The sequence below is a fragment of the Photinus pyralis genome, unplaced genomic scaffold (assembly GCF_008802855.1).
Source record: "Photinus pyralis isolate 1611_PpyrPB1 unplaced genomic scaffold, Ppyr1.3 Ppyr1.4_LG6, whole genome shotgun sequence".
NCBI classification, from domain to species: Eukaryota; Metazoa; Arthropoda; class Insecta; order Coleoptera; family Lampyridae; genus Photinus; species Photinus pyralis.
Window position 1 is genome coordinate 12,121,357 of NW_022170663.1, and position 138,292 is coordinate 12,259,648.

At 35.3% G+C, this 138,292-nt stretch overlaps 4 protein-coding genes across 5 annotated transcripts; 2 read left to right on the forward strand and 2 right to left on the reverse strand.

The window, feature by feature from the left end:
• Window positions 1-38,812: 38,812 nt before the first annotated feature.
• On the forward strand, window positions 38,813-109,864 carry LOC116173969 (roundabout homolog 2-like). The gene is made up of 7 exons (XM_031491712.1): window positions 38,813-39,266; window positions 86,895-87,203; window positions 106,327-106,608; window positions 106,656-106,922; window positions 106,967-107,244; window positions 107,290-107,506; window positions 107,553-109,864. The coding sequence occupies exons 1-7, from the start codon at window positions 39,197-39,199 to the stop codon at window positions 109,478-109,480; spliced, it is 3,351 nt and encodes a 1,116-aa protein (XP_031347572.1). The 5' UTR covers window positions 38,813-39,196; the 3' UTR covers window positions 109,481-109,864.
• A 17,804-nt stretch (window positions 109,865-127,668) lies between these two features.
• Window positions 127,669-129,755, reverse strand: LOC116173647 (heat shock 70 kDa protein-like). The gene is made up of 3 exons (XM_031491273.1): window positions 129,666-129,755; window positions 129,408-129,618; window positions 127,669-129,356 (listed from the first exon to the last, which is right to left on the reverse strand). The coding sequence occupies exons 2-3, from the start codon at window positions 129,616-129,618 to the stop codon at window positions 127,669-127,671; spliced, it is 1,899 nt and encodes a 632-aa protein (XP_031347133.1). The 5' UTR covers window positions 129,666-129,755.
• Window positions 129,756-129,795: 40 nt separating this feature from the next.
• On the forward strand, window positions 129,796-131,867 carry LOC116174881 (heat shock 70 kDa protein-like). The gene is made up of 2 exons (XM_031492908.1): window positions 129,796-130,036; window positions 130,084-131,867. Exons 1-2 carry the CDS (start codon window positions 129,823-129,825, stop codon window positions 131,766-131,768), a joined length of 1,899 nt encoding a protein of 632 aa, XP_031348768.1. The 5' UTR covers window positions 129,796-129,822; the 3' UTR covers window positions 131,769-131,867.
• Window positions 131,868-132,739: 872 nt separating this feature from the next.
• On the reverse strand, window positions 132,740-134,786 carry LOC116174056 (heat shock 70 kDa protein-like). 2 transcript variants are annotated; one of them, XM_031491833.1, is made up of 3 exons: window positions 134,525-134,786; window positions 133,094-134,478; window positions 132,740-133,012 (listed from the first exon to the last, which is right to left on the reverse strand). In XM_031491833.1, the coding sequence occupies exons 1-3, from the start codon at window positions 134,733-134,735 to the stop codon at window positions 132,776-132,778; spliced, it is 1,833 nt and encodes a 610-aa protein (XP_031347693.1). In that variant the 5' UTR covers window positions 134,736-134,786; the 3' UTR covers window positions 132,740-132,775. The 2 variants fall into 2 exon arrangements, with proteins under 2 accessions (XP_031347693.1, XP_031347694.1); XM_031491834.1 differs by having other exon boundaries at window positions 132,740-134,478.
• Between the last annotated feature and the right edge of the window lie 3,506 nt (window positions 134,787-138,292).

The following is a 138,292-nucleotide window of genomic DNA, read 5'->3' on the forward strand; positions in this document are numbered from 1 at the left end:
CACAATTTACGACAATACTTTTATAACAAATCAGATACTTCAGTCTTACACAAAACAGTATCATATGCAGACAAATCTTACACACCACTTAACCTACACGAAACTAATGTACTCCCACCCACATCCAAACTTACATACATCACAAATAACATACGGACATGGAACCAAAAGCCTTTACATGGACGATTTCCACAAGAGGTTGGCCAGGATTGTGTTGACTCTATAGCAACGCACAGTTGGTTGTCTGAATGTGATGTCTTCCCGGAGACTGAGGGTTTCATGTTAGCAATACAAGACCAGGTCATTAACACACGCAACTATAAAAAACACATACATAAAGATAAAACAGTGACAAATGATTCTTGTCGACTCTGTTCACAAACATCAGAAACAATCCAACATATAATATCGGCATTGCACACGACTTGCACAAACTGAATACAAACATCGACACGATCAGGTAGCTAAAATCATACATCAAAAATTAGCACTTAAACACAATCTCATAACAGATACGACCCCATACTACAAATACACGCCACAGATCATACTCGAAAACAACACACACAAATTATATTGGGACAGGACACTACTCACAGATAAAACTATCCACAATAATATACCAGACATTACACTTATAGATAAAACACAAAAATCCATTTGTATTATAGACATTGCCATCCCCAACACTAACAACTTAACTAAAACACATGCAGAAAACCACCGCAAATACACCGATATAGCTATCGAGCTTAAGACGCAATGGAGAATGAAATCTACTGTTATAGTTCCCATTATTCTTAGTGCTACTGGAGTTATACCAAAGACAATACACCACAATTTGCAACTATTAGGTTTAGACAAAAACACATACAAACATTTACAAAAAGCAGTCATTATCAACACATGCCATATTGTTCGTAAATTTCTAAACATAACACAAGATACTACACACAGAAATGATCCACAACGTATACATGTAAACAACAGTACTCGCTCACAACACGGTACACAACATACTGTAATATCTCCACCTCTAACCCAAACAAGCACACAAATACAACTTACCGAACAAACAAGTACAACATATACTACAATCAGAGATTCACCTCTGAAGCAAACCACATTATCACAACCCATTAGTATTCAACCCAAACGCAAAAGCCTAAACAGCACTTTAGACTCACAACATGACACACAACATACTGTAAAATCTCCACCCTTAACTCAACCAACCACACAAACACAACTTCCTGAACAAACAAACGCAATAAATACAAGTAACGCAACACGCACTACAAAGACGCCCTCACCCACACGGCCTAGCACAGCTAAAAAACACAATACTCTTTCTTCTCAGAAACACACCACGGTATCACAAACACAACCCACTCGTAATCAACCCAAACGCAACAACCTTAACAGCACTACAGGCTCACAAAATACTGTAATGTCTCCACCAATAACCCATGCAACAACAGAAATACAACTTCAAGAACAAAGAAACACCATAAATACAAGTAACGCAACTTGCACTACAAAGACAGGTCCATCCAATAAAGTTACACGCCCTAGCACATTTAAAAAACACAAAACTCCTTCTTCACAGAAACACACCACATTTTCACAACCCACTCGTATTCAACCGAAACACAAAAACCTTAACAGAACTACAGGCTCACAACATACTAAAATATCTCCACCTAAAACCCAAGCAACTTCACAAATACAACCTCAAGAACAAAGAAACATCATAAATACAAGTAACGCAACATGCACTACAAAGACATGTCCACCCAATAAAGTTACACGCCCTAGCACAATTAAAAAACACATAACTCCTTCTTCACCGAAGCACACCACGTTATCACAACCCACTCGTATTCAACCCAAACGCAGAAACCAGAAACCTATACAGCACTACTAGCTCACAAAATACTGTAATATCTCCATCAATAACCCAAGCAACCTCACAAATACAACCTCAAGAACAAAGAAACACACCATAAACACAAGTAACGCAACATGTACTACAAAGACAGGTCCATCCGATAAAGTTACACGCCCTAGCACAGTTAAAAAACACAATACTCCTTCTTCTCAGAAACAACCCACTCGTATACAACCGAAACGCAAAAACCTTAACACAGACTCACAAAATACTGCAATATCTCCACCAAAAACCCAAGCAACCTCACAAATACGACCTCAGGAACAAAGAAACAACACCATAAATACAATTAAAAAACACAAAACTCCTTCTTCACAGAAGCACACCACGTTATCACAACCCACTCGTATTCAACCCAAACGCAAAGCCAAAGAAACACTTACACAATAAACTCCATTTAATAAAATTACAGGAATTATTATAATGATTTTTTGTTTTGTTTTGTTTTCCTCTTTCCTGATAGCGTTGGCTATTGTGCCCATCAATAGGTATGTTGGTAAGTACGAATTACATACTATCCCTAGATGTCCAATGTACGTGTGTGATTTTTTTTTTTTTTACCCTACATAACTTCACCAGACACAGACACAGACACTAATCGTTACTTGATTTTAATCCGTGCGATTAGTTAACCAGGCTAGACCTGAGTTCTCACAAGAAACACCGATAATAATAATAATAATTCATTTATTGTCTTTACATGTAACATAGACTCCTCGAATAGATAAAGAAGTATAAATATACCATAAAACAGTAATGGTAAAATATAGTCACAGCACATTGTCAAAATATTCATTCATAGTAAGGACAATTAGTAGTAGATTGGTGCCTTTTCGAAAAGTGTATATTTCGAAATCAGAGAGGAAAAAATCTCGGCACTCTTTATCGATACAGCTTAGCACTGCCACTAAAGTACATTCTTATCACGATATCGTGATTCTTATGTATGTACTATAAATGGACATGTACAACTTTTTCATTGTATATGAATTTTTTGTTACATTTACTGTAAATAATTAGATAAACATAATAGAACAATGTTCACAAGTCTCCCTGCGTACGTTTCCGCAATTACGTAAGATTACTTCCCGGGCGAAGAGATTAAACGGATTTGATTAAGTACGGACTTTAATTAACAAAAACGTAGGATCCATCTAGACGGTTTTTCTTTAAATTGGTTTCAATTTTGCGAATCACGCCTGTGAAACGATGTTGGCTTCCTCTTCCTTCCCTAAAATTAATAAGGAAGCCAGCCCAAATTTCCGTGAAAGGGAAAAAGTGTTTCCCAAATTCACTTGTACGACGAACAAAGTATACGCTTTAAAGGGATCGTCTAAACAAATTGCTTTCACTCGTCCATAAATTTGTTTTATGGCGGTTTTATAAATAAATCGCTGAAATAAATAGTTTTATCTAACACTACTGACAATTTAAGGTTGTTCGATAAATCAAAACGTTACTAGTTTAGTACTTAAAAATATGTTGTATATATCAATATTAGGTGGATATAAAGAGTGGAATCGTAAATAGAATTTTCAGTACCCGTAATATAGCTATAAATATTTCCGGTAGAGATATTTATGTGTAAAATACAAGTAGTTCTGATTTTATGGGGAATGACTAGAATTTATTACTCCTACACTCGTTTCTCGAACAGCAAACGGAAGGTTATATACGAAAATGTGTTTTAAATGAAAATATCGAGTGTTTTCGTTCTTTCATGAAAACTGAAAGTCCATCACATCGCTTTCCGTATGTAAGATTCTTTCGCTGTTACTAGTATTATGTAGTCCACGTTTTTGTGCTGAATATGATCACGTTATTACAAACACCCAGTATATAACCAACGTTGTCAATCCCTACAGGTCACAGTTTACGGTGAAAAATGAGTAGGTACCTACATAATGTACTTCGCTGTGCGGAATCGGTATGTGCAGGATACCGCTTCTATGGCCGCCACATTATTTTTTTTTATTTTTTACATTTATTTTTGAGTGGGCGCGGATTCAGCCAAGGCGCTACCTCTGTACCAACCCAATCCACTATACATTTACAAATATCCATGCCCGCACCCGGATTCGAGCTTCAACTCCACTGCGCCACACAACATTTCAAAAGCACTCTTCTTTGCTGTTCACGCTGGGCACCATACCCCTCAGCGAGAAGCTATACCTTCTGCAGAAATGTTCGACACAACTACATAAAACGTAACACGTTCAGGGTATCCACTGGGCTCGTATATTTTAGGCGGCGTTTTTTCTCCTCTTCAGGTAGTTAATTCAATAGGTTCCGCCTAGTTGGTCAAACGTTGTCTGAAATGCCCCTAGGACCCAGAAACTTTGAAAAGACTAAAAGCTTGATTCAAAATAACATCGTGCAACAAAAATACACGTAACAATTAGTTTTGTGTTTTTAAAGTGGCCTTTAAAATGATGTTATTCGATGGGGGTGCATATTTTAATCTTGAAGTTTGGGTCACACTGGGAGTGCAGAGGTAAATACTAAATCTTAGGTCAACTTTCCTATAAGCTTCCCTGTAGCTATCATAATAAGCGTGTTTGCAATTTTTGGTCAAAATTACAATTTACAATCGGTGAATCGTTTTAAAATTAAAGCTTTTGGTTTAGTGTGCCCACTGAGGAACAACAATACATCTTTTGAAGTAATTTTATGCACCGATTTATGCTATCAGCTAATTCGTGTAGTGTCGAACTATTTCTACCCCCTTTAAAAGTAAGTAGGTATGTTACTTTTTGTGCAAGACATGCAGACAGTTTATCGATTAGTTGACGAACGAAAAATATTTGGAAACGCTGCCGCCATGTACCTACTTAAAATGCTAATATAAGTACATTAAAATTGAGCACCCCATTCTAGAATATTAGGTACAACTACTTTTGAAACACGCTATCTAAGATTGTCATTCATAAAGAAAATAGTCTTAGCACCAACCCTACCGCAGTAACATATATTACACAAAACATCCTTCGAAAAATCCCCCTTTTCTTTCTTCTCTCATCATGTCTCGCCCTTATCTTACTTGATTTATAATACTCTTCTCTTTATAGCCCATGCAGCACAGCCCCTCAATACTAATTCAACAATCACCACTAAACTTGGATTTAGTGCAGCAGCCGGCTAACTCTAAACTATAGAGTCGTGAAGGATCGAAATCCTGCCATGTACAATTGCTACTTTCAAATTCAAAAATTATAGTAGGGCGCCAGATCAAGCCAAAGCATGGAACCCTCTTGATCAAGGAGGATAGGCTCTTCCAAGTAAAATGTATGAACATGAATAAAACTCGTAGATAATTGTGGCAAGAGAAACAGAATATATTTATATTCAAATAAATGACGTTAATGGACAGGCAAATTATACGCAACGAAATGGTATTAATGGTGTGAAGCCCTGATATCTGATTGAACATTAATTAGTTTCATTCGTTACCACCATGTTATAAACAGTGGCGTGAGTGCGTTAATATACGAATGCTACTAATTATATTACAATAAATGGAGGTTTACGTTAACCGCACAAGTACGAATAAATTAAGTATGTAATTACATTAAGATTGAATTATTAGGTACATTAACATAAAACAATGTAACCACATGTTCAACTCGTGCATGAAAACGAGATCCACATAAAAGTGTGTTACAGCTGTATTACGATAACTCTCACGAATCGTACCAAACTTATAACTATAGTTCTAACGTCCTAACAAGCCTATTTAATATGTACAAGTAATTAAATTCCTAGCATTGTATCTGAAACTTCGAGGAGGATCACTTCTGATCTGAATAATCAAACTACTGAGCCCGGTCAACACGCCAACAACTCTACTTCAGTCGGAAAACAGTAGCAAAATATGGGAGCTAGTAGACAGATCCTGAATATATATCAGTAAATTCTACAATTTATTATTTTAGCTCTAACTAGCCACCCAAAAGCCAATCACTCTCTCTCGATTTTCTACCAAAAATCCGTTGCCTTACCCAAAATTATCACCCAAGGAATGTGACCTTCCAGATAACTAAATTTCCAAAACTAATATTATATACCTGCCTAAATATATGCAACTTACATTGCGCCTATCTAACTACCCTTAAACTATCCTAGATGCTATTTTCAATTGCTACACCCATCAACACGACATACACAACACATGCACATGCAAGTACGTCTTAGAGATGTCTCTGCTAATTGCATTCTTATCTAAATCGTGTTTTTCTTCAAGTATTTCTTATATCGGTCGTAATAAGATGACAATTTCAATAAATAACGCCGCAATGAATATTATTGCTAAGATTGGGTTTAACATAAAACAATGTAACCACATGTTCAACTCGTGCAAAAACGAGATCCACATAAAAGTGTGTTACAGCTGTAGGGATGAATAATAATAACTCCGATAATATCGTCTCGAGAGCTGTAAATGCATATTGTAGAACGAAACAATATACACACAAGTAGGTATGTAGCGAAGAGCAGCACTTTATGCTTTTCCATTGTCCTAAAGCAGTTGGCGAGTAATTAAAACATGCCAGCGAAGAATAAAGTAGTGGATAATGAGGCAAAAGCAACAGCCGTGGGAATTTGCAACTGTAATAATGGCACTCGGAGTTGACGTACTAATTTCCACTCACGATTGATTCCCGCCTACATCCATAAACCCGGAAACTCGATTATTATTCGACTCACAAATACGAGCTTGTGGCGTCAATCTAATAAGTAATCTTGAAACAAAAAGTTTACGTCTCGGCGACTGGTATTTAATGAATGTTCTGGGTTGCTCCACTAATGTATGGATTTTCAGATTTGTCACCTCTATAAGTAATACATTGTGTTAGATAAATTAGCTGATTGCTTTCGTAATTGCAAACACCAAACACGCTAACGTTTAGATGGAAGCTCACCATAAACCTAACTCGTCAGTTCCATTTTTTAAAGAATGAATGCTGACGATGAAGGAGCACATGTGGAGTTAGTCCCTCATTCATAAAATTTTGCAATTGTATTTAGAGTTAAACAAAATCGATTAAATGTTACACACTTCTCAATACATACAAGATAATCACTAGACTAGATTTCTAAAAAAATCTGAATTACATTACAAAATCGTGAAGGGTGACAGTGTGGGTGGGTGGGAGTGTTGCGTATAGGTTATTTAAACAGAAACAGAAATATTTGATGTATTACAAAAGTTACACCTTTTTCCATACATATGCGGATGACTGAATTTCAAGAAAAAATTCTGATTGTCAAAATCGTGCAAGTGAAGGTACCCATTAGAGTGAGCGATAGAAACACAAGATTTGGTCAATTTCTCTAATAATAATAATAAAACTATGGATGTTTGTATAAATTTTTGGTCGTTATGGAGTCTCGCTCAATAGTTCTGAAACTTTCCGTAATATAATTTCATGATTAACCTTACAAACGTCAAGAGGACTTTTAATATTTCAAATACCCCGGAAAATATGTTCTGATTAAAGTTTCAGTCCCTTAGTTTTTTTTAAATATGGCGTTGGACGTTACGTTTCTTAAGGGTTCTCTAAAAGTTGTTTTTAAGTGTGTTTCAGGGGGAAAGAAGACGACTTTTTAGCCTTTGTGGTTTGGGATGTATTTAGTATTTTAAATTTCTGTATAAAATGTTGCGCCTTCAAATACACTGCAACTCTTTATAATACACGAAACGCAATTCGACTTGCTTATATAGCAAACAATTTTTCTAGAACGTTCTTTTAGTACTCCCGAACGCTTCCGAATGTTCTAGAACAATCGCGTCAAATTTCTCGGAAAGAATACGTCACGTTGTTCTTAGTTTCTTATTGTCGATGTCTAATCTTTCATGGCGCCTCGATGTCGGGTTTCTAGAATATTCGTTACAATAAAATAAACGGTATTAAATTTCCAGATTCAAGAGATTCGTTTGGTATATACACTGAGCTACCATATACAAAAACTGTTTCTCTCAAAGCAAAGTTAGGCACATCATAAATACTGAAACGAGTGCAAATAATTTATAATTGCGAACAAACATATAAAAGTCTTAAATGAGATAAATACAAAATTAAACAAATTTAAATACACAACCGCCCTAAACTCGATAAAGATAAAAATATGATGAGAAACGTTCTTGAAATCAAGTCGGCATAAAATCTTTAAAGCGTCGTAAGAAAATTACATTTGCGCTTCTACCCGACCCTTACGAAATAGAATTTCCATTACAAGATGAGCTACACTTCGCCAAGGTTTCGGTTGAAAATATTTTTCCTGTCAGGTAGAGTTTGGTTTTCACTTTTACACTTTAAAAAGAATCAATAAGCTAACCAGACAAATTAATTTAGAGGATGTAGTACCTTATAATGTCGTTTCACCCTACGGCGCTTTGTAGATTCTCAATGAGATAATGTATCATTTAATTGCCACATAAAACAAGTAGTTCGGGCTCGCCTAATTCATATTTAAATGAAACTGGACTGATACGGAACATTAATATTATATACATATACGGGTAGTAAAGATAAGCCATTTGCGTGCAATTTATCTAGCAAAAAGCTACCTAAACTTATATAAATAATTAGCATGAGTTTGAACGTCTTTTTATAGTCATATAGTCCGCAATTTTCCTATTAAAACGTAGAATTAGTCTCAATTGCAGCGATAGCTCCTGTATCACGAGCTTTGGTACTTCTCAAGCATATAGCATTTCAACCACATTTCAGAGAAAATTCCACTCACTTGTCCAATAAACACACCGCATTTTTAAATTAAGAGCCAATTAATTAAATCGTTATTTTAGTGGACTAATTTCAGCGAACATTTTTCTTGACAGGCAGAATGTCAATTTTATGGTGTAACATTACATAAATTGCAATTGTAATAATTAAGGGTGCGCTTGTGACAAAATTTTTATTAATTCCGGCTTGTCTTTTTCACATTTTGTTAATTTAATATCGATTGTCGATCGATCTGAATGATCTGTTTTTTTACATCAAGATCTGTGTTCGGAGTACTGCTTTCAATAATTAAAGTCTCAGTGGCGACTACGTATATAACTAAGAACAAGGAGACTGAAAGTTGTCGTTACCTCATTACCGTATCATTACTTAGACTTACGAAGCCGACAATGCCGAAAACAGTTACATGCTGTCAGTTTTTCATTATTAAAAGTATGTGATATGATAATATTCATGATGAGGATGCGTGCAAAAAATAGTGCAGGTTGAACCCTAATTTCCCTTAAAAATGAGGACCTGCTATGTTGGTTCCGAGTTGCCACGTTTGAATAAACAAATTCAATTTCGGCGACACCAATTAAAAAGTATTGAGTTTTTTTGCTCGTTCAGTAAAACGACAATAGACATGTCACAATTATTTAGATACTTGCATCGCGCGTGTACGAGTTTGCACGCGAAATCATAAATTTGTCACATATACACGGTGACATTCTTGTTTAGCATTTATTTATGATCTAATTACACTATGTTATCCAGAAATCTGAACAACTTTTTGATCTATATTTGCAACGTAATGTACTAGAGGGTTTTGCGCGCCTTATTTCGATTTCATTTGCCAATTAATTTAATTCCAGTTCCGAAAACACTTCACGTGCACTTTGCTGCATAATTTATGCACGTTGTGTACTCGCTACTTACGATGCGGATGGAAATTTCGCCTAAAGTACGGAACAAACTTTTCATTTTGTGAGATTAACGGGAATAGCAACAAGTTTCCTTTAAAGTTTCCGTCGGATCACGAGAACTTATTAAGCGGGTACGTTGAAAGTGCATGTATGGAGATTATCTGCTTGGGAATATTGTTTCGCTTAACTACAATTGCACTTTCTGGAAGTATTTGTTCATATTATATGCAATGGTTGGAACGGAGAGTAATGCGATCGCCGTGTTTAATGTCAGTGACTAGATTGGATGAGATGAGTCTCCCAAAAGGGCGAATACTGCCTACGATAATCAAATAAGCAAGGAATTCAATAAAGCTACAGCGAGTAAAAGAACACATTCAGTATCTGGCAAGGAACTGCAGGATTTCATGTTATAACTGAAAACTATCTTCTTTACCCTCTACCTCGGAAGGGTCGATCAGCCAGTTTGAGATTACTCGATGCCAAATGCATTGACGAGTAAAGTAGGAGCCAGACATGCGGAAAAATAGGGTCTTGTTTATTGAACGAAAGGTTTTCGGTGAAATATATTGGAGCACATGACGAGATTACTTAAATTCTTTATCTGCACATCTTTTTCCCGTCAGAAATTGTGCAAGCGCGATTGCTGTTTTTATTTTCTTATGTGTTGCTTCAATAGATGTAATGGCGATACGGACGCGGACGTCTCCAAGAACTTTTATGACTCTCTTGTTGGCACGTTCCAAGTTTACAGCCCTTCGCATGGCACCTCTTGTTATTAAGGTTCAGTTAATCAATCTCTATTACTATTTTATTAATCAACTACGTTCATGACAAAATTTCCCATTTGTCGTCTCCAAGAATTATTTCAAAGTTATGGGTACAAATCTTATCAGCCGAAACAGTGTCGTCATATATTTTTATTACGGTTTCGTTCAAAGAAATAAAGATTAAGAAACTTTAAAAACAAGGAACAAAATTACGACAGCTTTGTTGAATTATAAACAGTCCTTTTTTTCTCCAAAATTTCTTCCGTACTGTCTGTTGCAAAAATAACTTACTTTCAGATATACTTATTTTCAACTGTAGAATAGTTGTCTGTTTCTAAAGTTTCCAATACACAACTATTCGATGCTTTTGAAAAACGAGTTGGCGTTAAATCACTAGCTTAACCCCATCCACATACATCACAGTTATAATTTGATTTTCGATCCACGTATTGGACACCTTCAACGGAAGACATTTGCCATTTACGAAAATGCCACAGGTGTTGATTGAACGAAAGTTTTCGTTTCGGTAGAGTAGGGACTAAGTTACACAATACGCCTTTCGTTTAATTTCTGCCTGTCGCAGTGGCTGGAATATAATCATAATTATGTCATTTGTCGAATTTTCCGGTTCGATTAATTCAGTTGTAATTTAATAGATTACACTGGCGTTGACAGGCTTCATGTAACGCACCCTTCAAATTTATCCTTACGTAAAAATCAGGGAAAAACGAGAATGGGGAAATAAAAACAAATCATTTCGAAGTATCTACGATGATTTAAGGAGCTTCCGTAGATTGCGTGCCAATATCGGTTTTTGCTCTAAATGTGTTGGAAAATCACACCCAACATTTTCATAAGTATCCTATAAATCATACCACATGCCATCGTTATCCGAGTAACAATTTTTGCACATAATGTTAACAACTTTATTTACATATCGGGTATAAATAATTTATGACTACTTCTCGCACTTCAACTCTAGGAGACTAGTTTATAGAAGATTTAGTTAATGCGAGTAATTCATGCGTTAAATTCCGCAGGAACTAGAAGAAACCGGATCTATGATAGATATATTACGCAATGATAACCCCTTTTCAGATTTATGTTAGTTACAGCGTAATGACGTATTTATTTAAAAAAAGATGCGTCTTAAATCCATCTTATTCGTGCAAGCCTGTCAGAGCCCGATTTAAAATATATATTTTCAATTGCTGACAGTGATTGGATGTAACGTGAATGTCTATTAAATTTGATGCGAAAGGTAAAATGGGGATATTTCATTTTACTCTCAGGAAATATGGATATTGATCTATTTCGAACGATCCAACGAAAATTATACAGAGAATCAATGCATGCTGCAGTATGGCTTAAAGCAGACAACATTGAAATGCAGTTTGCGTTATTAATATAATTATTCCTTGAGGTTGTGCACGTAAATTTTTTGGTCACCCTAAGCTGACACTAATTCGATTTTGTTTTTTTTTTCGTTCGAAAGTGGCTTTAAATTAATACAACTAATTATGTTAAAAATATCGTAATCGGCTTATTTACTTCACAGTTGATTAAATAGGATTACAGGTTGCAGTTGAGTAGTTTCGCGTGTTAAACGTTAAGACCAATCAACGTAAAAAGTTGGTTTCGAATACTTCTAAAATTGCTTAACTTGCATGCCACTGGAACGCATTTAAGATGGAAAATAAAAGGTTTTACAACGTGTAGTCTGGAATACTCTTATTAATCAGGAATTGCAACATTCATCCAAATTCCTTATGGTTTATTTCGAGAATCGTTCTTTGATTTGCTAGTATTTTTATTATACAATATACAGAGTGTAACGAATTACCTTTATACTTCAAAATATGTTCAATCAAACATTTCAAAATTCAATTCAAGTTCCTTTTATCTGAAAAACAGCATGTAACTATTAGTGACAATCATCAGTGACAAAATCCTAATGTGATTCGTGTAGGTGTCTATGAATTTTTATATGGTACGGCTCGGTCTTGTTGAAAATTCCAAAAAATCCCAAAGATTCATTCAGTATGTCATGGAACCGTTATTGATTGAGAGTCTCGTCAATAAAAAATAATTGATTATAAAATATAGCGAACCACACATTCAAACTAAATCTTCGCTGGAAAATAGTTTCCACAGTAACTCGCGGATTTTCGCGGCTTCAAGTTCGATGAATATTTCGATTAAAAGAGTTGTTGAGCTTTCAAAAAACTGGGTCCCTTGTGGGTGCGAGGGAGACATCGTATGCGGCGAAATTCGTACACATATTTCTTTATTCCTTAATTCTATGGTTGCAACCCCCAAAATTTTAAATTGAAAATGTGAAACGGCACCTTTTTTTAAATAGATATTATCATTTATGCTTTATTATCATTACACATTCAGAGATAAAAAATAATGTACCTCACGAATCCAAGAGGGATTTTTCTTCAATGCACCAGTTAATAAACCAATGTGTGGCGTAAATCCTTGCACTTGATAACCTTTTTACATATACTTTAGCTAATAGTGCCCACTCAAGCTCAAAATGACAACATATTATTTTTATATCAGCTTCAAATTAATTACGTTAAATTAAATCTTACGTGGGTAATTTGATTTTATAACCCTTAACATCCCACCCCCATTTATATATATAGCAAGGATGAAGTTTTCGTACAATGAGATCGCATTCATAAATTGACTTTTTCGCAGTTGTGTAATGCACGCATTCATGTAAATATCTAGAGCTTTAAGCTCTCTTGCAAACGAAACACATCATAAGGCCCTGCGGTGTAAGTACCTACTTCGATTTCTCGGTATCATCTATTCTAGGCATGAAAAGTCTCAGCTTACATAAACAAAACTTTCTATAGTTTGAGGTTTCCACTTTCAGGAGAAAAGCTCTTACGGTTTTACTCCACTAATGAACAGAGTAATCAAAACCATTTTGTTGAACTAGTAGTTTAGTAATTTGGCGGCGAGACGGAAGACGACGAAAGCCAGGGTCCGTTTTAATAAACTAAAATGTTTAATTAAAAAGTAAGTGAAAACTGTTTTTTAATTAACTACGCAAATTAAAGGTAAATAGCGGCGCACGCGTTTTTTAAAGCATCAATTCAAAATGTATACATTGCAGATAATTCACAGCCGAAAAGGTGAACGAACTTCTTTGTTGAAGGATTAATTTATCTGAAACCCCACGAGCACGCAGAAAGAGAGCCTTTCATTCGGTTTAAATAATAATTTATAACTCTACCATCAATACGCACTAGAATATAGCCTTCCCTGGAGAAGGAGTTGGTAAATAATAGTTTCGAATAAATTTCAACGGATGGGCAAAATTCAAATTTTATTTACAAGGAAAATCGATACTTCAAACAACTTGCTTTCCCACAAAGACAATTAAATTTTATTGAGGAACCTTCTCGCCGTAATTTCACGCGATGTACGACTACAAATTCTAATGTCTACAGTATTAATTATTATAGTAATATACAATGAATTTACACCGCGGACTATATGTGGTCAATCGGACGTTAAATCTTCATAAATCATACTGCCCTAAAAGTTACTGAAGGTATCCTAAAAATGTAAATTGGCGTAGTTTTACCATTTAGTACTCTTCTGGGGAACAATTTTTACATTTCACGTTATGGGTGCAGTGTAGCAAATGCAGCCACCTCCAACCACCTAAAGTGCATCTATTGTAAAGAGTCTCAATTCCAACCAACCATCTTAAGCAACAGCTGGGTAGGGTAGGGATACAAAAAAGTCTAATTGAAACGAACAAATATTAACCATCGCTGTAGTAAGTAGGAAACGTGTGGAAAAACGAAAGGGAAGCCTTTATTTTAAAACTATATTTAAAAAAAAAGATGAAACAATTAAAATACGTAGGTAATAATGAAAAAGTGCAGCCCTATCATCGAACCGTTAATAGACGTTATATGTACGAAACATTATATATTTCAGAATGTTTCCTACCTGCTTCATAGGGATCGTGCGTATAACGAGCAACAAAAATGCAACAAAAGGCTTTGTTGACGAAAAGGTAATCAATTGTAAAACGATACCGAAACCGACAATATCCCTAAGAAAAGCTGAATGCCTCTTTGAATAAAAACATACTAACACCAACCCTCTGTTTAAGAAATAGAGCTACCAGCTGGTCACATTTTTAACGATCCTTAACTATAAATTAATGTGCACTGACACTACTAAGTGCTATCTTATGTTACATTTGATTGTTTTACTTAAAAATCTTTTAGAATAATATTCGTGAGCGCATGTATTTATTTTAGTAACCAACCCTCGCATTTTTTCAAATAGACAAAACGATGTGTGCCAGACATTTATTTGTTTAGGTTCAAAAGCTTTGAAAATGTAAATAATATTCAACCCCACATACAAAGTTGATGCTTAATTGAATCTCGGCCTAACTTTATAATAAATCAAACATCCAAATACCGAAGCTTATTTGTCCACAAAATTGAAACAAACGATACATTAAAAGAAAGCTGGATTTGTATACAACAAAACGAAAATCGATAAGAAAATGCTTTGACCGAAGATTTTTATCATAAATTAATGTCCGTGTCTAACTAATACGTTTTAAAGAACAGACCACCTAGAATTAGGTTCACTTGAAGCCCTTTGGCTTATTTTGATGTTTGGTGTGAAAGAACCCTGGTTAGAATTCGTCAAAGGAACAAATCCCAAAAGTGAATGGATATTTTCTTAGTCGTCTAATCTACTTTGGCTAGTTACAAAGGACGTAGGTGGAATTAATATTTAATTTATATACAAATGTGCAACCGATTTCTTTGATGATGATTAGAGGATGTTTGTTAAGACGCTACAAGGCATCTTATTAATTCTATCCAACAAAAAACGCCACTTTCACTCCACATCAAAAATAGCTGCACTTCTTATATTAACTATGAAATTTGTTTTTACGTATACGCCGCTACCATATGCTGTAACGTTTTAAGAAGCTTTCAACAGGTTATCTAAACGTGTACATAATACGTATTTTAGAAGTTCGTAAAATATTTATAAATCGTCAAAGGATGTGATGACAAGAATTTTTTAAACATGTGGGTATGTTTATACCAGTTTAGCAAAGAGTAATAACACAGTCGCGACCGCTTTTTACTGTCTACTTGAAAAAGTCTTGAAATAAAAATGATCCTTTCAAGTTTATTTAAAAAAATTAAAAGAAAGGTTCGTTTTACTTTTCACACAAGCCGCAGCTGAATTGTGGGGCCTTCAATAATCTCTCTTCTTTGAATTTTAGTTCTTTGAAATTCGTTTCAAATGTATATTGTTTTCCATCGAAATGTGTATGACGTTGGATCTATGTGGCTTAGAAAGTGATTTTGGCAAAACATATAAAGCTGCTCTAGATGAAAGAAATTTTTTTACGTTTGACGTGAAATAAATAAGACTTAAATCCGCACTTAGAGCGATTAAACATCCACTGCTTGGTTCTGAAAGGAAATGCACACACCACACACAATAAAAATTGAGATGGATATTTTATTAATACTTAAAACAGGCACTTTGCATAGCACTAATCTTAAGTAAGTTATTCCGCTTTATGGACCCCCTACATCCAACAATGTTCAACTCATTAATCATACATCTTTGTTACTGTCATCTTTTATATCTCTCATGATAAAATAATTATTAATCGTAATACTCATTTTATTTGTTATATTTATTTGCTTCTTTTAGTCAACATTTACCAAGTATTTCTCACAGCGTGATAATGTCTAAATCATCGAATCAATGAGTGATTAAAAAATGTTCTCCAGCTGCGAACGAGTTTTTGTGGTGGTAGTACTAGCAAATGAAGATTTATCCATACTCGGCTTTTAGTCGATTAATTTCGAAATATTGTATCTATTTAATGCATAACGAAAGTAGAAATTTCAATATCTGTTTAGAACGTCATATATTTTATTAAACTCAATAAAAACAATAAAGCTTCTTTACGAAATCATACTGCCAATCTGCCTTCCCAAATGTGCTTTTGTCAATCCGATAATAGCTCTATAATGCAGTACGTTAACTCAATTGTACAAAATTAAGCGCCCATATTTGATTTTTCAAGAAAACGCTTTTTTACTACAAATTTTTTGTCGTTTTCATAAATTTAATTGGAAGTATCTCAGCGATCGCTGATTGCAGTATCTTCGATTGTATTAAATGCCATATGGTTATAGTAGGTACATTTCTTTTTGCTCTTCTATAATAAATCATCATAGTGTAAACTAAATAGTCCATTTGCCAAACAGGAACCGTGTGCGAATAAAGCATAGGTAAGTTCGACGATAATGCACCATGGTTCTGGAAAATTTTAACAAATCCAATTACAGTTTTTAACCGAACAGTTTCAATTTATGGAACAATCTGTCATAAATTGAGGAATAGTGCCAATAGACACGTTCGATTTAGGGACAACTAGAAAGTTCTTCCCAAATCACACCAGTATATTCAAGTGTTAAAAAATATGCCCTCTTCTAATGCTCACTAATTTAATAAGAGCAGTTAGAGGAGTATCCTCGAGCAAACAACCCGTTTAACAACAATTTCTATGCGCTATAAAAAGACAGTATCAAAAAGATACTCATAAAAATTCGTTTCGTTTACCTTAAAAAATCTGTACTACTAGCAGGAAACGAATCGTAACTTGATAGACAATACGATTTATCAATGTTACGTATCCTTTGTCGGCCGTCCCACAAAAGGATAAGGACCAAATAAGGAAAGTAAAACCTGAAAATATTTATCTCATAAAACGACCTTATCATATCAACTCAAATATATATATCGTTTTCCGAACAGTATGTCCCTACCATTTGTTCGTGGGACGATTCGACCCACAAGGATAAGTGGAAATCTATGTTTATCCTAACAAAGTATCGGGATATCGCGGGAAGTATGAACTGGACGTATCGAATATCCGTATCTCATCCCCTGTCCGACGTAATCTGCACTTGTCTCTAAGAAACGGCGAACGGACGGAAGACTTTGTGGTCACGTCGAACGGAGAAAAGTTCCTGTTAATTGCAAAGTAGAAATGTGGAAGCTTGCGTGATATTTCACACCGCTTGCAATGCAATGGCTACCCAATAATAGGAACCCCCCCGATGAGTCGGCGTTGTTCATAGACTGCAGCTACGGTATTATTGACTTCTTGCGTGTTGCATGAACCTTCGCGTACACTATAATTACACGCACCGATATGCCATATACGGTATGTTGTATATGGTGTCTTTTAAATGTAATTAATATTTCGCACTGTCCGATCAAAAAGTTATTCAAATTGACGCGTCTAGACTGCAAAGCAATAAACAAATGTAACTTTCTCGCCTTCATTTAAACTGACAAGTTTATATCTTTGCGTACAGCTTCATTTATCCAACGCCCATTAAAATTATTTGCAAACCTAAATTAAAATTTATGCCGAGAAGAAATCTCGCCGGACGAAAAATATATCACTTAGCGCCGCCACAATTTTTACTGATTAGAGATTTATCGTGACAACGCGTTATAATTACGTGCATATATAAGAGCAGCATTCTCGTTTTGGTAATGCGGAATCAGATTGCTGGATATCGATTGGGTTGCAAACTCCTGGACAAGTTATAAATCCTGCAGAGTGTTTCCATACCACCGGGAGTTGGCGTAAAGGTGCGGTCGTCAGGGTTGAGCAGCCTACATGGGGACCTCCTGCTGTCTTATATTATACTTAAGACGCCAATATGACCCTTCGGAATATCGTATTTAAGAGCACGAATTATTGTTCTATTCTGATAGTGACAAAAATGTCGTGTCCATCGTATCGATCCGAGCTTCCTCAGAATCCTACACTCTATTGTGTTTATGCTTATGTCATATTTGTCTGTCGTATATAAAAGGTAGTATTCGGTATCTTTTTGGTTTTTATTTTGTTCTGCCTTTGAAATTCACACTTTACACCCCATATGGCTATGTGTAATCTATCTGTTAAAATTCCTCACGGAGAAATATGAAACTTGCAGGAGCATTTTACTTGATAAATGATAAAATATATTCCTTGTAATAAGTTATCCTTTTCTCGACTTGATATTAAATTCCCTGTATCTATTAGGCAATAATTGCGGCCATATTGCTTCCTTTATCTAATATTTGTCTAATTAATCGGCGATTATACATCACCAGTTCTAGGGTTCTAAACCCCAACTACACTGATAAATGCAGTATGTAATCACGCGTATTTCTCAAAGAGCTGACAAGAGTAGTAACAAAGAGAGATTAAACACTCACCAAAAACTCTCTTTTGTCGATCTTTGCGAAAATGTTTGAAAAGGTTTATTTTTAGCGAATGAATTCGTTTGTTATATAGCAGTACACTCGGGGCAAAATCGAATGGAGCAAAAATGGGTAGCCCGGTAGTACACACATTTGCAGCGGTACTATTAGTAATAGTGTTGAGAGGAAGCCGTAGAAAGAGAAAACTCGCACATAGCTGGGCCTTCCTGGAAATTGTTTAGGGATCCCAAACCCTAACGTAAATTAAATTTTACTCTATTCTCAGGTGCTGTATGGATCAATCGCAAAGCGGAAAAGAACGCCACGCGACGCAAAATCCAGGCCCAACGCAGTTATCATATTAAATCCAGTTTTTTACTAGGGCACATGCCCGAGTCCGTCCGTTCAACCGCCCGTCCGTTCGACAGAACACCCAGGTTGCCACAGACTGCTCTATTACGTAATATAATTTGTATATTTATTTATTTTTCGTTAAATAAATTGAAATTATTTTTCCACTAATGATTCTTTAATTTTAAAAGTCTAAATTACTAAGTTAATTTGCTACAATACTTCTATCCATCATGATAGTCTAAGTCTACTGAAAGGTCTTTAGTACTTTCATACGGTAGATGTCCATTTAGTATCAAATAATGAAGTTCACATTTAGTTTAATCCCGATAATTAATATTGGAACACCATCCTAATTATTAGTTAATTAAATTTACCTTAATTGTTGCGCCAATATTATATGTATCGAATTGGTTAGCACATTTAAGTTTAACGAGATATCGACGAGGGAGTCAAAAGTGATTTCGAGACTAACCCTAAATTCGGTGCTTTCAGTGCGTACGTGAACAGACTAAGTGATAACAGAAGGTCTAAATTGAACGCTAAACCGAAATATGCATTAAATAAGGTAACCAAACCAAAATGTATAATGTAATAATCGACTGTCAAGTGTAAACTGAAATTAGTTTTTAATTCGTGACGTTTCTCGATCGTGATGTTGATCTGTAACAAGGAATGCTCTTGATGGTGCAATCAACACTAATTTAAAGGCATAAAGCCATTGTTAATTAATGGTATACGTTGTTATCCAATCGGAATTCTACGATGCCACATTAAAGCGGTGTAGGTATTGTTCGAAATATGAGACAAGAACAATCGCCATCTAAAAGATAATTCTAATATCAACAACGATTTAGGGTGTAAAGTTTGAATTATTATCGTCCAATAAAACAGAATTAACGCGTGCAATAAAACAAGGGACAAGCAATGATCGTTTAGATTAATCCATCGGTTATTTTTGTGCAACAGACCGCACATCTGCCCATACCTAATCCTCAATTTTTTCTCGGTCCATCCCCCAAAGCTCACGATATGAAACGCCCTTTCAAGTGGATTAGACGCACCTGTCTAAAATATTGCAATGCCAGAAACCGTTCCTTACACTTTTCTTACGTCCTGTCTTAGTCCCCTTACGAATAACCCTGAAAATGTATAAATCTTGAGGGCGATTTCCTTTGGGGTAGTGAGCGGTATCCCTGGTAACCAAGTTATTGCATCTCGCCGAGGTGATTCAACCACGACTAAGTTGGTGGTCGAATATTTAATAAGACAATTAAGTTTAAACGATTCCGGTTTTGGGTTCAGTAATTTACCGCGTGATACCTACATTCACGCGTTAACCCTCGAATTATTGTAGGTGTTAACATAACAAGAAGTATTCGAAGTTAATTGGAAAGTGGATAGAAACCAAAATGGGATCTCGTAGAACTGAAGCAATATTAGAATGTACCGTGCGTCAATCCGATTAACAAGCACATGAACTTTACGTGCTTGATTTTCCCTCGTGGCTTCCAATCTCACGTTTGACTGGCTACAAACCGGACAAACGAACAAATCATTCGGATCATCAATGTTAAATATTTCAAAAGGATCATAATTATCATCGGTTGATTTGCATATTAATCCACGAATTAATTAAAAAATCATGTCAGTATAATTGCTATTACAGAATTTGTGCAAGACTTTCAATGAATACCGCAAGAAAGGCGATATGTTAACTGTACACACAGGAATGAGGTCATATTTTTAATTTTTTAGATCTCCAAATGCCCTTTGGGACATTCGGTTTTAATTGTTGCCCGTAAAACTAATTTTATTTGGAATTGGAGTGTTCCTTCGTAAATCCGTCAGGCCATCAGTGAAATGAAAAATTTAGGCACGATCAAAATAACAATAAATTCATTTTCCCGAACTTTTCATTCCGTTCTTTGATGCAGATTTAACAGGCAAATTTCATGTGTCAAAAACGAATTACTTACCTACCTCGTCGTATTTTTCGCAGGTAGGTAACTATTTACAAGTGGAAAACCAGCTCTTAATTTCGCAGATACAGAAAATCTTATTATACCATGACAAAATCTGTCGCATTTGGCTCACGCAGCGTCTTGAAACCAACTATGATATTGGCTAAAACTTTCTCCAAATCGCCTACGCCACACTATGAAATTAGTTTTGGATTTTTATGCATCCCCTTTTTTCTAGTTCTCCCTTATTTTTAAACTTTTCTTGCCTTAATAATCCTTTCTAGTTTTGAAATGGAAGTTAATATTCGCTTAATGTACTGGTTCGTTCTAAGACTCCACGTGGTCTGTTTTCGTATTATTTTGCATGGCATTAAATACTAATTATTATTAATCAATAGTTATTTATTATATAAGACGATAAAGGGACACTTTCATCATAGAGTGAAAGATGTTTACGAGATGGTTAGTTTCTCCTCGTTTAAAGCAACTTGGTCGCTGTTCAAACGTTGCCTATCAAGGTAATGCTGATATTCAGATGTAAGACAAAGGTCAAGTTGAAAGTTCCTTCATATGGAATCCCTTAAACTGGGGTATACATTTTTTTTTCGATAATCCTGTACCTATATTGACGAAATGGTTTTTTGCGCTGTCAATCGTAATGCTTAAAATATGAAAATTGCTTTCAACTAGCTCCGTCCGGAAGGTTTAAGATATTCTTTCAGAAGGTGAGAGATAACCTTGTATGAATTTCAAGTTGCAGTATTTGAAAAGATGAAAATGTGATCGAGGTGCATATTGAACTTCAACAAACTGATCAATTAACCCTTTACTTTAAGACTGGGCTGTCCGCACCACGATCATGAACTCTGGTTGAATGGATTGGTTTACATTTTAATGGTAGTGCAAGTGTAACAATCGAAACATGTTTCAATATCAATTATACCCAGAAAAGGAACTGTTTAATGTAGTGGAAAATGGAAAATATCTTACTTGTTTCTACACAGTAACCTCAATTTATATAATTCAAATTTTGCCAGTTTGATCATTATTAATTGATTAGAAAATTTTGGAGATTGTGTGGAAAGCCGTCATCGATATTTTTTAGAAATCATCTTCCTCCTCCAATGGATAAAGATCGGTGATCTTAATCAACCCGCAGCATATGAAATTTCCCGTTAGAAGGTTCGCGTTCACGTTATGCCCATACACGAAACGTAGCATGACTACAAATAACAGAATCTATTTATTCCTATCTCTCTCTATTCCTCTTTTCCCTAAAAATAAAGAAATCCATCTCTTTCGTAATCGCTCAGAATCAACATCAGGAATTTGTAGAAATCACTCGAAATTTGCATGTAGTTTAATTACCTAAGTACCTAGAGTAAGCAATAATGTATCCTGTAACACAAAGCGACCCGATCCTGTCTATCGAATTGACCCCAACACGATTACTCTGGAGCGATGTAATTAAATGAAACCACGTTTAGTCTTGGCTATTTATAGACTCCTCAAGCTGCGCTGTTCGAATTACAGCCCATTAGCTCTAGTTCATTATCATAAAGCAAAGAATTGATATGCGGACAGCTGCTCTACCCTGGTTCATTGGATCTTATGCTCATATAAAAATTATTTGATTACTAATTTCAGAACCACCAACATGACTAATATGAAAATGAAAAATTCTATTTTACATGAATGAGATACTATAAAAGGTTTATTTAATTTTACAGTATTCTCAAACAAAAATAAAATTTCCCCAGACCCCTTTACATACCACAAAAGAATAATATAAAAAATTGTCGCCGAATTTCTTTGAAAACAATATAAACTTCTTTAAAGTGAAAGCAGATCTCATCACACAATTTATTGCGTTGGTAGTGCTAGATATTGAGAACAAGTTACTACTATTTCGTAAGTAAATGTACGAGAAAATGAAACGGTACCTAGTTTATTATTTACAAAGTATCTCAATCAGACGGGATAAAACGGTTTTAATCCCTAGTGGGATGTGCTATAAAATGAAACGTCTCTCTGATGGTCTCATCTTGATTTATTGAATGTAACAATAGTGGTTTCGTCATTGAAGCTTTTAGCTCCGCATTCCTAGTTTTACAGCCGATTTAATTTCAAGCTACGGGACAAAAATCGTTATGTAAGACACTCAAACGGAAAAGAAATTCATTTTTCAACCGCACACTGGCTATGGCATGTAATTTGAACAGGCATAGTTAAATGCAAATACCGGAGGCAAGAGTATTCGAGAAAGAACATGCAGATTATCCCATTGTTTTCCAGGTAAATGTGATTGCGCGATACCGACCAAGACCAACGTGGGTACCTACCTGTTTATGTATTTTTATAATTACCTACTGCATCAAGAGCAAGTTTCGCTTTACCACCAGTTACTGTTTTACCTCCTTCGGCTACAAAGATATATGCTTAATAATTCGCTCCAATGACTTAACAATGCATTTCAGCAAACTGATACTCTCGTTGATATTGATTCTGTTTCGCAAGTTTTGTTAAAAATAACGCAACGTAAATGTAGACGTAAGCCGATTAAGTTGATCTTTCAAATAGGAACATAAACAATCACTAGCGCGTACATCACATTAGCAACCCCACTTAATACGAGGATGGGATTAAGTACTAAAAGCATCTGTTGTTATAAACAAAGGAATTTCGTTTTTGTATTATTTCTACTGGAAGCATGTTTTAATCAATTCCACGTCAATTCCAGATCTTGCAGGCATCGTATTAAATTGGCAAAAGCTCCAAAGATCAAAGCGAAATATAGATTCGGTCTCGCCTTAGGTCTTCCTTCTGATTAAAAGAGATGGCAATGGACATACTATATAAAGTTAGCTTGTTATTTCACTTTCGGTGTACCGGATTTAACGGAAAAGGCAAAATATTTTCCGCCATATCTGCCTTTTTAAAAGACGTTGCGTGTTATCGACTTAATAGCCTCAGTTAGCTTTAATAACCTATAATTAGTTAGTATAAAATGATTTTTATCTCAATTACAAGCTTCTATAGGAACTTTAGTGGCGAACATATTTTTAATAATCTCTCAAACATGGAATATCAATATAAATTTTATCGTCTAATGAAAAGTCAAAAAGAAGAGCTTTTTTATTACTCAGTTTACTTATTCCTATAAGCGAAGACTGTGGAGTTGATTGGTTCTGTAGGTATATGTAATGACTTCGTCTTATAATTGCAATACTTGCTTTTGTAGTGTTCATTGTACTGATTATGCGCCCCTTTACAAAATTGTGGTTAAATCTATAATAGCACTATGAATGGTGGAAATTTGGTACCGCAATTGTGTTCTTTAATTTTTTACTTTACTTTGTTACTGAAATTTGTAACTATTTAACGCTAATCGATTCAAATTATTTCATTTATTCACTTCACTTGAGATGGAGGACATGTTCCCAATGGTGTTTCGTACATTTCCACGTTGCTTATTTCTTTGTGATCGGTAAGGAAAACAGGATTAGACTCTAAATCAACAGGGAAAGGGATGTCCGTAAACTCAGTTCCCGTACGATAGAATTTGGTTAAACGCAATAATTGCTATATTGTGGAATTGATTGCTTCGACTATTGAGAAGAATTTTTTTTATGAAATTGGGGGTAAAATGATGGCTAAAATATATTTAAACTCGAAATAAATTACAAAGGAGGGTTGAACAAATGTTTGCTAAATTAATAGTCACAGTAATTTCTGCCATAAATTGTTTATTAACAGTTGGAGGTGTCAGATATTTGTAAGAGTATTGCCATAAATAAACTAATGGCCCCTATGGTTTTAATGATGAATCACGCACTACATTAATAACTTCCGAAATTGCAAGTTTGAAATTAACTGCTCTGTTGCTAACAAAATAGAAACTGTGTGGGGGTACCAACTACCCGCAAGAATAAGGTAAATTTGTTAATTTCAAACTTGCAATTGATATGCAAGAGTGGTTTAGCATTAAAGCTATTTATTTATGGTACTTTACTCTTGTACATAGCTACCACTAACCGTTAATGCACAATATATGACAACCATTAATTCGAAATTTTGTTTTTTAAGCAAATAAGAAGTTGTTACTAATAATTTGGCAACAAATTATGCAGTCCGCGTGTGTACTTTGTTTCACTCAGCTTAATGTTAAGCCCAAAAAAATCTGACAAATGGGAGGGACAGTAATATCCACACTACAGCAATAAATAAACACTTTATAGTATGTGCTATTGCTTATGGTCGGAGTGCTACTTAATAGACACAAGAAAGGTGAGGATTTAACAAACAATGCAGTCGCAATGCAATCGGAGTATGTCCGGGACATCAGCCTTAATTGTATGAGACTACTGTGAGACGTAAAACCAGGTTGAAGGTGGTGTCCCACAGTTTGGTAATCGATCGCTGGGGTTAAATAACCTACAGTTTACTCAATTTAGTGTATTGTCTTTTATTGCACTAGGACGCAGCTCACATTTATCTGAATCGACTTTAAACATAATTATCTACATCTTCAATGATTTCAAGAAATTGCTCAATGGTCAATATATGAAATTTGCAAGTTATTTAAACTGTTGAAAATAAGCGCATAGAATAAAAATATTATAATCGTATACTCGTAAAGAAACACCACATGCTATTAAAAAGCTACCATGTTAATCATACGATCACAATAAACAATTCAATTTATACAAAAATCCTGTTATAACGTCTACCGAGATCAAATGTCAATATTTTGATAATTAACTTTTAATGTCAAAACTGTAATAAAGAGCAGGTTATCTGCTTATTTTATAGCTATGAAACGGTATTAGTAAAAATAGTGTGCGTAAATCATAGAAATAAACTAGTCCATAAACTTTGCAAAAAACCATGCGCATATTGTATTGTCGTTGGTTATCCAGTATGTTAATTCTCTTTATTTACATTCAAACCGTTTGAAAATATTTTAGACGCGATTGGTTTTTAAATATTTGAATTAATACAGCGTTTAGGTCGCTTACCTTTACTGTCTAGCATTTTAGTTTGAATTAAACAATAAGGGCGCTATTAATTTTTAAAGAGATAAATTGTATTATGGAGGATTTCCTCTGTAATAAATTTTTTTTAATTGTTCATTGAATTGGTGATGGCAGATGGGAACAGGATGTTTCAAAATAGTGTAATAATTCAATTTTCTTAAATTGAATTGTTCGGCTTATTGACCATTCAATTTATTTATGGAAACACAATAATAGTTTCGATAAAAATGGTCGCGTCTGAAGCGAATGCAGCATATCAAAGTAACGCCAAGAGTTACCAGTAATTTTTATTTCCCCCTATTCATTCACTTGATTTACCTTGTATTTTTCTAACCTCATTCTTTCTATACGATTGATTCGTCTTCGAGTTCATTAAAATTGTTATTTTTTTACCGTTGCCGCATAAATTATTTGTAATGATGAGTAAACTTATTTAGACAAGATACACTTCAAGTCATTAATTATTCAATGCAGAATATATTTCATGTAACCATTATGCATACATATCTTGAATTCATTTTAAATTGAACGAAATGGTAAAGCCCATTAATATATGCATCTAATTAATTTCGATTTTCTTGTCAAATTTTCAGCCTCAATGTGCATACGTTCTAACACTTTGAATTTGTTCAAAATAGGTCCAAATCTGTATTGTATAACATGCCAAAATAAAATTGACGATAAATCCTTGCATATAACGCAAGTTAAACTGGTAAGCACTTATTATTGTCTGAGAATCCACGGTCAGAGAGCGTAAATGACGAAAGAATTTCTGAGATATTGACAGTGGGTGCAGGTTTTTATTCCCAAATGAATGAATTTGCAACCGCACTTGACAGTTGACATCCTGCACCATCACGTTCTACTTAATGTGGTGTATCACAATGACGTTTGTGATAGCGTGTTGCAGATTGCAGTTAAGGCTATATGAAGGAGGCTGCTGAAGAAGGTAATTGCGGAAGGTGCGTGGAGCAAAAGATTGTACCGCAAACTATAATTATCAGGCGTTGTACGAGGCCATGAAGAATAAATTTTGTTTGATATGTGCTAGTAAAGATCTTGCAACAACAAATTCCCGAAACATATACTTGTAAAAACTGGACTTGTTGAATGTACGCCATATCGTCCATATACAGATATTCAAACGATTGAGTGCAAAAATCATATTTTGATAACAGGGGGTTTTTAAATATGATGAAAATATGGAAGGGGCTTATTCTGCGACTTATTTTATATGCAAACACAAGATACAATTTGGAATGCGAACTGTCATAATTAATAAAAACAAGAGATTATCCAAATAAAGCCAGGACCTACTACACCATTTTAAAAATGTTACTTTCATTTAGCTATAACAATAGAAAATTGATTTTTATTTTTTACCGTTATATTAGATTGTACAAAACACAATACAGGAACACATGAAAAATCTTGGATTAGGTATAGAACGTGGAAATACCGAACAAAACTTACTATGGTTGAGAATAAACTGCAATGGGTACAATTAGTAATCAAAAAGCGCCCATTGGCCTTTCAAAAAGTTGGAATTGAACACGATTAGCTAATGATACAACCTTCAGTAGGGGGACGTAATTAATGATATAAGTCCGATATTGAGCGTTTTCCAAAATTTCGTTTTTAACAATCAGTCGAGAGCTAAGAGCTTTCTTACAACTTACTCATCGCCGATATAACGCGTTTTTTTCTAAATCGCATAGGGCCGTTTAGCCAGTCACATCATATTTATTTTGGTGTCCGGATTCTGCCTGTAAAAATTTATTTTTCAACAAACGAAATTATTGCCTTATAGCTCCATTCTTGACGTACAAAGAGAGACACTTTTTTCAACTCATATTTTAAGTGCGTAAAACGAAATTTCAATTGCCCTATTCTTAAGTATTAATGTAGATACAACTGGAACCCTCCCTTAAGAATTTGGAACCAATTATTAAAATAAACATGAGTTATCTGCTAGGATTATCCACATAAAGGTTATAATTTATATAAGATTGAAAATCCTTTTTAAAATTTTTAAAATAGAATATGTATTTTGTAAAGCAATATGAAAATAAAATTGGTTTCTAACGTAAATGCGTCAAAAATAAATTTACAGTTTAATCTTCCAGTTTTCCGTGTATTGACGCACAATAAATTTGGGAACAAAAAACTCATGCAAACCCTCTCGAATATTATTACCACAATAATGTATTATAAAAGCAGATGAAATCCGGAAAAGAGTAACCCTACAACCACCCTTGGGAAAAATAAAGTTTGTATATCTGTGCCATCTTTAACTTATAAGTAGGGTAAAGTTCTTCATTGCATACTAAATATGTTATTACACGTTTCTATATTGTTTCCGTCCATAATCTTAAACTTATCTCTAACGGGTAGCGATTTATCGCGACCGTTTTCCACTTTCATTAATTTTAATTTTGTTTGAAACCCTACACTTTAAAATGAAAAGCGTAAAATACAAATTTTATCAATTCGCCATGCACAATAGGCAATTTACATACAAAGGTCCATTGTGCCCTCTTTGTAGTCCTTTACAATATATCCTGCCAACTTCGGATACCGGAAGTGACGTTAATTGTCAGTAGCAAACTTAGAAAATACACCTCAAACTTAGTGCTGTCGGTTTCGGATGCACGCCAAATGGACATTTCGCTCTAACTTCCTTTACAGACACTCAATCGACGAAAATTTTTTAAAGCAACCGTTATTCTAATGATACCATTTCTCTTGTACAGAATGCCTTCTAGAATTTTGGTTGTACAAAAATAAAAAAAATGCGAGGACACATAAAGTATGTATACTTTATAATCGATTTTCACCAAATATGAATAAAAGCCCGGATAGTTTAACATTGGTTATCTGTAGATGTAAGAAAAGTGCGCGATCAAATCGTATCAAACTTTAGTTGAACCTTGCTACAGACAGAGGTGTATGGGTGCATTCTAATCCACTCAGTCATGAAGTGGCAGTCGCCAATTGGTCTACGCGCAGTAGTAAAGGTTTCCTTCAAAGCAGGGTATTGTTATAAAACGTATGTAGAGCTAAGAAGTAAACAATGAGAAATCGTAATAACGTGCTGTGACCCTAACATTGGGGCAGCATAAAAAATGCAATGCCCCACGTTGGGCGCCAAATAATTAGGCTGTGTGCAATGGCCCGGCCACAATGAACCACACACAAAACACCTTAAAAAATCAAATTTTTGAAATAAAATTCTGAATCTTTGTTTGGAATCAGTTTCAAACTGACAACTACAATTGATCAGATTTGATTGTGCAGGCATTTTTTACTGCTTGCTCTCACAAGTTGCTGTTCAAGTCTCCCAGTTTTTTCAACGTTTGTTAAATCCAATCGTAATAAGTAACTGCCATGGAATCAAATGTATAAGCATAGCAAGTTTAAAATTTTTAATTTAATAAATTTAACGGACGATGAAAGTATTGGGCCTTAAATAACGTAGGAGTGCATTTGCCGATGTCTGTCGACTTTCTTAGTTTTATCATTACAACGTACGAATGCGCTAGAATACTTTTACAACATTCCTTACAATAAGTTAAAGTAGTTCTCTAAAAAACCACTCTAGACTTTCCTAAAACTCTTTCCTTATCGGCTTCCAATAAATTTTGTATTATCAGTCGGAAAACTTTAGTGTTTGCCAGTTCATCTTTCTCAAAGATTTGCTCTACTATTTGGATTTATAATAAAAATGGCATAAGGAGCACGTACTCGGTGGCAAACAATAAATTCGAACATATATCATTACTATTTGACACGTAATATTCCTCTTATTTGCTACATGGACGTTATTCAAGATTCATTTATTCACCAAAGTTGTTGGCATAGGAAAAGCGACAGCGACATAAATTGAATGTTTTTAGTTTCGTTCCGACCCAAATAATGTATCCGTTAAAAAATCCTACAAAATCTAGATTTATTTTCGACCATTTAAAAGCGGGCCTCGCTTCCATTATTGCGTCGAGAACATTCAAATTCGATCGACGGGGTTTCAGATTTGCATCGGAATCGTTGCTACAGTACTGGTTAAATCTATTCTGCAGTTTATTGATTATCGTACGAAGGGTTTAATCTAAATGACTGTCTAGTCAACAAACGACCCTCTCGGTGTTTGACTCGCAACGCCTCCAGCAACCGCAAATAAATTCCACTTAACTATCCCGTGGTTAGAAAAAACAACCCCCGAAACAAAATAAAACGGATTTAAGATCTGGACCTATCGTGATTAAGCAAGATCCTTTTTTTTGGCGCACAAAAGGCCGGTGCATATTAAAATAGAGCCCCGTTGTACTACAACTTATATACGTTTGATTTATACTACGGCATGCTAATGAGGCTCATACGGTTATGACAAGTTACATTGACAAGTAATCACTTGCCGGTAAATTATTGTTTATTGTTCTCGACGTGCTGGTTCTGTTGGAGAACGTGGAGCGGAAGAATCTATGGTAAATGAATGAATGCACGATGAGTTAATGTGCGATGACCCGATAACATAATAAATCAGCGTCAATTTTTTTAATTCTCATTAATTTAGTTTAGTTCACTTTCAGGTTCATTTTAAATATGGCAGTCGGAATGCATATGAAAACAACTTGCAATTCATAACAAAGCTTGATCGATTATGTTTGAATGCTAAAACATAATATTTGTACAATTTTAATCCACATTCATTAGTCGCATTATTCAATAGTTTTTTTTTCTTTAAAAGTATTATTGACACAAGGGAATAGGGATATGGAAATGGTGAGATCACATCAATAAAATTAAGGAAATTATGAATAATTAAGGTAAGTTCAAGGAACGCGATGTGTGATCATGATTAGAACATATTTGACTTTCAAATCCCAAAAATCCAATCCTCTTTATGTGATCCTATTTTTTGAGAAATCCTTTTAGACCTTCGGTAACAGTTTATATAATAATTAATTCGATTATTGTTCTTGGCGTGCAAGCCATGATTCTGTGGAATGTAGTGATATAACTAAAGGCCGGTTGCTTATTTTCCTTTGACAATCACAAATTAGGACCATGTAATCAATCAAAACCATTCAAGAAACCTACCGAGTCGCTTTATATATCTCCGGGGGAATGATTCTCATTTACATGCCTTGCCCGTTTCTTTAAATCGTATCAGTAGCAGGCTCACCTCGGAGGCTAGTGGTTTTGTTCCTATTATTTTGGCTCAAAAACCAATCATGCTATTTTTCAACAAAAAAGTATCACAACTTACTAGTAATAAAATATTATCACAATACAAGAACAAATTCAATAAATATTTTACGCCTCCACATGAAAGAAAGCAAAATCCGCAGAGCCATCGTACAAGCCGACAACAAGCATCGTAATTGAATTTAAAAGTCAATCTCGTACAAGTTGGTCTAGTTTGAAATTTTAACCACAGATGCATACGGGAAAATAAGATGCGCGAATGCGTAGATTGCTTTCGTATTTATTGAGATATTTCTTTGAAATGTTAACCATAGACGCTTCTAGTATAGACAAACATAACAAGCTTTTTGAGAAGTACCGATAAATGCAAGGAAAATGCGTAAAGTTACTTGCCTTAGGTAAAAACCTTTTTGTACTCATTGAATGGAAAGATAATGTTTCCAAGCATCCTCGATGCACGGGAAAACGACTTTCCCGCATCGCGGTGTTTTTTAGTTTCCGCTGGAGAGAAGGGGTTATGCGCGTTCTTCGGTTGGTAGTACTTATTGAAGTCAACGAACGTCATGTCATGGTTAACACTGTCATCTGCTGTAAAATCAATTAAACCGTTGGTTGAGGGTATTTAGTGCGATTAATCGGAAACAGACGTACACTAAGTTTTACGTAAATATATAAACAAGAACTTATAACACAATCAAATTATTTTTCAGAATTGGAACTCAAGAAAAAGTAAAATTTATTGTTAAAACGTCTTAAAATGTGACCAGTGATATTCTGCAACTATTCGCATATGCAGTTTAAGAAAGCACGTCATATTAACACACACAAAGCTTCCAAGGATTTTAAATGTAACGAGTGTATTTACGCAACTCAAGATATTCAGTGCAAACGATGCAATGCCGTGACCAGTAGCAGTAGCACTCATTGCAAAGGCAAAATATGTATTAACCAAAGATGTGGAAGTTTTAAATGTGACCAGTGCATTATTAAAAGTGGGTAGTTACAAAATTATGTTACCAACCAAACATATGATTGTGTTACCAACGCATGATTAAAAAAAAGCTAATTTACAAAACTTTATTAATTTTGACCTTTTTTTATGCAATTCGTTACAAAAAATATTGTACCTAACTCTTTCGGAAAGAATTTTCCCGCATTCGCACTAAATGCAGCACTCCCTACGGTCGTGCTTTTACTTGTTTGGTACCTCCATCTGTTATTAAGTAGCTATTACATCATTTCATCACAATTTCATAATCATAACAAATTTTATAAAAGATAAGCATGCCTCAATAATTTATATCCACCTTTACAGAGATGTTGCAAAGTTAGACTAAAAATCTTCCTTTCTCCATCTGGACACAACAGATGAATTATATCGTATAATTCAACAAACAGAAATGCTCTATAAGTCTATACTATACGTACGCTGCCACTTTTCTTTTTCTAAAATACCTAAATGTATAAGATCACTAAAGTACCAATAACTGAGGCAAGACCGAAAAGGAATCTCTAAGATTGAGGACTTGAGATCGCTTATCAATTCCCGAAGAGTTAAGATTGGGATATGTTAATCTTGAGAATCAAAATGACAACGACAAAGGAGGAACTCTTATAGCATCAGCAATAAAAACTTCCCTGTATTGTCCTTTTAATAGAAGTACCACATAAAATTGTCGAATACCAGCCCTTATTTAAAAAAAAATCGTAAACAGATTGTAGGTAGTACATATATTACAATATTATCCTACTAACGTAAGTCGTTGAAGTATGTGACTGAAATGCGTATAGGAGATACTAATAATATGTAAATATTATATTATGAGAGTGAAAACCGCAAAGACAAGATAGTATTCAAGGTGTGGCATAATTAACACAGAATTTTTCGTATAGCGTTACAACTCAGGGTTTGAATAATATTCCCCGAGGTCTTCTAAACTACCAGCGCCTGTTTACATATTTTTCGCTTTCTTTGCATCCGTTTTGCCTTCCGTGAGCATTTTCTAGAAGAACTCAGTTTGAAATATTAGATATTTATTTTACAAGCATTCAAACACCTAGTAAATGCATGTTTGATTAATGTAAATGAGATACGTCAATAAATACTCGAAATATACTAAATCTCCCGACAAAATGGACTTAATCGGTGAAATAATTTATAATGGTATTTATCGAGATAGCGAAGGAAACATCGAGAAGTTATGCAAATACGGAAGATAAAGACACCGATCGAGAAAATTAAGAGTTTCAGATAACAAATTAAAACTAATGTCACTTTACCACTTAACAATTTATCTCATTACAGTTATTTCAGATTTTTAAAGCGATGTCTACGAGACTTAACGGTTACACGTAAGGCAAGCTTTATTTGAACAGCTCAAATGTAAATAAAACCATTGGATTGAGCCTATTCAATTGAGGGTGTTAACGTAAGATGATTATTTTATTATATGTCAATGGAACAATGGTGGATCTCTCACGTTTTCGGGTTTCTCTTTTTTCTCTTCTAATTGAAAGAATTTTTGTTGTCACGACTAGAACTAATCCGACAAATGAAAGGATAATCCTGTATACTTACAAAGGTGGAATATGTTTTATTTGTTGTTTAAACTTCTTTAGTTTTTGTTACTACGACAAGATTGTCATGGTCTCTCTTATTTTCTACTCGTATTTGTAAAGATTTTGAATGAAATAAGTAAAACTAAAGTCACTTCCTTCCTTTCTTCAATTCAACAACGCTTATTTCATCAAGAAACAACCCTTAAATTGCCACATAAAAATTAAATCCCTTCTCGTTTTGAAATTACGTCATTTTTAGGAAAATTGACTCCAATTTTGGAACTGCGGCGCGCCCGAAATATTTGAAGTTCCAATCTATTTCATTTACACTGCATTTAATGAGCACAAAGCGTAATTAAAACTTCAAATTTAAGACACGAACAGATTTCTCTAATTAATGGGATTTTATGTTTTAAATGTATACCTAGTTTTATACGCCGCAGTCATACCGGATTTTAAAAAAAAACTAGGGGTATGTTATGTATTGCATTTAATCAACAACAGCGTGTTGGGCCAGATTCTTTAAATATATCACATTATTATTATATTTGGAGCCTTTCTTAATTTTTTTTAATTTTTCAGTGTCAATAAAATCTACCGGGCTAGTGATGGACCGGAGGCAATAGAAGAATGCTCATTGACAAATTGAAGACGGAAAGACTGTGGGAAAGAGTATGATTTCAGAAGGTAAACGAAGAATTTATTTTTTAATTATTTATCTTGCATCAGTCACATCCGCAGTTAGATTACTCATTCAGATCACATGCTTAGTTTATTTATTAAGAATTTTAAAACGTTGAATGCGAACTCGATATTTGTGATGAAGGATGAGTCAACCTCGAAAGTTACCTATGCTCATTTACATCAACACGAATTCGATTTAATCATACAGGACGAGGGTACCTTTTAGTTAAACAAAATAGCAAAAGAGACGTAAAGTTGACAAAACAAACGTGTTACAAAATTTGGCGCTGAAATTGGCACAGAACACGACTACCCCATAGGAGGCCGATATATCATTTACACTTCATAATTTGTTGCTAATTTCGCACTATAATAGTATATTAAGATACAAGTGTATAATCAAGTCTTTAAAGCACGCGCAACGAGTTTAAGGGCACGACGCAAAGCGGAGTGCCTTTAACGTTGCAAGTGCTTTAAAGACTAATTATACACGTGTATCTTATAGTATTTTTTATTATACCTGCAGTATAATTTAAAAATAGGAAATACAATGAAGTCATATTGACGTTATACTCGAATACATGTCTAATTAAGTGGGCTGGGTGTTCGTAATTTCACGATTGCCATGGAAATGTCACTTGACGTTTGCTTATAAAAATCATCGTCTTTGTGAATTAAACGATTTCCGTTGAAAAAGATAATACACCGCCCATTAAATCGATTGTTGTAAAATCTAAACAAACGTTGGTAGGTGTAAAATCCAACTCCAGTAAAGCCTATTATAAAGAATATGAAAAGTTGTTTCCATGGATGAATAGGAAGTTACTTACGAATACAGTCTTAAATGCATCCATAATGCTGGCGTATATGAAGGAAATGTCACAGGTATTTAAATCTTCTATATTTTGGTGCATTCATTCAAAACTTTAAAGCAATGCTGCGATTAAAAAGTGGAACAGATTTGGAAGCATACCCTAAATTACGCGCGTTTGTGAAAGCTTCAACCAAAGGATAGATACAAAAGCCAAAGAAATGTTCTGCATTTACAGAAAGCGACCTAAGAGGATTTTTATTTCATCCAGATGACAGTTTCAAAAGTCATACTTGAAGTATCGTTACTTAGCAACTTTAAAGCACGTGTGTTTTAAAGGCCCTTTTTCGCACGCATTTGAGTGTTTAAAACGGAGATTGTGATTCAGGTATAATAAAAAAGTAAATCTGCGCTCGCAATTTCAGAACTGAAAAGGGTCAGCGTATGTATATGGTGTTTGGCTCAAACCCCTAATAAATTTGAGTTACCTATAACTGTATGGAAAACGCAAGGAATACAGAATCTTCTTTCTTCTTCGACAACTACTTAGTTTCCATCAAAACTGAAGGAAATTAATGAGACCCGTGTGCCATGATCTTATTTTGAGCTTTTCGTTCAGAATTCCGAATTTAATTGTTAAGTTTATGAAGCTTTCATTCGAAAGATGCAATACGTTTTCATCTTTTGTTTTCATTTTCGTCGAATGTTGCCGACTTGTCTAAAAGGCCAAACGGTAAATTTTAAATTCATGCCGGGTTTCAATGTTTTATTTATTACCGTGACTGCATATTAATGTTTGTCAGTAACGAATAATTCAATTTCATTTATAACTCCACGTTTTTTTTTATTAAATTTTTTGCGGACGTGTGTTGGAAAAACGTACTCAAAGCTACTAAGCGTGTACTAATGAGTTTTATAATTTAAAAGTTAATGGTAACGTTGCCGGGTGGTTTTTATCAGTAAAGTTTCGATACACAAAGCATTTACTTTACAAAGATACAGCCTTGAGGTAATTACGAAACGCTAAAGTAGTTTTTTAATTGTCGATGAAAATCGTAATCCGTAAGTAACTATGAAATGGTGCAGACTGGTATAAGAAAAGTGGACCGCCCACTTGTTTTACGGTGTCAATTTACATGTAGTCCTCGTGCTGAACCCTTACATCGCCTGACTGTTAATTCCGAGCCAATTTATGAAATGGTTCCGTAATGTATGCAAAACGAGCTTAGTCGGCACGGTCTTTGAAAATCACCGTTGCTACCGCCTGATGACGATGAGGACGACAACGTTGATACCTTGTATATGCAACTGGCGAGGGTAGGCTAGCTGATTGATACATTTTAATTTAATATCCTCTTCAAAGAGATTTACCTACTAAAACTTTTCACGTCAATCAAATGAAGCCCTCTCTTCTCCAATTTACATCAGCTTCAGAATTATAACGTTCGCCGAATGGAATACTTAAAGAGATGTATAATTCCATTAGCAACTGCATTGAAACGTTTGGAATTCTAAAAGACCTCTGCCGATAAATAAGTGCAAAGCACTCAGAAGGTCGTTTTGAGTCAAACTATCTATTTTGATGGAGAATTCGAAAGTGGCATCCGCCACATTGGCAGACATTACCATTGTGAATTAATTGTGAGTGTAATTTGCAAGTTTTCATTATAATAACTTTTGTAATTGTAAAGGGTTTTCCAAAAAGAATTTATTATGGCTAAGTACCCGCTCCAAGAACGTTTTGTCATTGTCCAAAAAATTTACGAAAATAGGCGTTCTTTTGTAAACACTTTTCGCGCACTTCGGGAAAACTTTGATCTAAATAATCGCCCTCCTGTTCTTGCCATTCGTCGGATGGTTGAGAAATTTGAAAGTAATTATACTCTTCACGATGTAAAAACACCAGTAAGACGTCGAAATGCAAGAACTGTTGAGAATATTGCTGCTGTAAGATGCTAGTGTTACAGAAGATCCAATTTTGCGGAAAATTTATCTTTTCAGATCATTTTTGGTCAATTGGATACGTAAATAAGCAAAATTGGCATTTTCGATGTGAAAACAATCCACAACAGATTTACGAGAAGCCTTTGCATGCCCTGAAGGTAACATATGGTGTGGTTGGACCATTTTTTCCTCCAAAATGAGGTTGCAGATTCAGTTACACGGAATGGTGAACGATACTGACAAATATTGACAAATTTTACCATTTGAAATGTTTATGTTTTGTATATGTGTATGAAGGTACCAGTTTCGTCCCCGGGTGAATAAGGGTTATTTGCTACACGTCACACTGCTCATGAAACTGTCGTCATACTGAAAGGATAATTTCAAGGAATGCAACTCTTGCCTGGCCTCCAAGAAGCTGTGATTTGACTCCTTTAAATTACTTTTTGTTGATGTACCTAACAAATAGAAAAACCTTAGTCCGAAAAATTCAAAAAATCGTCCAATTTCTTCTTAAATTATCGCATTCGGAAATGTATAAAAAAAAGTAATTGGAAAAGGTAACAATGGGAACTTGGTCATGTAAAATGGCTTCGCTGCATATTGGAAATTAAAAGATTTGGGGCATTCGTTTCGGAGAAGTTCTGCTACATTGTTCGCTAATACAGCTAATACAACATGCTTGAACTAAAACGGCACGGAGGTTTTCAACTATAGCTGAAGGTTACGTTCGAGTAAAGAGCAGAAAACAAGATTAAACTTGCCAATTTTGAATTTTCAAGACCTTCGACCTCAACAGTTTATTGTAGTACCTTCAACATTTATCTCCAAAAATAAGATATATATTATATAAGTGTACTATCCCATTTTTTCGTCATTATAACCTGCGTGGATTGCTACCGATTATAATATAAAATAAAATTAAAAGTATTTGCTCCAGCAAATGTATCAATTAGTCAAAACTTATATGTACCTCTCATCGAAAGTATTCTTATTGTTAGTGTGAACCCATGAAGGGGTAGGTATGTTCTCACTTCCCCGTTTGACTTTTTCTCGTCCCACGCTGTTTCTAATTCTCTCTCTAGGCTTCGGACTTTCGCCAGATGGTACTGGTAACCTATATGGCATCTTTTTCTCACTGTTAGTGGGTTGCACTAAAACCACCCACGTACTCATGATTTTGGTAATTTATCTTCATTCCAAACAATTTTTATTAATTCCTATAAATTTTGCGAAAAATACCGACATTACGAATGCTTTGGTCCAAATTTCTTGCCTATTTAAAACGCGAGCGCATAAATTAACTAAACGGCTATTAATATCCAACAATATACTAACAGTAGTATTATTTCTCACTGAAACTTTATAACTCGGAAGATAATTAATGTAATTATTCCGTCGTGAACGCCTTCTGCATTGTAATTAAATAAAGGTATTCCGCCGTTATAAATAAATCAAGAACCAGTTATAATTTTTTTTCTACTTAATTCGGCCCAAAGGCATCCGCCGATCATAGTATGGGGATAAACGTGAGGGCCCCCCCATTTTTGATGGCGCCGGGTTTCAGTTTCAGTTTCAGGCTTCAGCTTTTAGTTGCGCGTCGACGTTCTGTGGGGGAGTATGTGTCGATGGCGTCATTGTTTTACGTATCGCAACACCCGCCACTTTTAAACACAAATTAAAAGCCGCCCGAACATTAAGCTTTTACGATAAGGATTGATACGTTCGTTTCAGGGGGTAAACTTTGGGTTTTTTTCTGATACCAAATGGGGCCTAAATAAATTAGAAAGGGTTGTCGCGCGCTTAAATAAATAACATGGCGTGCAAGGCCTTTCATTAGCATCTGAGATAGCGAAATTTCCTGACAATCAACAATAGTTTTGTGTAAATATGCCGTCGTTTATAGTGAAATAGTGGTAGTTGAGTTGGTAGTGTGTTGTGATACTATATTATTATAATATTGTTGTGAATCGAAATGGCTCTAATTGCGGATTTATTGCCCGTTTTCGTGTGGTGTATCACCCTTTCTGGATTTCCCGTAAATGGTGAGTTTTCCCCATTTTTATCGACTTCGTTATTCTTTCATTTCCATGCATTAAAAGCTCGTGTGCGAGCTTTACGCGCCGTGACGGACAGTTTTAGTAAATATTTGAAAATGGCGCTGCTAAACATGTCATTCTTTTGGAATCTTATAGTTCTTTTAACCCACTGTTAATAGTAATAAACATTTCGTTTGATGTTTAAGTCGGAAATTACTTATTTACTATCCGACCATTCATTTTATATTTGCTTTATAAAACCATTAAAATGAAAATAACAGTTTTGTTTTACTGCCTTTCGCAGAATATCAAACTTGTCCATCTACAAACAAATTGAAAATTTGTTCACTATATAATTATTAATTATTTCTGCAGAGCAATTATTGATTGTATCCCAAGTAAACTACTGTTTTTAGAATAATGTTATCATTTAAGTGGTTTCTTATCGTTCAACGACGTATAGGTAGGTGACAGATTTGATACTTTTAACTGCCAAATTTCATTGTACCAAAGGTGATCGAACAGATAAGAAGTTTGTTAATCTTCGTAATTGGTTCGAATATCTCCATATCGTAAATAAAATTCTACAGTAGGTAAATTAAATCTTTTCAAGCTCAAAAATCGATGGATTTTATTGAAACGATTATTACAATCGATAAACAACAAATGGTGCGTGACCATTAATTACAATTCTCATAAAACTTATCTCGAATATCATGGTAAATAATAAAACGAAACCATCCAAACGTAAATCTCAGCCCGAAAAAAGTTTACAGTCGAAAATTGCAAAATTTAAATAACATTTTAGGGGGTTGCATGCAAAAAAGGTGGCGGAGTCATCAATCATACCTATGGATATCCTTCTAGGCCGCGGCTTCCGTTACGGTCCTTATTAGAATTTCATGAGATCTAACTTTGTTAAATTAAACGAACCACCTGGAACAAATGTTACAGGAAAAGGAAATAATGGGAATGCTTAGCTATATCCACAACCTCTAAAATAATACAGCATCAATTTTCATTCGTCTACTGCTTTTTGCATCGGGAAAAATGAATGTCGATGACCTATGGTAATAATTGACGTTTTAATCCGAAACCTTGAGCTAGTGTAATTAAGCCGAAGTGTTTGATAACAGCTTATCTGTTATGACCGTGCTAATGTTCTCTCGCGTTCTGTGCTTCTTAAAAACTAGCAAACTTGAAACTAACAAACTTCTTGGCATCAATTTATATAATTATAAAAATGCAATTTTATAGAATATGAATAAGCATCCTAGCGAGCTTATCATTTTGCGATGCCTGCCCGTCTGTCCGATACTTATATAGACAGATGGGCCGATGATTAACTTTAAAGTAGCTACGTTTGTAGTCTGAGCGATATCGGTTTTGACAACTTTTGGTTAAAAATGCATATGGATCACTTCTTGGACATCAAGGAATAGAGTTTAGTCTTTTTCCCAACAAAATGGATGTATAAATAACAATTTTGATCGATTTTGGGCAACAACGCGATGGATACCAAAGTTCATTTTTGAGTTGCACATCTGGAAAAATTCCGAAGTCGATACCGTCTGACGGACGGAAAAAAGTGAAGACATAAGCGCTCCTGTTTCGTGGCTTGCGCCAAAAATATCTGGAAGTAGGTATATTGCATGTACATCTGATGCTTGCACTACTTTCAGGCTCACCTGGTCCGCTAAAATCAAATCCGGTGACCGCCATAGAAAATCAAGGTGATCTTGTCATCCAGACGAGTTGATAGGCATTTATAAGTGGCCCAAGAATTCTGGGGAAATGGTGTGCGACGAATATGCCTTTTTGGGACCTTCGACTCTTATCCCCTCAAATTAGATATCACAAAAATGAATGAAATAAATAACAAAGACGATACAATTAGATGTTCCTTTAATTAGATAGTAGCTTTTAGCACTGTAAATCAATAATAAAGTATTGATCATTGCAACGTTTTTTGATGGTATATACAAAAAATGTCGATAAGATTCAGCATTCGTTTCATGGGTCATGGCAGTATGCACACAGGACACGGTAGTACCTAGCAGTACACGTTCAGGACCGGGTAGTAAATCGCAGTACATCGACAGGACTATTAGTAGAGTAGTACTTAGGTAGTAATTAGTAGTGTCCGGCAGTACACAGAATTACTGGTAGGACAGGGGGAGTACACCAAGTACTGCCAATTTAGGCAGTACGTGTACAAAAGTTTTCCCAGTGAAATACCGCTCGACGTAGGTCGTAGGGTATACGCTTTGTTGATTGTATAAACAAAATCAAGCGAAGAAATACAAATATATGATCAACCACAAACGTTACAATAGTGGCAAGGCAATAAAAATAATTGGTAATTTGAAAATTGGGAGGATATACGCTTTTATGTGCATTTGTACTGAAGATTGTGGACCATATAAACAAATCGGTTAAACAAGTAAAAATATGTGATGTAACGGGCAATAAAAAATGAAACTACAAAACTCCTAGTCTTCAAAAATGAGTTGCTGTCGAGTCGCCTTTGGAAGTTCAACTTAAGTACGATCTCCCACGTAAACAAACATTCCAAAGGTGACTCGACAGCAACTGATTTTTGATCGCATAGTAGGTGTAGATACTAAAAATGATCCTGGCAATAGATCGTGTTAACAAAATCATTCAAAGAAAGAATAATATTTCTTTAATATAATCTAATAATAAAGCTCACAAGGTTTACACCTATAAATGAAATTAGAGGGTACGTTGTAGAATGTAGATCGAATGCATTCCAAGAAACAAGGCACCACATAAATTATAACTTCGGAAATACGAGATGATATCCATGCAAGATCAGTTTTCTTTTCTTATTACTTGAATTTTCATTTTGAAAGCATTTTTGCACCCCTAAAGTCATCCATAGTGTTTCGTTTGAAAATTTTGTTCAGCGTATCACTAAGAATGGATCTTGCCGGAACTTGATAAAATTCGTTAGATAATTTGTATTCGGTATGGTGCTTTAGCTATTACAACACAATGCACTTACATACGTGCATTTAACTTTAATTAATTGATTGGTGCATTACAATCGATTACAACACACTTACTGCAAGGCAGAGGTTCGATTTTCCGACGGCAATACATTAAATAAGACAATAAAATTATACATTGGTCCGAAGTCCGAACCAGGATCTTCTTGGCGAAGACTGAATGACTATAAAGTGTGTATAAAGTGCGATGATGGCCATTTGATGATTTGATTATTAATACCGGTAACATTGTAACAGTCTTGTATCGCGAAAGCTTCAGCTATCACTAAAGTATTTAAGATATCTTGTATCCTTTCGACAAGTGGCGAACACTTAAAAGCGTAAAACGATCTTGTACAAAGTGGCTCATTTTTCAGTAATCCGATCCCTTATTCAACACTTAAAACCTCTTTTGAAGAGTATTTATTTATCGTTATTCTCTTTAGCATCAATATAAAAAAATAAAACGGAAATAACTGTAGGGTTTATGACTTCATATAAACACTTGTTGGCGTTAATCTCACGATTGTCACATAAAAACCACAAAACGCATAATTTTGTTTGTGTCTGCAATACAAAGTTTAGTGGTAATTCGTGCTAAAAGCGGCGCCTGTGGTTGATTTCCTTTCTATTATTTTTAGATTGGTGGATATGAGCCGAAATCGTAGATTAAACAGCTTCCTTATTTAATTGACTAGATTCTGTATTGTACTGGCACGTGCTTGACAGAACATTGACATTGTCGCTATTTTTAGACTGGAACGTCACAATACAACTAAACGTGTATGTGTAATTGATATAACGATTGCTAACACAGAATGGGGTAAAACATCTTAGGGAATTTATAGCCGCCGCGGCCTGGAAATAAAAATGTTGTATTTTTGTTAAACGTCTAGACAATTGTAATGGAGAAAAGGAGGAAACGGTCGGTTTTATTTTGTTACTAAAACGGTTACAGTTTATTCTTCCCCGACATTTTATGTGTACAAATTAGTTTAAAACCACTTTGGCCGTAAAGGTTAAATACAAATCTGAATGCCATTAAACGAAAAACTAAGGCGGCGCATAGTAGAGACTAAATGTAGATAATAAAACTGGCAACTACACCTTTTTTTCAAATGTCTTTTCAAATCGCGCCATAATAAACTTTATTGATTGTTTAAAGTTTTTATTATATACGAATATCGCCTGAGGCAGCTAATTTAAATAAAATGCAAATTGGGTTAGTTAATGTTTAGTCTATTTATTGTTTTTTACAAAGGAGTGTCTTTTCATCACCCTTTTCTTGCACTTTCTTGTTTCTTTCTTCCACGTAGTACTTACACCCATGGGATTGCCCACACGTACCCTTAAATTTGCCCCAAGTTGCGCAACATATTCTAACATTCAACACAAAAAGGTCCCTTTATAATAAAATTTGTACCCAATTTGGTTCCAATCGGTTCAGCCGTTTAGCCAGAATCGAGAGTTTGACAAACAGACCGACAGACCGATCGACATCATCGAGATTTTCTTTGTTTCGGATTCCTTGTGCTTCAAAACGTGTAGGTATTTCCTTAAAAAAAGTGGGTTATAATTTTTTATTCCAATGCAATATATGTAGGTACCTCCCTTACTAACGTGCGGGTGGTAAAAAACGAGGTAAAAAGGAATTGACGTGTATAGTCCTTGTTGAAGTTATTTAAGGGTTAATACCGAGTTTTATACGTATAGGTGAATATCAATGACTATTTAACATCCCAAAATAGGAGCAATATGCCTCGCAATATGCATATTTCTGGCTTACTTCGTCCGTTCCTATACCTACATATTAAAAGGTAAACAATAGAGGAACACGCGTTTAGGTATTCTACAACGAACTTAAATGGTATCGTGCAAAAGATCCTTTTATTTTTAGGTAGGTAGGTAAATCATATAGACGTATAATGGATGATACATATATTCCATCGATTTCAGCAATTAATTTTAATTAACGTCAATTAGTAATTAGAAAGTGTAGACACATTCAAATTTACATTGTAAAGCTAAAGATCGTTTGGATAAAGTGTTGTATGCATCGAACGAACGTGCTCGCTTGCTATTACGTAATTTCGTCTCGTTTTTATCCAATTATCGGTTGATTGAATTCGTATTATAAAATAAGGTGAAAGTAATTACTACCTTACTGACAAGTTTAATCAATACAATCAGTTTTATAATAAATTCGCGGCAGCATTATATTAATTTCACTCCTTCGTCTATATAAGGATCAAAATAAGATCCGTATATGGTAAGAACAAGTTGTTCGTGGCATTCGCTAATGTGCCAATTGCAATGCGATCAAAAAGTCGAGCATTTTACCCTCCTTAATGGTTGTTAAAGCGCTATTGTGCGGCTGCTGTAGTGTTACATATATGCAGTGTCTCGATTGTATTGTGTTGCCCATTTATATATACACACACATACCGGAGAGTCATTTGAATTTACACAATAGAGAAGAGGTTCTTCACTCGAAATTCGTGTATTATATTGCAGAACAAGCACGAATCTTATACTGGCGTAAAGCAGCTAGACAAGAAATGGGAAACAAATTTAGTAAAGACAGAAATTTGTCATGTCATGGAATTCGATACGCTTACGTTTCTCAAGACATGTTAGTTGGCACTAATTTTCTACCTTTTGGCATCACTTCGTTTTAGTGACTTTATTTCTGCATACTTGCATTCATTATAGAGTTAAATCCTCTGTTAGGTATTTTAAGACAACAACCCTTAACGAATTCATATTGCAGAATTGCAACTATTGTTTTTGCATTCGATTCGAACTAGGTACGAAATTTGGAATTTTTGTCAATAGGAATTTTGTCAGCTAAAAGATATTCCAAACCATTTTTACTATGACGAATTATATTTACAAGTATGTCCACATTTCAAAAAACAAAATTTAGAACTACTGCAAATTGTATGTGGCAAATTCAGGGTTGTTTGTAGATCAATTATGCATTATCTATTAAGGCTAAGTCACATTTGGCTACTTAATAGTTGCTAATTATTCGCTGCTAGTAAATATAATTATAGTGAATTTTAACTAGCGCGCTACTATTATAGTAGCTGATACTACCTACACAGCTTACTTACTATCTACCTATCCCACACTTGCTACTTAGTAGCCGCTACTTCGATAGCTGCTAGTGAAGTCGCCATAAGCCAAGTGTGACTTAGGCTTTAGGGAAACAAACATGTTTGATGTGCGAGAAAAGTTACAACCCCCGCAATTGGAAATTGTTATTGTAAGTAACAGCGAATTTTCTTAAACATAAACATTTTTGGTGTTGAACAAATGGGCAGCAATTGGTTATTGCTACGTAGGTAAGGGCCAGTGTTCTTCACAATCATGAAATTTCAAAACAGAAAAGGATTTTGTTTTTATGGAGCGATTGAAGGTTGCTGGTAGATCACTTAAGCATGATCTATTAAAGAAACAAGAATTTTTGATGTACCACAAAACTGACAACCCCTGTGACAACCCCAGCATAATATATGGATATGTATAGGTAACAGCTATTTCTCCTAAAAATACGAAATTTCAAAAGAGTATCGCGTTATCTGGTAAGATAACCTTGGTCCCAGAGCTGGGCAGTATTCGATTTTGTAAATACTTTTTAGTATTCAAATCCTTTAAAGTATTCAAATACTTTGTAATTAATTACTTTTATGGAAGCAGTATTTGTTTTTGTAACTCAAATACTTTCACAAATATTTAGTATTCGAATACTTCGCAAAGTATTTGGATACATCGTAAAGTATTCGAATACTTCGCAAGGTATTTGAATACTTTGAGAAGATTCGAATACTTCGCATAGTATTTGAATTATTAACTTTCCTTTTTTTTTTACCAAAAATCGACTACTCCAAAATTTCCCGGGAAAACACTTTTTCTTATTAATTTTGGTGTAACTTGGCTGTAACTTTTGAACTACACCTTTTCCACTTTTATTCGAGAAGTTGTAAATTGTATTTGAGAATTGTTACTTGTATTTGAGAAAACGTCAAAGTAGATGAGAATAGTCAGTTGGATTTGAGAAAACATCAAATGTATTTGAGAATAGTCAATTGTATTTGAGAAAGTATCATTTAATTTTATTGTATTTTAGAATGTAATATTATTCCTAATGAATTATAATTAAGAATCAAATTTTATAATTCCGCTACTGTATGTAGTCCCGCAACAGCAGCAGCAGCAGCATCAGGCTATGTTGTACATGTGATTTTGTTATTGATTCTCAAATGCTTAATTTTACCATTTCTTGAATACAATTTACTACTCTCAAATTCATTTGATGCCTTCTCAAATACAAATCACTATTCTGAACTACATTTGTTGTTTTCTCAAATACATTTTACTATTCTCAAATACAATTGATACTTTCTCAAATTAACTTGATAGTTTCTCGAATAAAAGTGGAAAAGGGTAGTAGCCCAATCTTAGAACTGTTTGAAATTATGGATTCTACAGCCGACATTCTATAAGGAAATTTTTTCCGGGAAAACACTTTTTCTTATTAATTTTGGTGCGTAGAATCCAAAACAATTCGTACTTTTTCTATCAGACTTCTCAATCAAAAGTTATAGACTAGAAACCAATTTCGAAAGAAAATTCAAAGGGCTGTAACTTTTGAACTAGTAGCCCAATCTTGGAACTGTTTGAAATTATGGATTCTACAGGCCACATTCTATAAGAAAATTTTTTTTCCGGGTCGATCTGAGACAATTTTTTTTCGGGCCTCAAAAAAGGCAGTGTATAACCTTCCTTTTTTACCAAAAATCGACTGCACCAAAATTTCTCGGGAAAACACTTTTTCTTATTAATTTTGGTGCGTAGAATCCAAAACAATTCGTACTTTTTTCGATCAGACTTCTCAATCAAAAGTTATAGACTAGAAATCAATTTCGAAAGAAAATTCAAAGGGCTGTAACTTTTGAACTAGTAGCCCAATCTTGGAACTGTTTGAAATTATGGATTCTACAGGCCACATTCTATAAGAAAATTTTTTTCCGGGTCGATCTGAGACAATTTTTTTTTCGGGGCTCAAAAAAAGGCAGTGTATAACCTTCCTTTTTTACCAAAAATCGACTGCACCAAAATTTCTCGGGAAAACACTTTTTCTTATTAATTTTGGTGCGTAGAATCCAAAACAATTCGTACTTTTTCGATCAGACTTCTCAATCAAAAGTTATAGACTAGAAATCAATTTCGAAAGAAAATTCAAAGGGCTGTAACTTTTGAACTAGTAGCCCAATCTTGGAACTGTTTGAAATAATGGATTCTACAGGCCACATTCTATAAGAAAATTTTTTTCCCGGATCGATCAAGTTTTTACTGTATTCGAATACTTTTCAATGTATCTGTATCTAGTATTCGCTTGTGCTGGACGTAGAAGTATTTAGTATTGAAATACTTTTTGAAAGTATTCTGCCCAGCTCTGCTTGGCACATATTTCGATTGCGGGGCCATTATGAATTTACCTGTTGATTTCGCCGTACGAACCATTAGAGTCAATAGTTCGAGTCATTTTTTATACAAGTTGAATGATTTTCCCCTCGATTTTCGTAAAAACGACTGACAGTACATGTGCAATTCATTACAAAAACTCCACCAATAGTGGCGTGTGAAATTTTGTGGTGCAGACCAATTTTTAAATATGAAAAATATGGTAAATATGTTACTTAATCGATGCTGTAAATGAACCCTCGAGCAACTAATTGTACATTGTATAAAAGCGTTTCAAATGTTCAAACATCGCTCTTTACGAGCCACCTAGCATTAAATAAACCCTTATCAAAAATTTAAAATCCTAATAACACGTTGTTGGTAAAATATGTTGCATTTTACGACGACCGTATTTTCAGTTTGTAGGTACGTAGTATTAACTTAACCTTTAATATGCCTCCGTGCTATCGAAATTATAGTAATAAAAGGTAATTTACATAGAGAATAAACTGCGTGTAAATGTAGTATACGTGAAAATACACTAGAAGTAGAACAAACGTAAAATTATAATGAAGTTTTCAATACACCCGATCTAAGATATGCCACTCTTCACTCACTTGCAGAAAACTATTTTCCTTTCAGACGACTTTTAACTACTTCATAAATCGTTTTATGTGGTCACAAAAACCCAAAAGGTAATATAAAGTAATGTTTACTACTTTGAAAATCTCTTCATTTATACTGCAAAAGGAGCTTAAAAATAAAAGTTGACGAAATAAAATAAAAAGAAGAATTTTGTTTCGCTCATGTTTTATAAAGCTTTCCCTTTGGACATAACAGACTCGTAGGAGATGCTTACAAATCTCTACAAAAACACCGCACGAACGTCTATTGGGAATATCTCTAATATGAATAATTGACAACCATTTGTTCTGTTAGTCCGAGTACAAAACCAATAAAATCTGGATTACAAATTGTTTAAAAGTTTTCGTCCGTTCCACTGAATTTCAATTATCAATCGTGTTTCTGTTTTAAAACAATTTCCCTTTTTTTCGTGAATTGGTAATGCAATCGGTTTTTAAGTACAGGAAGGCGATTTTTGAAAATATATATTTCAGTAGTTCTTCGCATTTCGACTAATGGTGAATTTGCGTAATTGCTTTTGGTAAAGTTTGTTCATATAAATCACTCTGCTACCGCGATAAGATCTCGCCAAGGAAATGTTTATTTTTAATTCGCCGACTTTCGAAAATATACCTACGTGAGTTTACTATATCTGGCATGAACTCTCATTCAGGATTTACACGCCTCGAGTTACCGTATGTCTCGTTCCAAAACTCACAAAGTTTGATGATGGTATTATAACTTGATAATTTCAATCAAAGGGAGTTTCATTTTCTTTAAGGGGGCGTTTAAAAACAAACATTTAAAGGCCGCCTGGCATAAATTACAAATCTACGCTATATGGAAGAATCAAGCCTTCCTCCAACATTTTCGAGATATTCACAATTAAGTTTTCGTATCGCCAGTAGTTGTGTTTAGTCTAGAAGATCTCTCCATCCCTCGGGAGTACTTTAGTAATTCATGGGGAGGTTGCCCTTCAGACAACAACATGTTATGGTCGTCTGGTACACCTTCAAAGCTACTTATTGCAAACAATTCCAGGGCCGTTCCCCTAAAACCGCAGAAGTGGGCCCAGACGGACGGACAAAACGCATACAATAACACATTTTTTTGATGATTTTAAATCAGAAATATATCAGGTGATTTTTTGAAGTGGACTTATTGGGAAGAATCTCGTTAGGGATGAGTTCTGTAGCTGTATTTATCAGGCCAAATTAATTTGCAGCAAATTCCGTTTGGATCAAATTTCTAATTTCTACGGGTAGGTACCAATTTTCAGTGGCCGAATTTATCTAAGGTCGAAGGAACTTTCTTGGGATCATGTTTTCTAGGGCGAATTTGCCGAGTCCATCTTACACGAAGATATTGTTATTATTTTCAGTAAATTAAATTTTAGGGGTCCCGATTATTGTAATACATAAGGATTGCATATTTAGATCATACACCTTTCACGTTGATTCGACCACTTAAATCAAAAAGCTCTTTTTTACGCAGTCAATACCTTCAGCGACGTGTGAAATAATCCAATAACTCTAAACTTGTTGCGCCAAAGATATATCATATTGAAAGGCATTCGAGCTTTCGTTAAATTTAATGGTGATCAGACAGCTTTCGTAGCATTCGTGTTAAGTTAATAACATATAAGAACCGAGGAACTTTTCTTTTTGTTTGAGGCACAATTTATTATGCTAATAAGTATTGTTTATTTTCGTGTTGAAAGTTTATAATTACGCCAACATGTCAAAGATTGTAAAATTCCAATTTAAATTAGTTATTAAAAGAAGGCGTCGAAGAGTACGCCATTATCTGATCGTTTAATCACTTGTAAATAAAATTGATGATCGAGCCTCGATAAATTCGGCGGTTGGTCTCGAATTTGCATATTTAAATACCGCTAAAGAAATGTTAGGGTATATTAATCATGCACGAAATTCCTTACACCTTTTAGTATGCTTGGGTTAGGAATGTGCGGTGGTTTAAGCCGAAATTATGGGATGAAAACTGAAATCTCAATTCAATAAAGGTTCGCAAACATGCTCAAGACGAACACGATACATATATACCTACATGCAAGATACACGTTCGGATAGCTTTAGATATTACCGAGGATATTACGATATAGGAATAAGAACAATGGGAACTATTCTGGATACTAACTAAAACATAAACGAACGCGTTGACTAAAATGAGAAAGATAAATAAATAAACTCGAACAATGCGACCATCTAACCTCATATATGTAGCTCACATCAAATCCCACACGTTAATAACTTCAAGATGTCTAAGACCAAATATGGATAAATCATGGTAACAAAAACCATAAGCAAGTTACAACCTACGGTACACAAGGGATATCTAATTAAATTCCAGACGATAAATTACACGTAAAAAAAGTTTGACACTACAATAGTTGAGGTTGCTCTGAAAAAGGGACTACCCGGATTTATTCTTTTTTTCCTCCTGCAACAAAGGTCTAATTAATTATTTAGCCTGCAAGAGTTGTATGTAAAAGAGAGTTCGCTACAGATCAAAGATAATATAATATTGGATTACGGAACGGTGAATATAAACGGTAGCGACCAGAAAACCCATTGTTTATACTGACCGAGTGGGTGGTAAGCGTACTGCATGGCCTACACAGGCGTCTCCGATGCTGCAGTCCAGATCGGAATAAAACTTTATGATCTGTAAATCGTGCACCGTCAAATATTTAAATTTATAATTCAACGCTGACGGTCCTTTCTTTATGTACAGAACGGTTATTATTACAATATGCAATAACCGATACTGTCAAACTTTTGAATTATTAGAAATCCCTCCGATGATCGGCGTTCCAAGCACGTAAAGCTCGACGGAAAGCTTTTAAATTCCTTTCGCTCCACCATTGTTTTTGAAGATAGAACTGAGCAAATGGATGTCCCGCAAAGCGTTTATTACTTTAATCGGCGATGTTGTGGGATATTATTTTCCCTTAGGAAAATTTGATTTGTGTTGTCAATATTGAAAAAGTTAAGATTAACGGAATGTTTTAGTATCACGTTTTATGCCATCCTAATTGCCTCCAGAATGTTTCCAATTAAAAAAAGTTGTTATAGCAATAATCTTACATAACAAGGGCTTGGAGGTAAATCAAATGACTTTCAAATTTTAAGAGAATTTTGGTCGTTGTCTTTGAGATAACGGGAGAGCTCGTTTCCTTGATTTTGGTAAAAGTAAACAATTAAAATTTCAACCGCTAAACTTAGTTTGGTTCTATCTTGCCGTACAAGCTTAATTTTCGCTGTTTTAAGGTAAAATTTGACTTCAATTTACATTTACAAGTTTTTGTCATTTTCATTTCCATATTAAAGGAACACTAATGATTATATTTTCAAATTTCCAAAATATAGATGGCGTTTCACACAGTAGAAACTTTTCTATGATAAAACGTTGCGAACCGAATATAAGTTTCGTAAATATCCTCACCGACTCGATAGTTTCGTAGGTACCTACACAACAGAAAATTAAAACGCCCCATTCTGTTTCATCATCATCATCCGACTCGAAGTTATTGCAATGCAGAATGCGACATGCGATTGGCGTTCCCTCACACTGTCAATAACAAGAACAAAGCCGCAATTGCAAGTTCGATTGAAGACTCCTCTGAATTATTCATGAAACTTACAAAAGCAAACGTCCTTAGGGTTCTGGATATCACTCCATTTCCTTTATGGGATTCAATTAGACAAACTAGTCTTTTTTTATTATTTATTTATGATGTACTAAACCTTAATGGTATCTACATAACAATAGTTAAAATACTTTCGAATTACTTAACGCCTTGTGCGCGTTTGCATAATTTAAACTGATACAATCTTAAGTACTTAAGTCAACAACTTGTTAATGTAATGGCAACTATGAAGTTATTACTTAGTAGCGGCGACGTCAGGGCGATTACTTACTTCCAAAACGGGCATTAAGTAGCAATAACAGGAAAGCCACTTCGGAAATTTGACCTACGTGAAATTAGAAATTTTCGTAATTTATAATAGCAGCAAAAATTTTGTTATGGTTTCCGCCACAGAAACCTTCCACTGAGTGTGTTAGTAGGGGCTTTACTCTCTCTGGATATACACAGGACGAAATTTTATGGGAAACTTGCGGTGAGGGGGAAAAGAATTTTGTTTTAGGAGTTGATTTAATGCGCTCTTGGCCAGGGTGCCGGCCAAACTACTTAAAAATACTCATTTTTATTCACAAAGTTACTTAAATACATTTTTTTAAATACGCTCCGAACATCCCAAATACTGATATAGTTTTAATTCCTACAAATTACTTACTGTTACTCGATTCAAAGTTCCTACGTTTGTACAGGAAATTCCTTTTTTAAATTCCTTAATAATAAAAATTTTAAGCTGAAATCTTGAACAAAGATTTGGAACATTTACACTGCTTCAGGCGAACCTCGGCTAAAAAATTGAATTGATGTGAAAGAGAGGGATAATAAGTAAATAAATAAAAAACAAGCATGTGACAAAGAATTACCGAAAATTGATGCATATAATACTTTTCCAGTGGCTTCCGGACGAATGTGCATAATACGTAAACATTTAACACCAGCCACTTGTTTGGCAATAAGCATTTAAAATTATTAGAAAAATATGACTGAGTAATTGTTCTTTTCGATTTGAATTAATAATCAAAATGAACTTTCACACGATAAGTTTTACTATAACCATTGATTAAAGGCCCTCCTAAAAGATCTTCAAATATAACAATAGATTTCATACAGTTTATATATGTAATACGTTCTCAGCACTTTCAATTTCCTATTAATTAAACATCATTTCGTTACGCATTGTTGCCAAAATTCCATTAATTAGTAAAGTCAACAGTTCGTGAAAACACGCTTTTAAATAATTGTTGACATACCCGGTACTTTAAATGGCTTAATAAACAGAGGTGCGTTTAGTAAAACTCGAGTATTAATCTTCACTTCATGCTAAAGTTTTCAACCACGAGTGTTTACAATTTTAGTCGAAATTGCCACTAATAAAGTTTAATTAGGAAACATGCCTAAGGCTTAACATTAAAAAACTGATTTGTTTGCATTTATTTTGTATGGGTACCGATTTCGGAGAAGATAACCAGCGCTTCATTGACCTTATGCCTTATGTAGTAGGAAGAATTATTAATCATTTAAATACTGATATACTTTCTGACAAATGCTGCAATAATAAATCGTAAGAGGTGTCAATGTGGTACCCTTCCCAAGTAAATAAAGAAAGAAGAAATAACAAACTACGAAAATTTTTTCATTTGGTATAATTCTTGGGATTTTTCTCTTGAGGTGCTATTTGACATTACATGCATAAAATGTCCAAGGAAGTTGTACACTTTCGGTTCCAATTGACAGGTTACATAAGCAATTCAGTTACGTCGGTGATAAGAAGCTACTGACAAATTTTTGAAACATGTATCATTAAATATGCGACTTGTAATGTGTAAAATAAAATACACCCTAAAACACAAATTAAATTTAAAAAAGGGAGCTTTACATGTATTCACTTCTATGGAACGTAATAAAACACGAAGCATAGGAAATCGTTCTGCAGTACCGAAAATCTAACCCATCAATAGCAAAAGATTAGATACATCTGAAATGAAAACTATACTAATTATCCAAATAATTGCGACTTTTAACGGAACGTCGACCTCCTATCTTACGTACCATATAATTTAACTTTAAATAACGAAAGTACATAATGTCCACGTCAAACCTAAACTATAATCAATCATCAAAATGTCTTAACTGAAACTATCCTCTTACAACATGCTCTAAAATTTTGACAGCATACCTTTTGAATTACAAGCAAGTGAAGACACTTTGTAGTTTCCTCGACTAAGGGGCCTTGTGCCGATATTCTCAATGGAATTCTCCACAACGATTTGGTAAAAGCATACGAGTCGATGGCATTCATATGAAATTTAGGTTAGTAGGTGTAATCGACGAAATTCTACACTTACAACGCGATCCCTAGGGTGGTGAAAGGTGTTGTTTCCACCTCGTTTTTCGCAATAGAGGGCTAAATGTGATAAAAACGTAGAGATTAACGCCAGATATAATGAAATATATTAATCAATGTCATCGCAAAATTGATGATGTGGAGTATTTTTTAATCGTATCATACCACATATCACGTCGAGGCAAAAATTCTGCTTTCATTCCGATGAGTATTGATAAAATTCTTTCAAAAGGGGAAACGGATATATATGCCGAAGACCACGTTTATCCTGTTTCATTTTCTGGAAGGGCGGTAGGAAAATTGAAGTGCTGCATTTTATTACGAGAGAGTGCTTTTATTTTACTTTCAGCACCTTCCGCTTCGTTTAATTTTGTTTAACTTTAGCTTATGTTCGGGACACGTCCATAACTTTTGCCCATTATTAAACGTTCTTTAACTTTTCAATTTCTTATTCGCAAAACTTGTGGTTACTAAAATATTTTTCTTTTGTTTCAGGTGAGTGCAGGCTTAAACCGCCAGCGAGAATGCGCCACTAAAAGGTATAGAATGTCCTTTTATTTTAAGATAATCGTGGAAGAGTAATAAATCTGTTTAAAAATATCTTCTAACAAATGCTATCTGCGGAAGTTTCTTGCAAAAGTAACACTGTTTTACGTTATCCGGATGTTCAGCCATAAATTAGACGAACTGAGTCGTCTACAGAGTGCCGTGCATTCACGCAAAGGGTAGCAGCTTCAATAATCATAATTTACGGAAGACTTCGTATGCTCAAAAATCTGTCTCAGAAAAACCTTTGCATACTAATAATTTCGAAATAAGAAATGTAAATTTTAATTTAATCTTATGAGCGTTAAGTTACTGTAAAATATGCACCCTTCCCCCGATAAATATTCAAGATGGCGACCCAGAACGGGTTCCCCCTGTGCTACACAATGACACAAAGCGATAAAACTCGATTTTTGTATTATCATGAAACACAAATCAACCTTTAACGAATTATCAAACACCCACCTTATAACCTTCGAGGAACTTATTTATATACCTAATTTTTGGTATCCTTATTTTAAAGGTGATCGACACTGTTATTATAGGTAATCAATCTTTGCAAATTATAGGTGGAGAGAATTTGAGGTTAGTCTATTTTGAAACTGTTACGTTTATTAATTCACTTTTAAATTACTAAATACCAATGTGAGAATTCGGACACATAGTAAAGCGCCTTAAGCAGATTAATATCACCACCTACCGCAGAATACCTCACGGAATGCATGTGTCTGGGTTACAAATTTAATTTGGCGCTTGCTACTTTTAGAAAATGACCCATTACAGGAGACTGTGAACGGTTTCAGTTTTCCAATTTGATTAGTAATTTTGTGCATATTTACAGCTATTTTTATATTTTCATAAAACAGAAACACTTGATGGGTAGCAGATCTCATTATGTAGTCAAACTTGTCCCTATACTCTCCAATGTGACAGATTTAAATGATATTTTCTCCATTTCAAGTTTCTCAAAATCCCATAATAGCAAAAATCGAAGACAAACAGACACATAATTCCATACAGAATGTTTATAAATATAGGATTAATTATCTGTAATAAATAGGGGTACTGCTTTTAGGTAATCAAATTGAAACTTCGTCGATATGGACAGTTATAGCGTAATAAATAACGGTTATCATCTGCCTTGTATTTACACAAGTTATGTCACAATATCAGCTTAATCGGTTTATTTCAATGTAACGATACTGGAAACATAAATCGACATGCTCTGATATAAAACACTATAAACTACTGTGGCTTATTTGCAGAATGACTAGAATTAAATTTTTCGTACGCTTTTTGGTCAACTATATTGCGTTTAGAAACACGCTGAAACGATCAAACTGATTTAGACGTTTTATGTAAAAATCAAGAAAGTCGAATCTTAAAAATATACATTGTTAATCAAAGTATTCGGAGCCATAAATGGCCCCCATCCAAGATCTACATGAATTGATTCGCATAAGGTGGAACTACCCTCACAAAAGGAAGGCAAATCGTTACAAAGAGGCATACAGCCCTTTGTGCTCTTTCACTTAACCCGTTTAATAGCAAACTAAAATTCATACAAAATTTTAATGGTGTCAAATAACAAAAAAAAAATACACAAAGAAAATTGAGAATCAGTGCAAAATAAAGGGGGGATGAAGAGATGGCATATGGATTCGAGTAACTTGAAAGTGGATTAGTAACTAAGTAAGATGTTACACAATCGTTGTTTTGTTTAAATTTAGATGGTGTTAATTGTTTAACGTTCGACGGAAGTGAGTGGAATCTCCCTATAGTAGTTCAATACCGCAGATCTGGACGAATAGACAAACCCCAAAAAATGATACATTTTTGGTTCTTAATAAACTGCACTAAAAGAAGAATTGACAAGAATAATTGTAAAAATACTAATGCGTGCACTAAAAATGCGAAAACAGTGAAATTTCCAAAGAAATTAACGGAATGGGCAAAAAATTACCCAAAACTTGCTGAATATGTAAATAAATTACTAAAATGGTCAAGGAATTTCTAAAATTACAAAAAGTTACTGGAACTTCAATAAATTACAGATGGCTATACCTACACCAAAATTACTAAGTACTCAACCCATCGATGTTTTAACGATCTGATAACGAAGGTAAGTCCCTTAGTGGACAGTGAGCACACAATTACTGCACATAATGCTAAAGTTTAAATTTGTAATAGTTGGTATAAAATTACGACACCTTTTGCCATTCACCACAACTTCATAATTTACTCACAAACCTAGGGTTAGTAGCCAACCAATTTTAGCGATACACCGAAAATTACACCTAAGGGCATTAATTGCTGCACCTAATCATTTCCATACACCGAAAGAGAAATTAGAGCAGTTCAGGTGCGTGATGCTGCGGATAAATCTCTTACATTCCGCCCCATATGCTCCTATATGGAGCAGATACAAAACCTCTAATTAATTAGTTTAATTTCGTTGTGGCGCTTTCAGGTGTAATAATACGCCTCGCATTGGATTACGCCATGAGAGAGGTTCGCTAAATTAAACGGATTTACATATTATGCAAGGGTAATAATTGTCAAAAAATATTTACGCGTAATGAGGGATGTTTCTTGTAAGTCAATTACGCACCCCCAACAGTAAATCGCTAACGAGTAGACCAAGTAGGCGTAAGGATTTCAGTAATTGAAACGATTAGTTTTACGCTCCGTAACACTCAGACCAAGTCTTCTGCAGATCCTTTCAAAAACAATAATCCAATTCAGTTTACTTCAATTAACACCCCTCGGTGCATATACAGTTGCAGTTGGCGAAAACGCATTCTTCCCACTGCTGGGGGAGAAGTTTAAAATTTCCGAATCTCATTCCCATTTTACAGATAAATAAACTAAAAATGCACCAATTTTTCACAGGGCTAAAACGATTGAAACACAAAGGGACGAAGAAATCCAATTAACAGTAAATAACAATTCGTTATGGCATGTGAAAATTTACGTGCAACATTTAAAATAATGAACCTTCGGGAAGCATGTTGTGAGTTTGTTAAAAGAAAACGGAACCACGCACGATTCTTTGTGGAGAGTGCTTTTTTTCGATACCGTCTAAATTTGAAAAGCAATACAATATAATTAATGAACTCGAGTTAATTATAACGTGCGTGACTTAGTAGTATATTTATAATCAAATTAAGTACATGTGAGCGAAAATGTGAATAATTTGACGGAAATTGTACTTACATTTACATTTATCATTTCTATTTTATAAAGCTTTATCCATTCAAGGGGCATTTTCAGTAATCGACATATGAAATACTACTCAAGATTAAATGCTTTTGTAACGTAGCCGTGGAAGTAAGGGGGGTATACGACATGGACCATGTGATATCTTGTGCTGAAATTGCTTCATTCCACAAAAAATAAAGAGCACTCAAATAAGGCACCAAAGAATGGCTTCTAATGTTGGTAAAAAGAGGGGTACAGTTGTCAATTAGTAGCAATATGTGATTTGTATAAAGGCATGAAATAAAAGAAAAACCAAAACCTGAAAAAGTTACTAATAAGTTTTGGAAGACGGATAGTCAGCTGCAGGACTATTACAAATTGTTTATTACATCGTGGGCCGAAAATTAAAGCGCCTTTCTGTTCTTTGAGTTACATAACTGTCATCAATAATACCAAAATCTCCACGCTTTATATACCACGGACGTGGTTTTATAACTTCGAGCTATATTTAAAATAACTTATGTTTGTACTGCGTTTTTATATCCCCATTATTTCTTACATTACTTTTTTATGTACCAAATTCATTAATACACAACTGTCGGTGTACCTACTTAAGAAAAACGACAAAGAGAAATGACGCTATACGACGACTTGAGCGGATCCCATAAAAATTATTAGAAAATTCTGAACACTTAAATGAAACGGATATAAAAAAACGTTATATTTTAACATTTAAAAATAGGCACAAAATGTTAAAAAACAGACACTCTCTCCTTAAAAATGCGTTTCTAAAACGCGAACACGAAATGATCTCGTTTTAATACACATTAAATTCTAAGATATCTTTTCCTCAAGTTGTCATCGAATCCAAAAATGTTCTGTAAATGTAATCGCTTCAACATTCGATCGTAAAGGCTTGAATTACCGAAAACGAGCTTGACGAATAAAATATTAATGAATAGTTTTGAGCCAAACGTGGGAAATTTATTTCTAATTGATATGTAATGGTAAAGTTTCGTTGAAATATCTCGTTGTAACGCTTATGGATAACATAAATAATTAATTGAGAAATGACACAAATGCGCGTGTTTCTATTTCTATTTCGGAATTGTAAAAAATGTGGCATTTACAGTTCTATTAATCATTTTTTTCTTTATTTATGATATAAATTATGTTGGGGGCCGTTAAATTAATATGTTTTTTTTCGGTGAAATTTCTTCCGGTATTTGTTTTGAAGTCTGCCCTCACAGAAAATATAAATTGTTTATGAGATATTACTAAAATTCTGCGTTTTTTTTAATTTTAGACCGGCGTACCACCCAATGTTTCGAACGCTTATTGCAACTTGTCAATATTTGAAAATTACATTGATCAAAATGAAGGACCGCAAAGCTATCAATAGATAGGGGCTGTTAATTCGCACGTTTTCAGGTTTTGTGCTGTTTCATGCACCTATTCTTAGAAGCTCTTCGTGACATTTGCAGACGTGATTATTTTAGGTAAGTAGTGGTTTTTTTGGTTAAACACTTTTTACAGGCCAAATTCTATTAAGAAAAATCGTTTTTGAATCGATCGGTTATATACTATTTTATTAAAAATCGATTTTATGTCTATAAATTTTGATGGATCATAAAGAAACTTAGCTTTTGTTGGTTCCACAGGTAAATCCTAATTTTCTGAATACCTTCAGAAACTTCAAATGCTTCTAAACTTCGATAAACTTGGGAACTTTCGGAATCTTACGCATATTCGAAACCTTTGAAATCTTTGAAATCCTTGATCTACCACTTTAAACCACTTACTTATTGTGATCTTGCATCTTTTATTCCAAATTCTAACTGTAATGTTTAATTAACATAAATGCCTTCAATATGAGTTGGGGTTTGATTCGCCTAAAATAGCCGACATTGACTTGGCAGTACATTAACTTTTCAAAGTTCAAAATTTTCACGGTATAAATTAATTTCTTGTTAATTTTTTCTAACTACATCGCTTTGTGTTGAGCCGAAGTGTAACCCAAAGAAGCAAACTAAACCGGTGCCTTACGATTATTGGATGTAAATGATCCGTAAACCGTATTTAAAGAAATTTAAATGTAACGTTCAGTAAGGTTGAAATTTACAGTGTGGCCGCTAGTATCATTTGTATTTCTTCTCTCGTGCGTTAAACCGTGAAAAATATCGCTACGCTTTTACAAAGATTTATCGAGCTTTGAGGTTGAGAACTATAAAATCTGAGACAAGTCCAAGTACATAACCTACACGTTGCGGTTTAGTACAGTGCATATCGTATTAATGATATACATACAAGAGACCTCACACATAAAACGAGTACTATTTTCATATTTTACGATGCAATTTACACATTGGTTATAATTTGTTTATTATTCACAGAGGAAGAAATTTGATAGCTGTGTGGATAAACACAAAGGTATGAAATTGATTTACCTGTGAAATGAGATTTTTGAATTTTCTTTATCTTACGATGACATCGGATATAAATTACGTTACACCAAAAGCCAGAATAAACAGAAAGTTGGAGAAACTTGAGATGTAACCCGAGTCGATGTAAAAATACGTAAATGACTACCGAAATCTGATATTACGATCTTAATACGCCCAACACAAAAAGGCACGTGCTTCATTGTAAAAGGCATACCTGTGTACGCTAATTGTCGGTTCTAGACAAAATACTTGTGGATAAACTTTTCAGAAAAGTTCAATGGCTTTTGTAACCTAAGAAATCGAGTGAAACTACTTTTATTACTTTTATACGACAACGATAACTTTTCCTAATGTTAAATGATAATGATTTTATGAAAACGGGGTTAGCAAAAGAAATGAACTTTGATTATAATTAATTTTTAGTAGCCTTTGTGTTGGGTAGTCCGAGCAATTAGTGTACGTTTAGATTTTATGAGAAAGTAATAAATAGTTGACTTCTGTATCTACTTATTGAATTAAAAGTACAAATTGGGACATAAAACGCTTTTAAGTGGAATAGTCTAGCTAAGATTTAAATAAAGCCTTGTCTAGATCGAAAAAGGATTTGTCTCAGATCTCCTGGGAACGAAATTTCTTAATGGATTTAGGCTTGTAGAAGCAATAAAAGATAAATTTGTCACACACGATCTAATAGCTATATCGAGGTATCGCAAATCTCAAATCGAAAACGGATTCTACTTTTATGTAGCAATTGGAGAGTTTAAGCTTCAAATTATTAAATAAGCAAAAATTTGTATGTGCAACAAAAGTTACTACCCACGCAATTAAATATTGCTATGAATTTTCTTAAAAATCGCGAAATTTTAAAACGGATGGAGATTTTATCTTTATATAGCTTGTAAATCATAACCTGTAATATTCATATCTTGATTTCTTGAAACATTTTGACCCTGAGTGGACAGTGAATTTCCGTTTTAAGGAGTATAATAAAAAAAATCTAAAACTTAATAACAGTAAACACGTGTATGGTATCAACAACAGAATTCCTATTGTAATTAAACAATACAACTAATGTATAAGAACTAATATCTTCCCCTCCTGTTTGAAACTTACGCCACGTTTTGTAACCTCAGTAAGGCCTTTGATTATGTGTCTCACTCTATACTTATAAAAAAGTTAGAATTTTTCAAGTTTTAAACTCATGGGATTAAATTACTGGCATCTTACTATCACAGAAAAGTCAGTACGTCATATACCAGTCGGTAACGTCAAACACGCTTCCGATTGAATTAGGTGTGCCACAGGGCTCATATTGTTTGTAATGTATATCAACGATTTATCTTGAAGCAATAGAACGGTGCATTGGACCAACAACACCTATGTATTTTAGGTGTTGTTGATTGGACCCTATATGCGGATGACACAACAATAGTTCGTCAAAGCCAAACTGAAAAAGCATTGACCAATGAAATGTTGAAGATTCAATCTGACGCCAACGATATGGTTTATGGCTAATAAATTGGTTTTAAATTGCCTTAAAACTAAACCCCTAATTTGTTCTTTAAGATGCGTAAATAACCTGACACTTGATTACGAGATGACATTTTTAGGCTTAAGGGTGGGGCTATTCAGCGACTTTCGATTCTTTTTCCGAATCCAAAGACGAGCAGTGCGAATTATTGATGCATTGGAGTATAGTATAGTATGTATGCTCGCACAACCTCCACCTTTATCAAACGAATAACATGCAACATTCTTATGCTACTAGACATCATGCATGACCTTTCGGGAAGTACTGATTAATTCATGGAAAATGCACTATAGTTACTCGCGAAGGGTGAAAACCTTTTTCCATTTTCTTTTATTGTATTGTTAAGTTTATATTGTATTGTTTATAGTACGTGTTATAATAATTTTAGATCTCAATTTTATATGACGTATGCAAAACATTGTAGTTAATGCACTAATACATTATTATTGGTTTGAGAGACATGAAAATCATGATGATTTCGGGAAAAAAGAATTACAGCCTCCATAAGCTTTTTATCTCTACATTTACAAGGGTCGAATTTGGGCCCTTTTTTATTCTTGATTCAAGTCAAAGAAAACTGATTTTCCAGATCAGCACAAATTAAAATTGGATCAGTACAATTTAGCACAACACTAGCACTATTTAAAAATTGTCATTGCACATTTTTTTTTCATTCCGGAGGTTACCTTCATGGAGATAAATTGCTTAGTGAATGAAATCGATTGCAATTTTACATATTTTTAGACCAGACAGATAATGCAATAAACACAGTGGGAAAACACAATAATAAAGTGAAAACTTCCATTGCAGAGTTTATTGTCAGGAATATGTAATTCTGGAACTGTCACTTTTTTGCCATTAACGAGATTAGTTATAAAACAAGCCAGTTATACAACGTCTGATTGCCTTAATAGTAATATAATTTTACGGTCTTGAAAACCATTTAAGGATTTGAGTACGTTGATGTTTAATGGGACTGCAAATTTCAGTATTAAAACTTTAGTATCACAAATATATTTGAGTAGTTTCACGTTTATTACGGCACTGTTTATTTTTCTAAACCGCAAATAACAGACAATTTGAACATTTACCATTAATTCATACAGAAAAATTCATCCTCCCCGTCATAGGAGGCAAAACTTGTTAAACTATCATACAATCAGCCCGTTTTGCTTATTATGGTGCACCAATTACCACATTGTGCGTTATATTGGAGTATAAACTAAATTGGGGTGTAGCGAACCGAATTTTACTTTCGATTTGATCTCTTAGTAAAGTTCGGCTGTAACAAACGTTAAAGCGGCAAACTTCAAGGACAAATTTTACGAGCTTATTGTAAACTTGAAAAGTTAAAAAGGAAGGATATTTGAGGGTGTTATAAAATATAGGTCGAGTTTTATGGGGTGTAAACTTCCAGTACAATCCTTAGTGTTTACAACTATGCCTTTGTGAAGTTTAACGTCCACGTTTACTATAAAACTTCTTTTGTATTTGCCATAAAAGCCATCGGAGGTTTCTTGTGATAAACAAACAAATCGCTTTTACGAAAATGCGCGACTTAAATTGTCAACTTTATTATAACTCACGCGAGACAGAAATGGTATTGAGACTGCAAATGAAATCTATACTCGCTGGCACAATCCATACCTTTTTATTGTAAGTTTAGAGAAGCGAAAAAAGATCTCGCGAAATTCATTATTATCAAAACGGGGAAACGGAATTAAATGTGAAACTCTCGAGTATTCGTAATGAAACATCCTGAAATAGATAGAACCCTAACGAGATCGTTACTTTGGATATAATCTCGAGGGATTGATACTTTATACTATTGGTTAGGAATTGAAATTTTAACATATATAATACCGAAAAGACTTTTTCTCTTAATATTCAGCGCGGCGTAAATGTAACCACGCCATTAGTATCCGTTTTTGTCCGTTATAACACAAAACAGAAACCCGAGTGTATATTTCTTTGTATCACAGATGCAAGGGATGGAGATTATTATCTAAAATCAGCGTAGCGTGCCATTCTTTGTGTATGAAAATGGAAAATAAATAGGGAATTTGGGATTATACGGGTTCATTTCTGAATTTATGAAGGTTGCTGGTATTGTTATCATCAACTTATGCAGCACCTTTTGTGGCTTATTTCAGGTACTCCTGAAAATGTTGTTGGTGTGATTATAATCTCCCTTATTCACGGATGTGAATTTTCGCCGGTAATCACTCCGAAATAAATGGATTACACACCGCACAATGTAAGCACAAAGTATAGTTGTAATATGCGTTAATCATACAAGTACTAAGGAGAGGTTTTTGAAAATGTATTATGAAATTGTATAGAAAACAAGGTTACAATCGGTAAAGCCAAATTTTCACAATAATAATTCAATTTGCAAAAAAGTGAACTCTTCACTTCTGTTTCAATAACTTGAACCACGGATCCATATAAATTAATCAAAAGCCAATCACTACAAGTTTGTGGTACGACACGTTCTCAGTGTACGGCGCAAATTTAGGTTCAAACGTGGAATGCGCGTAGGAGCACCATGCAACATTCTTCAAATTATGTTTTGAAGTTTGAGGACACAAAAATCTTAGATAAATAAATACTTTCTGGTCAAAGACTAATTTAACGGACATTGCCATATTAAATCTAAACCAAATTTTTATGCAAATCACCTTTTCGCTTGCCTTATAATCGGATCATAAAATTGATCGAGTTCATTTGTTCTAAATGACACTGGGGCATTACTGAAATGGCACCTTAGGAGACTTAAAAGCACATAAATTATTTTTTATCGCCGAAGAACACTTTTTGGGATATTCTTTTTCGTACACTGCGGTAGGTCAAACGATATAATAATGCTTGTCGTTGTCAGTTAAATAAATTGATTGTTTATTCGGATAAAGGGGAAAGATGTATGTCACATCTGGATCTGGACTCCCTTCACTAAACACTCGGGATTGATTAGTGCTTGATAACTCAATGTGATTATATAACCTACGGTAACACTGTAACTCTTAATATATTTCGAATGAAATTGTTCACAAAATCATGTCAGCATTGAGCTTAAATATTGGAACCAATTTACATTTTATAAGACGATCTTCGTAGCAAATAAAAAAATGCATTTATAATGTGTAAAAAAAGTTAGGAACGCATTATTTACACCCATTAATAATATGGCATTGGTTGGTTTGCGTCTTTGGGTTACATTTCGGTTCAATACAGAGCAGTACATTTATAAAAAAATAATCTAGGTCGTGAGAGTTTTTAACTTTCAAATTATTATTCGTGTTATTTATTAAAGAAGGACTTCAAATGTAAAGCTTCTAATTGCACTATCAAATTGGTGGCAGATATTTTAAGTGCATGGAAAAATTTAAAACGTCCATCTTAAAATATATGTTTCTACCTCGTTATTTTACTCGCGTTCGATTTCGAATATTTCGATATTTCTTTTGTACCTTTTTTTCTGTTCACTCACCTCTTTCTCTAGGATAACGGCCTGCGATATTGTATGCACTTTACAGTTTTAACTCACCTGTTTGCCTAAACATTTTCGGAAAATGAGAGAGAGAATTTATTTTATTAATTTTAAAAAGACATTGGCCCGTATGAATAAAAGTAAGCAAATGCTTATACTTGCAAAATTCAAAGTAAATACTCGTAACTGCCCCTTCATACTGGTCTGTTTACCATGGTTTAGCAGCACTGCACTGCGTCCTGTCCTGCTTAGAAGCGCTGCTAAGTCGCCCAGTGCGAAGGAGCACTTACGAGTGGGTATTTACTTTGAATTTTACAAGTATAAGCATTTGCTTACTTTTATTCATACGGGCCATTGTATCATTCATCTTGTAGATGTCAGGAATATTCAGTCACGCACGTTTTCAAATATGTATTTGCTTAATAAATTCGCGAAAAATTGCTGCTTCGATGAAGTTATCGCCCACTGACCCTAGATCAATGCGGGTTATTATTTATGCCAATACACATTTTCCAAACGTCAAGGCTGTGCCCTAGAACAAATTACTAAAAACATAAAAAAGACTGGGGGACTATCAAGGAGCTATCTTAATTGCAACTTGTCTTTGCGGCATTTTAAGATGGTACAAGAAATTTAACTTATACTGTATAAAATTATAAAATATAAAGTGAAGTTTATTACTCCTGCATATGGTGTTGACACAACAGAATCCATAAGGAGATAAAGACTTTTATGACAGTAATGGAACTCGAACTAATTGACTTACCTTCGCGGCCGGCTTTATTTGCATGGAATGAAATGTCATACACATGTTCGCACTAACCATATAATTAAATTGCAATAAAAAAATAGAGAAACACTATACTTTGGAGAATAGACAATCCCAGTTGTACGTATTTGGAAATTCGAGTCATTATAAATATACGTTGGGTGATTCACGTGAATGTCGCTATTAAATGTCACAGGCTCGAACAATAATATGGTGGTACGTATAATCGACAAACCTATGCAAATTTATTCCAGCATTAGGAAACACTACTCGGTATTAGAAAGTTCTTGTTGTTTTTATAAACAAACACACATTGACTATAAACTTTCATTAACGTGCTCCATAAATACAAATTCCGAAGCGCTGTGTGAAAAACTCTATACTTTTTTAGGAGTTTTCTAACCGAGCATAAATAAATTTTACATGAATCCGGAAAATGCTTGTATGTTTCGTGCTTGTAGTGATTTAAGGGCTCAATGTAGCAGTATCTTTAAAAATAATTACAAGTTTTTCCTCAGAATTTCCATACATTAATGGGGGTGCATAAAATTATCTTTTGTACACGATTATGTAAAAGCGAAAAGAACCTCCCATAAATTATGCTAAAAAGTAATCGCTGCTGCGGCGATTCCATGAAAATTTTTCATCCCTTTTTTACTATTATGTAATCCTCGCTTTTGGATTGTAATTTTTAATAACTAATGTTTATATTTTTCTCCATTTCAGGTAAGTGATTACCGGCGTCGCACGCGTCGCGTGCAACCTCCCTTTTTAACCGTAGGACCATGTCCCATTCATCAACCCTTATCGTAAGTTTATCTTTATACAAATAATAAACAGCTCCACGAGGTTTTTTGGATAAATTAAACGCACTTTATGAAAAGAAAAATATTTTTATGTCGTGTTCTAAATTGTATAATCCTGTTAAACACGTCTTGTTTAGATATGAAATGCCGTGACTTACGATAGAGATATTGTTATTGTTTATTGTGCCCTTTCGTTATACTAAGTGCAGAAATTTTGATAAAAGTGTACCTATCAGAAATTTATTTGGCTCATTTATTAACTTGCCAAGTAAGTTAATTGTGAAAAATGAATTTTTATACGCTGCGTCATTGTCTATGAATAATCACTTCAGGCTAACATTCTAATTTAAATAACTCTTTACTTGATGAGAATATCAACTGTGCATATACCTTGAATCTCACTAATTGTAGTACGTAATGAGTTTAATAAAGTGGAGTAACACATTCATCAAACCAATCCAACAGTCTAGTTTGCTAAATTAGGATTAAAGTTCAGCATCAATTATACGTATAATTAAAAAAAAACGCTCGATTCCTTTAAATTCCTGTGGACTGTGGGTACAAGGTAAAATAGATTACAAATGCAACGATTCTGTTACAATTTTTGATGCAAAAAAATTCGAACTAATGTCATTAATGACGCACCACCTTTGCCTTTATCTTTAGAGGGGATTATTTATAAGTACATATAGGGATAGAATGTGGCCGAGTAAACCCACTCTATAAAATTTATGAGCGTATTGAAGAGATAGCGCTTTGTTTACACGGAAAAAGAAAAATATTTATCATGCATGATAGCTTTTTTTTCAACTAAGATAAACTAAAGGATGTTCCATAAGTAAAAGTGCTATAATATAGTTGATTGTATACATTATGCCATTCCATCTTCGATTAAAAGGAAACAAAAATAGATACATGTTATCTTTAGTGCTGCGTTAATAGATTACCTTCAATTTATCAGCTTCGGTAATTAATCGATTTTTTATTTAATTAAATGGAAGCGAAGACATGAAAAATGTTACAGGGAGACAATAATAAAGACGCTTTTTCAGTTCGCCTTTTTCTTTTTTATATGACACGACGAAGATTTGTTTTTTACTGTTCCATTAACTTGATATATTACGTGTCGTTAAGATAATTTTAGTGCAGCGTTACAAAGTTTGATTAGGGGTCTTTCCATTACCTGCAATAAGATTAAAAGCTACGAGTTTAATTAAACATACCCAAATATTGTTCATACACTTTGTATTAAAGCTTCGATAGCGTTTTGTCAATAAGCAAGTTTATTATAGTAATCCCGGTAATAATTATTAATTTGACATTTGTTAATGTAAGGTGAAAAAGATGCTGTAACTGGTAACAGAAGCGTTGAACGTTCTCAAATGTACGATGAATGAGTCATGCTGTCTGTAGATCTGTTTCATTTAGGTACATCTATTTTTTAAAGCAAATCGAATACAGTAAAATCGAGTCGATGTGCTACAAAAAGCAGTGTTTCTTGCGAGTCCTTCGTGGACGAGTAACAAAGTACCACCACTTGATGAAAATTTCAAGTGCATTATCTGTTAAGGTTCACTTTAAAAATTAAATAATCGATTTCTACTAATATCAATCTTTGGTAATTCAACATGAAGATGGGATCTTTCTGATGAGCTTTTTGATGCAATTATTACTATTTTTCATACACTTTCTCGGTTTCTCCATATGTGAATAAAATCTGCCGAATTGTCAAAAATAGAAAATTATGGAGCCTATTCCTACATCATTTTACAGGATGTCAGGCAAGTTAGTGCCGACTTGTCGCGCATTTAAAATGGATTGTGGTAAGATGTTCGAACGAAAGAGAAATGTATTTTAGCCCTGGAGGTGAACACAGGTTCGCATAAAGGAATTATGCACACCCCACAAAAATTAAAAGGGGAATTTCTTTGGTAAAAAAATAACTTATATGAAGACCTCGTCGAAGTAAATAAGGTCTCACCACACCCTCTGGTGGGTTGCGACAAGGTAGTTTGAGGAAGCTGAAGCGGAACTCGCAATGGAGCCGCGAGTTTTAAAATTGTTACGTATTCCACATGAATCAAGGTACTACATTCTACTTATTTACTCCGACGAGGTCTTCATCATACCTATAATCCAGATGGAACAGCACTTGGTTAAGTTCGTTAACTCTATGATTCTGATGCGAGCTCCGTCCACTGCAAGCTGCAATATAAGGTGTTAGCAATGATATCCTATACATTAACAATTAAGAACTTTCTAGTAGGTGCATTGCTTAAAACTTACCCACCTGTTATATGCAATCAAATGTTGAAAATCAGTAGGAAAATAGCAGAAAGGTCGTGCATTTCGTTTCTTCAACACCCTGCTATATCCCTTTTAGAGATATGATTCTTAAAGCACAAGTATTTGGCGTTACGTTGAAAATGCGGAGAGAAACCTTTCGTTTCATGGGGCAACTCATTTTCTGCTTGGAAAAATTGCCAGCTCTACAATGAGATAAACAAACGTTATTATCCATTTAGTTTGACATCAACTTTTGAGGCTTACACGATTCTGCGCCAATTTCGGTTGCTGCATCGGTGCAAGCGGAGCATGTGATTTATCTTCGAATAAATTTTAGTAATTTCTCTTTGATTGCCTACATTTAGAAATTATGCGACGGCGCGGCGGTTGGGATCAGTCGAAGACAGGTTATGACATACGTACAATACCTACACGTCCCTTAAGACCTAATCTACATAATAACTCAATTTTACGTGTACGCATCTTTCCAAAACAATTCTATAAATCGTGTAATTCGTAATTATCTCAGCGTGACTCTGTGACAGAACATAATAATTACGATAGATACGTCGGCTTCATTGTGGATAACACCTTCATAGCCTTATGGTACCGACGTAATTTTTTTGTCGGCTCCTCGGGCCATTCTTAGCATTAATATTCATGAATCTCACATTAAATGAATGAAGTTTACATTTTTTGTACGAAATTCCGTTCGTTCTTAACGCCGCCGTAATGATCCATTTCAATTTGTAATTAATCATCCACCATAAATTATGTAAATGTTGTGGGTGTCTAATAGAATAATTTCGAAACAAAGAACTCATTGTGTTAACGTCCTCGAGACTAATCTAAATACTTTCAAGAAAAATGTGAAGAGAAATTTACAAATGATGCTTGTGGTTTCTCTGCGTTGAATTTGATATTCGTGTAACACACTTGTGGTTTTTCCGATAGCCATATTTGAATTTTATTTTAATGGAAAAGCTTTCTCACACTTTTTGAACGTAGGTGACTTGTCTAGAAGAGTGAAGTTCGTCGATAAAACATCAATTTTATATTACACAATCACAGTACGCTATGGAATATTAAAATATCTTCTAAAAATAACACTTTTATAAACGTCCGAGGTGTCATTAGTTTTTAATTCCTGAAATTTATATGGACGTTATGGCGTCCTTTGTTTTTATTACTCCATTATTTCTCGAATCGACATTGTATACAATTCGTATAGTTTTATTAAATATCAGCTGGGAACTCGCAGGTATTATATCATAAAACACACAAACGACGGGAACGAGGCGTTTGTAAAGTTGGTGCCAAACCTGTTTCTACTTACCCCATCAAATATCATGGTGCATAACGGTGTATAGTTCTCGAAAAAAAATTGCGTGGGGAGGGGGTCAACTTAACCTCATCCACTCTTCAGGAGGAGATTCAACAACTGCTGTACCTTAGGTTAATGTAAAACCTTTACTTTTCACTGTACTCCTTCAGTTTAAGAAAAATATTGTTTCCACCTGGCCAAGTCGATACGTCGGTAATAAGAATAACCAACATATAGCAACAAGATGCAAATAATGATTAAGGCAGGTTTTTGTGAATGAATTCAGTAAAGGAATAGTAGCATCTCATATAATACCTAAAGAGTGTTAAAATTTTATGTTTCCCTCTGGTGTTAAGTCTCCACGTTTGGTTAAGTTATGTTTATTTTTGTGGGTAAAACATAAAACTTTGTGAATCTGTATGCAAGGAAGTGGAAGTATTTCAATTTTTTAAATGTCTCTTTACAAGAAATTGTAGGTTTAATTCTAAATATCCATCTGATTGTACGTTTTTGATACTCATACTCATACTTACCCCATCAAATAATATTGTAGTTTAAATGGGTAAATTGGTACCAAAGAATAATAGACAAACATTGCTATGTAAAATGACGTGCGGTCAAGTACCTCCCATAAACCACCACTGTCCAGTCAAATAAATCAAAAATTGAAACTTAGAATTTTTATGATCTCTCCTCGTATACCTAAATTCCAAAGAATCAATTCCAAAAATTTTGATTAACACCTGAGATAAATCTTTATGTATACCAGAGGCCTTACTACCGTACATAATGTGGAGGCCTTGTTGTAGTAGAGTAGGAAAGATTCCATCCACCCTTGGGGTTTTATTCGGATGGAAATTCTTCACTGCCACCCTAACTTTGGTGAGGTTCACTGTCTGTCGGGGCAAAACCCAATCTCCTCTGTTCTCCCTGAGAAGTAGTTCCAGAGTAATTGATTCGCAAGCGTTATTTCTTGGTTGGTTGTTCGAAAGAGTAAAACCTGGAGCGACACGGGCTCTCGATTATTGGGAGCACGCAAGACTAAGATCTTTCAATCTAGTATAAGGGGGTCTAATGAAAGTACATTTCGTGGATGGGCGGAATTGAGTAACTGGTTTATTGCAAAATTGGTGACGACAGCTTTCCTGACATCTGCCTAATTGCCATTAATACAAGTTTTTAAGTTAAAAATACCGCAATAGAAAAATGGAACAAAACATTCTCCTTACAATTCGTATGTTCCCAACGGGACTGCGAATCTAAGCTTTTCGATTTCAACAAAGAGCGACGTAAATAAAATATGAAGTAGCATTACAACAGTTACACGTGTAGGTATATGCAAATATTGTTTTATACCATAAAACATGCAGTTGTATAGTAAAATTTACATTTCTGTACACAGCGAGATTAATTATTTATCAATTTGCGCATTACAAATACGTAGAGTGACTCTCTAAAATTACAGATAGGTCTTATTTATAAATTACAAATGAGAATAATCAAAGGAGCTCTAAAATCGTCGAAATTTACTCATTTCAGCTGGTATCGTTGACAAGTACTAATAGAAGCATCGAAACGTGACATTTATATTTATGTTTGAAATGTACAGTCAGCTGGTCACAGATGGAGTAAAACAACAAAAAGTTCTTCCTTAAATCTCAAATTGTAACTGCTGTGTACTGAGCGACATTTTTAGATTAAAATAACGTTCTTAAAAATAGCGCCCGATTCATTTTTCAATTTTGCTAGAGGGAAATTAAAGAATATTTCAGGTTTCCATAGAAATCGTCTAAAATATGAAAACGTACTCGGAGCCGCTTCCTCGGGGGCATTAACGAGAAAATAATGAGTGAGCGCCGTTATTTTAAGCTGCACGTGTTGCGAGGATATGAAAGGAGTTTCCGTACATAATTTTTTGCGGGCCGCAACGTAATCAGGCTTGAAATTAACACCGGACTTACCTGTTCAATTTTCCATAATACGAAATGTGCCCTTAATTACGTTATCTCATTCAAAGGCGGTTCGGCCCACCCATTTATTGTTAAGTCTGACGCCATTTAATGACCAGCAAATATCTCTAGTTATTTTTGTTAAATTGAATACCACCGCTGGTCGTTTTTTAAGGGTGGGCGAGGCGAGATGAATTTAGTGATATTAATGAACCGCGTGTAGTAATTCTATTATAAATTTCACCGAAATAAATGACGCCTTATTAAAAATGAATTTTAGTAATGGCCACCTTGTTTAAAGTCTATTTGTATTAATTATTTCATTTCGACTGACAGTCGGGGGAGTTACAAGTTTTGTTGAAAACTTTAATCTGGTTCCTTGGTGAATCAAAATTAATGGAAGGCATTTATTGAGTAAAATGCGTGGTATGCAACGAAGTATTTGGGGAAGAAAAATTCAATACAAATATTTGTCATCTACAACTTTAACATATTAGACAATTTTGTTCTGAGAACAAATGGATCGATTAGTAATCGTTCTGTTTAGGTACCACATTCTTTCCCATGCAGTTTCATGATTCAAAATAAGTACATTGTACAAAAAGCGATCGTATTTACTGCATTGTTCTATTTAACACAAGTAGTTCGTTTTGACAACATCCGAGTGCATATGGGGATGGAGGAATTCCCCATTCTTACAATAATTTGTACTTGTTTCCATTTTGTATTAAACTGATAATACGTTGAAATCAAATATGGGGGAAAATGTGGGGTAGCTTTGATACGTTACGTCTGTCTCTTGGGGTGCTAAATCCGAATCTGATAAAATTTCGTGCCCCAAATAACCGCTAAGAATCTCATTTTTGTTGTAATTTCTTGCGTTTAGTTTTATTCTCTGAGGAACCCTGTTAATTGAAAACTGCCCGATTTCGGATGTTCCGCAAAAACAGAACACTGTTTCTGCTCCCAAGCTCTATATAATTTAATGAGCATTCAAATGAAGTATCCCACCACAAATTGCGTCATTTAAATTTTTAATGGGGCTGCCACCCACCCAAATTTTAATACAATTGGACGTGCTTGAATATCTTTTTGTTTAATTTTCCAAAAACAGCTTTAGTTGGGGACATTTTTTTTAGAGTAAATGAAATGACTAGATCTAATTTCAAAATGTTAGTAATTGCCAAAGTACTTGACAAATCGGTTTAGAAAATTTAGTTTCATAAAAAAAGACGAAATAGAGTAACGATGCGTGAGCCCTTTTTTCGGAATTACTTATATAAAGTAGGCATTAAATATAACCTAGAAAAGATTTTCGAATTTTCATCTTGAAGTTTCTCGATATTATTCGAAGGGCGGAAATATTGTTTCAAAAGTGAACAAAAGAAAAGGAACTTCTTTTATTAAGTTTTTTTTTCTTATTTATACCGAATATCCATTTCCTTGGATTTATATTGGGAGTGGGACCTTCACAAATCGTTTGAAATATATTAAACCTCGTAATTTTTTTTCTTCCCGAAAGAAAGGGGAGGAGTGTAAAATATGAATTGTAACAGCCGGCGCCGCTGGTGTCATTTACGTATCTGCATCCAGACGAACTGCGAAACGAAAAGGGTTCTCTGAAATATCATTAAGATGATTGACACGAAACACATTAAACGATGCCTGAGATTGGATGCTGCCACTAACTTGAATGTCAATGAATAATTATTCATTCTGCCTCTATTTTGCTAAAGCAATTTGTTGCCTCGTCTTTTATTTCTTTTGCGTGATTTTTTACTCGCTCGCTTAAAATAACGATATCAATCTAAGCAGACGTTTACCGGGGAAAAAATTCGAAGGGCTAAGGTATCTATAAAAAGTCGTGTTAAACAAGGAAGACCCTTCAGCTAGAGTTTGTGTGACAATTTTGACACCCACACAAAACGCGCCGCTTTTTTATTTCACCGGAAACTGTTTCGGAAATAGGTCTTTAACAGCTAACGACACTTCTACGAAATGGTTTCATACTTCACCGACAAAAATACATTTTTCTGTTTTTTATACGTTAACGAGTTACGGCGATGACTAAATCTTAAGGAAACGCAAGTGCTAAAACTTAATTCAACCAAATTATGACAAGTTGCAAAACCTCTTTGGTAATTTCGCCGGATGGTTTTCAACTGTCTCATACAAGTTTGAAGTAGTTTGGGAAAATCGTTTCCATTAAAGCTTTTAGTGCGAGTGTTTGTCTGCAAGATTGATATGTAAATACTTATAAGTTATAACTGAGTGCATCCACTTTTTTAATCGACGCAAGTATTGCAACTAAGGAAATATCCGTAGGTAAATCCAACCACAGGTAACGAGTTTTCGAAACATCCAACCGCCCATCCCTTTTACATGTGTTTCAGCCTAAACAAACGGCGGCGACACGCTCAAAAATCCATTTTACACATCTGTGAAACGTGTCGCTTTTAGCCTTAAGTTTATAGATCATATGTTCTACATTTCCTTCGGAAAATGATCATAGTAACGCCACACGCACATGTGGATAAACTATCACGCTCTCGAATAAACACATGTCTCAAATAAAAAATAATTTCCGAATATGAGCAGAATTTACGGCACACTTGGTAAAATAAACTCATCTAATTAAAATGTGGATATTGAATAATTAGATATTGACTAATTAGAAGACGAGGCAGTTCCCATTGTGTAATATGAGAAGAAACCGGTGCCCTTAATAAAATGTCCAATTTCAAAAATGTCTTATTGACGCCCTAATCTTTCCACCTGTACTCCATTGTAGAATCAAGAGATCCTACTAGAAGTAGTGTTGAACTTGTTCATTTATTATTACCCTTTCAGTTCGCGAAACTTTTGATTACTTCGAACGATCTCATGAGGGTAATTTTTTCAACCAAATGCTCATCGTTTAATTAAACTGCAAACCTATACTCTAAGGAGTAGCTAATTTAATTGAACGCAAATTGTGCACCAACCTGTTTTAGCAATTTTGGGTAATCAATATTCGTGTTTGGATAATACCGTTTTCAGTTACACAGGACAAGAGCTTTCATGCGGCTTTGTAATGCAGTTTTCGTAATTTGTTTCATTTAACATGAAATGACTATCGACTGGTCTGCCAGAAAGTATAATTATATAGTGCCATTTGCTATGAAAAAACTCTGGTATTTCTCAATTAAACTCAGTCGAAAATTTGCAACGCTGTAAGAAGCGGGGATGGTGTAAAGTAAGAGGAATATAGGATACCGGAATAGAAATTTGAAGTTAGTTAATATCGATATTGAAATCGGGATTGAAATATTTTTGTTCTTTCGACTATGAGTCTGTTTAAAAGAACTATAAAGGTATTGTAACGTTAATTTAATTACGTCATTTTATTTATTACAACTAATTACCAATAAATTTATCACAGTCATTATTATTTATCACTTACAGTTATAACATAACTCAAGTGCATCGAAGTTGGAACTCACTGAAATATGTTACAATTTGCTTATATAGTAAACGACAATTGTTCTAGAACTATTCGGAATGTTCTACAATAAACAAGTCATTTTTCATGGAAGGATTGCGCCTTCGCTGTAATCGCCGATGACTAATCTTCCATGGCGCCATGTCTATCGGGATTGCTAGAATGTTCGCTATAGTATTAAATTAATTTGAACACATTTTCGAATATCTAGGAAACAATTCACTTTAATCGTGGAAATTCACCACTAAAGTAAAAATGATTAATACCTACTCTTTAAATTTTAAGCTTAGCAATTAACGCACCGCCTTTGAGAGGTTGGTATAATTTTTCAGTAATTCGTATTATAAAAGCTTAGTGCTTAGCTTCTGCTTTGTTTCTATTTGATGCTGGTATAGTTCCATACTATACTACAAAGATAAACGACTTTCACATGAGGTGGTTAGGTTCGTTCTTCATGTCGCGAAAAAGGCATAGCGTGTCATGGCATTTATGCTTGATGTCTCATGTTATAATGCAAACAATATCATGAAATAGTGCAATCAGGCAGTAAATGTCAGGCAATAAATGTCAGATGTAAACACACTATTAAAACCTAAACTACTCTAATCTTGAAGTTTAAACAATAAAGATCGAAACAACAGAACATTTACGACTCTTCCATTTTCAGTTTGAACCTAGAAAGCGTAGGAATATAAGAACGGACTTTCTCGTACGTAATTTGATTGGCAACAGACGTCTCGCCTCGAAAGGGTCTAAAAGCAAAAACGAACTTACACTTTAGATAATAAGTTTATAATTTAAAAATGCGACGAAAATGAAACGGAGATAAGTTAATTGAATTTACTTCAACCCTCTTAAGTGTTTCAGATAGTCGTTCCCAAAATATAAACACTTTGGCACTTATTTAACAAACTCGTCGAGTTCTAAGGGGTGAGTGTTACAAAGTACAGGCACGAATTTTCTTATGGCGAACTTGTCGTGAGGCACTCTGTGCAATAATTAATTTTGTTCAGATCGCGTCTTATAAATAGCTCACGAATAGGTTTCCCACGATGACTTCTAATTATTTAGAGACTGTCGAAATACCCGCCAAGGGAAGCACCAGGTGCCCCTAATCAATAAAATCCGCTGAAACAGTCTCAAAAAGATGATTATCGCGCTCGAAGAGCAGCGGCCCATTAATAATATGAGTAATACCGCGTCTTCTCAAAGAAGCCTCTTTTCACATTAAAAAAATCGTGACTTGCTACTACAAATAATATTTTGCAACACGTGGGTTTACATTTACCGTAGCTGGCAGAGATAGCGATCTTTTTTGGGGAAAAAGTATTTGTTCGTCTGCGAAATGAATTAAAGCTGACGTTCATTTAATCTCTTCATCTTAATTGTCTTGGGAGAATAAATGTTGGAAGAAAACTGTCTTTGGTATATAAATAAAATTTCGTTATTATGGCCGGTATTCAAATACGGCGAGCAACTAATTGAATTGGATGTCTTCATTCAATTATAGGAGCTGCTGCAGCTCATAATTTAACTTGCGTTTTATCTAGGAGTACCCATCGCTGTATTTGGTATTTTTATAATTATAGATCATATTTATAGGTTTTGTGATCCTACTGATCCTTTTATTTAAGATCCTTAAATAAATACAGAAACCTTTTGATTTGCTGTTGCGGTGGAGCCGTAAAATTATATTTATTTTTACAGCTTTGTTTATTACTGTTTCTTAAATTTAAACATGGTCATTCCTTGCGTATTCAGTTATGGCACAAGTGTAAATATTTCGAGTTTTGTGTTGGTGTAACTTATTGAAATTGACACAGAGAAACTTACTATAAATTTCTGAAACCAGAAGTGCAGTGCTGGTATTAAATAAGAACATTTTTGTTGTCCCGGAATTCACTACTAAGTAAGAAATACTTCGCCTGTGTAAGAGGTTAAACATATAGGTTATGTGGTTCCATCTGAGCTTTACAATTTCCATTTTAAAATGTGTTGGAGCTTTTTTTTTCATTAAAACATTTACAGGTTTTTATGATCCTTAAAAATGTGATAATAAAAATGAATTTTCAGCTCTATTTTTGATCAAGGGTGTTCTTAGAATGTTCTCGAGTGCTCAAGGACGTTGCAGAATGTTCAAACATGTCATATTTCTAGGAAAGATTACATCACATCGTTCTTTATAGCTGATTACTAAATTTTCATGGCGCCTTGATGTCTATCGGGAGTTCTGGAATATTCGCTACAGTATGGTTAATTAAAAAGGGAAACCCAATGAAATCAGAAACATAAGAAAAGTAATCTTGTGATTCCAGGTGAAATTTTTTACAAATTAGTTATTTTTTTAATAAGACAATTGACTAATTAGTTAAAAAATTGTCACCTATAAATTTGGAAGTAATTTGTACCAACAATTATTTGTGGTTTTAAACAGTTTTTGCTGCTAAAATTTGAATTCAAATTGTGACATACAATTTCCGTAGTTCCTAATGAAAAACATCAAATCAACCTTGTGTAAGGACTAATTTTTCATGTCAATCTAAAATTTTTCGATTTCGGTACGTATAGAAAGAACATACATTGTTGTAGAATAAATGATTTAATCGAGAACTTTTTTAATAGATTTTATCCTGTAGAATCCAAAACGGACAAAAACCAATTTCGAAAGACCATACCATTGTAGTAGAAAAACGCTGCCGCAAGAAAATCCGGTTCTTTATTTTTCTTTTGAATAAATCATTAGTTGTTTCTTTTCGAAAATCGATATCAATTTAAATTCTAGGTACTGAGACAATTTTCTTTCTTACAATATTACACCACCTTCGAGTTAGCAGAAGATGCATCTATTAATTGTTAAAAATGCTGCTGAATTTTATAATTCAAGGAAAACGTTCACCATAGTAACAAGAAAGTTATTAGGAAGTACATTTTTTAAAATAAATAACTGCAAAATAGAGAACATTTAGGGGGTATCTGGATTGTAATATATATTTATTCAAAAAGTTGTGTTATTATAGATAGGAATTGACTGTTTAATTAGGTATTGCTTCCTGAGTTTAACTTTCGGTTTATTAGCGCTTTTGAATAAAAAGTATTTTATTGAACTCAACGTCTAACGAGGTATAGAAAGCCGCTCAGGTAACCCATCTTCATTTATTGGAAAAACAAAGAGAAATTTTGCTAAGTATGTAGAATGAAATCTATTCCCTATTACAGCGTTCTGAGCTAATTAGCTTAATTGGTTATACACACTCAACTTTCCCAAACCCAATCAATATTTGTTTTAGCATAATGGAATAAGCTATCTCGAATTACGTGATATAAGTGCGTTTCAAATTTCGAGAATTAAGTTTTCGAAATTAGAGTTATCTTTATGATAAATAAGCCGCATTAACCACTAATGGTAGGTCATTTAAGGTAACTTGTACAGATAACGCACCACACGTCAAAGACTAACCTACTATAGTTACCTTGCGCAACAAACCGGCAATTAACAAAATTACTTCGAAGGTCTCGCATTTAATGTTGATTTTTCAAACCATCTCCAAGTTGATACATAATAAATAAAGGCGATTGTTGTGCATAAAAAGTTCCACTTTACTCATCTAAGCGGTGAAGTATAAAGCAACGCCCTCGCGGCGTTGGTAAATAGTGGTTACTTGGGTCTCGTTCGTTATAACTGAATCAAGTCGTTAGACTCATTAATCTTAATTCATCTTAGAGTCCAGACCATCAAGAGGACTATAATTAAATAAGTAACAGCTACTAAGAATGTCCAGGCTAGAGATCCCCAACCTTCCATGCACCACTCAACGCCACCGCAAGCGCAAAATCGCACGTGAATCGCGTTAATATTTATTAAAACAAATTGTTTAATAAATTATATCTTCTATAATCTCTTTATTTAATAAAGGGCCGGATGGAGCTGTATCTTGTTAAAATTCACATTATACGTCGAGATGTCATCAACATTTGTCGCATGTGAAATTGCCCAAACTTGATAATCTATTTCAGTTTAATTTCGCAAAAAAACCACTCCATTTCCATAAATTCCTTCTTTTTGTTTTAACAGCAAAAGCCTAATGAGAAAATAAAATCCTTTGTCACCATTTCGTTTTGTCTTGCTTTGTGTATTTCCTTAAAATTAAATGGTCCAGCTTTTAAAAGCAATTTCAGATGAGGACCCTTTTAATCTCGATTTTATTAATGTATTTCGTTATAGTTCCGCTCGTTAAATAAATATTAATAGGTACGTGCGAAATTTTCTCTCTCGAAAATTGTAATTTTCCACAAAGACGCGCCGGAAATACACTTAAACTCGGGTATTGTAGAGATATTTATTAAGGCTTCACTAATTGCGTTATTGTCCCTTAAAGTAATTTAGGCCGCATCGGTAAAACCTTTTGCATGCGTAAATTTTTGAAATTGTTTGGCAATGTAATTGCGTAAGGTGGCGTTCTATATTTTAATCGAGCTCAGAAAAATGCTTTGAAAGGGGCAAAGAATAAAGGGAACAAATTTTGGACTTTAATTGTGTTCATTTCGCCTGATTTCATGAGATAGTACCAGTTTTTAGGACAATACATAACATTCTTTGGTACGTTTTACATGTTGAAAGGGTGTTAGTTTACAAACGTTTTGCAATCAAGCAGTACGATTTTTTCAACACTTTTCAATCTAAGAGAAGATGCACTGGGCCATAGTTTATATTTGGTCATTGAACAAAAACACTTTTATTCAATCCGCGTTGTACACTCCAATTTAAATTTTAATTGTACGCTAACGCTTTGTCGAGAGATAAAAGTGGTAGCAATTGCAACGGAACAACGACGTATTCCTTGATTAAAACAAAGATAAAAACAGGCTTTTCTCTTTTGATGCTGCTAACCGTTAAGACCGAATTTTAATTAAGATCAATTCAATGAATTCAACTTTTACAGAAAAAAAGATCAACAATGAAAATGCGAACTTATTTATAAATACCACACACAAATCAAACCTAATTACTGTAGTGTAATGTGCTGGCATCTTATTTTTCTGCTCTGCAAATAGACGCGAGGGTTGACAGGGGAAAAATTTACAATCGTCTGAGTTTTAAAGTGCTGAAACATTCGTCCATTATTTATACCGTCCATTTCTTTAGCTACTTAAGCATTCCGTTGATCAAAAATGTTTTCGACCTAATGTCGTTATAAATGCCGTCGTTTATTACGATGACACATTTCGCTTTTCACACTTCGGGTGGAACAAATTAAAGCAACAGAAAATTTGTAATGATTTTCGCGTAATGGGTATACTCGAAGACATACAAGTCACGGATTCTTAGTTCATGTTCTACGACATATTTCTTAAATTAGTATTTTATATGCATTAAGCTTACTAAGACCGTAAATGTCCTGCTGCAATTTTAAATTGTCACATCCACTAAAAGCTTGAAATCACTCCTAAAAGGACTACAAATTGCTACATATACCAGTCTTTCAATAATTGAAAAAGAATCCTCGATTGACGTTTTTCTATAGGTACCATATTGTTGCAATTAGATAAATCGATTTACCTTCCAACAGGCGTACGTAATTGAATTACACGAGAGACGGAGAGACTGTCTGCTTAATAAATCAATAGTCATCTGTCAATGACTGACTTCCACTGTACTCCGTCCATGAAGTCTATCGGAAGCGCGTTTTATACAATATTTTGACACTTCTCTTGTCAAATTAATTATTTCCTGTACATAACGGATAGGTTTGATAGTACTCGTAGGCGATTGTTGGCGAGAATGTGAAAGGAATACAAAAGAAGTTATTTTCTTTAGATACGTTGTTGTACACTGCCATGCGATTCTTACACGTATTATTAGTGAGCCGCGTGTATTTTGTTTCTTTGAGATTGGGGCTGCTGTTATTATGGCGATAAACACGTCCAATTTTCTTGTAGTTATGAATGAACCATGAAAATGAAAATATGTTGATTTTCCCTAATCAAAGAATCAGAGTCGTACCAAAAATGAACACAATTGCTCATATGTTGTAAGTTTTTACGTGGCCGTTAAGTATTAAAACGCCGAATTTCGCTTTAATCTAAAATCTACTTATCCGTCCCTATTAGTGACGAAACGCTTACTTGTACAAAAAATTACTATAATCATTAAAATAATCGAAGAAATCATTGAAAGAAACATGATTTAATTTTATCCAGAAAGTCGTCAACTTTCTAAATGATTGAACATCATCTCATACCTGGTGTATTTGAAACGTATTGATTTTCCATTTGACAAAGATGACCACGCTCACGAAAGGTAAAAATTACCAGCGCTTTATTATTAAAATTTGCAGCATTACATCAATACAGCGCAAAAGATCCTGAATTTTCGAAGATCAAACCAATTTTCTTCCTCAGTAATATTTTTAATATTTAATACGGAGGAGGGTAAATTCAGTTTTAAAATGAAAGTTTATTAATTGAAAGGATCAACATTAGACTGTTGACAGCAATAGCAGGTTGTAAAATGATGCGTGTCAACTAAAATTCAACTAAATAATGATAAAGTTTTAGTACGGCAGTAAAAAAACTGTACTCAACTACAGGCATTAAACATAAATTTAGCTAATACTGTGAGGGTGATTTCTGTTTTGATGTCAGTGACGCGACTGGAAATTCATCAGCAATTATACCTAATAAGCGAAAAATGAACCCAGAAATGTCTGAGTCCGATACATTGAAAATTATAATCAATCCACTGTGGTAGGGTAACTTCATTAGCAAAAAAAAACTGTCTATATTAACCCAGCAAAAATTAGTATCGCTTTTAATTGAATATAAACGAAACGGCGGTAAATGTAGAGCATTAACCTATCATTTACCGCCCCGTACGTTAATAAAACGTAAATAACAACAGTAATTGGCCATTCAACTATACAATAATGTTCTATGTATAGATAGGTATGTTATTATCGTCCACCCGACAACATTGTTAATCCAAAAGGACGCGTAATGAAACCAATAAAATAAAATGGCACCGTTTTACTCATCATTCTAATAAAACACATAAACGTGTTTTCGTTGTTCCTTATCCGTCCTTTGTTTTCACGTCAAGCGTTATTGATCGTATATTCGTATTGCATGTCATATCATCATGATAGATGAATTCAATACGAAGATTAAAGAGGGATGTTAATCAAATACCCCTTGCGCACAATGCATAAATATTTAAATCTCCGTGAAAAAAACAACAATCCACCCGTTGTTGTGCCGTCGAAGGAACCTCGTCCCACGTAACACTACAGGTCAATAATTAATGATCAGATCTACCGCAGAGATTTTCGAGTCTATTTATGATTTTTATATACTCATTGCAGGTTATTAATTAATTACTCGTGGCCAATAATTTATAGGTGTTTCGGCGCCTTTGACATTCTTAAATGAGTGCACAAGATTGGCTTAATTGAATTTCTCGGCAAGCTGAAATTTAGTACCGGCGGTAACATTTTCGTTTTATTAGGTGTGAGTAATGGGAAATTACAATACACTGTGTACACCTCACACATACCCCATTTGTGTACATAAATGCAACTCGTTAATGTCCTCATCTCTCTGTGTTTCTGGGAAAATCGTAAAGTTCTCCAGCTAATTGCCGAGTTGTGGATTTGAATGTAAATTTAAGTTGAGTGTAATTACCGGCGGTTTCCTTTTATGTTAAAGATTTCTATTTTCCTTCCTTATCGACCTTATCATTAAGTAAGCTAAGCATCTCGAGATATAGTGAAAGATACAATCTCAGTAATAACTATATTAAAACGCCTACCTATATATGCTTAATTCAGATTCGGATGTACCTGTAATTTCCCCATTTAAAAGGTGTTGTAGGCTCGAAACTAAATTATTTGTTAATTCCCGGTTTAAGAAGTGATTAATTGTAAAACTTCACAGCTGTGTTAAATTGCAATTACGAATTTAAATCTCGTTAGGAGCGAAAATTGGAATTATAAAACTAATTTGGCATTGTCGTAATAGATGTTATAATTTATACGTGTGTGTCCAACGTTAATTAATTAAATAAACTCGCCCTAAATTGGTAAAATTGCGAAAGCTTTTAAATCATTTATTATGGCCAGGTCAAGTGTGTTGTTATGGCATTCGCATAAAAGGGAACTGCGTGCTCACTGCATAATTAAATTAACAGTAGTGGCAGTTTGTACAACAGGATCTCTATTTAAATCTGGTATCCAATCTACACATAACGAACATATCCGTAATTAGACTTATAATTATTGTCGAATTACTTACCTTATCCACAAACACAGAATAAAATCAGAACACCTCTGTAGCTAATCCATTATATGTATATGAAAAAGAACCAAAACCACTTTTTATAGAGGAAGAACACGATCTCCGTGAAAATAGCAGACAAAAAAACCTAAAAAATACCTCAACAAAGGTCTCAAAATGTGTCTTGTTATTTCACTTTCTTTTCGGCAATCGCAGCACGTAGAAGGTTGGTTTTAGAGAGGTTACCTAGGTTTTACAGTGTGCCGTTTTCAATTCTGTACAATAATTCCAAGAGGTTTACTGAAATTACAATCTCAAAATAAGACCCATTGTGCCTTTAAATTTCTTAAAAAAAGGAGCTAACTTGCCTACGATTCTGAGATGAAAAGTTCAAAAAATTAGATTCCACTTCAATATAATTTGGATTGAATCGAACATTTATTTGTGGATGGAAATTATACTTGGGCCACTCTGTACATAAATAGGTCGTCGAGTGGTTGTCGACTTTGGGTGCGCAAAAGTTTCTTACAGCTCGAATCATGGTCTTTCTTTCTCGTATCGCCAATAAAAGCTCGAGCCGTGAGAAGTGCCCCAAAAATGGAGTCCTATTTTGTGGAGGATCTTTAGCGAAATAAACCAAAATGCGAATTGGGCATCGACAAAGGGAATGTGGTAGCCCCCCACAAGATCTGACTGATGGTGGAGTTAAAACTTCAAACGCGAATTGCGGGTGAACGGAACGTCGGAAGTGGGTACCAACAAAAGGAAGGTGATAGCCTTCGACATGGTCTTATTGACGGTGGGGTTAAAACTGGATAATAGAATACTGATCTGCCACACAGAAATGTGCCGAAGTCCATTCCATCTCACTCGAGGATTTTGATCATTTTTTAAGTTTTAAATTAAAATATTTGTTCACAAATATTGTAGGTATACCATGAGTTATACTGTAACTACGGCCCGCACTAATCTCGGCGTAAAATATTTGGTCCTTTTACAACTAAAGGTTGCCGACCCCTATGTTCTAGTTATTTATTTACATCGTAAGCATGGGACACCCTGTACATTTAAAAATAATTTCTATAGATGCGCAACCATATATAGTTGATATTTGCACAAAAGGTTTTTTAAAATATTTTTTACCAGGCATGAGCTCGCAAAAGACCGACGCACTGTTGCAGAATCCTGCATAATTCATTACAACTCTTTTTTTGTTAAGCTGAAATTATTAAAAGTTTGCAATTTGACAAAATGTAAATTGGTTTGGCAACCGTGCGCCCCTTTGAACTATGTGCCCTTAGACCCGGGCCTTGTGGGCCTACTGGTAAATCCAGTCCTGGGCTTCGCATAGGTTTCTTCCCCTTTTCAATTCACTTACATTCCTGTCCTAAGATACCGCACTCCTAAACGGCGCCGGCGGTGCGAAAAATAGTTCTGATCTTCACACATTTCGGTGCCCGTGAATGTACATTAAAAACTTAAAATTGAAATTCTGCGTCTGATAACGACAAAAAAATGCATTTTTTAACTATTCCGGTGCGACGTCTCGGTTGTGAGAAATTTGAAATCAAGTTGACATAAATCCCTTATAGGACCAGTTTCATCGCTCATACGCGCAAAATGTTATAATGTCCTAGATAAAGGTGACTGGTTCCACGAGACGTAAATCAATTAAGTTGAAGTTAAACAATTTCGTCTGGGCGTCAATTTGAAATAAAGCTCCAATTAGTTTTGATGGCCGAAAGCACAATCTCTGTCGGATTTTTATATATAAAAGCATAAAACGTAAATTGCACCTCGTTTCGTTGTACCAAAGTGCCATTCCAGCAATAACAGAGAAATATTACCGGTTTCTTTTATATTCCTGCTTTAGTTTACAAAATAGGTAGAGATGCATTCAACTTCTGAAAATTTTACCGCTTACACAACCCTTTTTATCTGTATTTTTTACTTGTTTTACAACGCCAATATTCGAATATATAGGGAATTGTAAAACGTACTGCAATAAGAACAGGGCGGAATAAGGAAGTAACTTTCCTATCTCAAAATGCGATGATTTCAAGTCGTCCCAATTGGCCTGTTCTAGTTTGAAATCCGAATCATAGCCGATTTTTATATCTTTTGGGGCTCTTACGATACGTGTCTAATATTTCTATGTACGGAAAATGCGAACCTACCCTGAAAACGTTTAGGTAAACAGAACGTGTCTAATTCTGTAAAGCAAAGGAGCGTTGGTGTACGGCCAAACTTGAGATATTTTTGATCCTTTTGAAGTACAAACGTAAATAATATCATTCGACTAATGATGTCTGCTAATGGACCATTATACTGTTTGTGCTCGTTTGTACCGGATTTAGTCTGATCTGTGACTTTTTTTCTCTTGGTGTGCTCTACAATTTTAATTACCTCCCGTTTTCTCTTTCGTTGCAGCACAATACCGTTCACCGCGCATAAGTGAACATCCTTCCGATATAATAGTCGCCAAGAATGAGCCAGTTACTCTAAATTGCAAAGCGGAAGGTCGTCCCGAACCTTCAATTGAATGGTTTAAGGATGGAGAACCCGTAAGAACCTCACCAGTCGACAACAAATCCCATCGAGTCTTGCTACCCTCCGGCTCTCTGTTCTTTCTACGAACGGTGAATAGCAAAAAGGAGCAAGATGGTGGAGTATATTGGTGTGTCGCTAAGAATATCGCCGGATCAGCCGTGAGCCGTAATGCCACTCTGCAAGTTGCCGGTATGTATAACTTTTAGCATATAGTCTAAATGTAAACTTTATAGTACGGATTTGCATAACCAACCGTTATATAGATCGGTTTCGGTTTGTTTTCAGTAGTTTGAAACTTCCTTCAAGTTTTGTTATTTCTATCTGAACCGAAACTAAATTCGCTACATAAATTCTTAATAAGGACTCAACCCAAATCTCATATCGAAGTTTGCTCTAAAAACATTACATCACCAAAATTAGTTTAATATTCAAATTTACCCTATAATTGTATTTTATTATGCCTTCTGGGGCTCATCGAAATTGTATGAACAGCAGTTTGTTATAATCAAGATTAAAAAGGGTTAGCCATGCCACGAGGTTAGCTCAGTCACAAATTAATTGCATTCATGCTTATGATATGCTAAGAAAGGTAACTTACGTCAGAAATTAGTAATATTATTCTCATAGGCGAAACCTCTGATCTAAATTGCAAAAGCGGGTATGACTTTTGAGAAGAAGCAAGAAATAACCAATAATCCTGCAGATCTCCTCACGAATTTTTTTGAGCGAATGTTAAGGATAAAATTTGAGATTTTTTATTTTTTTGTATGCATTATATCAATCGATACAGACAGTGATCTCAAATTTTATCCTTAAAACTCGCACAAAGTAATTCATGAGGGGGTTTGCATGATTATTGCATATTTTTTTCTTTAATACAAGCAAAGAATTATTATAATTAGTTACTCTTTGATACAAGTCATGTTTGTGTCGCTTGAATGTTATAATAATCTGTTATTCAAAATGATAAATGATTAAGTAATACTAATTGCAGCATTTGAAATGTTTATATTTATTTCACATAATTAACGGGCTCCTAGCGAGTTCATAATTTGGGATGTCTGGCCGTCTGTCCGTTGGCACGATATCTTGAAAACAAATGGACCGATTACGACGAAATTTTGCAGATGGGTTCTTTATCAAATTTGTAGATAGGAGATAAGGATAGGAATTCGTGAATGGTAATTGAAAATTTAGACTAAAAAATAAGGAAGCCCTTTTGACATCTCCGTTAGTTATGAACCGAATTGCATGAAATTCAAAATGAGCATACTATCTGTAGCTGTAGCCTATGCATCCAGAAGCTCGTGTGCTGTATTTGTTTATACGCATTTCTTTATTACATAAACCTATATAAAAGTAACCTGCGAATACGTAAACATAATATAATTGATACCCTTTGTTAATCACACAAAGCAGCAAACATTAGACTTAGAATATAATACGGTCACGTTATGCCCATCTTTTTTTGTTTCATCTTTATAATAATTAAATCGATTGACTGGACAATATAAATATTGCATAACGACAGCGTTCGCGACAGCGTATCACATTACTACCGATTTCCCAAAAATATATTGACGCTGGAAGCGAAATGGTAGAGTGCTTTTCCTCGATTTCCCCTAATTAGTACAGATTAAAAGCGACAGCTTTCAAATTGTTTTAGAAATAAAAATCAAGATCGTAGAACATTCTGCTACAAGGAAATCTACTTTTCTAGTTTGGGTATCCTAGATTGACAGTATTTAACTTAATGACGTAATAAAGGAGAAACTCCACTTGGTGAAATGGCGAAGTGTCAGGATAGGGTGTAGACTATTGCTTCATCGGCGTTGGAATTTTTTGTAGTAAGAACCATTTTATTGCCACCCACTTTTATGTCAGTGTTAAGTATTCTCACATTTGGGAAAGTGTTAAGAGACATTTGTATTCATTCACATGGCAATAAAATGTCACCACATAAATTTCGTTATTGGTGTTTCCTTATAACGCGTTGTTTTCATAAATTAGCGGACCACCTACACAAAGCTTTAATTGATCGCACCCCCAGATAGGATCGTTTGGTACTAAAGTTGAAAGTTAAAGATAAAATACGTCGCCTCGTAATTTGACTAATTGAGCTATTTATTATCTTAAGCAGTTCGTAATTTAACTTTTACTAAAGTTGAATTACGTGAAACGAATTGGACAATTTGTCTTTGTTTTTCAACTTTGCTGCTATCTGCTAGGCGCAGAAGTTCGCTCATCCCATCAATACCGCCGGTAATAATAGTTATTAAGTCATCAAATTATGTTTATTGCCCCATAAAAACTAACGGCACACGTCATAGGTAATGCCACGTTATAGTTAGAGTCAATTAGGAGCTTTGCCAATCAAAAGCTCACACCTGCCTTCGATCATTTAAAGCGTATAGGTATAAAGAATTCCAAAAATTTGCGCTACGAAGACGAAATTAAAGTGCAAAATTGTCACTTGGTGCTTGACATATGTTGCGAGACTTCATGGCGTAAAGAGCAATGAGTTGGATAAAATGTGTCCCTCAACATCGATAACAACCCCTCTGGTTGTCTGGCCATAATGGCTTGCATAGCGACTGGTCGATATTACCAACAGCGAATAAGGGTGACTTTTACTGCTTAGGGTTGTGAAAGTACATAAAACACACGAGTTTCAGGTATTTCCCGCATAGACTCGCTCAATTTTAAGAATTTTAACATTTCTCCGTGCCTTTCTAAAACGATTTAACGCGTAATTACCCAATATACAACGGAAATTAGTTTTTTTCCGAAACAAAGTGCTTGCAGTTTACCGGTTTCGCGCGTATTTTCCGATTTTCCTTCTCCACTTTTACGCCTAGTAAATAATGTTAAGACTGACATTTTAAGCGAGTTACAATTTTCTACATAAAAAATGGGGAAACAACTTCCGTTGCACACCACATTTAATTAACTGTTAAAAGTTTTCCTCATTTCCTAATGCATGCGTATAAAATCGGATGACCATTACATAAATTATACGGTTCAACGGCCCAAATTAATATTAATTTGAATTTCACGCAAAGAGATTGATTTTGTCTTAATTAAGGTTTGGTAAGGAAAAAATTAAATTCAAATATTTAGGTTGATTTTGCCTCACTCGCGTGCAAAATAGCTACGTATAAAAATATGGGGATGGTAAAACAGGATAAAGCAACAGAATTACTGTTTGAAGGTGTTGTCCGGTACCAAATTAAATATTTTGATCATTTTTTGGGGTAAATATTCAAAAACATCTTGTATTCATACAAATAACGTATGCGACTTGGACGGTAGTATTTTTTTTTACATGGTAAATTTGCTTAAACGGAAAGGTGGATGCTATAATTAACAAATTCACCAACAAATTAGTATTACATTCGCGAATATATTCGAGTGTGTGTTAACACAGTTCGACATGCTGCCAGTTTAAATACATAAAGCAATTCCCTCGTCTTTATACTCCGTAATTATTTGATATCATTAACCTAAGTGCTAATCCTTGTACCGATAACCAAAAGGTTTATGTAACGAAATGCTATAGCGTCACCAACGAAACCACAACATATGGAAATTACTTTGGGACGTTGGGAGTAAAAAAATGCATTTCAGTGCAAGAGGCTATTAATTACAGTTTGACGTTTATAATAAACATATGCGAAAAGTGAGACGCGTTTTTAAGAAATCAGACCATAAGAATTTATGGGGATCGTTAAAGTATGCACCCTCGTATTTCATAAAACAAATAGAATAATCTTTTAAATCTCTCAAAATTCATAGTCTTCTTTGTTAACAAACTGGAATCGCGTGTGTGAAGGCACATGTGTTTTAAGATGCCCCTACGTACTCACTACTGGTTTAGTTGCACTCCTAATTGTCTATTAGTCATCTATATTCATGAGGGGGACCTTAATATAACTATGCACACACTGCAACGGAAATGATGGGAATACGTAACTAGTTTAGAATCTTTGCTTCTCACTTTGTTATCCATGTCCAATGCAAAAGGTGCACAAAACTTTGTCTCCTATTTTCATTGAGAATGTGATCGGAAACAGCTTAATGTGTAGATGGACGTTCTGTTCCACATTTACATTAGGACGGCTTCGGAATTTTAAACGAGTTTGAATGTATAATGAGTTCACATCACATACATAATGGAGGTGTTTATTAACACTACAGCATATTAAGAGTGTGGTCCGTTTCCCATTGTTCTTCAGACACAAAGAACGGGTACTGGTTCTGAGGCAATTAACAGGAACTAACTACACTATTACATACCAAACTTTTTTGTTTAGTTATGATCACCATCGCTTGTCGTTTTCGCTGACAAATAATATGGGTAAATGCAAAAGTTAATGAGAAACAATGGACACATTTTATATTGCGAAAGAATTATAAAAGGAATATTTGTGATGCATTACTTTTACTATACGTGAGTAATATGAGGAGCTTCTTTTCAAAGTGCAATAAGTCTATATTTTCCAAATTTCAAGTCAACCCTTATTATCAATCATAATAATCAAAATGATTGACACAGATTTTGTAAAATACCGTATTTTAATAAGTAACACCCCCATTAACAAAAAAAATTCGGAATCCATAGTCGTTATAAAATCTGTTGAGATATTTATCTTGTCCTAACTCAAAATCAAACTCAAAAATGGACTTGTTGCATTTTAAAAAGAAGCTCCTCATATATTAAACAAATAAAAGTATTTGGTCTACCACAAAACTTAATACCCCTGCAAGAATAACGGCTTTATTTAGCCGGGGTGTCAGCCAAAGGCTGCTATTAGCAACTGATAATTACTTTGCCTGTAAGTGTGAATTTTCTCATTACGTAATTTTAAAACGAAAAGGTAGTTTTTTGCATAGTGATTAAATTACCGGACTTTAATTTTATCAAAAAGTCGTATGGAAAGAGTTACTTTTTTTCACGATTTGTGGTATGTGTTTCCATGGCGTTTAGTCCTACCTGTCACAATTTTGGATAATTAAAAAATTTACTTTGAAATGGCCACCTCTTTCCTTGCTTATAATTAACTTAATGATCTGAAATTGAAATGCGGTTAATTTACAGGAATTACATTTCAGACTTCACATAGACCTTAACTTTGATTCTTAGTTGACAAGTTAGGTAATAGATAACCCCCGACCCCTGCCCCGACCCCTTCACAACGAAAGTTATAGAACCCCTTTTAATTCCGAAAGAGAAAATTTGATTAGATTGGACACCAAATTCCGGAGGTCCTTTCGATGGTATCACAAATTAAAAATTCCCACATTTTTTCGACTCCTTTAAGATCTCTCATTTAAAATGTTACTCATAGGGATATAACATCAGGGCAAAATTTACCTTTTACAACTATTTTACAACAATTTAGAACAAATACCTCACGAAAGAGGGAGAAAATGACTAAAGCTAGCCGTATTATAATCGACAAAATAAAAACTTGAACCCACCATGACGATTTGTTTGGTGGAATGTTCTTGACTCCGTTTAAATTATTCTTCGGCAAAGGAAAATCGCAAAAAAATATTTACGCAAATAAATGCTCCCGTTACAATAAATTATACTTTACTTTTACATTCCTTAGGTATATCAAGCCAGGTCAAGTATAGACTTGTTGAAATACTTGATTTTTCGTCAGTATGGAAAATCATCAAACTATTTGACTTGATCAATCACTATGATTTATAGTGATTGAAGCATCTACCAAGTTTGCTAGAGAAGAAGTAAACCCATATTACAGTTGTATCATTTATGGGTTGGATTGCACGTTGTCAAACAGAAGCGAAATGAAACTGTTCCCATATACAATCTCGGAAAATTAGCACTAATCCGTAAAATGAACTACTGGAAAAATTAACTTGTGGCAAAGAATATTTTCGTTCAGAAAGCGACTGTTTAATAAGACCCGGTAAAGCTAATGATTGCTCGTGAAGAAAGAAACGCAAATTGGTCCTTTGAGAACGTCGTCTGTTTTCTACCATCCAATTTTTGTGACATATGTACTCATTACCTGATCGGTTCCTTTTCCCACGTGTTCAAATTTATTTGCGTGGTCCTCTTACACATTTTACTCGCTCATAGGCTTCCGTAATACATATTGTGAAAGCTTATTGAATTCTTTAACCAATTCCCAGTTTAGTTCGTCTTCAATAAAAACCAGGTGCCAAATTCTTGACAGAACAGCTTCCTAGCTCAAACCAAAAAGCGTGACTTACGGCAAGATAGCGCTTTTTTTTTACTTTTGTTTGTGTTTCTTACTAATATATCATTTATTTTATAGTCAAGCAACGTTGCTACAACTGCATTTTATACATGCATACACTAATATATTTTAAGTCCTTCGCATTACGACAAAAAAGAAAGCAACGACCGAACTTCTCAAGCCATCACTCATCGTAAATATGAATCGCGTACTAAGCTGCTGGATTTCGGAGAATTTAATATATTTCCTAAGTTTTTTGTAATAAAACTTAAAGTTTTCCAGCAATACACTAGTGGACCCGCTCCTGATGTAAGGGATGTACTGTTTGAAATGTGCACCCCCACTGCTATAGCCTCATGATATAAATGGAAATGCACTAAGTTCAAGTGTGACATCAAAAATGATCCAATATACAGAATGATTGAAATATACCTAGTTAGACTAAAATACAATTCTTATGGGTAGGATAGTACTCCATTTTTACTTTACCTTATTAAATTAGTAGGCTGGTTGTCCAGAATACGCAGAATAATTACGTGCAGAAACTTGAATAAATAACTATCTTGAGGTGTATTTAATAGTCGCCAAGAGTTTCTAACTTGGTTAACCGGCCATCTGCAACTTCGAGAACTGCCAGAACTAACTACATGAATCAATTATCTCGGTAATTTTATTGGATATCTAAATGCCAATGACTAAATCTAAATTAATATTCAAGCGTACCGTCGAGTTTGTCACATAAATTAAAGCTAATTAAAATTGTCCGTGGCTGGAAGAATGCTAGTGTAATAAAGTTGTTAAAATAGTCAATCCGAACAAATTGGTTAAACTGTAAACAACACACCGTAGGTTAATTATCGTTCAAGTTGACCTCATGTGTGACTGTGACATTTGCATACTACAAAACTAAGACAAGTAAGACCATTAACAAAATGTACCAGGCGACGTTTTACTGCGGTAGCAAATGACCGCTCAGCAGGTTTTTTACGGCTCTTTTATTGATACTTTTTTTATTAAATCGTAATTATTGTAATCTTAGTGTGTCGCAGTATGACGACTTAATTATTTCGTGACTGACTGACTTCGTGTATGCATTTTCTTTTTATTTCCCTTCGCCTTGTTTTTTAGTGAGACTCGTTAATTAAGGTACAATGGTTTTACGAAGTTTCTGGCAATAAAAAATTATAGGGGCCGTATATAACAATTTGCGCCGCATTTCGTACATTCATTTCAATCAAACGCACTCTTCATTGTTCGTCATCGATCATTTTTGTAATTTTCTTGTGCTGTAAGTAAACTTATCTCATTTGATTTTGCTTATCTATACGGAAAGTTAGAACATATGTACGCGCACCTCCAATGAGGAATATCTGATTCTGTTATGATGGCATGAGGCTTTAAATGTAAATTCTGATAATTACCAAACACGTTGCTTGCTATTGGCAGCGTCGGCAATAGAGCTGCTAGCGGTTCCTTAAACTTCAATCTCCATTCACCTAGTTTTACAAATTTCTCGGAAATGCCACCGATTGCGAATTCACCACGAGCAAACTTTCGCCCGATTCTTGGATCTACTCTACTAATGTGACAGCCAACCAAAGCTTCTGTCTATCGCTTCAAAAAGAATATTAATATGCGTTTCGATGGCCGAGGCATTATCTCCAGCACACCAAACTATTTTGTTGGTCAGTACCTATATATCGAGGCAATAAAATGGTTATTGTGGTTTGTTCGCAGTTTATTGTCTACCTGCAAATATTTACAAGATGAACCTTGAGGAATATTAATAATTTGTTTCATATTACAGACTTGTACAACTTACAGACAGAGGTTATTAAAATAGCTGCAATTTATACTATGTTTGAAAGGAGAAATATGCAGAAATGACACCGTCTCTGAGAAAAATATTAAAGGCGTTTTTAAAGTCGTAAAAAGTGTTATGGAGAATGCAGCTTGTCAGTTTCATAGTCATATTTTTGAATATTATACAGACTGAAATAACAGCTCGCGAGAACTCGTTAGTACTTTGTATATTACATTCATATACAAATCAAATTATAATTTAAGGCTGGCGTAATGCATTCAATGGAGCAAAAACGAGTGAATGTAGTGAAATAAAATCGAGCCTTTACAACCGCTGGAGGCATAAAATTAATTAATTTATGGCTCATATCAACGTTTCTACTGAGCTTACTGGATTATAAACATGATATTTAACGATAACGAGAACGCGATCTAATTGCTCCATTAATTGACAGCCAAGTGAAGTACAATCGAAAACTAGCTGCCACGATATCCATAAATTTTACTAACATCTGAAGTGACGGTTTGACAGTTAATCTCAAATCTTGCAATCGTAATTGGAATGACTGCCGGTCCAGATAGCCGTAATACCGAGGCTTACCAAGGGGCGGTTACCCGCTTCGTTTCAAATAAGAGAACTAATATTATCCCCCAGGATAAGAAAGCGTTTATCTAAATACACTGACACGCCACCATGTAATGCCATCAACTATTAGATCTGCAATGCGCTCGTGATTGGAATATTGCAAGGGGACCGACTGGATAAGGGTCGCAACTGTAAAAGGGATTTAATATCCACCACGTTTTCGGTTTAGAACTAAATGGAAAAGTGTTTATGTGGGCGTTTTTCTTCAATTGAAATATGAGGAGCTGGCCCCACTAAACTGGAAATAGAGTCAAATTGCCAAATTATGCAGCCGTGGACAACTTAATTCACCAGGAAACGCAAGTGATATGGAAATATCCTCAAACTACATACCCATATAATAAGGATAACTACGGCGTTCGTAATAAAATGGAAATTTCAAATGTTGGGGTTCGCATCTTTTATTGACCTATTAAGAAAGACATGCATATTAAAACAGGGATGGTTTACTTTTAGTGGCACACATTTTGTTATAAAACCTTTTCATTTGCTCAACCACGAAGTGACGTCGTGCCTTATCAAGATTATGACGCATACCTACACGGGGAAAACCCAAGAAGGGGGATTAACTATAATTTAATTCTAACCTTTCCGAATTTCCCATCGACCCACCTTCCAACGGTTAACAAAAAAGAGAGGAATCGATAGACCATTCCAGCCATAACTAAAGACCCTAAAATTAATTCCAAACAACGCTAATATCGCATCTGTCACGGTATTAGATCGATGCACGCGGTTTTGTAAGCTAATGCAACATAAGATGGTGACCCAGGGAGCTATTAGGACGCTATCACCAAATCCCCAAAGATCGGAGACACGTGCAGCACACGTGCCATTTTTGTCAAGAAATTTGCCATTTTATATCGTGCAAATCGTCCAGCGACGTTTATTATCTAATCTTGTTATTACATTGTCATTATTTTGATTGAATTGTTGTTTATGGCGTCCCGCAGATTTGTTGGAGGCTGTTTTATTACGCTGCCTTTCATTTATTTACAGCTCATACAGTTAAATTTTATAACTTCCAGTTAGCTACGAGTATTCCCATACACTTATTTTATTGCAATCAATTACCACGTTTCGGTTCAGCAACCAATCGCTTTTATTAGAAAGTCTAATTAGTGAGGTTTTGTACCCTACCGGGGATGGATGCGTACAATATAAATTACACCATTTTCTTCATTGTAATAGTTGGGTACTTTGCAGTTACTACTATAATTAAAATGCAATAGAGTACAATAAAATTAGAGTATGGCGCCTTTATAAATCCCTAAATTGCAATATCAAAAGGATCGATTTCGTCTCATTGCCTGAAATGTGTATTTATCACTCAATTTCTTATCATGATCATTGAATTTATAACTATTATAAATTCAATGTCATGATCATGAGCTTATACAAGGAACGTACACTGAACATTTAAAAAACGCGTTTAAACCGTAAATAAAATAAATGAAGACTACAAATTATTTTTATTACAAATAAGTGTTACACTATTAATGGTATGATCAGAACTGTCTATTTTTCACTATTTCACTGTAAAAAATTCAATCTAGCAGTAATCAGCGGTCAGAGGTTTTTTTACAGTACTCTCAACAAGTACTGTAACTTTAATAATCTAAAAGATTCATTAACTAAGAAACAAGTAATTTGTTCATCTTCAGATGGTAGGTAGCTTGTAATCGCGTAGAGTTTCATTGCAATTAATCAATTCAAGTACCAATACAGACCACATTACTGGTTACAAGTATTTCCAATAGTAAAAAACATTGTTTTATTGCATCTTTTATCAGATATAATGGGTATGATCACATTAGTATCACATATGATAAAAAGCACTAAGAAGATACGAGAGCGTTTGGAGAAAAAAGAATTTATTTTCGAGTTCACTCTTGGAAAAATAATGTTTTCAAACAACTCCCTAACATTGATCAAGGTGACCATATGAGAGAAATAAAATTATTTCATGATTATGGCTTGCATTGCTATTCTGCATGTAATAATTGAAGTGAAACTAATTACTACCTGAAAAGGTAAAGTACCTATTGGAGTTTTGATTTTAAAACATATTTTAAAGCCCTTACCATGGTTTAGTTTAGACTATTAATATACAAGGGAGGGAAGTTTTCCAATTGTGCAGTTTAAAAGTAGAAATACTTAACCGCGCATATATTGAAAAGATACAAAAAATCAAAAGATTCACAAACATCAAAATCAAACCTTTCTTTGAGGGTTATGGAGTTTTAAGAATTTTTAGGCTTCATTGACTTGGTAAGTATTTGATCCTATAGCGCGTTCGCACCTCCAGATGCAGTATGGTGCTTATGTACATACAATTGATACAGTACATGCCAGAGCTGGGCAGTATTCGATTTTGTAAATACTTGTTAGTATTCAAATCCTTTAAAGTATTCAAATACTTTGTAATTAAATACTTTTATGGAAGCAGTATTTGTATTTGTAACTCAAATACTTTCACAAATATTTAGTATTCGAATACTTCGCATAGTATGAATATGCAAAACAATTCGTACTTTTTCGATCAGACTTCTCAATCAAAAGTTATAGACTAGAAACCAATTTCGAAAGAAAATTCAAAGGGCTGTAACTTTTGAACTAGTAGCCCAAACTTGGAACTGTTTGAAATTATGGATTCTACAGGCCACATTCTATAAGAAAATTTTTTTCCGGATCGATCTGAGACAATTTTTTTTTCGGGGCTCAAAAAAAGGCAGTGTATAACCTTCCTTTTTTACCAAAAATCGACTACACCAAAATTTCTCGGGAGAACACTTTTTCTTATTAATTTTGGTGCGTAGAATCCAAAACAATTCGTACTTTTTCGATCAGACTTCTCAATCAAAAGTTATAGACTAAAAACCAATTTCGAAAGAAAATTCAGCAAAATCATAGTTTTTTTGTTTAAAGAATGCCGCCTGAAAATTTGTTGTAGTGTCTAAAAAAAGCCTATAAATAGCCTATAATTTTGTGGTCTGAATTTTTCGTCTTCGAAGCAAATCTCACAAGTGGTCAGCTAGCTTCGTCTTTAGCCAGCAGAGCCATAGTTTTTTTCTTTAAAGGATGCCGCCTGAAAATTTGTTCAAGTGTCCAAAAAGGGCCTATAATCAGCCTATAATTCTGATGTATTTCGTCCTTCATTTTTCTAAAATGGCTCTGCTGGCTTGTGGGACCTCCCATACTACATGTGGAGGTGCGAACACGCTATAGCAGGCAAAGAATAAACAAGATACGAAGAATCGCATACGGAATATTTTCATCCACTCGGCTCGCTTTCGAAAACACGACTTTTAATCCGGCTCATGGTCAATAGCACTAATCCTTGAACTCGTAGATATCGATTGGCGAAGGTTTGACATCGCGCTCTCTTTTTGTGTTTTTGTGCTCGAGTTAGGCGAGGAACAGACGAACAGATGGACGGACAAAACCATCACATAATATAAGGGGAATTTCTCGCTGTACGACACTGTCGTATGAGAACAAAAACGCAATAAAAGCTCCATTAAATGATATTCTTTATTTTGGATAAATCAGAGCAAAGGAAACATTCTTAAAAGTGGTAAAAAATCGCCACGTTAAAGTTAAAAAGGTTATATACGTAGTTTACACCGCAAAATAAAAAGCCACTGCCTTTTAAATCAGGATTCTAAAATATAGTTTAAACCCCTCCGCGGCTACACATTAGGTTTGAATTCTCATCTGTTCCTTTTACTACCACTCGTCCATTATAAATCTTAACATTTATGCGCTTAACATAAATGTTATTACCGGATATTTGAACAGTCACCACCATGCAAAGTCCCACACTTTGTTTTTTTTTGTCGTCAAGTGTTTTCATTCTTCCTCCTTAAAAATATATTTCAATAGGCTTGATCTAAATATGCGAGGCGTGTATGAGACTGAAAAAAAGTGATTTCCATAATAATCGATTAGATGTACGCCACATATTCGATTATCCCAAAATGGCAATGCACGGACCACTCCCTTTATTATATTAAAGAATTTAAAACAGCGTAAAGAATGCGAGGCATTAACAAGAGGCGAGAGATAAAAAGTGCAGAAATCGAGTGGGCAATTTTACGACTAACTTTGTTTAAGAGCAAAATTACAAGCCCTGAAACAAATATGAAACCAATACCTAAATTACTTATGCAAAACCGATACCACCCAGGCGGTTACGTTTTCTTTTATTTAATTCATTTTACGTGTTAACGATTTTAAAATCAAACACACTAAAAAAAGACGGCACATGTAAAATATAAATTACAAATGGTGACAGTAAGAGTCATCATCCACAAAAAAGACGTACAAAGAGCTTTTTATATGCCAACAAACGTTGCATTCATTCACGATGTTCCATTACAGTATTGCGGTTCTATTTTTGGTTCGAAATACTCTTACATTTTCTTGGTGGTCTTATCTTAAATGTACAGCATTCCTTCTACCACCAAAAAAATCCCCTTTCGTTTGCCAAAGCTCAAACGTAATTCTAATAAGGGTACGATTTAGGACACATTTAGCCTACAGTCCTTTTTACGTTTCAGTAATTTTGTTCAAGTTAATTATTATAGCAGAATGTAATTAAATTTAAACTTTGCTACTTTCGAAACTTTTCGTTAACTCTTCCTACTTGCACGGAAAGTTAAATCATTTTCGAAAGGGGAGGAACCAGATATCGTTCATATTACACGCTTAAGAAAATTGAGATGGCGTTACGCTTTTCTGATTCGACAGCCGGACGTTGCACGTGAACTTTTGCAAATAAATTTCTAGATGAATTTGTGTTTTCAAGCTGAAACTTGCCAAAATTTATTATTATGGACTGTATTTTCTGCGCATGTGAGGTTATAGTCCCTCATGTATAAAGTTTTGCAATTGCAATTAAAAAGCTTCTGGATCATTTCTTATAAGTTCTAGAATTCTTGATAAATCGGAGAAAGGGTTTCGACAGTTAAGTCACTTTTGAAAATATAATGGGTTTCTGCAAAGACCAACAATGGTTTTAAAGTTTCTGATAAGTCATTAAAACAGGTCCGCAAAAAATTTTCAACTTAACTTAAATTAACAGCATGGAAATATTAATAATAAGTTACATAATTTAAATTATAGGTAATAACTCGTATACAAATTTGGTTCTATTTTTTAGTTTTAATTATTTAAACCACTGGCGAACCGAAAAGCAAACACTAAGAGCAATTAATAATACTAAAGGGTGTGAAAATGATATACATTTCCTGGAGCAGTTTGGCTGTAGTGTTCCACATTACCTTATTTGTTTAGAATCCTCTCCGTTGACTTTTTCAACAGACGTGGTTTCAACAAATGTATACCCGTTCATAACAAAATTGCTCTAATTGTTGGCAGACTAGCTCGTGCGAATATTTTTTGATACGTTTACTCAAAACTCGCATCAATTTCTTGCAATTTGCGCGTTCATGGAACTTTCATTAACTCGCTCCCATGATGTAAATATTTGGTAATTTTCTCTTGTATTCGGTTTATCATCGTTTTTGGATCTGCAATGACCTTCTGTGCAAACACTGGTGATCGTCTCTGCTCGCAAAAATTTACGGCAATTACTAGTGCAATGGGGCAGTAATCTGTGTTACAAATTTGTGTTTTAGTGTGTGTTGTCTTAGGATAAGGTGGCAGTACCTTAAAAAGACACGACTATATAAGATAGAAATCAAAAGAACAGGTATTTATTTGCATATAAAAATAACAAAGTAAAAATATCTTCGATCTTGTCAATTTAACATCATCAAATGCTAATTTAAATGTGGTCATTTGAGCTGATAGGTGTACCATGTAAGGGTATCACATTTCCTTTAGCAGTTGATAATAATCACAATGAACTTTCTATATAATAAATAATTCCCATTTCGAAAGAACCATCAGCAATATGAAATTTCTGCCTTGGATTATTCATTTTTTTTGTTAAGGGATGAAAATGAAAAATTTAAGATCTTTTAATTCCTTTAATATTATACGGTGATATACATGTAATTAGCCTTTAAACGAAATTCCGCACAAGAATACCACTCCTTGATTTATACTGAAAATTTAATGATTTAAGGTTAAAACCTCCACTTAACCCAAAATTTAATTTAGATTAATGGCATCTATAAATTAATATTAATTGATGTTAAAAACACCGAGATATTATTTCGGAGGAAAGCGCGCAACACGCGGCTTTGAAGTCTTTATTAAAATGAAATTAAGATGGCGTAAAGACTTTATAAAATGAAGACAGCGTGGTAAGTGCAGATGTTACCACATTTTCAAGTCATAAGTTTCTTATGAAATTTATTCTGCCGTGAACAATTATTTTATAATTTCCCGAATGAAAGCGGGAATGCAGTTGAAATTCACTGCAGCGAGTGAAGAGCCCCTAATCTGGGATTCAGGAACTCTGCATTACTCTAATTAGGGTTGATGATGTTGCATGCAGGCGGGCAGGCAGTTGAGGGAAAGCTGCAGATTTCGCTGCAGAATGTAACAGATTGCGGAATAATTTAAACTTTTACTTTTCCTCTTTGGATGAATAAAATTTTACGATACCGCTTTCAAAAATCGAGAGGGCTCTCTTTTCGCAACAGAATTTATACACGTTGACGTTTTATACACCGAGCGAATCTAATCAGACAACCTAATATAAACAGAAATCGCCGCATTTGCAGAAAAGGGTAAACCTCAAGGTAGTCGAAGACGGCCGTAAAAGTAGTATATCAGATCTACGAATCACGAAAAGGGTCCTCGCAATCACGCAGAAGAATCGAGTAAAGAAATAATGGCGGTGAGCATAATACAAGCAAAAGAACGACCATCAAACACGACATCCTATTTTGACAAATCTACATGCAATACGGAAAACAATTATCGACACGGTCTCGTATCGACTTACCATTTCAGAAAGGTCAAATATCCCATCTACTCGCATATAATATTTAAAAGATACAGAGGAAATTCTCGAGAATCAATTGAAATGATATATAGACGATAAAATACAGAGTTGGTTAGATATTGAATTTCCTTTCGGGAGCCTTTCACATATGGTTTTCAGTTCCCCCAGCCCGATGTCGCCGTATAAACGCATTATAAAATTTAAGAAAATTTTAATGGCTTTCGATCCATTAACTACATATATACAATCATGAAAAATGATCCCCGACATAATCCCATATACCCACACGTATGTAGTACCTTTTATGCTTATCATTTACATAGTCTACACCATAAATCATCATATTCTTCTTTAGATTGCTCCAAAAGAGCGACACGTTGGCGGATGACATGAAGAAGATTCATTTATAAAAATTAGCATCAACGACTTAAAATACAATCTACATGAAAACGAAAAATCGACTAAAGCTCGGTTTGATAAAAAAACGAAATAAATTTAAGCACTTCGTGATTTACGGGAGGGATCGAAACAAGAGAGACTTTTTATTTGTAGCGGCCGAAATAGAGCAAGTCTGATTTATCGAGCATCGGTGATGTTTATCCATACTTAGTGTCCATTAGGAGAAGCGAATTGGAATAAAATGGATAGAAAATATTGTAAAAGCTCACGCTAGTTGTTTATGATACAAATGTGAACTTTAAATGTTTGATACATAGCTCGGCAATTTATATAACTTATATCTAAACCCGCACGAATTCTGTTAAAGTTAAAAAAAATGGGGAATCTTTTAATTAATGTATTTGTATCCATTACAATATGAATTTTAATATTAATAATCACTGTCCAGAGTCACGATTTTTGAAAACTCAATCTTCGTTGTACTAATCTAGGGATTCACTACTTGACGTTTCAAGCTACTTGAACTCGACTTGAAATCAAGTCAAGTATTGACTGTCAAATCAAGTCAAGGATTTGTGCTACTAGTTCAGAAGTTACAGCCCTTTGAATTTTCTTTCGAAATTGGTTTCTAGTCCATAACTTTTGATTGAGAAGTTCGATCGAAAAAGTACGAATTGTTTTGGATTCTACGCACCAAAATTAATAAGAAAAAGTGTTTTCCCGAGAAATTTTGGTGCAGTCGATTTTTGGTAAAAAAGGAAGGTTATACACTGCCTTTTTTTGAGCCCCGAAAAAAAATTGTCTCAGATCGACCCGGAAAAAAAATTTTCTTATAGAATGTGGCCTGTAGAATCCATAATTTCAAACAGTTCCAAGATTGGGCTACTAGTTCAAAAGTTACAGCCCTTTGAATTTTCTTTCGAAATTGGTTTCTAGTCTATAACTTTTGATTGAGAAGTCTGATCGAAAAAGTACGAATTGTTTTGGATTCTACGCACCAAAATTAATAAGAAAAAGTGTTTTCCCGAGAAATTTGGGTGCAGTCGATTTTTGGTAAAAACGAAGGTGCCTTTTTTTCTTGAAATTGTATGTATTGAAATTACGCATTTTTTAATTCCTAAATTTCGAACTACTTCTGTGAGTGGTATATGGAACTAAGAACAAAAATTTCAAGTAAATTTACGAAATTTTACAAAAATCCGTCTAGAACTTTATGGTCGTAAACAGCATTTCTCCATTTTGGATAATGATCCGGATTGAAGGTTAACCATGGTTTAAATAAATAATCATCTGCGACAATTAACATGAGGGAGCCTTAAAAGCTAAACTGTAACGATTATGCTTAAATTATACCTCCTCTTAATTACACAAAGCGAAAGATGTCTCAATTGCACCCACATTAAACAAAGCGAATAATCCTTTTTCGCCATTTTAATGTAGATAAGGAACCTAATTTTGTTAAATAATTGATCAAATTAGGATTCAGCAGTATATATATATTTCCGACAAAACAGCTACTAAAGTAAATATAATCTCATTTTAAGATTCAGACCGTGTCCAGCTTCACTTCAACATTCCAGTCCTTCTGTCATCTCGTTTATGTTATGGACGAATTCTGACTTCACTCGTTTTGTTAAAACTTCGAAAGGGATATTTTTTGCGGCGCGTACAAAAATTCGTTAAATTACGAGTAGGTCTGTGTGTTTTTTTGCTTGATTCGAGGCAAGCCTTTTACGGTGTTATCGAATTTTGAAGAGTGGAGTGTGTGTAGACCGCAGACGAATATAAATTTAATACGTATACATAAAGTTAAGGGCGTAATGGCTTTGCAGTGTGGAGAGAAGAACAATAAAATCGAGCTCTACGGCCCATTAAATATTGCCAATTCGCGAGCAAGTAAGAATTCAGTAGGGCGAGTCAAATTACATCTATATTGAGCCATTAGGAAGGAATGTTGTGAGTATTGTCTGGCAGGTGAATGGGTTTATATAACTTTAGGTATATTATACATTAACTTTTATGTGCCCCGACGATTGACTTTCGTATCCCGCAAAAGCTTCATTTATGTAGATATTGCATTTACATACATTTCCCCCCTTTTGAAATTTAATTGATTGCGTAGTTCAGCATTCGACGCACGGATAAATTTAATTTACACAAATTTAGAAACTGTATATCTCTCGCGCTGGAGCTGTAAGGAGAAGATGCGTTCTAGTTTTTGTTCAACGAGGTGGAATTATTTATACATTCGACGTAAAAAACTAGTAGACGGGTTTTTGGAACGAATCGGCATTGTCTCGTCGAGATCATCTATCAGTACAGAAACTGATTTAATTTGAAAAAGAATTGGATCTTACAATTTTATTATTTATTATTTTCGAGTGAATTCTGTTTTAAGGGATCGATCAGGTATACAGTCTACAGTCACGAATAAAATTAATAATCCTTGGATACGTTAAGATCGGCGCTGAAGTACACGAGCAAATTTTTACCTTGTCCTGACCCTTCCCTGGTTCCTATGTAGTCTTCAAAAACAATTTACTTGCTTCAAAAATCGACCAAAAAGTCTTAACGCTCTCCCTAGGACTTTTTAATTAATTTGCTATCTTATCAACAGAACCAAATTGTTAAGATGATTTTAATTTATAGGAAGGTATTTCCAAATCAACTTTTGGCACCCATTTATGGTTTGTTGGATTACATTTGATTAGGTAGAAAAATTACAGAATACAGTTACATAGGTACCTACTTATATTTGTTTGGCCATTTGTATTCTTTCTGGAAAAGCTATTAGTGTTCTTCAGTCCTCTAATAGTACATTATATCTTCCCTTGAATTCTTGAATATTTTGTAAAATTCCCTTTTAAATTGCACAATTCGTCCTTCTTAAGTTTTCCAGAAAACTTCTTTCAACATTGCTCTTATTCGTCATCTTTTGATTAGAATTATCTGGAATTGTTATTAATTTTTGTGTAGTGCTATTCAATTCTTACGAAATTTTTATAAATTCTAATTAACTTCACATTAACATTCGTCTTGAATTCCGTTAAATTTCTTTTATATAAATACGAATTGACTTATTAGCTTTAGTCAATACGTAACAGATCTAGGTAATAGTTTGATTGTTGTCGATAGTTTTTCTTCGTACGGGCCAGCAAACTACCGCATTTTGGTTATAATATTTACGTATGTATTAAATACTTGAGTGAAATTGGGAAACTGGGGTAATTTTTTACATTAAGTACCAGCAACTAAGACGAAATTGTACCCTCTTGTACATTCCGGCTAACTTGTTTCTTTTTGTTTCAGTTTTACGGGACGAATTTCGTGTTGCTCCAACGGATACGAGAGTGGCGGCTGGAGAAACGGCTCTACTGCAATGCGGTCCCCCAAAAGGACACCCTGAGCCAAACGTCGTTTGGAAAAAAGACGGTAGCGAAGTCGAACTCGACACTCGAAGAATACGAATCGTAGACGGTGGCAATTTGATGATCTCAGATGTTAGGCAGCACGACGAGGGACGTTACCAGTGCGTCGCCCACAACCTTGTCGGTTCTAAGGAGACGCCGCCGGCCATGCTCACCGTCCACGGTAAGCCAATCGCTCCCTTTCAGGTGTTTCACTACTCCCAATTTCAGTGAAACCCTTTTTTAATAAAGAACCTCAAGATGTAATCACGTTGGTGGGGCAGAGGGTTGTTTTTCAATGCGCGGTCGACGGTGAACCTGTCCCCAATGTGCTTTGGCGAAGAGAAGACGGTAAGATGCCCATTGGAAGGGCGCGAATCATGGACGATAAGTCGCTCTTGATCGACAGCGTCCAGACTTCGGATGAAGGTTTATACATTTGTGACGCGGAAAATTTGGTCGGAAGCGTGACTGCGCGAGCTTCACTGACTGTCAACTGTAAGCAGTTTCTCCATTGATAAAGGCTAATTGTGAAATTTCAGCGCCTCCTACATTCATTGAGAAACCGAGGGACCAAAAAGTTAGTCTTAATGGTATTGTCGAATTCAACTGCGCGGCTTCTGGCAATCCGCCGCCTTCGGTGTTTTGGAGTAAGGAAGGTTCGCAACTGTTGATGTTCCCGGAAACGTCTTACGGGCATATGCATGTCAATTCGCAGGGCACCTTGAAAATTCAAGGAGTCCAGAGGGAGGACGCGGGGTTTTTGGTTTGCTCGGCGTTGAGCGTTGCGGGTTCTAGTAGCGTGAGGGCATTTCTTCAGGTGAGTGTGTCAATTAAGTGCGAAATATTCAGTGGGGATGTTTAGGTCATTTCTGTTGCGGACTTCCCGCCTCCGATAATCCAGATAGGTCCTGCCAATCAAACCTTGCCGTTGCACAGCATGGTGACTCTGCATTGTAAGGCATCCAGTCCTGAAGGGGAACAGCCCAAAACACGTTGGTTGAAAGACGGGAAGATCTTGCAGCACGTTAGTCTTCCAGATAGGTACACAATTAGCAGTAATGGCGTTTTGGATATTGATGGTAGGTGTTGCTTGCCTGTTGCGTTTTTTTCAAAGATGGCTTGTAGATTTACGCCTCGACGATTCTGCCTTGTATACTTGCTCGGCGGTTACCGAAAGTGGAGAGAGCTCTTGGTCGGCATCTCTGAGCGTCGTCGAGGGCTCGGCTACACCGCTACATCGAAGTCCGGATCCGTCGACGTTTCCGAAGGCTCCCAGCAAACCGCGGATTTTGAACGTAACGGAATCGAGCATTGTGTTGTCTTGGGATAGTGACGATGAAGAAAATCTGGTAGGTTACACTGTTGAATATTGGAGCCCCGATCTGCAAACTGGCTGGGTGGTTGCGGCGCATCGCGTCTCCAGTCCTTATATGTCAGTGCGCGAACTGAAACCCGATAGTTCCTATGTGTTTATAGTGCGCGCGGAAAACGCTCACGGACTGTCTCCTGCCAGCACGGTATCGTCAGTTGCTCGAACGTTAAGCAATTCGAGAGCGGTTCCACGTTCCGAGCTCGACACCGCGAGATCTATGTTGAGTACTAAAATTGTAGAGCTACGAGATGCCCGTCCGTTATCTTCAAGCTCGGTAAAATTGCTGTGGACGTTATCGGTTACCGCGCCTGATTACGTTGAAGGTATTTACATTCGGTTTCGCGAGTTATCTGGCGGTTCCCACAATTACAATATTCTTACCGTCCTAGACGTACAAAGTGGTAGTTACGCGGTGACGAATTTAAAGAAGTATACCAAATACGAATTTTTCCTTTCGCCGTTTTATAAATCTGTCGAAGGGCAACCTTCAAACTCGCAAATATCGCAAACGTTAGAAGATGTACCGTCAGCACCACCTGATAGTATTACCGCTGGCTTGTTTAATGAAACGACTGGATGGGTCCGATGGTCGCCGCCTCCACCTCAACACCACAACGGGATAATTGTGGGGTATAAGTTGCAAATTAAAGGCAGCGCAATTCGTTCTTTAACATTAAACTCCACTACGACATCAGTTTTGGTCAGTAACCTAACTAGTGGGGGTTCTTATAATGCAAGAGTAGCGGCTTTAACGCAGATCGGTATGGGCCCATTCTCTACTGCCGTCCCTTTGCTAATTTCGCCAAGAGCACAGAGTCCCAGGACTCTGGGCCCGTTTGTACCTCTAGTGAGGCAAACGTGGTTCGTGGTTCTGCTGGCAGTATTGGCCTTGTTATTGTTGATCGGAACCGGTGGATTTTTATACCTAAAACGAAAGCATTCGCTGAGTAAACAACTGGGACACCTCAACGTCCCAGTTGTCAACGCAACGCAGCTAAACACAAAAGAAAGCCTGTGGATTGATCGTGGGTGGCGACCAGCAGACTGTGACAAGGATTCTTCGATTCCTTTAGCGCCACAACCCGCCGACTATGCCGAGGTAGATACCAAAAGCATGTCGACATTCTACAACTGTCGAAAATCACCAGAAAATCCGACCCCGTACGCGACCACGATGCTTTTACCACCACCGACATGGTCGGAATTAATACCACCGCCTCCCGACCACCCTCCACCCGAATGTCCCCGCGAAAACCCACCAATACCGCCACCACGCGGCGGCAGCAGCTGTGGAAGCGGTGGTTACGCCTGCTACGCCGTTCATGTTCCTAATCAACCCAGTCTGTGCAACAATAGACTTCCACAGTACCCTAGAGGAAACAACCCGTGTACCAACTGCGACGCACATTGTTCCCTTGCCAGTGGTAGTTCCGGTCGCAGGTCCACCCCCAGAGGACACTACCATCACTCGCACAACTGTGATAATAAAGTGTGGGGAAATCACTTTAATTGGGACGACGGGGACGCCGACGTCGAGACTGATAAACACTCTTGTTCGAGCAGCCACGACACCACATGCTCGTGTAGCGAATCTTCGTGTTTATACGCCGAAGCGGGCCCTTCAACCCCGGCCATAAAACCACCACCATCGCAGTGCCAAATGAAGCGATGCGTCAAGTGAAACACAAACTTAAACAAATTGCCTCCTCCATTTGTTGACTAGTCGTTAGATGTTTAGTTACCCTTTAACTCTTTGGTCTTCCCCTCTCGCAATCATCTCCTCTCAGAAACGAATCACCCGTCCATAGTTTCAAAAATTTGCCGAAAAAGGGTTTTATATAATATATCATAGAAAGCTGTGACGACTGATCTTTTTTTATACACGTGTAGATATTTTCTAAAACTTGATACAATCTTGACTGAATTCCTATTATTCTTTAGCAATATGTCGATTAGAGAAAATCCTAAGTAATTGTTAAACTATTGTGATCTAGGTTATATTATCGTGTGGCGCGTGTAAATAATATTGTTATAAACTAATTCATATTTGTAACATTTGTAGCAAGCCACTGAAAATGTAAATATCATTTTTGTTTTGTTATTTATAATAAAATTAAAATACTGATTAATCTATTGAACCTGTACAAACGCTCGTTTTGCGATAGTAAGTATGATAAGTAGGTAAGTATTAAGTTTCCTTCAAATTTCTGGACCAGTATTAGCGTGGTCTGGTATCAGGTTTGATTACGGCAGTTTGTCTTTGAGGTTCCTTGAGGTGGCGTGGATGGAGAGAAGCTAAAGGTAAGTGTCTTTTTTCATATCAATAACTAACATAATTTTTAATTGAGGGTGTCAGCTTGTATATGTCTTATCACAAAGTTTCTAAACTAAATCAATATTTCCTATTCCAATTTTCAATTAAATTATAATGGCTCTTTTTGTGTATCCCATTTCTATAAAGCCATTGTGCCATCATCTAAAAGATAACAGTAGCTGTTCTTTTACCCTCATCAAATGTTCAACAATTTCTTGCACTGCACGCACATTACGTAACTTATTTACTGAAATGAATTACCCCCGATTCGTTGAAAACGTCAGTTACACAATCTGAAATTAGAGCAAAAACATTGTTTACTTACTAACTAAAAAAATTTTCAATGCTGTTCATTCATTTTTAAATTCCTCCAAATAAACGTTTATTGCTCTACATCTTTATATGCGAGAAATGTGTTTGTGCCGTGTAATATTTCATAAAAAAGGAATTTCTTCAACTTTTTCATAAATTTAATGTGGAAGCAAATAACGCGGAATTAAACATAACTGTATACGCATGCATGTAGAAGAAAAAACCAACAATGGAGTTTTCATTTCATTTTAAAATTTAGTATTCATATCTATATTAATGTTGAATCAGGGGCATCAAATAAAGATCTCATTTCCGAGCAAATAACTCCATATTAAAATTTTATTAATTTTGATTTACGATCGCGTATTTATTTGATTATCAAAATTAATGGGAATTTAAATTGCTTTTTATTTTTGTCGTTTCGAATATTGAGTGAAATCTAAAAGTTTCTATTTGAATTTTCTTCTTATCTGTAATGCTGCAAGCGCGAGCTTGCATAAAGAACTTTCAGTACGACAACTTTGAAAGGCGTATAAGCAAAATGAGTTTCCATAATCCTTTGAAATGCAAAATTATTATGTAGTAGTTTTAATACTCGGTGTGGGTAATATCGATTACAGCTTTTCACTTAATAACTACTGATATTGCATTACCTCTTCGGCGTTTGCATACGCGGAGAAAACAGTTTTAAATAGTGGCGAGTAGGGTAATTTATTAACAAAGACATTTTATGAGGGTTTAAAAAGTGTAGGAATGTTTAAGCCGACTAATCCCACTAAAAAGTAATTCTTGTAGACACGGAAAAATGTTCTCCTCTTTAATCGGGAATAATGAATTTTTAGGGGTTGGTTCCGTTTATAAATAGCCACGTTTTCCAACTTTCGTAAGTTATGACTACACGAATTTAATTTGAGTTCTAATTCTGTACCTACTGCTGCCTTCAAATTTGTGCCCTTTGTACTACGAGAAAAGGGAATATGCTAATCGTGATTTTTATTTAAGTCCTCCTCGTGCCGGATAATTACTGGATTTGAGCCAAGAGCATGATGGTAATGTTAAAGTGGTTGATTATACCCGAAGGGTTCCAAAGCAGCTGTTTAACCAAATTACCGCAGGTTCAGTTATAACAAAATGTCAAACTATAACGTTACGAAATTATTATAATTAAAAAGTTTGTTAGGGTTTATTTTTAATTTAATTAGTGTTTTCTCTCTCCTCATGTATGAAACAAATGAACTAACGCATATGTCTTAAACCGCAGACGGTGTAATACTAGGATTATTTGCGTACATAAGTACATTACAAAAAGTTCTGATAGAAAGATTAAAACATACCTACATTTTTATTATAAATAGTAATATTTCGTTTGGGAACTATACCTACTGTAGGTAGGTACGTATGTAACATACGTCTTCAAAAGCGGAAGTCTCATTGAAAAATAGTCGAAAGGTATCTAACATTATAGTGTTATGGTATTGGAGGTTTCAATTGCTTGAAAAAGAAATATTTTGCCAAAACGGACTGGCTCTACGATGATTCCATCGAGAATACTTAACCGCCGCCAAAGTGAATTATATATATAAGCCCTACTTTTTTTCAAAAACGAATTAAAAAACTGAATGCTGCAGTATGAGGGTATCAATTTAGATGAGTTACGGAGTAAAACACTCATTTTCTTACAACATCGTACAAGTCCGATTGCCTTAAAATATTCAAGTTTAAATTTCAACAATCTCTTTGAGCGACAGAAATTTATCAGTAAATTGTTAGTCTTTGTTCATTTAGTGAATCAATCATTTTATTTATTTGCAAATTGCAATATTATTGATGTACTATTTGGTTCTTTGGGCAAACTTTCTTTCGTCTTTTTGGTTTTATATTTAATGTCTTGGCTCTAACAATACCCATAATTTATTAGTTGGGGATGAAGTGGAAGAAATTGTTTGGTTAGTCTAAACAGAGTTTCGTGGAGAGTTTGTTTATTTGATTTGGAAAGTGTTTTATTTTACATTAGTTGAAACTAAAGAAAAGCTATTATTAGTATTATTAAAAAGTTATTTAACATCAACACCGTTAAAGAAAGGTAATTTGCATTTCCAAATGGTTTTGTTGAGTATACTAATAGAATTGCGCCTTAATAGGTACACAAGTGTCGACCCTCTATGTCATTTAACGAGAGCTTTTACATAGAACACGTTTTCATATTTTTGTGATTGCCATTGAACTGAATTGCCAATTTCTGTCATTTTAATTTTTCCGCATTGTTTCTGTTGCAGATAAACCAGACGCAAATGCAATGTATGTGTTACCGCTAATGTTAGAAAAACGTTAATGTGCAAATTGACTAACGGTTCAGATCCGTTAAAGTAGAAAATTTCCTTTAAATTAGTAGCAGATTACCTAGTTAATCTACACATTAACACATTGTAAATAGTCCGAAGTGCGAAAAAATATTGAAAAGAGTGATACATACACGAATTATGATTTCAAAGGTTAAAACTAACAACCAAAAAAGTTCAATCATTATTCATCGAGCGCGCAATGTAATAAAATAACGGAGATAATATATTTCCAGTACTCCTCGCCTTTGGTATACACATATCCAAAAATATGTTACACGATGTAACATCCGTAGTTTCCGGTACACAAGGGGTGGAAATTCAACATCCATTGTATGTTAACCGCAACTCGCCTCATTCTAGATTCATTTCCGATTGGGGGCGGTTTAGAAAAGGTGCCCCGGCCGTTTCGTAACTTAATTAGATTCAAATTTAAATGAATGACTCCGTCCAGCTATAAAATGAAAATATTTTGCTCCGGGACCTTTGAAATTGCTCGTATATTTGTAACGACCGAAGAAGAGAGTCATTGTTATTTTCAACAATTTATAGTTATACCGTCGTCGGTATTTTTGATAAACGACATCGAAGGGTCTCTAGATTTTCTAAAGCTCAATGGACGCCGATGTTTGTAGTAGGAATCGATGCAATCAATGTCTTCCACTACATTCATCAATGTCGTCGGGACAAGCACTGCTGGTGAACATCCAACACGATCTCTTGGTCACGACTACTATTGCTACAAGCTACCGGTCATCTATAAATTTATAGAACAAATATTTCTGGTACGGATATTATTTTAAAACGCCACGCCGACGTCGTCTTCGTCAGATTTACTCCGGCGATATTGTTCTAGCTATAGTAGTCGATAAAATTATGACACAAGCAAACTTTTAATGAACTTCGCCAGAGATGATTAACTTCATTCCAAGTTAAGTTTCTAACAGCAGCATCCGACAGACTGTTATTGTTATTAAAACTTTTCGTCAGTAATAGGAAGGGCCTTACGGTAAAGTACTCATTAAAACTATCAGTCAGATAATACGAAGTCCTTACAAATTCACGATCTCGTTACGTTCACATTTGTCAATTAAGGTGAGTTGCTACCCCGAAACAAAGACCGAAAGACAAACAGATTCGGGTGATATCTTCATCCAACGCACATATTTTACGGCGCCATAAATGGATAAAAAATAATGACGCGTAATTTACATAAAATTCTAAAGAAACACAAAAGGACTTAAATTATATGATGGAAATCCGGTTCTTTATTTTTCTTTTGAATAAGTCATTTAGGTACGGCTCTTTCTTTTCGAAAATCGATATCAATTTAAATTTTACTTACTGGGAAGCGCGTGGCAATTTTCCTTTAAATGACCGAGAAGCGAGATATTTTAGCCATGGGACAAAGCTACTCCACGCTTTTAGTTGCTTAATCAGAATGTATCACGGGAAGTTTTCTCCATTTTGTTTAGTTTCTGTCACGAGCGCAATCAATGGTCCGTGCTAAATATATGAATCCTTTCCTTTAATCTTTGAAACTTTTAAACCCAATGCTATTTCGCTTGAATTCCGTAATATTTTCACGTATACGCCACTCAATGTTACAAGATATCTAATTAGACTGATTTAACAGAAAATTTATTTAGCAAACTTTTGTAGATGGTAGGTTTAGGGTACACCTACACACGAATCACATTTTAACCTGTAGGTACGTAGAATTTATAGTTATTTATTATACGATAAAGGGATATTTTGACATTGAGTGAATTAACTTTCACGACATGGATAGTTTTCCTTTATCGTCGAGTATCATACAAAACTTTATTTGATAGCAGAAGCCATATAAGAAATTGTATAGCTTTTACTATTCTGAATTTAAGGTAGACGCCAAAAATAGCAAGCTTACATTTTGTCGTCGCGGTTGTTTCCATAGAAACAGTATTGTATTAAGTCTGAACGCCATTTAATTTCGTGCTCCGCGTTCCTGAATATATTTCTTCCAGACGTCTCAATCGCCCTTTGTGAGTACCCTCCTCCGACAATCTGCTCTTGAGATATAAGGAATTATAACCATTTACGATAAGGGATCGAGGAGGAGGACTATGGTTGGTAGAAATTTCATTAAAAAAGTCGGACCAGATTAAAGAGTAGATCATACTGCATTCAATTAGTGTCATATGGAATCTACCTTTTTACTCCGTTTGTAATTTACCATACTAAAAGCCCTTTCATGAAATGCTGATTCGACCTGTATACTTATAAAAAAAACAACGAAATCAGGATCAAGTTTTTCAACAAAAAGTGTCATTTGTCAGTTGAAAAAGAGGCTGGATACTTTTCATTGTGAGGGATATTGGGACACGTGTCACATTTGGTTTTAATACTTAAAGCGCATTTAGAGCACCTTTTGTTTCAAATAAAGGAACCAATTATATTACCTACAATGTGCGAAAATGTACCAAACTGATGAGAAAAAGAGAAAAACTTTTGTAACGTACGATTAACAAATGTTTCATTCGCATGGGGTTGCCTAAGCCCAATTTGCAAATATTTCCAAGTGATTACACACAGCAATATTAATTATGGAAAATGGCGTTTTCATAAAAGTGACATCAAAGAGTGTAAAATAAACCATTTCCAACGAAATGAACACATTCAGCAAAAAAAGTGTTGGCTGATGTCTCTTTCTATTACAGAAATATGCAAACTAAATGTCGTTGCCATATTATTAATGAAAGGCGGATCTCGTTGGGACAGTAACCGTCGGCAGCAGCATGCATAAGTAGAAATGACAAATTAGTTATGTTTATTTTTATAAAACAGTAGAACATCCGCTCCTTCGCTCGCCAAACATTCATGATGCCACCAAACATATCAATATTTTTCATGATAAACGTTAGCGAAACACGGACAGAGAGTGCAAATTTATTCTAATTAGACATTTTATATGCCCACATACGCGAAACCGCCCTACTCGCCGCATTTTGCAAGCGCCACTCTGGAAAATAATTATCGTAATGGTAAAAACTCACGTGTGGAACTGTATCGTTGATATGCAAAAAATTTCGTTTATTAATTATGCAGAAACGAACGTATGTAGAGTCGGCTTTTAATCATGCAAATTGACAATCACTTAAAATAGGAGAAAAGGAAATGAACGCCCTTTTTATTCCGGATTCATATACACTTTTAAAACAAATCAATTCGGATCAATCACGTATAAGGGCTTAAATCGTTTCACCCGGCATCTTTTTGTGATTTCTCTCTCGTAATGGTTTCGGGCGATCCCCATATTTAAATATGTTATCGCTTGAAAAATCTGGCTCTTTAACTTTCGGGAGAAAATTACACATTTCACGCTGTCGGTTTAACTTTTCTTGTTTCAGTTTGAATATTGCTTTCTTGTCTCTCTAGCTCAACACTTTCGGTATCGAAAAGTTTTGCCTTAATGTGTCAGTGAAATTGAGCTTTTTATTGAATGCTGCAGGGATAACATTATGGGATGATAAGTTGTATTTGGAAGCGTACGCTAAATCTCCACTATTATTTTCCACGTTCAGCCAAATACAGAACCAGCTGTCTTATTTTTAGTCACCAGAGCATTTTTTTTAAGTCTAAATCTGATAACAACCGCCAACGTTACAAGTCATGCAAATCGAAACAAGGAAGAGAGGAGGAACAACTGTTATTACATGTCTTTTGACTTTGATGGCCTACTTTCTGGAATTGTTGGATAGAATCCTTCGGTCTGACGAATTTAGACCGGCCGCATCGAAAAGATTTTTTTTGAATTAACAATAGTGAAATTTCTCGGAATTTGTCGTTAAACTAATTGCATCCAGACCGAATATTTTTCTATTTATGAAATATATGCTGAGATAATGAGTCTTAGGCACAGAGAAAAATGTGGTTTCGAAATGTTACAACCACAAGTAGTTTTTCAATCCAATTTTCGCGAAAGTTTGACGCCATCACATCATTTCAAACGTTATATGGGAAAACCATTCGTCTTTACTTTCCAAAAGTTTAAAATGTAAGCGTATTTTATGGCTTAAATGGAATGAAATTTGTACAAGCCGGATAAGAAAGGACAATGCGTTGCTTGTTTTGCGCGTTGAAAAAGTTACATATGGATAAACGAGGCGGGTGCGTTAGAGACATCAATTCGGGTGCAATTTTCTTTGTTTAAAAATCAGTTTTCTAGAGACCTTATTTAGAAAAGTACGTTGTTAGTGTTTTAGAGTATTTAGAGTAGCATATTTTAGGTATCTCCCTTTTCTTACGATAGAACAACTTCGCCCGTAAAATTTGAAATGGAAAAAGTGGTGCTAAAGACATTGCTTATTTAGAATTACGAGGCTAATTTAACTCGTTGAAATTAAACGACGATCCATTCAAAAATATAGACGTACCTACATCATATGCTGTACTACACTAGAATAGGACACCCATTTTATTCAATATTAAAATGACGTGAGAGGGAAATATAGCAAATATTATAATTCTATTTTATGCAGTGTAGTGTTGTTAAAAAACAGGACGCATTCACATTTGAATTAGCAAATTTCATATAGAATTTTCAATTGAAACCTAACAGGTTTAGTTTTGTTCAGTAACCCCAATGAAATCCTATATCCATCTGTAAAATTCACAAAAATACAGTATTATTCAAAAATCTATGCTAACTTCCGGTTTAACAACAAGGAATGCAGGAATATGGGGTTTTGCTCGAAAACAATTCACACTAACAAACATTTTACCGAAAAAAAGAGTTTAGCACAAGATTAGTCAAAAAATTGTCCATTAAAGTAAGACTGTACATCTCACAGCAAAACTGGATTCTTGTCTGTTGGGGTCTTTCTCCAATCTCGATTAGTTTCTTGAAATTGTCAGTTTTGTAAAGAATAGTGCTCGCATTCGGACTGGTAATCGTTTTGTCTTCCTCTTCTATTTTTTTCATTACATCTCACTACCACCGCAATTAACACTTTATGTATTTGACTATCTCGCCCTTTTGCTAACGAGATTGGTCTACATACTGAATTTGGACACGACTTCCATCGATAGTTAAGCGTGCATGATTATAATTCTTACTTATCAAACATAGATTTGTCGTTTCCCCAAGTAGGGGGGTAAGTCAGAATTGAGGGGAGAAGTGCTGCTATAACAAAAATGAATAATTTTCTGTTGTCAGTCACTACTACATTCGGTGTATTTTAACATTTAAAGAAACCATTACAAGATATTACCTGTACCGAACCTTAGACTGCAAAACACAAATTTCCATTTCGAAGGAAATGTGGTGAAACAACAACGAAAATTCCGAAAGTAATCGACAATACGCACCTTAAAATTAACATAAGACATTTTTGTATTACATCCACTATAAATTAAATTCCTATTCGTGCTAACTAGAAAAAAATAACGGTTCCATAGTGCTTTAACCCGATCCGCATCTAAGAACAATGACCAGATTTCTGCAATTTCTAGCACGCTAATCCAATTTATGGTATCTTAAATCTACGTAGTAAACTGCTTTACATACAACCAACTATAAGGCCTCGTTATTAATTAAAGCTATCAACTTCAAAGATAACAATAATATAGAGGTTCCTTTCTTGTACACAATAATACCTATTGTTAGATCTTGTGTACGCGGAAGCCAAAGCGGACCAATTGTTTTTCCTTTGCCTTTAGGACGTTTCAGGTAAAATGAAAAGTTGCCCGTGTAAAGTTAATTAAATTAAATGTAAAAGTTTCTTATTCGGACGACTTTAATCCTATTCATTTTTGTTTTTCGTAGTGGGTCTAAAGTTTTAATTTTCATTCGGCTTAAATCGATTTTTCAATTCTTTGCCTTTTTTCGCTGCGCGCGATTTTCCCGGCGGTAATTTTTTTTATTAAGTACATTGAAAAAAAAACAGCTTTCGAATTGAAAATGTAAACACGCGAGGGTAGATTAAATGGAATCTGCCTATAACCACCTTGCGCCAATTATAATTACATTCACAACGTTGAGTTTTCTTGCGTTGGTAATTCTGAATAAGTTGGGATAAAGGGATCTGTCAAGTTCATGTAAAATAGATGTTGCCATTTTATTGCCTTCGCAATGGTTTCTGGAGTATGTTATTAATTTGAGACAAAATATAATGATGATGGATTATTGTTAGGGAAATAAGTATCTATAGGTAAGTGTGCAGGGGATTTTACTCTGCAAAGAACAACACTCAATGAAACTATTAAACATTTCTAGGGTCGAAAAATTCAAGTGAAAACCTAAATCATATCCACGCCTTTGGGGGTCCCCACCCCATCAACAGATTAACAGCAAATAAGTCACTCCAGGTACGTGTCAGAATTTATATTCACGTATTTGTATGGTTTTTTGGTTTGGCCGAAAATTATCACTTAACCAAAAATGTATATAACTTGTGATCATTCAGTCCACTGAATAAGAAAAAATTAACTTAAAAACATACAGTATTTATAAATGTAATTATACAAAAATCAAAAACTTGCAAAGTGTATCTGGAAGATACTGGAAGGTATACAACAACGCAATCTGCACGAGCATTTGAAATTTCTATTAAATTACTTGTTGGAGTTGTGTAGGACCTTATTTTTCCTCAATCGCCAAAGATTTTGAATTTCCATTATTTGATGAGCGAAATTATCTTCTAAAATTAGTCCTCGCGGGCCTTTTTTAAGTAAGGCGGCCATTTTAGGCCAGAAGAAAGATTTTTTAATCGCTAATGTTCGTTTGTAATGCATATTTCACTTTCACTTTCACTACTAAAAACTAAACTTCATAAGAAGTATAAAATTACCAAATTATCTATGTATCTCCATGAATTCAAAAAATTGCGAACTTTTACAAAAAGATTGCTATCAACTTTACATCGCAACTATCTGATCTCAACTGAACACAACCTACATGATAACCCTAAGCAATTTTGGTCATATATTCGATCCAAAAAGGGCACGTCACGAATTCCCAATGAATTGGAATACCAAGATCGTACATATAATACCGCCCAAGATATCGTCAACGCATTTGGAACATACTTCTCCAGTGTTTACGTAAAAACTTCTGCCAATTCGACGGACTTCTCTTTCTGCAACTACACATCGCTTATACATCTGCAACAGATTACCGAAAAGGACATAATAGAAGCCATCAAAAAACTTAAAGACAAGAAAACTGCCGGAACGGACCAAATTCCTGCCTTTCTAATTAAAGATTGCGCTCGAATATTTGCGTATCCCCTATCACTTTTATTTAATTTGTCATTGAAACAATGTGTTTTCCCGAACGTATGGAAAGTTGCGAGAGTTTGTCCTGTTCTCAAATCTGGATCGTCGTCCAACATTGATAATTATCGTCCAATATCGATTTTGTGTAACTTTTCAAAATTATATGAAATTATACTGTATGGAAAATTATTTGATCAATGTAAAGCACTCATTACGGAACATCAACATGGTTTTGTGCCTCTGAGATCAACAATAACTAATTTGACCTATTTTGTACAGTACTGTTCGGAAATAATAGACAAGCGTGGACAAATAGACGTCATCTATACGGACTTCCGCAAAGCTTTTGATCAAATAGACCATCACATAGTCCAGAAGTTAATTGCGTACGGTTTTAGCCATCCAATAGTTCAACTCATTGCATCGTATTTAATGGATAGAAAACAGTTCGTGTCATATAATGGCTACAATTCTCACACCTTCACGCCCACATCTGGAGTACCTCAAGGGTCCAATTTAGGGCCATTTTTCTTCGTGGTTTTCATTAATGACTTACCTTCGGTAATTTCTACGCAGAAACTATTATTTGCAGACGATCTGAAAATCTTTTCACAAGTTAAGAGTATCTCCGATTGCGAAAAGCTTCAAATGGACCTGAACAACATACATAATTGGTGCAGCATGAATAACCTCCAGTTAAATATAAGCAAGTGTAAAATTATCTCATACTCTCGTAAACTTAGTGACATTCAGTTTAATTACACCATATGCAATACGCCTTTAAACAGACACAGTGAAACAAAGGACTTAGGAATCTACATGGACAAAATGTTAACGTTCTCAACTCACATTAATAGCTTAGTTCAGCAGTCATTTAGAATTCTAGGTTTCATCATTCGTGTTAGTCGTGATTTCACTGATATATCGACCATTAAATCATTGTATATATCATTGGTTAGAAGTAAGTTAGAATATGGTTGTGTAATTTGGAATACCTCATTTAAAAAGTATGAAAACAATTTAGAAAACATACAACGTCGGTTCCTCAAATATCTATGCTTTCGTATGGATGGACAATATCCAATTAGAGGATATTCTAATGATATCATGTTAGAAAGGTTCGATCTACCTTCGCTATCTTCTAGACGTAAACGGATGGCTATTGCTTTCTTGTATAAATTTTTAAGTAACAATATAGATTGTCCTGTACTATATAGGTATATGTGATTCGCAATTCCACGGTTGTCGTCTAGACATACCGTCACTTTTTCGTTGCCAATCTGTAGAACCCAAATACTGCAAAATTCTCCTATATACGCCATGTGTAATCAATATAATAGCATAGCCCACGTTGTTGATATATTTAATACCACCCTTAGTATATTATTAGATTCCGTTAATTAACTAAAATAATAATTCTCAATTTTTTTTTTTTTATTTTCACTTATGTCATGCTTAAAGTTTTTCTTTTTTTTCGGTTATTATTCGCACTACATGTATATCTTACCTAATATTGTCCTAGTTTATGGAACTATTCTGTTTGGACAATAAACTATTATTATTATCTGTCTCTCTTCTACCCATCAAAATTTTAATTAGTTATGAGATCGTTAACAGACTTGCAATTTATCCCAAATGTGAATTCCAATTTTTTTCATTAGCTTGTCGGTATTGCCATCCTTTATAACATCTCCAAAAAATAACTAAGCCCTTTGTTGGTATTGCCAACCGTTTTGAAAAAAGAAAAATTGAAATGACACCTACATCTCTTGACTATAACATTTGTGTAGGTTTCAATGAAAAAGCGTTATATTTTGAGCATATCAAGATTTGGGTGAGGGTGAATTGAACCAGTCATTACACAAAAGAATGTAGAATTGGCGTTGACTTTTTACCTATACGTGTTTGATATGTCGGAAAAATATGCCATTAACGTTAAATTACTTTATTTAGTACCAAATAAAAATTTCTAAAATATGTTCTCGTGAAATGATGTGTCGTGTATTTAACATATACAATAATTTAGCGTGTAAAGGAAAAGTTACGTGTGGCAACGTAATAAAAATAAATCAGTCTAGTTTACAATTTTCTTTCTAATATTGTTAAGTACGGGAGAAATGTTTGCTTTATTATTTTTTTATTGAAATAACCATTTTTAATGCAAACGAGATCGTGTTGTAAATCCTAGTTTAGTATTGTTGACTTATCAGATTAAAAACTTTAAATCCGATTAGGTAAATTGAGTTATATATGCGCGGTTTCCACTATTTACATAGAAAGAATGCGTTATGTATTCATAAGCAATTCGGAATTTTCATAAAGTTTAGGAAAATGTATAAATGCCCCAAGCTCACGACCTAATTTCAATACTTACGTTTCGGTGCCTCTACAATGCAAATTAAATAACTTATTCCGTTATACAAACGTCGTAAGGAAACGTAAAGTAAATTCGAAACATTTAAGGACTCTAGGCAATGGGTAGTTTTAGGGATGGAAATATAATGTGGGGATTAGTTCCCTTCCTTAGTGCGGAACTACGCATTTCAAGAGTCGATCCGAAGTAAATTATGTTATGTAGATATCTACTTTCAGCATGAAAAGTATGTACCTACTCCTACATTTTAGAATATATTTTAATTTTTTGACTACAGCTAACTTTAGAACCTTATAAAAAGACAACCCAACGACCAATTCGCATCAATTATAGAAACCGTAGGTATTCTGTTTTTTTTTTGTTAAACTATTTCTTACTCTTCTTCCTTGGCCAACTTGCGAAAAAGTTGATTAATTGTGTTGTACTGACTCATACACCTTTGACGGGCGAAGCACCCATACAGGACAAGCAAATATGCTTGGGATCTTTTAGAATTTAGAGCTTTCGTTTCTTCAGAAGTTTTATACACAGGGTGTTTTTTTAAAGATGGGCCATAGAAAGTACACACCTAGCATTACGCAATGTAAAGGGGTTGAGTTATTTAAAATGGGTCATAGGGAAATTTACATTGCACAAATTGTCCTCAAATCTTGACCTTGCGCTTAGTTATTTCACTGGCAGTTCTCGATCTCAACCCTTCAAACTGCATCAACGGAGCGGCAACATGTACTCCACTGCTCGAAAAGGTGTTCATTACAATTTGTACAAGAGTGGGCACAGTAGCTGTGTGGTATGCGAGCTATTCAGTACCGAGTATCGGGTATTGTTCGGTTGCCGATGGAAAACAATTCGAGCACCGATTGTAATCTTATACGTTTATATTTCATTTGAATAAATTTGTTGATTTAGAAACAATTTCTACAGTACTGTGGCAGATGATTCGCGAGGAAGCTATTACCGAAACAATTGATGCAATGTAAATTTCCCTATGGCCCATTTTAAATAACTCAATGCCTTTACATTGTCGTAACACCCTGTATGTAGGCTTTTGAAGATATGTACTTGGAAATCGTTCTGAAAGCTGAATCGCCCATAGGCACCGCATGGGATATTATTTTACTATTTGTCTGAATTCATTAATTACACTTGGTTTACTATCCTGTGCGAGACGGTTGTCAGCTGTATGGGTCGTAGTTAGGCAAAGTTTTTGGCTACACATTTTTGACTGGTATTGCATGAAATGTCTTTGGCAACGATTTCCAATTCCAATTTTTGCAATTTCACACTTCAAAATTCCAGTGAAAACGTTATAGGTAAATCAATGAATAAAAATATAGTAGCAATTTTATTTAATGTTATTCGCAAGTGAATAACGCATCCTTTCGTACTATACGTATTCAATTTATTTATACGTCAAAATTAAATTACAATTGTTAAACCCGTTAAATAAAAGAAACGTATGAATAATACGTCGGGATAGTGAGATGCAAATCCAATTAATGCCAAGCGAGCTTAATTGCTAATACATCAACCGCGTTATTTACATAGAACAGTACACCCACAGAATATCACGATCTCTTTGCTACAACGAATGTAAATAAAGTGCTTCAGTTTTTCAAACCAAATTGTGTAATTTGTCGCATCAATTAACATATAAACGAAATGGGAGGGAATATTGTTTGTCCACCTACAAATGTTTTCAGGTCACAAAAGCTCGAGGCGCTTGATTTCATACAACGAATTTAATACGTTGGGAATTGTGCTTTTCTCGCTGTATTTTTAGATACAAGATGTATTCCGGATACACTAAAGACGCCTTTGGGCAAGCGTTGTCGTCTTCAAAGAGAATTCCGTATTAACCTTTGGCAAAGCTTTAACGAACAAAGAAAATATTTTCAAACGCTACGTTTAGTTAAATGAATAGAAAATTGAGTTTATTTCCGATAATGCTGATGGAAGATTAAACTGGAATTTAATTACCTGGTGTTTACTTAGGTTTGTGTGGTCCGGAGTATGTTTACTCGACCGTTAAGATCGTGAGTACGTGCAAACCGAACTCGATTGAGTCGCTGAGAGTTGTACAATTGGTTTTAATTGGCTCGCATTTTCGTTCAATTGCGAAAAAATGTCGAGCTTCCTACAATAATACGAATTTCGTCATTAGTGGATTATGGCGGCGGCAGGTTTAATTTTCATTGCGAAAACAACGGTTGCGAAGCCATTTCGAATAAATTCACTCGCTTTTTAAAAGTTGCCATAGGAAAAAGTTTATATTCAAACTTCCATCGCCTCACGGTAATTTAAATCAAATTAATCTTCATTTTAACACCATTCCTTTTCTTTTCGTCCTTTATGGAGACGTGATTCGAAAAGAAAAACACATCGATCTGAACTGAATATGAAAATAATTTAAATTTTTTACTTGCCAACTACACGACGATAAAATGCAAATCATATTTTGAATAATGGAACTAAAGTTATAGACTAGAAACCAATTTCGAAAGAAAATTCAAAGGGCTGTAACTTTTGAACTAGTACCTCAATCTTCGAACTGTTTAAAATTATGGATTCTACAGGACACATTCTATAAGAAATTTTTTTTCCCCGGTCGATCTGAGGGAATTTTTTTTTCGGGGCTCAAAAAAAGGTAGTGTATAACCTTCCTTTTTTACCAAAAGTCGACTGCACCAAAATTTCTCGGGAAAACACTGTTTCTTATTATTTTTGGGGCGTAGAATCCAAAACAATTCGTACTTTTTCGATTAGACTTCTCATAAACCGAGAGTGGTGTTAACGTAAGTGTCATATATTATGGCACAATGAAATAAATAATTTTAAGTATACATGCACCTTTCGCCAAAACATTACGTTTTATAATAATACCATTGGTTTATAAATACAAAGATAATACCATTGTCTTCAAATCATTTTTCTCTTCCTGTATCTGATTACACAATAAGGAAGGAGTTTAATGCAAAAAAGACGCGATTTAACGCTGAAGAAGATGGCAGTATTGCAACCGAAACTGTATGTTTTGCTGGCGAATTTTTACGGCACAAACCGGCACCAACGTAGCACTAACCAATCCACCTAGTCTTGAAATTTGTGCCGCCAATGTCCTGCTAACTACACGGACCCCAAATTCGTCACTACCACTACAGATACAATTTTGTTATGTACACGCTTTGAAGTTGTTGTTCATTGGCAAATTGTTTCATTTTTTCAGTATTTCAGTTAAACCAATACGTAGAATGGTCAATTCGCTGATAATTGATAATAGAATAAGTAAAGTTGACATTCCTAGCGTATTGTAAAAATCTGCCTTAAGTCAAGAATACGTAGATCCAGCATAACCAGAAACCGATAAATAGAGACCGTTTAGTGAAAAATTTGTCATTGGGTCGTTATTGTTTATGGATTATCAAGTAACATTTGTTGTCGAATTATTTTTATGCCATAATTCCTACACTAACATGCACAATATGTGTTTATCGGGAACACACACCGCAATATATCTAAAACAATGTATCAAGGTGGATTTACGATGAAATAAATGGTCGGGTAGAAGGTAATATATTACAAGAAAGGGAATCGTAGGTAGCAGAACTAACCGGGTATACCTAATATTCACAACAGCCGGTAGTTCACGGTGACTTTATGACTTTTCCATCGAGATCATTTTGAATCAGCGGGGGTTCGATAACAACATGTGGGTTACCACTCCACCCTGACCGCACCTTCACACCAACTTCTTTAATATAAGGTCGTAACTTGTCATGAAACTCATATACCGGTCCTTTTGCTTCTTATACTGTCTAGCGTGGATTCGCAACGGCGCAATTAATACGCGAAACATATTTCATTGGGAAAGAGAATAAAAACAGAATCACAATCTTAATGAGTTCAGAAAATGTACGATCGTCTTTAGCAATCACAGTATGATGTTTCTAAATCAGTGATAATTGTTGCATTTTTACTTGCGTTTTTGAATTTCTTTATAAAAAGGTAGATTCTGAAATTATGAGTTACGTAAATAACGACTTGTAACACATTCTGAGGCGTCCAGGCACAGGTTTGGACAGTTTTCCATCTAAATGAAAATTGACTGTTCTTGGCTTAGATGGACGGGCGGACATGCAGAGAGATAAAGTGATACAATAAATAGAACAAACTAAATATGTGTTATTTGGAATTTCAGAACCTAGGAAACCTCCAAAATCTGAGAATTTTTGAGATACAAAGAGTGGAGACACATGTTTATAATTTAACAACTTAAAATATGTTTAATTAAAAAAATTGTGGGCCAAGATTTTTATAATGTTTTAAAAAAGTTAGCAAGAGCCTCGAAGAACTTTCTAAAGGATTTTAGAGCGTTTAAGCATTCGTTTAAGAGTTTTTTAAAGTACATACCTACATCAGAATCGCTTAAAGCACCCCCGAGCATGCGAAAAACGCCGAGCTTTAAAAATTGCGTATGAAACTATCAACTGGCACTGAAATAAAAAATCTTAGATTGCTTTCTGTAAATGCAAAAGGTGTCTTTGGTTCGTATCATTCGTTGAAGACTTTGACAAACGCACGCGTTTAGGGTATGTTGCCATATCTGTTTCACTTTTTGATCACAGCATTGTTTGAACTTTTGAATCAATGCGCCAAAGGATAGAAGATTTAAATCCCTTGACGGATCCTTCATTGGGCAAAAAATGACCCCCCCCCTTTTTTTTTTACGGAAATTCACGTTTTGAAGTTCCAGGAATCCGAATCAAACAAAATCTCAATGATATCGATTGGTATATCGGTCTGTGGGCCGATTAAAATCAAATTTGGTTCAAATATTCTTAGACATAACAGGAAGAGCTGAAAACTTTTGGGCAGAATCGCGCATGCACAAGTGTGTCAGACTCTAATCTCCGGCTAAACGGTTGAACCGATTGGAACCAAATTTGGTACACATATTCTTAGATATAAAAAGGAGAATCTCACATGCGCAGGTGTATTGGTGGTATCTGTGCTCGCTCCACCAAATTTTTTTAATATACAATACTAACTATAATCTAGAACGGTGTCATTATGACAGATTTAGCATGGTCATTTGGATGTCATTACACAGAGATAATTTTTTAAGAGCTTAAGAGTAGTACGTAAAACTATAGCTACTTGCTCTCGATACGTGTGAGGAAAACGTGGTTATTTTTACGCGATTGCGTTGTATTACACAAGGTTAAATGAATATTAAAACAGCAAATAGTAATTAAATTTTCTTCACAAAATTTCTACAAGAATATCGCATCGTGGTCAATTAAAAATTTATGAAATTTTGATATGCCCATGTCACCAACGTTAAACCCATAATTTTGAAGAATAGGTTCGCACACTCCCTCAATTTCCATCTTCTTGTAAACAATAGCATTTTTCTCCTCATCGGTACCATCTTCGATGACAGTGTCGTTGACCCATGCCGTAACAGCTTCAGATGCCCCAATTATTGCATGCTTCTCTTCGTCGGTAAACATGTGAGGCTTGTACGTGCACAGCGCCTTCATTTTAATGCAGTACTCTTTCAGTTTTATTAGGCAAGATATTACGTCCCTCTTTCTTTCGTCGCTCTGTTTATTTTCCAACGCGTCTTTCAGCATGTCGCTGGATTTTTGCTCGGCGACTTTCTCGTACTCCATTGACAGGTTAGTATAAACACCGCCATCTGTGGAGGCACCGACCTCTAAGATACCATTAACGTCAATATGGAACGTCACTTCCACCTGGTAACCTGGGGGTTTCGGTGGTAACTCTATAATGCAAGTGCCAATTTTTGTATTGTACTGCACTAGTGACCTTTCACCTTCGTATACGTTAATTTCCATTTCCGTTTGCTCGTCGCTAACGGTGATATACGATCTGGTTTTGGTTACGGGGATTGGAGTGTTACGATGTATTATGAAACTCATCCTGTTACCAACGACGTCGATGCCAAGAGAAAGGGGAGTAATCTCCTTGATATTGTGAACGGACTGGATCTCACCACCCGCTGCTAGAATAGCGGCACCGTAAGCGACGGCTTCGTCTGGGTTTATGCCGTGGCACAACTTGTCTTGGTCACCAAAGTAAGCGGATAGCATGCTCCTTAATTTTGGGATCCTAGTAGATCCACCTACTAAAAGAATTTTTTCTACATCTGCTTTGAAAAGGCTGGCTTGGCGGAGACAGTTCTCGACCGTTTGGATACAAAGTTTGAAGAGGTGGTCGTTAATCGCCTCAAACTCGGAGCGAGTTATTTCAAGATCAACCTCTGTTCCATTCATTAAAATGTTGTGCAGGTCAAGCTGTGTGGATTCTTCAAACGATAATTCAGTTTTAATATTTTCGCAACGAGCATTGATTCGTCGAACTGATGTCGAAATTTGTGATACGTCCACTTGATTTAGTTCGTTTAATTTTTTCATAATGTACTCTGCCAAATTGTTGTCGAAATCTCGCCCCCCTAGAAAGGTGTTGCCAGATGTAGCCTTAACAGTTATGTCCTTGCCGTTTATGCTGACAATTGACACATCGAAGGTCCCACCTCCAAGATCAAAGACGAGCACATTTTTGCAGTCGTTTACGTGGTGCTTGTGGACGTACGCTAAAACTGCGGCAGTCGGTTCGTTCATGATTATACACGTTTCGAGTCCCGCCAATTTGCCGGCTTCCCTCGTTGCAATCCTCTGGTGGTAGTTGAAATATGCGGGGACTGTGACGACGGCTCGCGTTATTTTTTCTCCTATTCTATTCTCCACAACGCTCTTCATATGTGCCAGCAATTTGGCGCTGATTTGGTGTGGTGAGTAGCTCACAATGGAATCGCCCTGGATAACTTGTATGAGAGGTTTACTGTCTGGTCCGGCATTGATGTTGAAGGTCCACGCCTTGAGGTTTTGCTGGATGTATGGGTCGTCAAAGAGCCTTCCAATTAACCGTTTTGAATCTGAAACACAAATCAGCTGATTCTTCGTGTAGTTTTGCTAACGCTGTTTACCATAGACTACATTTTCTGGGTTGCGATATACTTTGTCCTTTGCCTGCTTCCCTACAACCTCGCCATTGTCTGTGAATGCGACATACGATGGTGTCGTTCGATCTCCATGTTGATTTTCTATAATATCAACATCGTATTTGTTGTTAGCCAAATAACCGACACAGCAGCGAGTAGTACCAAGATCAATGCCAATTGCTGGAGAGACACTCATCTGCAATCATCGTAATTACGTTTTGCATCGTTAATACAATGCATCACCTTTCCTATGCATAATGTCCAACTGAAAGATTTTGACGTAAATGAAATTGCTTCAGAAATCAACTGCTCTGTAGAACAGGAAACAATGTTCAAACGTCAGGCAGTTAAAATTTTCCGTAAAAATTTGTAATTTCGAGTAAATATCTCCAAAATTCAAATGTCGGCGGACTCTCCAGCTTTGGGCATCGATTTGGGAACGACGTCGTGTTGCGTCGGATATCTGGCACCGAACAGTCACGATGTTGACATCATCGAAAATCAACAAGGAGATCGGACCACACCTTCTTACGTGGCATTCACCGAAGCAGATGAGGTCATAGGAAAACTGGCCAAGGATCGTGTATATCGCAATTACAAAAACGTCGTTTACGGTAACGCCAGCACTACCAATTCGTTATCTACTAAACACTACTTTTAGATTCAAAAAGGTTCATTGGAAGAAAATTTGATGACGAATACCTGCAACAGAACATCAAAAAGTGGTCCTTCAGCGTTGTATCCGATAAGGATAACACGCCTTTAATTCAGATATTTAAGGAGGACGAGATTGTGACATACAAACCTCAAGAGATCAGCGGAAAACTGTTAAGCTACATGAAGCGCATTGCAGAAAAACGACTGAACCGATCCATAAGCGATGTCGTAATAACAGTACCAGCTTACTTTAACTATCATCAAAGAATTGCGACGGCGGAAGCTGGAAAATTAGCCGGTCTAAACGTGCTCAAAATCATCAACGAACCCACAGCGGCAGCTTTGGCATACATCTATAAAAACAACGTGACCGAATGCAAAAATCTTCTGGTATTCGACTTGGGCGGAGGTACCTTTGACGTATCAATTGTAAAAGTCTGCAATCGCGATATCACGGTCAAGGCGATTTCGGGCAACACTTTTCTTGGGGGTAGAGATTTCGACAACAATTTAGCCAACCTCATCATTAAGCGTATCAAGGAGAAATACGACAGGGATGTTAGGGAGATACCGTCGTCGCTTCGTAGAGTGAACGCGCGAAGCGAAAAGGTTAAAACTGAACTTTCGTTCGAAATCAAAACGCACCTGGACCTACATAACATTCTTCTCGACGGTGAGGATATCAACTTTGAAATTACTAGGAAAGAGTTCGAAGCGGCCAACGATCGGTTATTTTCAATGTGCATCCAGACCGTTCATAATTGCCTGAACGACGCCAAGCTGTGCAAAAATGACATTGAAAAAGTTCTGCTTATCGGTGGGTCTACAAGGATTCCAAAAATTCGCCAAATGTTATCCGAGTACTTTGGGGGAGATGATAAGCTGACCCAGGGTGTAAATCCGGACGAAGCTGTCGCGTATGGGGCCGCAGTGCAGGCATACATGATTAAAAAAGGCGAAGACGCCGGCGGACCGGTTCATTCAATTATGGAGGTAACACCTCTTTCGCTTGGCACGGATACCATTGGAGATCGAATGAGCGTTATTATAGCTCGTAATACACCGATTCCAGTTACCAAGACAAAGAACTATATGACGATTAGTGACAAACAGAAGGAAATGGACGTGAATGTCTATGAGGGCGAAAGATCATTGGTTAAGTATAACACCAAAATTGGAACGTGCGCAATTGCACTGCCACCAAAGCCACCCGGATACGCAGTTGAAGTATCCTTCCATATTGATGAGAATGGTATTCTGAGAGTCGGCGCCCTAACCGACGCTGGCGTGTACTCCAATCTGGTAATGAAGTACGAGAAATACACCGACCAACAGGCAGACGACGCGTTACGCGTGGCGCTCGAAAATAAGGAAAGGGATGACAAGGAAAGCGAAGTCGTTTCGTTGTGGGTTAAATTAAAGGAGTATTGCATCAAAACCAAGTCGTTGTGCACGTATAAGTCGGAGCTGCTTAGTGCCGAAGATAAGACCGTCATGGCGAACATCACCAACATAATTTCCGAATGGGTTTCAAACAATAAGGTTGCTGTTGGCAGCGAAGACGAGAAGAACGCAATTATAGAGAAAAAGACAGAGATTGAAAAAATATGCGAACCAATTTTAGCCAAATACGGATTTCCCATTGCCGAGATGTGCATATCTGATTTCTATAGATTGATAACTCAATAAATTTTATCGATGATTAATAAATAATTATTTCCAGTAGCCAATTTTATCAAATGTAAAATAATCTCAGGTACCAAATATATTTCGGTTGTACATAGTTTATCTATTTTCGTCCTCTTACAGTTTTTATTCGCTGGGGTAGTCCACATTTGGCTACACGGAACTAACACAACATATTAGATCGGACCTTTGGGGTTCGCATCAGAACCAAAAACTATTGAACATTGTACTTTTTGCTGATTTGGAAATGCACTGAAACCTACGAACCTAATAAAAGAAAATCTGTGGATCGAAAGAATTTGAAACGGGGGAAAAACAACAATATTAAAAAGGGAAGAATTTGAAAGCTTCTAGAATGTCAAGAAACAGACACATCAAATCGGAAGAATCAAACTTAGAACAATTCAAAGCATATGATAACCCAGAGAAACAAAAAAAAAAGAATTCACCAACACAAAATAACCAAGGAACTTTGGGATTTTAAGAAGAACCACAGGCGGCCAAGGGTTGGCGTTCCATTATCCTGATAGAATCTGAATAATCAGAAAAGTGACAAAACTGAAGAATCCGAAGCGTTTAACGTATTTGAAGCACCTTAAAAACCGAATGTCAGGAGTTTGGCACAAGACTCAAAGATATGAAAGATCCTAAGAATTTATGAAACAGATACAAATGTTCTCAGAAATCTGATATATTTAAACAATTTAAGGAAACCGAATAATCGCAAGGGTTCGAATCATCGGAGGAACCTTAAGACTCTGATAGATCTGAAGAATTGAAGAATCAGAATGATTGGAAAAAAGGGAAAAATTCGAGAATTTAAGGGATTTGATCTAGGATTTGATGGACCTGGGGGATCTCAAGCATTGAATATCCATAAAGTGTGGAAGAATCGGAAAAATACCAGTATAGAAGGTTCACAAGAAAACAGAACTGACAGGCTTAAAAATGTTATGTGTAAGAATAGATAAAAGTTAATGTAAAGACAACTTTATTGCGATTTGAAACATTTACTCTAAATGGACATGCAAGGGTTGATCTTGGTAAAGCTTATATAATTCAGGTATGGAAAGGTCAGAAGCATTGTAACCCACTTGTTCTAAAATAGGCTTACAAATCGATTGGACTTCTTCCAATTTGTTTAAGATGGCACTTTCTTCCATCTCGCTACCCTCACGTACTTTATTTTTGCGCACCCACCGAGCAGTTTCCTCAATTGTTGCTTCTAACCACTCTTTGTCCACGTCCTTAAAATCCTCCCATTTATAAGTCAAAAGAGTCTTGACATGAATGCAATACTCCCTCAGTCTAATCCACGATAAAATTACCTGATTCTCTCTTTCATCTTTCGCCTCATTGTTTATGGCGTCTTGGAGCATGTCGTCGGATTTTAGTGATACACACTTTTCGTAATCTATTGATAATTTGGAATACAGTCCAGTTTCGGTGTTACATCCGACATCGAAAATTCCATTTGCGTCAATACTAAAGGTTACATCCACTGGGTAACCCGGGGGCCGTAAGGGCAAGGTGATGACACACGTTCCTATCTTAGTGTTGTATTTCACTAATGATCTCTCACCTTCATAGACGTTGAGAGCCATCTCCTTCTGTTGATCACTGACTGTAACATACGTTTTAGTTACAGACACAGGAATGGGGGTGTTACGTGCAATTACCACACTCATCAAATTTCCCATGACGTCTATGCCAAGGGAAAGCGGGGTGACCTCGTTAATCCTTTGCCCAGACGTCTTTTTATCCCTTTTGAAAGTTGCAGCCTCTATCGCCGCACCGTAGGCTACCGCCTCGTCTGGATTTATACCTTGTGCGAGTTTATCACTATCGTTAAAGTATTCCGCCAACATATCGCGCAAGTAAGGTATTCGAGTGGAGCCTCCAATTAGAAGAACTCTTTCAACGTCCTCCCTGTTCACCTCCCCCTGCGCCAGGCAGTTCTCAACGGTCGTGAGGCATAGCCGGAAAAGATGCGCGTTAATAGTTTCGAACTCCTCCCTGGTGATCACCAGGTCAACCTCCCTTCCATCATTTAAAATGTTCGGCAAATCCAAAGTAACGCTCCTCTCAAACGATAGCGCGAGCTTAATCTTTTCAGCTCGACAATTTACTCTCCACATCGCGGTTTCGGTCTTCGTTACATCCACCCCGTACATATCCTTTAGTTTTTCAACGATGAACTGGGCCAAATTGTTGTCAAAGTCGCGCCCGCCCAAAAACGTATTGCCCGATGTCGCCTTCACCGTTATATCCTTGCCCTTGATGCTAATCACAGACACGTCGAAAGTTCCCCCACCCAAATCGAAAACCAAAATGTTCCCACAGTCCGTGATCTGATTTTTGTGAACGTATGCTAAGGCGGCCGCCGTTGGTTCACTCATGATTTTCAAAACGTGCAGCTTTGCCAGTTTTGCGGCCTTTCTGGTTGCAATCCGCTGATTGTAGTTGAAATAGGCCGGAACCGTTATAATCGCGTTGTTAATCTTCCGCCCTTTCTTCTGCTCGGCGATCTTTTTCATATAACCCAAAAGCTTCGCACTTATCTTATGAGGCTTGTAAGTCACCGCCATGTTGTTTTTGGTGACCTGTATCAAGGGCGTATTTTCCTCGCTTTCTATCAAACGAAAGCACCACGACGACAAGTTATGCTGCAAGTACTCGTCTTTGAACATCCTTCCAATTAATCTCTTGCTGTCTGCAAACGGGGCGGATTAGGTGGTGTTCGTCAATCGAACGCTTACCATATACGACATTTGCGGGGCTTCGCGCAACCCTGTCCTTTGCGTTTTTCCCAATTATTTCTTTTTCATCTGTAAACGCGACGTAGGACGGTGTAGTTCGCTCTCCGTACTGATTCTCAATTATATCCACGGTGTTCTTTTCGGGATCAAACACTCCAACGCAGCAATGAGTCGTACCTAAATCCACACCGATTGCAAATTCTTCGGCCATTCTGGAGATAATGTTACTAAAAATTTTTGACACTTTCAATGTGTTTACTTTTCACGCCTTACTTGATGTATATCGATATCAATGTATCAAGTTCAAAAAGTAATCGTAAACGATGTAGAAAAAGCGCCTTTCCACATTAACAGTCTCTGTTAGATAAAATTAGTTACTCCAACCAAATTCGTTTTCATCAATTTAACCAAAAAAATCCTTCCACAAATAAGAAAGTTAGCACTGCGGATGTACAACCTATTCTTAGCGTGTAGAATTTATAAGCACAAACATATGATACAACTGAATACCGAACGGTCTTCGAGATCTTCACGGATCCATCAATTTTACAACACACATTAAAGGGTTCAATCTGTCCCACTAGATCAGCACCTAAAATGGTATAAAATCCGAAAATAATAATCGATCACGGTTCTCTTGAATCTTTTGCCAAAGTATGGGATAATTGACTTTTCAGACAAAAACATATCCACCTACTAATTTCTAATGAATTCTACAATTACATTGACAGCCTTACATAAATTATTAACACACCCCGTCATTAACTTTGTTTATTTTTAATTTTAGGAAGTAGAACACGTTCTAGAATGAAGAATACTTGCCCAATTTGTAAATTCCAATATATTTCAGCAGTTTTCCATTGGTTAATTTTATATACAAAAAATTACCGCTTGCAATTCTTATTTGGCTACCCGTTAATTTAGTCCATTTATGGTTGAAACTTTACAGGGAAATTACCACAGGTAAATCGTGTGGTATTTCGGGACCGGTGTTGTTCCTTTTATAGAATTCTATTACTTTGGAGTTTAGGATACGATTTGGTACTTATGTAAGTTTAGGCATGCGCACTTGCAGAATTACCTACCTTAAATCTGAATGATTTAATGAAATTTAGGTATCTTGATCGGGGGTAATTTTCGCAAAGGATCAGTCAAAAGCTGCAACGCCAGATTTCGGATTTTGTTTCTCAATTATCTCTTACTTTGCGAATTCAACAAATCAAATCATTTCGAAAATTTGCATTTTGCATATACCGTTAGAAACGTTCTCGCAAGTCGGAATAAACTATGCAAGTACTCCGCAATTAAATATTAACAACGTGAATTAGTCTAGCCGTACACGTAAGGTAAGCCGATGCATAATTTCGTATTCAAAAGAAGTACGGATGGAGAAATAGCGATCATTATTTAACGTTTAAGGCGACCAATAACTTATCAAGGGTAACAAGATAATGTATCCGCCATACTCTCTTAAGTATAATATAATTTGCACCAGAAGCAAATTGTTATTAAAAACCGACTTCGATATATAATTAAACTCGCGTAAATACAGAAATTTGTAAAAATCGCACGATAATAATGAGTACGTTCCGTACCGATCTGATATAAAGGCCGTCGTTGCAGTAAATATTACCGAAAATGCCCCAAGGGTCGATTTTAGATATGATCTCTACGAACGCAGCAGTCCAATTCTACTTCCTTCGTACTAAACCGGACTATAAATGCACTCGGTTATTATTATAAAGCTCCGATTAATGCGGATCTTTTATCGTAAACTACCGGTGGGTGGTTTCTATTGATATTAATAAAAGTAAGGGGTTCGCTGGCCACATGTTTCTATTACTTTCGATTATTGTCGGACTTGAAGTGCTTATGGAAACTATTCCCTCAACTGGCATGGCACTATACTTACAGTTATCGACATAAGTAGCTGAAAGGACATCTAATAGCCGAAGTTTTTTTATTGTTCCAATTTATGTGATGGAATTTGTTATATCGCTGCGTTAAGTTACTGATGTGAGAGGGGGGACTATAATTTTGTTTTTTCACAATATGCTACTGTCGAAAAGTTTGTGAGACATAGAATATTGAAATAAAAAATAAAAAATTGAAAGAATGTCCAATAAAAACTATGCTTAAAATTTTGGAACATTGTAGAGGGGGAGACTTAGAAAGTGCCCAACGGGTAACATTTCTTTTATAAATACAGGAGTATCCGGTAAATTCTCTCCGGAAAACTCGTGCAGAAGACTCGCCCCAGAAATATTCGCCCCCGGAAGATTCACGTCTGGAAAATTCGCTCTCGGAAATTTCCACCACGCGGGTGTAACGCTTCAGAGGTGAATTAACGAATACCGATGTGTAAAATTAATTTTGTAATTGAAAAATTGTAAATTGACATGACATTTATTCTAACTGACTAGCACACGCACACTTGAACTAAACTAAAAAAAATCTCAACACTCCCACTTTTAGTTACAAGTTGCTAAACCTAAGCCAATAAAAATCATTCTTTTGGCATAAGGCCTATCAATGTACGAAAATATTGATGCTTATTCTTCGGTAAAGCCTTCGTCATTATGTTGGCTGCCTGTTCGTCCGTTGCCACATATTTCAAATCGAAAGTTCCATAATCGTTAGTACTCCTCTCGAATGTAATAATATCGTACATCGATATGTTTTGTTCTCTTATGGAATTCCGCATTCTTAATAAGTCGAATTGCGCTTTGATTATCCATAAGAAAAATCGGTTTGTCCAAAACGACCGGCAATAATTCGTATAACAATAGATACAACCATATCAATTCCTTTATCGCATACGCCGCCGCCATATACTCGGACTCAGTTGTTGACAGCGCCACTGATTTTTGACGCTCCGAACCCCAACTAATAATACTGTTACCAAGCATAAAAACATACTCAGATGTAGATCGCCTGGTTTTGATGTCTCCCGCATAATCTGCGTCGCTGTAATCACACAGATTCAAATTGGTGCCACTTTCAAATCGAATGCCCATATGTATTGTTCCTTTGATGTATTTTAAGATGCGTTTTACCGCATTCACGTGCGCCACTGCCGATTTTTCAAGATGTCGGCTTGGATTACCAACAGCAAAACTGATGTCTGGTCGTGTGACCACTCCTATGTATATCAAACTACCAACTGCCTCACAATACGGAAAATTCGTTTCTTCGTCTGCATAAAAATCTCCAAGATTTTGTGCACTGTCCGATGGTGTCGCCACAGCATTACAGTTTGTCATGCCGAAACGATTAAGTACCTTTTGTGCATACGCCTGTTGATTTACGTGAATTGAATCGTCCATTCGCTGTTCAATTTCAAAACCCAAAAATGATCTCACTTCGAACACTTCGACATCGAATTTTCTTCGCAAGTGTTCAATTACCGACAAAATTGCATTTTTGTTTTCTGCTTTTTCCTCATTGCACACGAACACCTTTTTGTCCTTCGGTTGATTGACCAAATTCCATGTGCGAATTTTTATGAGCGAATCGTACTCCTCGTTCATTGCCTGCTCCCACTGTATGTGATCGCTCAAATGAATGGCTTGTTCGTACGTTCTTGGTTCTTCGTCAATTGCCAACATGACAACACGATCTGTTGATGCGAAATACGTTAACCGCTCTGCTGGTACAATGTTGCTTCGATCGCGCAGACGTCGTTCAATAATATTCCCTCTATCGATATCGCATACTGCACCATGATTGGTTGGTTGTTCCGGTATCATTTCTGCATCATCAGCATCC

What these genes read in the sequence shown, in the direction of transcription:
- LOC116173969 (XM_031491712.1), top strand. Translation starts at nt 39,197, where the DNA reads ATGGCTCTAATTGCGGATTTATTGCCCGTTTTCGTGTGGTGTATCACC. An exon ending in TGCCACTCTGCAAGTTGCCG is followed by an intron (nt 87,204 to 106,326) that starts GTATGTATAACT and finishes TTTTTGTTTCAG; the next exon opens with TTTTACGGGACGAATTTCGT. An exon ending in GCGTGAGGGCATTTCTTCAG is followed by an intron (nt 107,245 to 107,289) that starts GTGAGTGTGTCA and finishes GGGGATGTTTAG; the next exon opens with GTCATTTCTGTTGCGGACTT.
- LOC116174881 (XM_031492908.1), top strand. Translation starts at nt 129,823, where the DNA reads ATGTCGGCGGACTCTCCAGCTTTGGGCATCGATTTGGGAACGACGTCG. An exon ending in TTACAAAAACGTCGTTTACG is followed by an intron (nt 130,037 to 130,083) that starts GTAACGCCAGCA and finishes CACTACTTTTAG; the next exon opens with ATTCAAAAAGGTTCATTGGA.
- LOC116173647 (XM_031491273.1), bottom strand. Translation starts at nt 129,618, where the DNA reads ATGAGTGTCTCTCCAGCAATTGGCATTGATCTTGGTACTACTCGCTGC. An exon ending in CCCAGAAAATGTAGTCTATG is followed by an intron (nt 129,357 to 129,407) that starts GTAAACAGCGTT and finishes TTTGTGTTTCAG; the next exon opens with ATTCAAAACGGTTAATTGGA.
- LOC116174056 (XM_031491834.1), bottom strand. Translation starts at nt 134,735, where the DNA reads ATGGCCGAAGAATTTGCAATCGGTGTGGATTTAGGTACGACTCATTGC. An exon ending in CCCCGCAAATGTCGTATATG is followed by an intron (nt 134,479 to 134,524) that starts GTAAGCGTTCGA and finishes CCCCGTTTGCAG; the next exon opens with ACAGCAAGAGATTAATTGGA.